The sequence below is a fragment of the Ceratotherium simum genome, chromosome 26 (genome assembly GCF_057802395.1).
Source record: "Ceratotherium simum simum isolate JZ-2026a chromosome 26, ASM5780239v1, whole genome shotgun sequence".
NCBI classification, from domain to species: domain Eukaryota; kingdom Metazoa; phylum Chordata; class Mammalia; order Perissodactyla; family Rhinocerotidae; genus Ceratotherium; species Ceratotherium simum.
The window spans coordinates 19990425-20112002 of NC_141925.1; the positions used below are offsets into that span (position 1 = coordinate 19990425).

At 44.3% G+C, this 121578-nt stretch overlaps 5 protein-coding genes across 10 annotated transcripts; 2 read left to right on the forward strand and 3 right to left on the reverse strand.

Moving 5' to 3' along the window:
• Positions 1–3350: 3350 nt before the first annotated feature.
• On the reverse strand, positions 3351–25498 carry EARS2 (glutamyl-tRNA synthetase 2, mitochondrial). Its single transcript, XM_004442699.3, has 9 exons — positions 25325–25498; positions 22558–22713; positions 18579–18768; positions 15618–16090; positions 14319–14427; positions 11578–11731; positions 11329–11459; positions 5442–5577; positions 3351–4976 (listed from the first exon to the last, which is right to left on the reverse strand). Exons 1-9 carry the CDS (start codon positions 25461–25463, stop codon positions 4893–4895), a joined length of 1572 nt encoding a protein of 523 aa, XP_004442756.1. The 5' UTR covers positions 25464–25498; the 3' UTR covers positions 3351–4892.
• A 231-nt stretch (positions 25499–25729) lies between these two features.
• UBFD1 (ubiquitin family domain containing 1) lies at positions 25730–59782 on the forward strand. Of its 5 annotated transcripts, XR_015548551.1 has the most exons (8): positions 25731–25892; positions 26076–26405; positions 27336–27544; positions 30137–30202; positions 30363–30468; positions 34420–34502; positions 59300–59500; positions 59694–59782. XR_015548551.1 is itself a non-coding variant. In XM_087417126.1 (7 exons), exons 1-7 carry the CDS (start codon positions 25868–25870, stop codon positions 59408–59410), a joined length of 930 nt encoding a protein of 309 aa, XP_087273252.1. In that variant the 5' UTR covers positions 25731–25867; the 3' UTR covers positions 59411–59519. The 5 variants fall into 5 exon arrangements, 4 of the variants coding, with proteins under 4 accessions (XP_087273254.1, XP_087273252.1, XP_087273253.1 ...); XM_087417126.1 differs by lacking the exon at positions 59694–59782 and having other exon boundaries at positions 59300–59519; XM_087417127.1 differs by lacking the exons at positions 59300–59500; positions 59694–59782 and adding an exon at positions 35849–36797.
• NDUFAB1 (NADH:ubiquinone oxidoreductase subunit AB1) lies at positions 49313–60061 on the reverse strand. The gene is made up of 5 exons (XM_004442697.3): positions 59877–60061; positions 53643–53765; positions 51614–51701; positions 50508–50607; positions 49313–49476 (listed from the first exon to the last, which is right to left on the reverse strand). Exons 1-4 carry the CDS (start codon positions 60042–60044, stop codon positions 50516–50518), a joined length of 471 nt encoding a protein of 156 aa, XP_004442754.1. The 5' UTR covers positions 60045–60061; the 3' UTR covers positions 49313–49476; positions 50508–50515.
• Positions 60062–68464: 8403 nt separating this feature from the next.
• PALB2 (partner and localizer of BRCA2) lies at positions 68465–91996 on the reverse strand. Of its 2 annotated transcripts, XM_087417129.1 has the most exons (13): positions 91800–91995; positions 89962–90021; positions 89725–89827; positions 86947–88413; positions 84190–85016; positions 83758–83829; positions 81034–81195; positions 79575–79660; positions 79154–79315; positions 77995–78111; positions 73745–73832; positions 71318–71466; positions 68465–68957 (listed from the first exon to the last, which is right to left on the reverse strand). In XM_087417129.1, the coding sequence occupies exons 1-13, from the start codon at positions 91845–91847 to the stop codon at positions 68750–68752; spliced, it is 3549 nt and encodes a 1182-aa protein (XP_087273255.1). In that variant the 5' UTR covers positions 91848–91995; the 3' UTR covers positions 68465–68749. The 2 variants fall into 2 exon arrangements, with proteins under 2 accessions (XP_087273255.1, XP_087273256.1); XM_087417130.1 differs by lacking the exon at positions 81034–81195 and having other exon boundaries at positions 91800–91996.
• A 112-nt stretch (positions 91997–92108) lies between these two features.
• Positions 92109–114819, forward strand: DCTN5 (dynactin subunit 5). The gene is made up of 6 exons (XM_004442694.3): positions 92109–92279; positions 93337–93405; positions 101053–101171; positions 104047–104158; positions 110303–110405; positions 113432–114819. The coding sequence occupies exons 1-6, from the start codon at positions 92232–92234 to the stop codon at positions 113527–113529; spliced, it is 549 nt and encodes a 182-aa protein (XP_004442751.1). The 5' UTR covers positions 92109–92231; the 3' UTR covers positions 113530–114819.
• The last annotated feature ends 6759 nt before the right edge of the window (positions 114820–121578 follow it).

The window sequence follows — 121578 nt, forward strand, 5'->3', positions numbered from 1 at the left end:
TAAGTTCACGTGCTCCACTGTGAGGCCCGAGGTTCACAGGTTCGGATCTGGGCGCAGACCTATGCACCGCTCATCAAGCCATGCTGTAGCAGGCATCCCACGCATAAAGTAGAGGATGATCAGCACAGATGTTAGCCCAGGGCCAATCTTCCTCAGCAAAAAGAGGAGGATTGGCAACAGATGTTAGCTCAGGGCTAATCTTCCTCACCAAAATAAAAAGGTCACTTCATCTGTAAAGACCTCTGACACCCCTGAACAGATTAAAAGCTTCCCTCTCTGGGGCCGGCCCAGTGGTGCAAGCAGTTAAGTGTGTGCGCTCCGCTGCAGCGGCCCGGGGTTCGCGGGTTCAGATCCCGGGCTCACACCAATGCAAAGCCATGCTGTGGCGTCATCCCATATAAAGTGGAGGAAGATGGGCACGGATGTTAGCCCAGGGCCAGTCTTCCTCAGCAAAAAAAGAGGAGGATTTGCAGATGTTAGCACAGGGCTGATCTCCTCACCAAAAAAAAAAAAAAAAAGCTTCCCTCTCTGGACCCCGCTAGCACCCAGAGGGTCCTCATTTTCTAAGTATTCCTTACCGTGGTCAGAAGACAAAAATATTAACTGATGAATAGATAACTTCTAATTATACTCCCTACTGAACATCCCCCTATAGTGAACTATTCCATCTGTCCCCATCCTTCACTTCAAGGTCTTTGTCAAGACTCAGTCTCTCAGATAGCTGGATTCAATGCCAATTACAGGCAATGGGCCAGAACGCAAACTACAATTGCAAATCTTGGGAGAGAGACAAGATTTCTCCGAGTCAATGAAAGTGAAACTGTCGGAATCTGGCAAGAGTTAGACCAGCTGATGAATGCCACTTCTGAAAAAACTGATCTGACTGATGAGGCCCTCAAACATTTTTTTCATCATGAGATCTTTACTTGATTCCCTACTATGTGTCAGGCAATATGCCAGGTGCTATGGTTATAACCAAGAATAAGAAAAACTTCCTGCCTGTCTTAATCTTATATTCTTTAGAGTAAGATAGACAGTAAACATGTACAAATATACTATATAATTTCATATAGTAATAAGTACTATGAAGAAAAAAACCAAGTAGGATAAAGGTAATAGGAATGAGATTCCAAATTTGGCTCTAGGAAAATAGTAATTTTCTGGAAAGGATACTCTCTAAATGAAATTGACAGCGAATATGCTCAAGAGAAGGAAGCACTCTCCCCACTCACTAGAGTGGGTCCCCTGCAGCCATGATTGTACTACAGGACTCTGTCCCACTGGCCAGTTATTGGAACAGGGGTAGACAGCTGACCCAAGCTAGGCCAATCAGGTTCTCCCCTGGGAATTTGGACATGGAACACTAGTTACTTAATTGGTAGTGTAGAAGAGAGGTGATTCAGCTTTAGGGCTGGGGCAGTTGCTGGCCAAGTGCAGAGATAAAAAGAAAGCCAGCCTACACAGGGAAGATGAGGTGAGCAGACACAGAGACAGAGACAGATGTTAGAAACTGCATGGTCTCAGAGGAACAAAAGTAGCTGCTTTGGGTCTTGATGGATTTCCAGGTACAGATTCCAGGCTCTTGTGAGGTCCAGCTGGAAGTCCTGCTCTTTGGATCTGTGTGAGTCCTAATTGCTCCCATAAATTCCTTTCATGGTTCAAGGTAATCTGAGTGTGTTTCTCTGCCTTGCAACCAAGATCACCATTTCTTTTTTTTTTTTTTTTTAAAGATTTTATTTATTTAATTTTTTCCCCCCAAAGCCCCAGTAGATAGTTGTATGTCATAGCTGCACATCCTTCTAGTTGCTGTATGTGGGACTCGGCCTCAGGATGGACGGAGAAGTGGTGCCTCGATGCGCACCCGGGATCCGAACCCGGGCCACCAGCATTGCAGCGCGTGCACTTAACCACCAAGCCACAGGGCCGGCCCAAGATCACCATTTCTAAGAGTAGAAATAATGGTAACGATCATGATGGTAATAGCTAACATTTGTCAAGTGCCAGGCCCTGTTTTAAGAACTTTACATATGTTATCTATTTTAATCCTTACAACTCTTTGAGAGAGGTACAATTGTTAGCCCTATTTTACAGAAGAGGAAACTGAGGTACAGAAGTCACACAGTAAGTGGTAGAAATGGGTTTGAGTCCAGACAGTCTGCCTCCATGGCCTTTACCACTTCACTATACTCTCAAAAACACAGGGGGACAGACTTGAGGTCGAACTTGAGGTTATTTTAAATGTGTGGCATCGCTTCGTACACTCCTGCTGGTCCTGAGCAAAACCCTCAATCCAAAAAAAGATACATGCTGCTTTACAGACAGCTCCCTCCAGCTGAGGAAGTGGCAGCAGCTTTATCAACTCAGCATTTTGATCATTTTGTTAAAACATTCACATTCCCTGCTCACAAGCCAGTTTCTTGTACCCATCCTAATGTCCTAGAAGCAGACGCCCCTCAGTAGTAAGTGTTGAGCTTGGACTCTGGATCGCCACAAGCCTGAGTTTGAATCCTCCCTCTGCTCATACCATAACCTCAGAAGAGTTCATTAACGTTTTTGAGCCTCAGTTTCCCTATCTATAAGATAGAAACAACAATAATAATACCTCTCTCATGGGGTTGTCAAGATTTAATGAGATGATGGGCTAGTGTTTACCAACATAATCTGAAAGCCAGGAGTGGTTGAGGCTCACCTAACTGCACAATAAATTGCAAGTGTTGTTATTCTACGTCCTTTTCTGTGGTCAACACCTGTTGTTTCTGCCCTTACCCCTTCTCCTAGACAAAGCTCCCTAGTTTTCCTCGGGAACAACTTTTCCTCCATTGGATATAATCCCTGAGGGACTACCTATTCCTGGCTAAGGAAGGGCAACACGACCTCAGCTAGCCCAACCAGACACTCTCTTCTTAGAATCTGAATCTTTAGCCAAGTCATCCATAACTGAAGGGGAAACACAGAGAACCAAACACCAAAAACAGTTGGAGTTCATGTTTCCCCTGAAGAATGCAGACGAGACTGGCCATTAGCTCCTGCTGCCTGCATAGCCAGAGCTTCCCCAGTTCCTGTCTTTTCCGAGACCTGGTTCTTTGGCTTTCTCATAGATTCACTGACTCGCACATAAACTTAAACTCCCATAAACAAACTCTCCATAAACTTACAGTCTCCAATAAACTTAAGTTAGGCAGAGTTGGTTTCTATTGCTTGCAACCAAAGAACTTTATCTGATGTACTTTTCAAGCAAAGACTAGGACTCTGTGAGGCTCAACAAACTCTTAATCCCCTTTCCCTTCTCCCCTTGGCAAGTGGAGTGTATTAGCTATCTATTGCTGGGTAACAATTATCCCCAAACCAAGTGGCTTTAAATAATAAACATTTATTATCTCATAATTTGTGTGTCTGAAATTCAGAAGCAGCTTTCCTGAGTGGTTCTGGCTCAGGATCTTTCATGAAGGTTGTCATCAAGATGTCAGCCAAGGTTGCAGTCATCTGAATGTTTGAGTGGGGCTGGAAGATCGGCCTCCAGGATTGCTCACTCACACGTCTCACATGGTAGGAGGCCTCAGTTCCTTGTCACATGGACCTCTCTATAGGGCTGCTTGAGTGTCCTCGTGATGTGGAAGCTGGCTTCCCGCAAAGTAAGGGATCCAAGAGAACAAGATGGAAACCGTGATGTATCACAAGTCAGCCCTATTCACTGTGAATACCAGGAGGCTGAGATGATTGGGGCCCATGTGAGATGCTGGCTGCCACACAGGGAGGCCTAGAAGTCCTGTAGGGGGTCTTTGCAGCCAGCCACCATCCTCCTCTCACTTGTTATTCACCCCAAGAAGAACAGCTCATTTCAGAAACCCACAGACAATGACTTACAAACGGCGTGAATATGAAGAAAAAGATGCAAAATAGACAGGGTGAAGGTCTCCAGTCCAAGGACCAGGTCTGGAGAACTGGAAAAAAGGAACAGACAACCTTTAGGGAAGGGAGACACAGGGTGCCCCAGGTCCAAGGACAAAGACTATTACAATACGTAAGTGCTCACCCTGGGCAGATGAGTAACTTCTCCCCTTACAACCAAAGAAAGTCTGACCTCCAGTTCAGACTTTGTGTCAATCATCCTTTATTGCTCCAAATCCAGACTGGGCCTGAGAACTGGGATCTGTGAGTCCAGGTGGCTGCCAAGCTGTTATGGGCTGAACTGTGTCCCCTCAAAACTCACATGTTGAAGCCCTAACCCCCCAGGACCTCAGAATGTGACTGTATTTGCAGATGGGGCCTTTAAAGAGGTGATTAAGTTAAAATGAGACCATTATGGCAGGCCCGAATCGAATCTGACTGGTGTCCTTTTAAGAAGAGGACATTTGGACAAGGGTGCCACGGAGAGATACGAAGGGTACGCACAGAGGAGAGACCATGTGAGGACACAGCAAGAAGGCCGCCATCTGTAAGCCAAGGAGAGAGACCTCAGGAGAAACGAAACCTGTCCACACCTTATCTTGGACTCCCAGCCTCCAAGACCGTTAAGAAAATAATTTTCTGTTGTTTAAGCCACTGGTCTGTGGTATTTTGTTATGGCAGCCCAAGCAGACTAAAACACAAGTCCTCTGGACTATTCTGTGAACCAGCTCCTAACCTCTGCTGTGTAATGTGGTGTCAGAAGCAGATATGAGGCCTTCCTTTCCAGAGTCGAGGTGAGATGGAGCCGGGCTTCCCTGGCCAGCCGACGAGGATGGGCCTGCTGTGGAGCCATAAATGCACTTGGACACGCCTTGAGACTGTTTCCACTCTGGGTTCCTTCCACAAGCTTCCTGATGGGCCTCAGGCCTCCTCCTCCTCCCCTCTGAAGGCAGTTTCTGAGCGTACAGGTTCCAAGGGCCACCTCCATTGTCCTGCACATCTCTCTAGCTGGAAAGCACCTTCTGTATTCGTTCCCGAACCTCCTTTGGTCCCAAGGACACCATCATCTCAGCTACAGGGGGTCCTTGCTAAGAACAAAGAGAACAGATTGCTTTATTTCCTTGAACTGCCTAAGGAACTAATGCCCAGCCTCAGGCTGCAGAAGTTATGCCCCAGGCCAGCCCCAGTACTGCTGCCTGCATCTCAGGGAGCAGATTACATTTCACTGTCTTGAATTTCTGCGGGTGAGGACGGGTCCCAGGAGCCTGTCTTTCCTGTGTTGATATGTCTGTTACCCCTAATCCACCACCAGCTCCACGAAGGCAGAGGGCGTGCGTGTTTCATTCACTACTGGATCCACTGCACCTAGCATGGTACTTGCATATAGCACATACTCAATAAATATTCTCCGTTGAATGACTGAATGAGGGGAGTGATCATGTTTCCTTCACCTTTGAAACCCGAAAACTTGAGCTTAGTGCCTGCAGTAAATGTTAGTTTAACGGATAAATGAGGGGCTCCAGGGAACAGTCCAGCCCATCTGCCCGCCTCACCGGCTGTCCACTGAGGGCCATTCGGAGGAGTTTCATCACGTTACTGTGTTTGGTGCCTTCCAGACCTTCTGACAGCTTCTTCAGTTCTCCATTCAGCACGTCTTGAGTTAAGCTCGAACCAGTTCCTTCTAAAAGCCTAGAAGGAGGCCAGTGTATAAGGGGCCTGCATGGGCCAATGGCAAGTGAGTGGGAGGGAGAACTTCAGAAGATTATCGATCAGCTACAACATAAGTGGCACAACCAGCATTCAAGCCTGCCTGTGGGGAAGGGGAGGGAGGGAATATCTACTCCCCGTATCCCCATCTGAGTTGGGGAAGAAAAAACAACTAAGGGACCACATATACATAATCCAAGCAAGTGTGTATAATAAAGGGAAACAGAGTACCATAATAAGAGGATTTACTAATTGCTACCTCTGTGTCATGTAATCTTTATGCCTCAGTTTTCTCACCTGTAAGTGGGGATAATAATAGTGTCTGCATCTCACAGGGCAATGATGGGGCTCAGTTAAAACTTGCAAAGCACTAAGTACGTTGCCTGAACAGACAGTAAGTACTCAAAAGTATGATATCTTATATTTCAATAAAAAGTTAAATAATAGCTAATATTTATTACATCCAAGAGCTCAGAGAGATTGCAAGAGGATCTAAAAAGAAATTTAGGAATGGATTAGACATAGGATGGAAGAATGAAGCCCTCTAGGAAATTATCTGAAACACAGCTTCAAGATTGGTAGGGGGTAAGGGCAGGCCCGGTGGCGTAGCGGTTAAGTCTGCGCGCTCCGCTTCGGCAGCCCAGGGTTTGCCGGTTCAGATGCTGGGCGCGGACCTACGCACCGCTTGTCAACCCATGCTGAGGCCATGTCCCACACAGAGCAACTAGAAGGATGTACAACTATGACATACAACTATCTACTGGGGCTTTGGAGAGAAAAAAGGAAAAAAGGAGGAAGATTGGCAACAGATGTTAGCTCAGGGCCGATCTTCCTCAAAAAAAAAAAAATCAATGCTTTAAAAAAAAAAAAGATTAGTGGTGGGGACGTTTGCAGATGTAGCACGGAAGAGCAGGAAGAAAGAAATCAGGACACCCCAGCTCTAGTAATGTCCTGCCACTAACTTGCTCCAACCATTCTTTGCCCACCAACTGAAGCCTTTAAGCATCTAAAACTCAATGGGCCAGCAACCATTCCCCACTTTCCTGGCAGTCCGGCTGAGGTCCTCTCCCGAAAGCGTGTTTGAATTTCAAGAGAAAGTCCCCATTCAGTTAGAGATGGACTTGCAAACACTTTGTCCCAGCCCTGATTCTGAGTTAGAGCAAGAGATGAGAGCCGGGTGGGGGGAGTCTATTCCACAGCACCTTCCCAGGTCCCCTAAGTTATACTGGAGACTCAAATTGGAAACAGGGAAGAGGGATTGAGGCTGGAGATCTTCACTGGTGCAGATGATCCAGGATGCCAACTCTGATATCGCCTGCTCATACGGGGTCCATACATCTCCATTCTAAAGCTCGGCTTAGTGTGGAGTGCTACTGGCTCAGGGAACTGAGTTCAGCCGTAATTTGAAGAAGCAGACTTCCAGTGCAGATTTCCCTACTAACCACCAGCACTTGAGCAACTGAGTTTCCATCTGAGATAAAAGTAACAGTGCTTATTGCATCATTAACTGGGCCAGGTGATTACTGTTATTTACAAAACAAAGATGAAATGTTGAAAATATAAAATGTAATGTGGGAAAAAGAGACACTCTCCTCAATGTCACCGTGGGGAAGCAGGCTCCCAAGGAGCTGGTGAAAGAATGACAGGCCCCGGGAGGCCAACAACAGCAGCCCAGGACACGTCAGAGCTGGCCCAGAGCTTGGCATGGGCACAGAAGGAGCTTCTAGAGATCTGGCAGCTTCAGAACATTTGGGCGTCAGCTTTCCTGCCTTGAGTGGGAGCCCCCAGTGTCTCTGAAACCTAATCCCGTGGCGAGGATGCAGAGTTAAGACATGAGGCTCAGTGAATTAGAACTAACAGCCCCTACTGTGGAATGTCCTAAATTAAGGAAGTATTATGAATAACAGTAGCTCTTAGGAATTTATCCTGGAGATATACTTGCAAACATGCTTAACAATGTCTATTCAGTGTTATTCATTGCAGCACTGTTTGTAACAGCAAAATTTGGAAGCAATCCAAATGTCCATCAATAGGAGATGAGTTAAATTATGGTAAAGTGGTATAATAATGGAATAGGGGTAGCTGTAAGAAAGAAGGAGGATGCTGTCTAAGCAACAGACAGATCCAAAGATATATAGTTAAGTGAAAAAGGAAAAAACCAAAAAGGATGCACAACAGTGTTACTGTATTGTACTTTTTGTATAAAAAGGGAGAAAATAAGAGATCATTTTGATATAATTAAAAATAGTAGTAACATACAGAGGGTCCTGGAACTGGGCAGATGAGAGACAAGGATTAAAAACAGGACTGCCAACATATACCTTTTTAAATAATTTCTAGGTTTTAAAGCCAAGTTTAAGAGGTTTGATTAATAATCAAGATATTAAATTTAAAACTTGAAAAAATATGAGAATGTATGTATTATACATACATATCCTTGAATACACAGATATTTCATAAAGGAAACTGCTAAGTGTGGCTGCCTTTCCCTTTGGGGCTGGAGTAGGAGTGAAGACTTATTTTTTGCTGTAAACCCGCTTGTGCCGTTTGTATTTTTTGCCACGTGCTTGTGTTCTTATCTCTTCGAAATGTATATTCTGATAATATACTGACGGTCGCCAGGTATCAGGCCCTGGCCAAGCACTGCACACCAAAGAGAGGCCACAAAGAATGTGACCATACAGACGGGCTCTAGACCCAGCCTGCCCGAGTCTGAATCCCTGCTCTTCCAGCTTACTAGCTGTATTATTTTAGACAAGTTACTTAGCCTCTTGGTGCCTCGCTTTTCTTTTCTTTTTTTTTTTAATTACTCTTTATTTTTTATAATTTTATTTATTTATTTTTCTCCCAAAGCCCCAGTAGATAGTTATAGGTCATAGCTGCACATCCTTCTAGTTGGTGTATGTGGGACGCGGCCTCAGCATGGCCGGAGAAGCGGTACGTTGGTGCGCACCTGGGATCCGAACCTGGGCCGCCAGTAGCGGAATGCGCGCACTTAACCACTAAGCCACGGGGCTGGCCCGATGCCTCGCTTTTCTCATCTGTAAAATGGGGACAGCCAGCCCTGGTCATCTAGTGGTTAAGATTCAGCACTCTCACCACCGTGGCCGGTTCATTTCTCAGTCAGAGAACCATACACCCGTCCCTCTGTTGTCAGACTGTGGCGGCTATTGTCACCATGATGCTGAAAGCTATGCCACCACTATTTCAAACACCAGCAGAGTCACCCATGGTGGACAGGCTTCAGCAGAGCTTCCAGACTAAGACAGACAAGGAAGACGCACCTGGCCACCCACTTCTGAAAAAACTGGCCATGAAAACCCTATGAAAAGCAGTGGAGAATAGTCTGATATAGCGCTTGAAGGTGAAAGGATAGTGCAAAAAGACTGGGCAGGGCTCAGCTCTGCCGTACACAGGGTCACTAGGAGTCTGAGTTGACTCGATAGCACTAACCACAAAAAAAAAATAGGGATAATAACAATACCTACTGTAGGGTCTCGCTTGCCCGGCAACAGCCTGCGTGCCCTATAGTAACCATGTGTCCTCCTGGCCTCCTTCACAGCATGATGCCAACCCTCTGGTATCGTCACGATCCAGGGCCTGGCCAACCCAGATCTGCTTATCTCAAAGAACAGCACGTCTTCAAGAACACAGAGCCTTCCCGTGAGCTACTGGTCCTTAGAATGCTGGTCATGCGAGGACAGTCCCCCTTGACAAGCACATGGCCTCTGTCCCCCCGCCTACGTAAGCAACCCCCTCTCTGTGCGCAGTAGTGGTGTGCAACTCCATCCAGCCGGCCGCCCCTGCGCTCCCTGTAAGTTCCCAATAAACGCTTATGTCTTGTTCACTGTCTTTTCTTTGGTCTCTCGGCTACCTACCTCTCGCTGCTCGCACAGTTAGGCACGCAGCCAGACACCTACTTTATTAGGTTGCTGTGAATTTAAGCGTATACGCACACACCCCACATACATAGATGTATACATATATAATCTATATAATACCTAACATAGCACGTTCCAAACACGTGTGTAAGCAAACACACAGAGAACTGTTTGCTATTACTAATTTAATCTTCACAACAAAGCTGGGAGTTGAGTAAAATGGACATTTGTGGGTTTTGCTGCTCAGCATCCATCTCCCTTTCTCCTGATACCAGTGCCCCAAATCTCCCTGGGGAATTACCTGCTCCCCATTCACAGCCCACAGGCTGGGGGTCCATGCAGGGCCCTGCATATAACCTAACCTAAGCTGATCAGCACATCACATTCCCCAGGCCTTGGTGACTGGTTGGGAGACAGGAAAACCAGGCCAATCAGGCCCCATCAGAGTTAATCTCAAGACACAGCTGGCGCTGGAGGCTGAGGTTTTGAGGTGGGGGGAGCCGCTGAGCTGTCTTACAACCACAGTGCAGACTGGAAGAGACCTCCAGTATCCTTTCTCCCTTTTGTATGTAGTGATAAAATTTTTAGCCAGGCACATGGCTGCCAAGTTAAAAAGCTACATTTTCCAGACTCCCTGGTAGCTTGGCACGGCCATAAGACAGGTGCTCTAGGGCCGGCCCCATGGCTTAGCAGTTGAGTGCGTGCGCTCCGCTGCTGGCGGCCCGGGTTCGGATCCTGGGCATGCACCAACGCACCGCTTCTCCGGCCATGCTGAGGCCACGGCCCACATACAGCAACTAGAAGGATGTGCAACTATGACATACAACTATCTACTGGGGCTTTGCGGGAAAAAAAGGAGGAGGATTGGCAATAGATGTTAGCTCAGAGCCAGTCTTCCTCAGCAAAAGAGGAGGATTAGCATGGATGTTAGCTCATGGCTGATCTTCCTCGCAAAAAAAAGGAAAAGAGAGGTGCTCTAGCCAGAGGGATCCGGGTGGAAATGAATGTATAACTTTTAAGTCAGGTTCTTAGGGGGAAGGAATGTGCTGCCCTCCTCCCCTTTTCCTCCTCCCTCCTCTGGCTGAATCGTGGATGGTCTGTGAGCTACCATGGACCACGTGGACGAGCAAAACCGAGGGATGGCAGGACCCTGGAGACGTGGAGAAAAGCGGTTCAGCCCTCACTGCCTGCTCAGACTGCTAGGTAACGGGGAAGACTTCTGTCTGGAAGAGGATCCCACCCTCCATCCCCCAATACAGAGCCGCTGCAGAAAGAGTAGCCAGCGTGGAGGAGCGTGGGGCAGAAGGTCAAAGGGACGGAGAGAGAAATCAGGTTTTGGTGACATATCTTTGGCCCCTGCACTAGGCTGGGTCTCCAGTCCGCCCTTCTTCCAGCTCCTGCAATGACAGCCACCAATCATTCCCCTCCTGCTGAAGCCAGCTTTGGTTACGTTTTCTGCCCTGGTAATCGGCAGAGTTCTGTTACTGTTACACTAAGAACTAGCATCATCTCTACCTTACAGATGAGGAAATGGAAGCTCAAAGAGGTGCAGTAACTTAGCCAAAGTGAAGCCCCCTGGGGAGGAGACATACTGGGTAAGTGGTGGAGCTGAGATGGAACCCAGGTGGGTCCAACTGCAGAGCCTGAACCACTGCCTCTTCCCGGGAGAGCCTGGGCTCCTCCGGATAAGCCCTCCTACCTGAGAGCCAGTGTGTGATCACCTTACCAAGAACCTCTTCACTCGCGATGGGGTTGTGCTGCAGGCCCAATAGCCAAGCCCTGGCGTAAAGGGGGCCCTGGGAGGGAGAAGGAAGGAGGGTGTAGAACCTTAGATCACCCTGTGGGAACTCACCCCAGCACGCGCTTGGCAATCACATCCACCTTCTCCGAGATGGCACCCAGCTGCGCTCGACCCACAGCAGGGCGAGTCCACAGGTAGGAGTGCGCTGGGGAAACCAAATCCTGCAGGCGGCAAATGTGGCCCTGGGGGAAGAGGCAGTTACTGAAGGCACTGTGGGGACTGGGCTCTGACACACCAGAAGGGGGAAGAATGGGGGCACCACCCACTCCCTCAGTCTCCCAGGGCTCCCCAGCCCCACACCTGTCTCAGCAGGATGATCCTCTCCACGTAGGCTGGGTCCAGGACGTCCCTGTCCTGCAGCTGGCTCCCAAATGCCTCCTCCACGAGAGCCTGCAGCTTCCCCGCCAGCCGGCGCCGCTGGGTCTCACAGCTCACCAGCCGGCGGAGGTGCAGCCTGGAGGAGAAGCCCAGGGACTGGCCTGCTGCAGGCATCTCCAGCCCACCCAAACCCTCTCTCCCCAGGGCAGCGGGAGGGGCTTGAAGAATGACGCATTTTGTGGGCTGTCCCTCCCACCGCCTGGAAGCAGGATTCTCTCTACACTTACAGAAGGAAAAGGATCTGGCCAAGGTCTGAAACAGGTAGCCTGAGAGACCCAAGCAATCCAAAGACATGCTGTTTTCAATGCCCTTTAAAATAGTAGCTCACCTTTAAACTAGGAAGAGATCACAGAAAAACAGATTTCTGGCTTCTCTTGGGAAATCAGAAGATCTGGCTGCAAAGGGCCCTCGTCCCCACACTTCAGCTGGCTCGAGTGCAGTGGAGGCTGCCCAGTGTAGGGTAACACAGCACTCCAGTCCCTCTGCTCCCTGGGGTCTCTTACCTGGCCCACCACCCTGCACTGTGCCATCTGCCTGGCCTCCAGAGCCCCCTGAGTTTACAAAGCAGAATCTCAGTGTCTGCCTCCTCACATAGCTTAAAAGCTCTGGCACAAAAGGGCAAAGGTCAAGAATATGGACTAAGACTCAGAGCCATGGGACAGTTCAGAGAGCAGAGTTTGAATTCAGGGCTCACAGCTAAAAAGTTCAGGTTTTCTTGTCAGTTCAAATGTTCACCTTTCCAGAATTCTTCTGCCTTGTTCCTTGCTTTGGAAACAGCAAAGCCTTCAGGACTCCAACCCTCCAACCACACCCCATCAGTCCTTGATCCCCTACACTGCCCTCACCCCGTCCCTAGCAGGGGTAGAAGGACTTGAGAGAGCACGAGAGAAAATGCAAGCAGTGCAGGGCTGAGGCCCACTCTGCAGGCGCATGGCCCCTTGTCCCTGGCATAGAAGAAAGGCAGGCAGCAAGGGGTGGGTGAACATCCCATGGGCTCTGGAATCAGACAGGCCTGCGAGTGAAGCCAGCCCTGCCAGGTGTGTGCAGCATGTTACATAACCATTCTGAGCCTCAGGATGCTCATCCATAAGGCAAGGACAACAGGCCTCCCTCACAGGAAGCTGTGCAGATTAGACGATGGGCTATCTGTAAAGCCCTGAGCAAAGGCCTGCATTGCGACCACACCCGGGGGCTGGGGAAGAGCAGGGGTCTGAAGAAGGCCTTCAGCATGTCACAGCGTAGAAGGATGAGATCCCCTGGGAAGCCATCTAGAGCATAGATTGGCCAAAAAACATAATAATGATTTTTTTTAAAGAAATTAAGAAAACTCACATGAAATTGGTAATTGTTTCTAGGACCTCCTTAGTAGCTAGATGAGATAGTAGAAAAAAAGAAATCAAGAGACTCTAGTGGCCATGCTTGAGGTAATATCAGTAAGGAAGGTCCAGGGCCTGGGACACAGTAAGTGCTCCATAAATGTTAATTACTATTACAACGTCCACCACACCACTAGTACTACTGCTGCTATGACAACTACCACTACTATCTTTACCACTAGTACTGAAATAATCACAGCCGGGCCCTGACTACAGAAACTTCTAAAGATAACACCTGCAGCTGCAGGAAAGCTGTGGGCATCAGTCCCAGCGCTGCATCCTCTTGCTGATTGACATTAAGCAGAAGCCCATGTCTGCCGTCCTCTGGCTACCCCACGTGCTTCGGGGAGGACTGGAAAGGGTCACAGAGTATCTCCCCTGGCCTGACCCCCTTCCCCTGAGAAATCGCTTTCTCTATAATGAGAAAGGGAGAGTACAACTTGCATTCACCGTGTATGCTGCACTCGCTCTTGAATGCCCCATTCAAGAGATGCCCACCGTTGACTCTGTGACCTGGGGCTACTTAACATCTCTACATCTTGGTTTCCTCATGTGTAAAATAGGGCAAAATCACACAACTGACCTCACAGGTCTGATGGGGGAAGTAAATGAAGTAATATCCTTAAAACACCTGCAGTCGATGTGAATTCCCAGGACTCGTGCAAGTAAAGGACCGAGGAGAGCCTGTCCCCAAACCAGCACTCAAGAGAAGGCATCCATGAGTCCCTTGCCCCCCAAGTACAAACCCGTCCGCAGGCTTTACCACTAATGCCCTTTGACCGAGACACATCAACAGTGATCGGAACTATAACTGCATTTGGAGGTTTCAGAGTGAAGAACTACTTGCAATATAAGGTAGATGCCATGAGACAGTGCTCACTCACTGTGTTGGCTGGGTGGGGGAAGAGGGTGATTCTGAAGTGAAGATGTTCCCCTCCAGGCTTTGGCTGTTAACAGAATCCTTGCAAGGGGTGGCCAGGAATCATGGTAATGATAAAAACAATAGCTACCATTTACTGAGCACTTTCCATGTGCCCGGGGCTGTGCGAAATACTTTGATGCAACATTTAACTCTTAACAACAACTGCACATGGTGGGTACTGTTATTAGCCCCATTTGAGAGAAGAGGAAACAGGCTTGAAGAGGTTAGGTGACTTACCTATGGTCACACAGCATTAGTCAGAATCAGGTGTGTGTGACTCCAGGGCCCACTAGACTCTCTGCCATGGGGACCTGTCATCAGCAAGAAAGCCCTTTTCTACCCAGGTCTCTCCGGTTCCCACTCACCTGTTGAATTCTGGGAGCTTCTCCAGGTCCAGCAGGGCTGAGTGGCAGGTGATCCGGGTCAGGTCAAACTGTGTTATCAGCTCTGACAAGGTCCTGCCCATCTGGTTCTCTGCAAGTGAGGGAAGCTCAGCGGCTCAGCTCCCTTCCTCTGCCCCTCCTTCCATTCTGAATCACAAGGGAGGCTGAGTGAGCACACTCTGGACTCCCCATTCCACTTGAACCAAAGGGATTCAGCTTCTAGCTGTTATATAACAAGGGCTCAAATGAGCTTTCATTGGCGGAAAGGCTTCTATCACTAAGGGAAAAGAAGTTTGAAAACAATCAGGCTAAACCCAACTTCACTGCCCTCAAAGACGTGAGCTGCAAGAATAGCACACTCCCTGGCTGGTTGTATCCCAGAGATTCTGATTTGACTGGTTTTGGATGGGGTCTGAGCATTAGTGTGTTTTTCAAGCTTCCTGGGGGGTTCCAAAGTGCAGCCAGAGTTGAGAACCACTGTGCTGGGAGCTGCTTCTCCTGAGTAGCAGCTCTGTCCCATGCAGTCAGTGGGCATCCTGGTCAGGCATAGGCCTACAGTGAGCCTCTGCCATGTCCCATACTCGCTGTGTGACTCTAGCAAGTTACTCAACCTCTCTGAGCCTCTGAGCCTCTGAACCCTTACAAACAGTGGGGATAATAAATATCTACCTTTCAAGGATATTTTAAGGATTAAATAAGAGCAGAATAAACAGTAAGAAAACTATTATTGCCACATTTTCAGAAATCCCTTCCACAAAGAGGTCATCCTATTTAGTGCTTCTTTAAGATTTGGCCTCTAAGTCTTGGGCCAAAGATAAGGGCTCAGCCTGGAATAAACTAGGGTCATGGCAATCCTGGTAATACTGCTGGACACACACTCGCCAGAGCAGCAGCACTACAGTTGTATACTCAGAGGATCTGTAAGTTTTATGCTTATCGTGTGGCAGATACTGTGCTGGGTGCCTCAGACCCATGAGCTCAGTGGATCCCAACTTAACCTTGAGGTAGATACTTATCCCCATTTTGCATATGATGCAATTGAGGCTCAGCAACGATAAGCTCCTGGAGGGCAAGGATTACAAATATCTTGTTCACTGTCGTAGCCCCAGCTCTTAATACAGTGTCTGGTTCAATAGACATTTGTTGAATAAAAGAATGAGCTTGTGCAAGTTCATGCAGCTGGTGGGTGGCAGAGCTGGGACTGAAGCCTGAGGGGCCTGAACCAACGTCCCAGCTCCTCACTGCTATGGTCCCACCATGACCTCTCAGGTGAGTAAGTACCTGCAAACCCCGAGCCACAGTTGGTGATGATGTCAAGCAGGGCATCCGGCAGGAAGCCGGCAGCAGCAAAATGCTCCAGGAAGATGTCCCCTTGCCTCTTGGACAGCTTGCTGCCATCCTTGTTAAGCAGCAGGGGCAGGTGGGCGAAGTGAGGCGGTGGCCAGCCCAGGGCCCGGTAGAGAAGCAGGTGCTTGGAAGTGGAGACCAGCCACTCCGAGCCCCGCAGCACGTGGCTGATGCCCATGTGGTGGTCGTCCACCACGCAGGCCAAGTGGTACGTGGGGAAGCCATCGCTCTTCAGGATGACCGGGTCCCCCTCCACGCTGGCCACATCATGCCGACTCCAGCCGTATACCAGGTCCTGGAAGGCCGGTGCCTCCTCGTCCAGGCGGAAGCGGATAGCAGGCTTGGGGTCCTTGGCCAGCTTCTGGGCCACCTGCCCTGGGCTCAGGTTCCGGCACCGATTGTCATACCTGTTGGGAAGCAGAGCAGCATAGGAGCCAAGAGTACCAGTGATGGGCATAATCCTACCTTTGCCTCCGATGGCTGTGTGACCATAGGAAAGTCATTTACCTCTCTGTTTCTTGAACCTTGAACGGGAATAATGAGAAGGCTGTTGTGTGGCAGAACTAAGTGGGATAACAGAGTGTGGCGGATACTTATGTGTGCCCACCTACCAGCCTGTCCCCCTTCCTGCTAATGAGGAAATGACAAAATGCCTACTCCGAGAGGTTGAATCATGATTGGTACAGCCAATTACACAATCCTATTCCCCTCTGCTGGTGACCAGTCCAGGTAGGACCATTCTAGTCACTGAGACTCAAAGAAAAGTATGCTTGGGGGTAGGGGAGGGTTAAGGTTCTGCGAAAGATTTTCTCTCCAAGTGACAGAGTGAGCCACAAGAGGAAAATCCCTTTTTTTATTTCCCACCTTCCCCCTTCTGTGCTCCTCAGATGTTGTTCTGTGAGCAGAGAATGCTTGGGGCTGCTGCAGCCACTTACAACTGACAGGGGTGAAGTGGAGGGGACAAGGGAGGCAGAGAGAGGCCAAAACAGAGCCTGGACATCTCAAAGCTGCTGGTTTTACCCCAGAGACTTCTGCAGAATGAGAAGATAATTGTCTGTGTGGTTTATGCCCTGGCTACTCAAAGTGTGGTCTGTGGACCCCCAGCATCAGCCTCACCTGGGATTTGTCAGAAATGCAGCATCTCAGGTCCCCCCCAGACCTGCTGAATCAGGATCTGCATGTTAACTGATCCCCGGTGATCTGTCTGCACGTTAAAGGATGAGAAGCTCTGGTTTGTCCCTTTTAAACAGTGTATTCTGTTACTTGCTCCCATAAGCGTCCTAACATATACAAAAGTAACACTTGTAAGTGTAGTACATGACACACAGCTGAGTGTCCAGTCAGTAAATGGCTGCATGGATTCCATCATAGGGCTTGAGTGTCATTTTAAAAAATAACCTTCTGTCAATAGATAAGTAGACTGTTTATAATAAAAAAGCAATGCTGCCATGAACATCATGACCTTGGACAAACATCTGAGCCCTTGTCCAAATAGTTCACTGGAACTTAAATGATGCCACTGCCAATGGGAGTGTAAGCTAGTAAAGGGCCACAGATGGTATCCATCAAATCTGTGAACTGACCCTACAATTCCACGTCTAGGAAGGTCTCCGACGAACACACTGCACAAATGCAAAATGACGTATGTCAACATTATTCACCACAGCTCTTTTTTTTTTTTTTTTTTTGTGAGGAAGATCAGCCCTGAGCAAACATTCATGCCTATCCTCCTCCACCCTACATGGGATGCCACCACAGTAAGGCTTAACAAGCGGTGTGTCAGTGCGTGCCTGGGATCTGAACCTGCAAACCCCGGGCCACCAAAGCAGAGAGAGTGCACCTAACTGCTGCGCCACCGGGCCGGCCCCATAGCTCTTTTTTTATAACAAAAAATTAGAAATTGCATAAAGGGTCATTAGTAAGGAACTGATTAAGTAAATGATGGTTTACCAATACAATGGAATCTTATACAAGCATTAGAAAAACTTATGGACTGCTATATGATACAGACTGATCCTCAAGACAGTAAGTGGGAATGTAAGTTGCATAATAAGTATACTGTGCTACCATTTGAATGAGGAAGAAGAGAAACAATATGCATTTATCAGTATACACACTGAATGTCCCTGGAGGAGACATATAGAAAATTCTAACACCAGCTGTCTCTGGAGAGGGATAGAGTAGCCAGAGTCAGGAGTGGGAGAGATCTTTGCATATATATCTCTCTGGACATGAGAAAATTTTCCTTATTCAAAACAACAAATTAAATTAACAAATTAAAATTACTTTCCACGTTACTGCCTGAGACCCAGCGCGGTAGGCAGCTCTGACATGGCCCCAGTGATCCTTGCCTCCTGGTGTTTCTACCCTATGTCATCCCCTCCCCTGAAGTGTGGGCTGGACCTGATGACTTCCTTTTAATGAACAGAGTACGTACAACCAAAGTGATGATGAGCGATGTCATTTCCTCGAGGAGGTTACCAAAAGACTCAAGCTTCCACGCTAGAGTCTCACTCTCTCTCTCGCTTTCTCCTCGGCTCACTCTTGGGAAAGCCAGCTGCCAAGTTGTGAGCTGCCCTACGGAGAGGCCACATGGCAAGGAAGTGACATCTCCAGGCAACAGCCAGGGAGGCCCTGAGGTCTGCCAACAGCCTAGTGAGAGAAGATGGAAGCAGGTCCTCTGCGAGTCAAGCATTGAGATAAATGCAAGCCTGACCAAGACCTTGATTGTAGCTTTGAGAAACCCTGAGCCAAAGGACCCAGCCAAGCTGTGCCCAGACTCCTGACCCAGAGAAACCGTGAGACAATAAAAATTTGGGGGTCATCTGTCATGCAGCAATAGGTAACGAACACACCCGACTTTGGGGAGGCACCGTGACAGGCGGGGGCTCTCACCGGGGCGTCTGGTGGTTCCTCAGGGCCTCCCTCTTGAGCAGCTCCAGCCGCTGTGGTGAGCAGAAACAGGGGTAAGCAGCGCCGGCCTTCAGCAGAGCTTGTGTGGCCTGGGCGTACAGCTCAAGTCGCTGAGACTGCAGGTAGGGCCCGGCAGGACCTCCCCGGCGGGGGCTCTCATCAGGGGGAATGCCTGGAGCACAGAAAGAATGATCACCAAAGAACAATAACTAAGGTGCACACAGCACTCATTCCCAGGCACTGATCTAAGCACTTGACACATATAGTAAAACTTTTAATCCTCCCCAAAATGCACGAGGTTGGTACTATTACAATTTCCCTTTTACAGATGACACGTTAAAGCATAGAGAGATGAAGTGCTCAAGGTCAGGCAGCCTCGTGGATAAGGAGTTGGACAGGGGTATACCAGCTCCACAGTCCACGACCTCAACTGAGCATCCTCTCCGTCCATCCTTTCCCCGGGGAGGGAGAAACTAGCCCAGGCCTGGAACAGCTGACTCAGGACAAAGAAGCGTGGTTCAGGGCACAACCCGTCAGGTCCTGGCTGGACTCCTGGTCTGCTGCTGATGAGCTATGACAAGGGTTCTGGAAGCTGTGTGAGCGCTAGAGTGCCAAGCACCTGCAAGGCTGCTTTTATGTTTTGTGATCTCTGTTAAGCTTTGGGATCACCCTACCTGGTAGGTGCCATTACTACCCCCATTCAGTAAGGAGAACACTGAAGCACAGAGGGGCTTTGCTATGCCACCTGGCCAAGGATAAGGGGCACAACTAGATGCAAACCCTGGCTAGCTGGTGCCAGAGTCCATGCTCTTAACCACTCATTGTACTGCCTCTTTTGTTCCTTAGCCTTTCTTTTTTCTTTTTGGTGCAGATTATCCCTGAGCTAACATCTGATCCCAATCTTCCTCTTTTTGCTGAGGAAGACTGGCCCTGAACTAACATCCATGCCCATCTTCCTCTACTTTATATGGGATGCTGCCACAGCATGGCTTGATAAGCGCTGTGTCAGTCTGAGCCCAGGATCCGAACCTGCAAACCCGGGGCCACTGAAACGGAGCACATGAACTTAACCGCTATGCCACTGGGCCAGCCCCTGGTCCTTAGCCTTTCTGAGCCTCAGTTTCCTTCTCTGAAAAGTGGAACTGACAGTCTACCGTGCAGTGACTGTGAGAACTAAATGCACCAGTGCTTACAAAGCCCAGTAGCTGCAACATATGCTGTGGATTAAATGTGATCTGTTATAAGCCAAACCCCCAACCCAAGATCCAGCTTCCTCAAGTCACATAGATTTTTTTTTTTTGGTGAGGAAGATTGTCCCTGAGCTAACATCTGTGCCAATCTTCCTCTATTTTCTATGTGGGATGCCGCCACAGAATGGCTGGATGAGTGGTGTGTAGGTCTGTGCCCAGGATCCGAACCTGTGAACCCCGGGCCACCAAAGCGGAGCGGATGAACTTAACCACCACACCACCAGGTGGGCCCCAAAGATAGATTTAACTATAAATACTTCTAAGACAGGGCAGAGAGACAGAGAAGAGCTGGACGATGGCATTTCTGCCCTCAAATAGCTTTCAAATGAATTAGGAAGATCAGGACACAGGTAACCCTGCTACACCTGACGTTAACATAGACTGGAGGTGGATGGGCCTGGGTTTGGACAGGCCAGCTCTGAGGCCTTGAGCGAGCCGCCTTTCTGAGCCTCTTTTCCTCACTGATACAAGAAGGAAACAGACAGTCGTTTTCTCCGGAGGGTCACAAGGCTAGAACACGAGGACCCAGGTAGAGTGCTTCGTGTATTGCCTGCCACGTGCTAAGGCTCAGAAAGTTCTGCCTCTGATTATTATGAGTATTATTTGGCTCTCTCTCCCAGCAGGCCTGTTTCTTCATTTGTCAGAAAAGAGGGTTGGTTAGGTAAATTTAGGGGTCTCTTCCTGATCTAACTTAACATGTTAAGCGTGTGGAATGCCCCAGGGTTTAAGAGTGACTTCACTAGGAGAACTGAAAACATATGTTCACATAAAAACTACTATGTAAATGTTCATAGCAGTTTTATTCATAATAGCCAAAAAGCAGAAACAATCCAAATGCCCATCCACTGATGAATGGATAAACAAAATGGGGTATTTCCATACGATGAATATCAGTTGGTCATAAAAAGGAATGAAATACTGATTCACACTACAACACACATGAACCTCATGCTAAGTAAAAGCCAGTCATGGAAGGCCACATAGTGTACGACTCCATTTCTATGAAATGTCCAGAATGGGTAAACCACAGAGATAGAAAGATTAGTGGTTGCCAGGGGCTGGAGGGAAGGAGGAATAGGGACTAACTGCTAATAAGTATGGGTTTCATTTTGGGGTGATGGAAATGTTCTGGAATTAGATATTGGTGATGGCTGCACAATATAGCGAATATACTAAAAACCACTGAATTGTACACTTTGAAATAGCAAATTTCATATTACGTGAATTACATGTCAATTGGAAAAAAAAGACTCCCAAAGCAAGAAGCTCCAGAGGTGAGCCACCCGGGGATGCCTGGATATCTGCCCCTCGCCTCACCAAAATGCTGGGGCGGGGGAGCCCTGCCGAGGGGCTGCAGGCCTCACTCACACCATCGTGCTGCAGCGGGCGCTCCAGGAGGGCGGGACTTATGCACCAGCGGACCCCTCATGCCTAGCACAGTGCCTGACGGGTAGCAGATGTGCCGTGAAATTGAAGTTCTCATCATGGCCTGCATGGCATTTCACAATTTGGCTCCTGCCGGCCTCTCCATCCTCATATCTCCAGTTATTCTGCTTTGCTCACTGCGCTTGGGCCACACTGGCCTCCCTGCTGCTCCTCTAATACGCCCAGCACGTAGCTTCCACAGGGCCTTTGCACCTGCTATTCCCTCTGCTTTGAACATTCTTCCCCTAGGTAACCGTGAGGCTGGTCTTCACTTCGTGCAAGTCTCTGCTCTAATGTCACCTCCTCAGAGAAGACCACCCTATCTAAAAGAGCACCCCCTAATCTGTTACTCATTTCTCCACAGCACTTATCAACACTCAATAGCACAGTAAGAATGAATTAATCTGTTTACCTGTCTTCCCCTCTTACTGAGCACAGGGTCTTTGCTCAATGCTGGAACACCACCTGGATCACAGTAAGTGATCTGGATGAATGAATTCCTTTATTCAACTAACGTCGACTAAGTATCTGCTATAACCTTCTACAACAGAAGGTAGAAGTGAAATGGGTTTCTGCCCTTAAGAACCCAGAGTCTCATTAATAATTTACCTGAGATTAGAATACATGTCTCAAGACAGTCTTGATATTTTTGGTATGTTTCCTTGGGGAGTTTAACTAGCCCTACCTGTCCTGAGAGGGAGGCAACTATTGACCAGGGAACACAAACACATCCCGCCTTCAGCTCCCCAAGCTTAGCTCTCCTCTGGATTAAACTTCCCACGAGAAGACTGACTTCAAAGGCTGCACACGTTTTATTTGGCTCATACAATGTGGTTAAAAAAACAAACTGGAGCTTAGAGTTAAAAATGGGAAGTATTCATTAAAAAACAACAACAAAGCACCTGGAGTTCTGGCTCCTCTTGGAAATCAGAAGATTTGACAAGCTGGGCCAGCATTCCCACATGGGAACACGGGGAGCTTTCTCTTGCTCACCATAAACCGAGCGCTCCAGTTCCATCTCACACCTGGCCTGTGCTTCCCGCCCGCTCCCAGTGGGAATTGAGATTCTGAGATAAGAACAGGAAGCTCAAAACAGCCTTGGCGCTCTTCTTCAGAGAGCTGCAGCATCTTTTTGGGTGGTACCTCGCACCCCAGGCAGCACGAATGTACCCATTTCTCCGGGAACTCCTCACTCTCCATCCTGGGCCCTGTGGGAAGACCTACAGGCTCCTGGCCCTGCTCCTTGTTCCCTTCTTGGAGAAGGGTCCTTTCTCTGCCAGCCTCACCTGCCCACTCCAGCATGTCCTCAATATTCTCTGCTGCCCCAGGCACAAGGCGGGTCTGATCCGTGTCCTCCAGCCTCAAGATGAAGCTCCCTTGGTGCTTCTTGGCAAAGATGTAGTTGTACAAGGCAGTGCGGAGGCCGCCCAGGTGCAAGAAGCCTGGCAGAAGAAGAGAACAGCTCAGACAAGACAGGGAAGATGAGCTGACAGGCCTCAGCCGAGGGCAAGGAAGCTCTGCTTGCGACAGAACGTCCCAACAAATTTCAAAGCCCAAGAAACAGGCACCCCACCCCATTTCTCCAGCCAGCACCCAGACAGTCAGACTGCCACAGAAGAGGACTGGGGTAGTCGACTCCTTTAGCCCCTCATCCCGCAAATAGAGGCCCACCCAAGTCGTGGAGCCTGTCATTTTGTAAAAAAGCTCCAACTCCCCCCAAGTGCACCTGTTATTCTACTTTGAGATTTGCCTCAAGGCCAAGTTTCACCCAAATGAGGAGAAGCAGAGGATTATTCATTGAAGCCATATCACACGTGCACTTAACTTATGCAAATTACTGATGTGCTTGGGCAAAAATAATCACAAACTAAAAATACTGTGAAATTACATTTTGCATATACCCTCTATGCACTGTTACGACTTTCCACATCATACATTTTGAGTTTTGTCTACCCGAGATTTTCACTTCAAGTGCTGGCTTTAAATACGAACCAAAAGTAATATTTGACTCCACTTCATCCAAGTCTAAACGCATAAGATTCTACTTTGTCATCACTCAATGACCAGTTTTCCCAGGACTGTCATTTCTCCCTTACCCTACCTTCTCTGGTCCAGCCCACGGCCCCAGCTCCACAACGAGCTCTTCTGCATCTGCAGGTCCAGGAGGCAGCATGAGATAGGAAAAGCTCCTCTGGGAAACTCCAGTTCAACACTGATTATGTGTGTGAGCTTCAGCTAGTTATTGCAAGGCCACCACAAAACTAGTGGTCCCCAAGATAGAAGACAAGCGGTTCAGTTGTTGAAAGGCAAGACCTCTTACATCAAATAGACCTGGATTCAAATTCTGTCTCCACCATTTACTGGTTGCTACTCCTTGAGGACTCTACTTAACTTTTGAGCTTCCATTTCCTCATCTATTAGAGAGATTGAAAATTCAAAGTAGAAACCTTCCTTACAGCGATGCTGTGAGGCCTAAAAGCTGATCAGATAAACCCTTCAATTAATTTTAGTTACTGTAATGACCTATGTCACTTGATAATTCTTTTAATTTGTCTGTCTTTCCCATGGGGGCTTTTCCTGCAAATCAGCAATGAAACAATAATTATAATCATCATAACTGAGGCTACTGTTTATTAAGTGCTTTCTGTGTGAGTCCCAGACCTTGCTAAGTGCCTCAGCTGCATTAGCTTAAATCCATGAGGTAGATACTATTACTAGCCTTGTTAGACAGACAGTAAAACTCAGAGGCTCAGAGAGGTTGAGTAATTTGCCCAAGTCAAACAGCTAGGAAGTGGCAAAACCAGAAATTTGGACCCGGACAATCCCAGGCCTTGGCAGCCAAACCAGCGCTGGTCTGCAAACTATTGCCAGTTCACAACCAACTAAGTAGAGAAATTGAGAGTGTTTAGAAACTTGTAGCAATTTGACAGAATAATTTTATATCTGTTGAATCTAATTTAAAAAATAGGCTCATATTTTGTAGGCTAAGATTTTCACTTTTCTAGTAATTCATTTATTTTGATTTTATAAAAGTATTGATCCACAATCGATTAGAAATTAGAAACCAATCCTTTCATCATGGATGGTTTGAGAAGCTTGCTCTACACTATACTGCCTGCCAAGAAAGATCCTGTCACTCCGTGCAGCTGAGATCTTGCCACAAAGACAGCCTTACATGCTGACCCTGGAGTTCAGAATGAGACGCATGCTGGGTGTAGAGAGGGCAGAAGGTAGCCTCAGTGAGAAAAGAACTTTGGGAACTGGTGGGGAGGCCCTTACAAGATCTCCACTAGGTTATACAATGGATTCCTTTCTCACTCTCTGCCTTGCTAAGCTTCAGCACTAACCACAGGGCCTTTGTATCTGCAATTCCCTCTGCCCAGAAGGTTTCTCCTATAGGCTTCAGTCAGCTTCGGTCTCCTTTCAAAGTTGCAACACCGAACAGAGGAAGAACTCCAAGAGGAAGGGCAAGAAACCCTTCCTTGGGTCTCTCTCGGTTGGGGAGAGAGTTGAATTGGCAACAGCATTACATATCTAGCTCCTCCTTATCATTTGGTTCTCAGCTCAAATATCACCTCCTCGGCAAGGCCTTCTTGAGCATCCTATCTAATCCCTAGTCCCCTACTCTGCTTCATTTGCCGCATGGCACACGTGATTCTCTAAAATGACAGTTATTTTTATGTGTTTGTCGCCGCCACTACAGGGTAGCCTTCTTGAGAGCGGGGGGGGGGGGGGGGGGGGGGAGGGGGGCTACTTTCTCCATGACCACTGTATCCCAGCGCCTAGTACAGTACCTGGCAGTTTGTACTCAATACACATTTATTGACTACATGAAAAAAAACACACCAAAAAAGATGTTACAGTACAATAAATACAAAGAAACTCCTGGCAATGCGAATAGTCTCCGATCGTGGACCTGTTTCTGCCTCTGTAAAACGGGGTCGCCCTCCCCGCACAGTCTGACTCCACCGGAAGGGATTCGTTTGGGAACCTTCGGGGGGCGGGCAAGGGATGGTGGGTCTCGGCGTGCAGCGTCACGTCCGCCAAGATTACCTGTGGGGCTGGGGGCGAAGCGCACTCGCACCGCAGCCCCAGGATCAATGCCCAGGCTGGCCTCACGCCGTCCTACGGGGCGGCCTAAGGCCGCCAGTGGCCTTCCCGGATGCAGCAGCCTCTTCAGAAGCACCGCCATGTGGGGTAGAATCGCACACGTGGGCCTCCCCACGCATCACTTCCGGGGACTCCTCCCAGCCAATCCGCTTCCGCCACAGCGGGCGCGACCCCGCCCCTTAAAGGCGCAGGGCTCCTGGCCCGCAAGCTCACGCCCCCCTGCACGGCTGCAGCCCCGCTCGGCCTCTAGGGGGCAGACCCCGTCGAGCGGGCGATTTTCCCGGCCCGCCCCCCGCCCCGGCTCCTGAAAGCTAAAGCGTGGCAGGGGCCGGGCCGGGGAAGCGGAGGAGGCGGGTCTCCATAGAGACCTCCACCTGTTTCCGGCCAGGCTGTGCGAGATTAGGGGCTGCTGCGGGGGCCAATCTCAGCCAGCTCGCCTTTTCCCGGCGGCCTCTGCGGGAGCGGTGGGTGTTGTACACAATCATCATGGCGGCGGCCGGAGCCCCGGATGGTGAGTGTGGCGTGGGTGGCGGGCGCCCGGGTTGGGCCGAGGGGAATCGGGCGCTCCGTGGGGGATGCGGCCTGGCCCAGGGAGGAGTAGCCTGGCCGGGCAGCGGTGGTCCGGCGGCGTCCGGGCAGAGGCCGGTCCCAGGCCCAGCCCGCGGCGAGCGCCCACCCCCTAACCCCCCTGCAGGCATGGAGGAACCTGGCATGGACACGGAGGCCGAGACGGTGGCGGCCGAGGAGCCCGCGCGGCCCCTCAACTGCATGGAGGCCGAAGCCGCGGCGGGGGCGGCGACCGAAGACTCCTGCGCCGCGCGAGGCAGCCTGCAGCCGGCCCCGGCCCAGCCCCCTGGGGACCCCGCGGCCCAGGCCTCGGTCAGCAACGGCGAAGACGCGGGCGGCGGCGCGGGGAGGGAGCTGGTGGACCTGAAGATCATCTGGAACAAGACTAAGCACGACGTGAAGTTCCCCCTGGACAGCACAGGCTCCGAGCTAAAGCAGAAGATTCACTCGATTACAGGTAATCCCCGTGCACTGACAGCCACAGCCAGCCTTTCCCACCCCGCCTGCCGATCCCTAGTGTTTACACTGTGCCACGCACTGCGCTGGCCGCTGTCCTTGCCTCAGCTCCCTCAATGTTCGTAACAGCCCTCCGAAGTTAAGTACTAGAATGCCCATCATTCAGATGGGGAAAATGAGATCCAAGATCCTACAGCTAGTAAGTGGCTGAGCTGGGATTCAGGCCGTGGTCTGACTCTTAGGCCCATGCTTCTAACTAGTGTTGCCCAAACATCTCTAGTAAAAATCACCTAAGGCACTTGGTAAATTTACAGCTCCTAGGCTCTTCCCCGTGGAGATTTTGATTCAGTAAGTATGGAATGTGGCCAGGACTTTATTTTTAGCAAATATCTTAGGTCACTCTGGTAAGGGAAGTTTAGGAAACACTGCTGTTGACTATCATGCTGGCTGGTTGGCAGATGCTCATATTAGTTTTGTCTCGTTTACAGCATTCTGCCATCAGAAATGATTTTTTTAAGCTTTCTTCATGTAGCCCGTAAGCTCATAAAAACAGGAATTTTGTTCTCGTGGTGTTTGTATCCCTGAGGCCTGTGGACTCTGACTTAATGTTTGAGTGATAGCATGATTGAGGAACAACTTGGAATGAATGGTAGCGAATATTTATTGCAAAATTACTGAATAGCAGGTGCTGCACTAAATAGTCTGTGTTTTTCTCATCTCTTAATCCTTAAAACAAGTCCATACAGAAGTAACCACTGTTATCACTGTTATAAAGTTCTGGAAAGTGTGGCTCAGAGAGGTTGTGAATTGTCCAAGTTCCCCAGAGTAATAGACAGTAGAGCAATATTCACTTTCAGGTCTGGTGCCCAAGGGCAGTGGTCCAGGTACATTTTTCATTCCTTCCTTTCGCTGTCTTCTCCCTTTTACCAAGGTCTCCCGCCTGCCATGCAGAAAGTCATGTATAAAGGACTCGTCCCTGAGGATAAGACGTTGAGAGAAATAAAAGTGACCAGCGGGGCCAAGATCATGGTTGTTGGCTCCACGATAAATGACGTTTTAGCGGTCAACACGCCCAAAGATGCTGCCCAGCAGGATGCGAAGGCGGAAGAGAGCAAGAAGGAGCCTCTCTGCAGGCAGAAAGTGAGTCTGTCGTGTGATTGTTAGTCCTGGGAAGGTTGAGGCTTTGTCCTCTCGAGCCTAGGCCGGTTATATTCTCCCTAGAATAAGCTCCTTTTCGGACAGGGCCCATGATGGAAATTTATGGCAGCAGTGGGTGCGGCTTGCTGTTGAGTGGAGGTGACAACTACCTGAGATTTGCAACTTTGTCTCATCTGGCGGGTCAGTGTGTCTCAAGTCTATCTGCTGTAGGATAAGGCCATTGTAAAGGGAGGCTTCAGATGAGGTATTGAAAGGGATCAGATGTGGGTTTCTCTCCTGTTAGTGCCGCAGAAAAATACCACTACTAGAATTAACCCCTCATTTTGTACAAGTGCTTACATTTATTTGTCTTTTGGTTTGTGGCTTCCCCCAAGTCAACAAGCCCATTTCTGGATAGGCATGGAAATCAATAGCTTTCAGAGGTTCTTCTAAAACTGACTGTTTCAGGAAGCCGAATAAAGCTGACTAGGAAGATAACTACTCTGATTTTTTTTTTTTTTTTCCTCCTTCTGGTCCATAGAATGAGGGCCTGATTTTTCACATTCTCTGTTGCTCGTTTTTGGTGGAAGAGATCCAGGCTTGTCTTGTGCTCATTGTAGCCGTTAAAATTCTTTTTGTAATTAGGGAAGAATGAGAGTATTTCATGGTAGAAGGCACTGGTTGGAAGAACCATTACTTGCCATCTTGTCACCTAGCAAACCCTCCTCATTGTTATCCAGCCTCCTGGCCACTCTTAGTAGTGTTCCAGGAAAATAGGTATTCTCAACTTACCCTGTCCTGAGTAGAGTAGACCAACTTGAACCAACATTGGTTTTAGTGACCATAGGCACCGAGGCATATGGCCAACAGTGTGAGAAGGACACAAGTGTGTATTACAGGTCCATTATTCCTTATGTGTGCTTCAAAACCCGAAAAGAGTTTGAAAACCAAAAGTGTTTTTATAAATTTGGCAGCAAAAACTGACCAGATTTAGTGTGAACATTCATGTTTTGCTGTAGATATATTAACATGTTTGGTGACAAGGTGCTGCCCCAGACTGCACGGAGGATATTATGTATTTTAAAATTATATTAGATTTATAAAATCCCTAAAACTTTTGGAGTTTATAAAAGTCCAAAACATCTGTCCATAGGGTCTCAAATAAGGGGTTATAACACTGTATTAACATCTAAAAGGTGTTTATTTGGACACTTTCACCCCCAAATATGGGGTCATACTGTCTTGTAACCACTTGAGTTCATCGCCACTTTCCTGTCTTCCTCTGCCACATGTATGAAATCATTAAATATGAGCATGTCAGACGTGAGTGAGCATTCCCACTGGTCACACCCTTGGAGCATAACATGCCTCTTAAATACAGGTTTTGAGTTACTAATGATAGCTTAACAGGCTTAGAACTCTTCTCACAGTGGAGGGAAAATTCTTCAAAAGGTACTTGTGAGGTATGAGTGCAATTAAGCTTCTAATCGGTGATGCTTTGATTCTTTGATGCCAGAGATGAGGTATAACATGGCCTAATGAGAGGGATCCATTTTCCTGGCTTTCTGTCAGCTTCTTTAGGAATCTGGGGGCTGATATATAGGGTGACCCTTTGCTAGCAATCCAGCAGTATTGAGTTTATTCCTACCAGAGGGTTTCTGCGATGCTAGTGAGGATTTGAGCTGCCTCATGGCCACCTGGTTCTTAAAGTTGATTAAATTTTTACCTTCTACCCACTCACTGCCCCATAGTTCTAGCTTTATCAAACAGTGACTATGCCTGTAAAGCCACAGATGGAGAGGAAATAAGACTCAGGCATTTGGGCCAGACTGAGTTTAAGGGGGCCGGGAGCCTAGTTAGAACCTTTAATGAGCTGCCTCAAACTCCTGGGCTGAGGGTGGGGTTAAAGGCTTGTTAATGTCAGGCTATAGAGTCATCAGCATTTCTCTTTGGAAATGTGGTTCTTCAAGCTTTCTGTTTAGCTGGGGTTGAGGGTGGGGCAGTGGGGAAGACTTTGGCATTAGGCTGAGTCTGCATTTGCTGAAGAAGTGCCCTTCTACGCAGTTAGGCTGATCACCAGCTTGTTATATGTTGCTTTGGGAGTTTAAGTTGACAGAAATGGCTGTCATTTTGTACCTGCCAGGAGAACAGCACCCTTTGTGGCTGTCTTTAGCTTGTTGTTGGATTAATGTTTTCAGTGGTGATTTGGGGTGGCGGGGGAGTGGAGTTTATTTGAATTAGCAATCTGGAAATCCTATTTGCTCTAGAGCTTTGACTTCTAATACAGTAGCCACATGTGGCTGATTAAAATTCAATAAAATTGAGAATTCATTTCCTCAGTCATACTAGCCACATTTAGTATGTGGCTCACAGCTGCTGTTTTGGACAGCACGCATACAGAACATTCCATCATCATGGCAATTTCTGCTGGATAGCACCACCCCGTCCTATCAAAGGACCCATAATCTGTAGACAGTGAAAGCTTTTGAACCAGCACCTTAAGGCTTTCTTCGTCCTCTTTTTCAGAGAAGTAGTAACATGACTAAAATGCAGTCAACTGTTTCATTTAATTCTCTCTCCTGACTTACGTTATAGCAACACAGGAAAGTCTTGGATAAAGGAAAACCCGAAGATGTGATGCCATCTGTTAAGGGTGCCCAGGTAAGCCAGAGTCCTCTGTGAGCGGTCTGAAATCAAGCCAGCCTGCCCTCTAACTTCCTGAGGTTCCTGTGAGCACGTCCTTGCATCCTGTCCCTTCTCCTTTTTCTGTCTTACTTTGTTTCTGGTCCTGCTCTCTCTTACCATGCTCTTGTGCCTCCAGGAGCGCCTGCCAACGGTACCCTTGTCCGGCATGTACAATAAGTCCGGAGGGAAAGTGAGACTCACCTTTAAGCTAGAACAAGACCAGCTGTGGATTGGCACTAAAGGTACGTCACTGCCCTCAGCGTCTTCCCGGCTCCTGCCTCTGGCACCCCGCAGCCCCGTCTTGGGTGTGATTCTACTCTTCACTCGGAAATCTCTCTCCGCTGTGCTTTGCTTGCTCCTGGCTTTTGATTTTGATTTTAGATGCTTCCCTTCTGTTTGAACGGTTTTCTCTCATTCTTTCAACCCTCTGATCTCAGGGCCATCAAACATTGCCTCTTCAGTTGCACCCAAAACCAGAGGTCCCAAACGTGTGACCTGAGGGCCAGGTCTGTTCCATAGACAAGGGTTTTGTGGGTTTACCCACAATCTGTATAAATCAGGAGATTTCACTTGATCTGATGTTTTTGGCTTCTCTTGAAAAAAATCAAAAGATCTAGCCATTTTGGACCTGCATTCTCACCTGGCAGTGATCAGCTGGAGCCGAGTAGTAGTTCCAGATGGGCCATGCTACAGTGCTCACTGTCCCATTTATCTTATAAGTAGCCAGCTTCATTCATTTATGTCACCTGTCTGGCCCTTCTTGGTCAGAGCTGGCTCCTGTACTGGGTGCAGTTTTCCTAGTACTAGGGACCTGCCCCTCTCTCCCTGTCTGGTTACCTTCTGCCTGCTCCCACCCACCCTTGCCTGTGCATGGAGGGTCAGGCTTGCTGTTTGCTGGGAAGTGTCTCTGACTATCCTCCCTCGCCTTTCCCCCAGATGGTTCAGGGTCTTGTCATTTACACTCCAGAATTATCTGTGTCTCCTTCTTTGCCACTCTGTTGTGCCAGTTAAGACTCCCAGCATCTTTAAACTTGGTCCTTTAAAGCAAGTTAACCTAGTTCCCTGCCCCATCTATGATCTCTTCTGTCCTGCCCATCTTCCGTACTGTTTTTTCCTCGTTGGTTCCAATATTCAAAAACCTTTGGCTCTTTAAGGCCGAGTTCAAACATGCCTAAACATAGTGTCCAGTGTTCTCAATGATGCAGCCCAAGTTTAAACATCTGACCTACCTTCCTGCCCTGCTCACCCTGTTGTCCCCTACGTATTTCAGCTGCATTACTCACTGAACTTCCCAGCATGCCTTGCACAGCTCCATATCTTTGCTCATGCTGTGCCCTTACCTGGAATGCCTTCATCCCATTCCTTGTTATTAATAACATCTTCCAAGGCCCTGCTTAAGTGTCCTCTCCTAATGACGCCTTCCGTGGTATCTTCCCCACCCTCCAAATGAATTGCTGCTGCTTCTGTTCATTGAGCACTCCGTTTAGAGCCCCAGAGCACTCATTCCTCTCTGACTTGTCTGAGAGGAATGAGTTAGATTCCTGGAGGGAACCGAACATGCCTAATTCACCTGTTTCTGGCCAGCACTGTAGGTATTCAGTGTTCGAGGTAAATGCTAAAGAGAAGTATAGAGATCCCATCATCTGATTGGTTTCAGAGATTAATTGGTTTCAGAGATAGGCCATTTAGTGTGACTCAATTTAAAATAGGAGCAAAGTTTTATGGAAAATAATTGGGTGAGGGGTGATGGGGGTGAGATTTTTATCATCTAAAATATGAAAATAAGTCTCTTATTTTCAACCCTTTCCTGGTTCTTAAAATGAACAAAGACTGAAATGCCAAAAATGCTTGAGTTTTCTAACAATTTTATGATAACTTGCTATCTTTTTCATTTCACATTCAACTCTAACTGCATGGTTAAAGCAAGTTTTGGAAAATATTTAAGGGCTTCCTCAGTTTTTCCAAGAGCCTTTGAACCCTTGAATAGATCATTCTCTTCTACAGAGCCTGTCACATCATCAATTTTCTGTAATTGTGAGCTGCCCTGCCTCTGTCCGATCCTCACTTATTCGTGACTTGGCAGATGATCTTGCTTGGTTCTCCATCATTGCGTTAACTTGCTGAACGCCAGCCTCTTCCTAGACTCCTTTCACTTAGGTGGCCTGATTGAAGGCAGTGGCTAGGGCTCATCCAGGAGGACGCTGAGGGCCGAGAGGGTAGGTGCATGCAGAGGGGTCTGGATGAGGACTAAGTCTGTAAGTGCTCATTGGTTCCTCAGGGAATATTTTTATGTTATGAAGTTGTGTAGGAAACACGTCATAACTGCAGGGTCTAATGAGAACCTCCTGTCCCTGTGTTTTGAGGTTTTCTTTCAGCTTGTAGGAGCAGCCGCCTTCCTGCTTTGGCGTGAAGGCAGAGCTTGAGAAGAATCTTGATGTGTTGGGGCTTCAGAGCTGTTGAAAGCCTCCCTATTCACCAGCCTTATTAACAAGCATGGCCGTGAACTTCTCATGTCTTCACGGGTTGGCCAAGGCTGAGATTTTCGTTCCTACCCAGACTGCTGTACCCGTGTGCCTCAGGCACTCTTTTCACTGACCCAGGAGTCCTGTCACCTGAGTGTCATAAGAACTTGCCTAGGAGGACAACTTGTTCTGGGAGTTGGCTACTAGCCACTGGCTTCATCTTTCTGCTGGCAAGAAGCTGCTGTGGAATGACCATCCCAGCAGCCAGTTGGCCTCCTTGTCGATGGGGTGTTCTCCTGAGGGACACTTCAGGCTCCTACTCGCAGCTTGAACGCTCTGTGGAAGCCTCTGTAGGGGCAGTGCTGACACCCTCAGGCCCAACAGAGCAAGAAGAACAGGCTGCAGGCAGGAGACGTGAACAGGCGAACACGTGAAGCTGCGACGGGAGTGCAGGTGCCCTGTTTGTAGGGGAGTCGAGGCTCTAATCTAGCTGATTGCTGTCACTCAGCAAGGTGAGCCCAGGATTGTTAAAGCTTCTGCATTTTCAAGAGAAGCCAGAGATCCATATTTTTGTGTGAGATCGCTGGACATTTCAAGATGGCTGGTGTTTTAAAAAGTTTCCATCTTAAAGACAGCTGCTGGTCAGGTCCTGCCTGTGGGTCACTGTGTTAGAGCCACTGAAAGTCAAAACCTGAATGAACATCCTCAGGTCCATTCTCCCCACCCCCATTTTCCAGAGACTGAGGCCCACAATACGGAAATAAAATATCTCAAATCACCAACTAGAGTAGAACCCAGGTCTCTAAGTTCTTGGTCTATTTTGTTAACTTACCTATTTTCAGATTCTACCTTTTCCAGATTTTTCTTTCTGCAAAGGCTGTAATGAGTTTTTTCCAACTTGGTTTAACTCTTTGCTGAGAACTTCTCCCCATCCCCGAGGTGTCTGCTGCTCCTGGATGGTGGTTTCCTGTTGCGCAGGCGCTCCGCACCTCTCCTGCCGTCATCCCCCATCCCGCTGTGCTTGGCTCACTTCCAGCAGTATCATCTCCCTCCCTCACTGCCTCCTCTTTCTTACCCGCCATCCTTAAACTTGCTGCAAAATGTCTTCTGACCCCAAGTCATAAGTGGTCTCTCGAGTGTTAATCGTAAGAGGTTATAAATGTTTCAAGAGAAATTCTTTGTGTGTGTGTGTGTATGGAGGGGTGGGGGACCAGGGGAGGTCATGAATGAGGATGGGAGGGCAAGTGAGCAGGATCCTGGGATAGAAACTGGTCGTAAAGCCCAAAGCATTGCCCCTTCCTGTGAAGGCTTTATGAAGGCTTGCTCTCAGGGGCCTTGCTCTTGCCTTTTTGTGCTTGGTCTTCTTGGCTCCCACGTGCCGAAGCCCTTAGCCAGTGCTGGGCTTGGGCAATAAGAGTGCAAAGGAATTTCTGGGTATTTATTAATCATCAGACTAAAAAATAACACCAGGAAAGATAAATCTCTCCTCTCAGGGGCCTTTAATATACCACTGCCAAGTCCTGTTCCCCATTTGCTCCTGAGAAGTTCCCAGCTCCCAAGCAGGGCTCTAGGGGAACTGAATAGAAGATCCTATCCCATCATCCCTAGAGGGCATAGGTGACTTGTGTTTACAGTTGATCCCAAAGCCACCAGCCCTGATGAGAGACTGCTTAGTCACAGGAGTAGAACAGGAGGGCCTTTGAATAATCACTGTAATCCCTTTCAACTTAGAGCGGACTGAGAAATTGCCCATGGGCTCCATTAAAAATGTGGTCAGTGAACCTATCGAAGGACATGAGGACTACCACATGATGGTAAGTAGCCGGAGTGGTGTAGCCTCTCACTAGACTCCTGCTTCTGCTCTCTGGCAGGGAATGGATTTTTATCTGAGGAGAAAACTCGGTATTCAGAAGACGCACGGTTTTTAAGATCCTCATGTTTTCTTCATCTACTTAGAAGTTAATTCATGACCTATTCCTAGCTCTGTTTATTTTGCACCCTGCCTTCCAGTTTAAAGAGGATATGTTTTATCTCTTTTGCCTCCCTCTTATTTGTAATACTTTGTTTTTAGACCAGGAAAATAAATATCAAGAGGAGGAATGGCTTGTGGGTTTTCATTTTAACTTTTGTCTTGCGTATAAAACAAAACCTCCCATGGGCCTTGATGTTTGTGAGGACACCAGGCAGTCGCCTTCTGTGATGGGCAGCCATTGAGTGGCCAAGGACCCTGTGGGAAGGACAGGGTCTGCTCTGATGAGGGTGGGCTGCTCTTTCATGAGACAGACTCTTTGGGGGCATTCCCCACATCTGTGTGGAACAAGGCCAAGAATTCAGTGATCAGTTTAGCTACCTAAACTCCAAAGTTGCTGTGACACGGACCTGACCTGAGCGGTAATAGAGTAAGCGCGGGGCTGCCTGCCGTTCTCTGTCTGTGGAGACGGATGTTGCAGTGTCCGGTGGTGTAGCTGTGTCGGCCCCATCCCAGGGAGGACTATCTAGTGGTTTGACCTGCGGATCGCTGTTCCAGAGTCGACGGCAGAGGCGTTGGAAGATCCCAGGAAAAGTACGATGGCAGTTCTCTCTGGACAGATAGCAGATCCCCTGGCTCTAGGGAAAGTCAGTCCTGTCCCCTCTCCTGCCCTGCTGGTGTCAGTCAGCTCGGAGGTGCTGAAGCAAGGCATGGTTAGGACTGCAGTCCCTGGGCTGCCGAGCTCCTGGGGTGTCCTCCTGGGGGTGATGACGACGCCACTGGGCTGCTTTCAGGCCCTCTGGCAGCCGTGCCACCCCTAGTCTCTCTGTAGTCTTTAAAGGATTACAGATGGATTTGTTTTGCCTGCTCAGGTATTTTTTCTGTTTCAAAAGTTGGCTTTTAATATTCTCAGCTGGGCTGCTTCACTTCCTTTTGACACATTCATTTTTCCAGTTTGGCCTGTGGGGTTTGCAACCCGTTTTCAAGCAGCTTCAAGTAAGTTGAGTGGACATCTTTTAAGGAATTGGTGTGGCCGGGTTAATGCCGTAGTATTTAGTTTAGATGCTCCTTTTTCTCTGGAGTCGTTGCTGGCAGAGGGTGGTTCTCAGAGCCCCTTCTCTTTTCTAAACTCCATTAAGCAGCACCTTTCCCTCTGTCCTAATGACGATATTTATCTCCTTCTTTCTGCAGATGCCATTGCACTAGCTCGAGCGTGTATCGTGATTCACGTTAGGAAAGGGTGGTTGTGCTTTTTCATTTTTAGAGCAGTGTTTAAAAATACAGGAAAGAATAGAGAATACTCTAACAAACCCATATATCCATCACCTAGAAATGACAATTATAAAAATTTTGTAACTTTAAATCCTTTTTTTAAATGAAAGCAATAAAATTTACCAGCAGTGAAACCTCCCCCTTGTCTTCCCCTCCCCCGTTACCATTATCAAGATTTGTCATGTGGATCCTTCCCGTCTCTATGCTTTTATTTCTTATATATCCACGAACAAGATACAGTATTGTTTTGTGTTTTTTCAGTTTTCGTAAATGGTCTCATGGTATGTATCGTTCTGCAGCTTGCTTTTTTTGGTTCGACATTATGATCTGTCTGTATTAACTATAGATCCAGTTCATACCTGTTAAAAGTGATCCAGTATTCGTGTGAATGGGCCACGTCACCTTTAATTTTGCGTTCTCTTACTGATGGATATGTAGGTTGTTTCCAGGGTTTTATCATTTCTGACCGTGCTGCTTTGAACATTTGTATCTGTTTCTTTGTGCATGTGTGACAGTTTTTCTAGGGCAGTGGTTCTCAAACTGGTCTCTGGATCAGCAGTATCACATCACCTGGGAACTTGTTAGAAGTGCAGATTCTTGGGCCCCACCCCAGACCTCAAATCAGAAACTCTAAGGGGTGGAGCCCACCCATCTGTTCTAACAAGCCCTCCAGATGGTTCCAATGCACCCTTGGGTTTGGGAACCGCTGCTGTAGGGTCGGCTATGCTTCTCTCTCCCACCTCCTTTTTTTTTTTTCTGACAGGAGAATGCTCCCCATGTACACAGTTTTTTCCCCTTCCCTTTTTAATTAGTTCACTTCTGAGCCCTCCCCCATGTTTGTTGTGCTGCCTGCTTGGTCTCCCGATCTCTGAAGTACCGCTTGGTTTTCCTTTTTCCCTTCCAGGCGTTTCAGTTGGGCCCCACGGAAGCCTCTTACTACTGGGTGTACTGGGTTCCAACTCAATATGTGGATGCAATCAAAGACACTGTGCTGGGGAAGTGGCAGTATTTTTGAAAGCACTTTCACCTCTGGCCCAGGAGACTGACCCAAAGTGAAGGACATTGCTGGGAGAGGCCTGCAGCATCCCTGGATTTCAGAGTTCTGGAACTTTGTTCAAAAAAAAAAAACCTATTTCCAGTCTAAGGCGATGTGGTGACTGAAGCCAGAGGTGATGTACTTTCACCATTAGCTTAATTTTAACTTAAAATCACCTGTTCCCTTTCTTGCAGTCAGCTTCATACCATTTTTAAAGTCAATACAATGGAAATCAATAAATCTGAATTCCGAACACGTTGTGTGGAATACTCTTAAGTGTGTTTGAGAGTAGATCTGCCAATTTTGTTTAGAAAGGATTGATCGAAAGCTTTCTGGTTTTTTTTAAGTGATTTCAACTGAAATATTTTCATAAATCTTTGGTTGCAAACATTTGGACTGCATTGTAATGAGTTGGGGTGTTTTTTTTTTTTCTTTTTCATATAAAATTGTATGCAAAATGGGGGGGTTAGTAAGCCATATTTTTCTGTCCATTGATTCAGATTGAATTCTTTCCCTTTTTTATTTTCTCACTTCCTAGATTTGAGTTTTTGTTTAAAAACCCAAAGATGTCAGTTCCTCTTTTTGTACCTCATCAATGCTTCCTTTCCTGGCCTCTCTCCCACCATGCTGCTGCTTGTGAACGTGCGGTGGGAGAGGAAGAGCTGTCTGGTCCAGGTCGGGGAGCCCTCACACTCGCTGTGGTGTTTGCTGAGCAGCAGAGTCTCTCACGGTGACTCCTGTCTAAACATCTTGCCCTGTGGGCCTTGATCTCTGGGGAGTTCCACTGCTGGCTTGATGGTGTCTGCAGCTCTCACTGATTGGGCCTTAAGGCCCAGCCTGGCATGGGTGTGCCTGGGCTGTGCTGCTCAAAAGCCGCAGCTCCCAGGCTGACAGAGGCCTCTTTGAGGAGGAGCCAGGTGTAAGACAGTTTATACAGCCATACAGCCACAGACCCAGATCCTTTTTCTTCAGAAGTTTCAAGAAATTCTTAGCAGTCCACTGATGATTTCAATTATGCTTCTCCATGTTTTCCTTCTGCTCATGCATTATGTTCAAGTGTCCTTCATCCCAGGTTCAGAGATGCTGCCTTTCTCGATAAGAAGACGTCTGACCTAGTGGGTTGGTCGATGTATTTAAACATCGCAGATGGGATAAACTGCTTTTGTTATTAGCTCACCCTCTTCTGGTTTTAGCCCTTACGTTCTTTGTACATGTGAACTTCTGTTGTCTCCTTATGACTTGATTGACTCTGAAATGAGGACAACTCTTTTGGTGAATGATATCCTTTGTGCTCTTTGCTGTTTCTCTGCTGCTGTCTCTGCAATTCTCCTCTCACTGGTTGCAGGCTCTCATAGTAAGGTTTGGCGAGAGATTTTCCAAACTTCACGTTTTGGATTCTAGGCTGTTTACCCCTCATTCTGTGAAATGTATTAGCATGTGTTCGCTTAAGATGACTATTCCTTGTGAGCCAGTTAATGATGATATTCTACGCCCTTCCCTTCTAAGCTGTAGTTCAGGAATCCAGCCCATATAGACAGACTCGTGCTTTTCATGGTGTAGTCAATGCCAAGTTATGCCTCTGGGCAGGAAAATCGACTCTTGCTTTTTTGGGGGCATAAGTACGTATGTGAAGTGTAGCACCCAAGAGGCGGCCTCTTTTTCATCCCTTAAAGAAGGAGCAGTAACTGCAGCTTTTTTGTCCTTGTTGGCCTGTAGTTCCTGGAGAAAAAAGTGCTTCTTTGCTACTTGTCGAAGCCTCCCTCTGCAGTTGACAGGTCTACAGAGGAAACGATGGTGTAGCAAGCAGAGCGTCATCTCCATTTGAATACTGCCCTTGTTGGCCAGCGCCCCTGTCCTGGAGATTTGTCCTGACAGTGCCACACACCCCCTTTTGTTCTCTCGAAGCAGGCATCTCTGTCCCCAGACTGGCCTCGCAGTGCTGCTCTCAGAGGCCCTCCCCGCCAGGTCTCTTCATTTGCCTCCGGTGCCATCTGACGTCCCTTCCTCCCAGTGAGAGTGTGTGTTCCGTAGTCTCCCTGCTTCCCAAGGGCCAAACCGCTTCTCATTCAGGCTGGCGTCATTTCAGGACAGGACCAAAGCCTGTGTGAGCCTTTTTATTTTAAGTAAAATGGTGCTTTTTTCCTTACTTCAAGATATTATATATAAATAATAATGTAAATGACATCTTTTCGTACAGAGCTGTTTGGGTATTGCATCACAGAGCTCACTAAATCTACTAGAACAATCTTGAGCTCTGGCTCCTGGCCCTGTCTGCATGGAGACCTTGCTGGAAGCCCTCAGGAGAGCAGAGGGGGACAGCACCAGAAGCCACTGGGAGAAGTATTTGATTTGGGTCTGTGTCTGGGTCACAGCAGTATTTACTGTTTTGTCACTAGGTCCCATGAACGATCTCTTCCTATTTTTCTTACGGTCTGGAATGTACTGACTAAATCTCTGTTAGCAAACTGAAGTACTCTTCCCCTTAGGTAGCATCACAGTGTTAATTTTTTCCTCAGGATCATTTGTGTACGCTTTCGTCACTGTCGGAGGGGACTGGTTCTTTCCCTGGGGTTGTGACCCTCCCTCACTGTGGCGGAGGGCGTGCAGGCGGATAAAGGAGGAGCTGGTTCTGAGAGGGGCTCCAGTGTGCAGGAAGTAGGCGAGGGGCTTGCCATCTCTTCCGGGTGGGACGCCTCTCTGAGCCTCCTGATGGGCCGCTTTCTCTTCTAGAATTTATGCTGGTGGTCCTCCTGCAGGTCTTAGCGCAGAGACATCATGCCTTTCTTTCCCTCCCTGAGGCGGGTTGGCAGAATAATGACAAGGTAATCCCTGCTGTGGCCCAGCCCCTCTCGGCTCTTTCAGTCAGCCTGGTCAGAGAACTCAGACTCGAGAATTGCTGCAACTCTTTGGTATTAAGTATTTTAATTGATGATGGGCCTTTTGTAAGTAGCACTAGCTCTTTTTAAATGAAGTCAGACTGGGCTAAGGATGCACTTTCCTGTAATCTCGTGGATGCAGTAGTGCCAGTGAGGCCTCAGTAGGCTCCTTAGTTGCTGCTTTACCCTGTGAGGGCCGAGGAGACTAACTTTGCCACGTTGCCACATCTCTGAAAAGTTGCCATATTCGGCCAGAAGGGGCTGCTTTCCTCATCCTTCAGCCATGTGCCTGGAGGGGCCGTCTGGGCTCTTGCACTTGGCCCGCCCTTTCCTCGTCAGGGACAGACTCAGCGTGCTAACGGCCGTGCAAGGGCAGGCTTTCTTTCCACCCCATCTTCGGAGGGAGACCTCTTTCTCTTGCTTCTTGCCTCTGTTCACGCCTGTTGTCTTGGAAAAGGATGGTCCCTTTGTCTTAGAGGTTTGTGATTAAGGCATCTCCAGTTAGGATTGGCACCTGTTTGCTTCTTAATAGGGCCTGGTGGCCTTCCTGAAGTCACAGGTGGTCAGGAGCCCTCTGATGTGCAGAACATCTGGTCCATTTACCTGCCAGGCTGGGTGGTTCTACTGCTTTCTACATCTCTAAGAACCTCTTTTTTTCTTAAAGAGTTCTGCAGAATTATTTGACAATATACGTAAGTACCATGTTTCCTTGTGGTATACACTCTGTTCTGGTTTTTGTTTTTAAATCAAATGCCTGTTTGAGAGGAGATGAACGTATTTAGTCTATTAGATTTGCGCTGCTGGATTTTTTTTAAAGTGTAACCTTGACTAGCTGTCTTATTGTTTATCCTGTAAGATTAGTCTGTCAATTAAAGTTTGATAATTAATTGCGTCTCTTTTTCCTTCCAATTCTTCCTGCGCCTAATCCGTACTGGGGATTGACCAACATTTGGAACTGGGCCCAGAGCCATTTTTTTTGCCAGCTGTGGTCTACCATATTACTGTCTCATTTATTTGGCTTTAAGTATATCCAAATTTGTTCCTGCTGAAAACAGTTGATAAAGGGATTTGATTTTATTTACTCTGTGTTAGTCCCAGTGGCCAGCTTGGCAGTCAGCCACACCCACATCCGTGTCAGCACAGCCCTCCCTTGCCTGCCTGGCCTCCAGGTGTTGGAGGGGAGGCTGCCTCCCTGTCCTTATGCCTCCTGACCAGTGCCTCGTTGCCTTCACCTGGCCATTTAGCCTTTGAAGACAAGTTTGATGAAACACTGGGATGGGGGCCAGCCCCCTGGCGTAGCAGTTAAGTGCACACGCTCTGCTGTTGGCGGCCCAGGTTCGGATACGGGTGCGCACCGATGCATCGCTTGTCAGGCCATGCTGTGGCAGCGTCCCACATAAAGTGGAGGAAGATGGGCACGGATGTTAGCTCAGGGCCAGTCTTCCTCAGCAAAAAGAGGAGGATTGGTGTGGATGTTAGCTCAGGGCTGATCTTCCTCACAAAAAAAAAAAGAAAAGAAACACCGGGATGGGGCTACCGCTCCAGCTGAGCTACAGAGACCTGGGAAGAGGGAGGGAGAAGATCTATTACCAAAAATGGAACAAAAACAGAATCCTTGGCATGGAGAGGAATTCCAGCTTGTCAGAACTGATTTTGACCCAGCACCACTCCCATGGACCCTCTCTCCTTTTCTCCCTACTTTGTAAATGTTCCTGAATGTTCTGGCCTCACTGCCCCTTCCTGGCTCCTTTCCATTTTTCCAGTACCTTATCATTCTGAGGCAGTGCTGTTAGCTTCTTAAGGACCTGACTGTTACATGAGAGAGAGGGATGGATAGGACTGTGCCTCATGCTGTACATTGCCTGATACCCACCTAGGGAATCTTCTGTCTGCACAGTGGGTACTTTTGGATTTTATCCCAATTCTGAACTGCTGTTTCAGGCACCTTAAAACAAATAGGGTGATTGACTATCCTCAGATGGAGAATGAGATAACTCCAGTCTGAATATCTTACCATACCTTTTGGGGAGATGTGGCATTTTCTCAACTGTTGATAACTAACAGAACGCTTTCTGCAACAGGGACACCACAAAGCAGACAGTCATTAGGACAACAGGCAGCTTCTCCTACTTCTGCCCAGGAGGTGGTCTGTTGAGCCCATCCACGCTGTGGGAAGTTGGCATGTTTCTCATGCAGAAGCCGTCTGCCAGCTCCGCTTGGCTGCTTTCAGCCAGGGTTGACCTCTGGCTTTTCCTAGTTTATCAAGGCTATTTTTGTTCTGAAGCCTTGTTAGCATATCTTACCCTTCTGACAGAACTTCTCCTTACTGTTCATCCCATTTTATAACTCCTAATTTTCAAGTTTCTTGCTTCTATTTTGCTCCTTTCCCCTCATCTACTTTTAATCCCTCACTGTTTTCTCTTTTTTGTTTTGGAAATTTTCCAGCCTACTGGAAGTTGAAATATGCTGCAGTGACCACTTTATGCTTTTCACCTGGTGCACCAGTTATGAAAATATTAACTTCCTTTGCTTTCTCTAGACACACACTTTATTTTGCTGAAACATGTGACAGACATGCAGGCATTGTGCCAGTTCACTGTGGATATCTGAGCACACCTCTCCTGAGAAGGACATGGTTACACCTTAGCACAGCACCATTGTCTCACCTGAGAAAATTAATGCAATTCAGTAATTTCTAATACACAGGCCAAAGTATCTGCTAGAGCTATTTCTTTCTGATCAGTAATCTGTATGTTTCTAAGGCCTTATCCTAGTCTTGTATTTTTTTAATACCCTTTTTTTTTTTTTTGGTGAGGAAGATCAGCCCTGTGCTAACATCTGCCAGTCCTCCTCTTTTTTTGCTGAGGAAGACTGGCCCTGGGCTAACATCCATGTCCATCTTTCTCCACTTTATATGGGACGCTGCCACAGCATGGCCTGACAAGCGGTGCGTCACTGCGCGCCCGGGATCCAAACTGGCGAACCCCCGGGCCACTGCAGCGGAGTGCAGGCACTTAACCGCTTGCGCCACCTGGCCGGCCCCTTTTTAATACCCTTTTAACTGTTCTGTTGTTGCTAGTCTTGGCTTTTTTCTCTCACTTTAAAGAAAAGTCATTTCCCCCCATATATTTTTTATCTTAATTTTCATTGTGACCCCTAATCTCTCCTCCTTCCCTTCTCTTCACGAGTCTTGTTAATTTGGTGTTCTCGGTTGATCATGGCCGCCCACATCTAAGGCTAAGACTTACGGACTCCAGGGGTCCATGACTTGGTGACAAACCCAATTCACATGACTTAGGCAAAGAGGTTTGGCTCATGTTACTAGAAAATCCAAGGTGTCAGACCTAGGCTCAAGTTGGGTCATCAGGCGACTCTCTTAACTCAGCTGTACTTTGTTCTCTGTTGACTTAGATTCTACCATGCTAGCAACCCCAAGGGAAAGAGAATTGTTTTCTTCCCTAAGAGTTGCAGTAAAAGTACCAGATAGGGCTCTTATTGGCTTGTTACCCCTGCCCTCCGTAAACACACCAACATGATAACCACTGGCATCTAAGACATGTGCTAGCTGACTTGCATTCCTTGTGAGTCTGGGGCTTTCAGGCGAATACTCTAGACTATAGATAACAGCAGCTGTGGCAGACCACCTAGCGGCGTTTTGACCTCTTGCTATGTGCCAGGTATTTACTACTTGGAAAGCACCCACTCTAGGGCTCCAGCCTTGTGTGAAGAATGGGTACCTCCTCTGGGGGCTCTGTCCATGAGGGACTTGCTCAAACACTCAGCCTTCAGGTCCTGTAACATCAGCTCCTTCACTGAGTCTTACCATCTCTAGGCTCTGGGTCAAATATGTGCATTGTACTGTCAACACCCCACCGCATCCCTCTTGTCACCCCCGCTTTACCCATTAGAGGAAACTTAAGCTTAGAGAAGTTAAGTGACTTAGCCCAGGTCATATATGCCTGTCAGTGACTGAGGCTCCAATTCACAACCCAGATTTGCCTGATGCTAAAGTCTGTGCTCTTAGATGCTTGCCTTCTTGTTGAGAACTTAGGAAAGAACTCGGCTACTTGTTTCTTTTTTTTTGCTTTCATATGTTTTCTTCTTTCTCTTCTTCTCTTCTTCTTTTCAGCTGTATGTCTTAGGGACACTACCTTGTGTTTGTGAGTTGTTTTTTAAAATTTGAACCTTGACATTTGCTTATTACTTGGCTACCATTTGAAAAAAATTAAGACAGTAGTTCATGGACTTGATAAAGACATTTCAAGTGATAGGTAAGTAAGTCACTCAGTTCTCCTAGCTTCTCAGCCGCAGCTCTGATCCATCCCTGAAGGAAGTAGAATTTACTTTAGGCTTAAGCAGTAAGGGTCCATCCCAGGAGCAGAGGGCCAGTCACTCCCACTGACATCCCTTATAGGGGTGGGGATGGGGGGGTTGGGGAATGGGGATGGGGGCTGGGAATGGGGGGTGGGATTCTTCAATGGGAACTTGGCAGCAGGAGGGAGCCGGCACAGGGGAAGCACCTCGCACACTCCGACTCCAGCCTCATGGCTCTGGTCTGGCGTTGTTCTTGAGTTCTTGCTCATTATCTGTCATCTGCTTGGGTGTCCCACAAACAGATCCCACATACCCCAAACTGAAACGATACCCCTTCAATCCGCTCTGCCTCTAGTCTCTATTTTAGACGGCGGCTCTGCCATCAGCTTGCGAGATCCTAGACTCGTTTCCTTCTCCTTCATCTGACCAAGTACTGCCGTTTTTATTCCCAGAATATCTTTCCAGTCCTTCTCTCTTGATCTCAACCTCCAAATCTACATTTTTCTCTTAGCTCTGCCAGTAACCACCAGGTTCATCTCCTGCAGTCCACCCTCTGCTTAGTCACCAGTGACTGAGCTCAAGTACATCTGACTCTGTCCCCCCTGCAAAAAGTCCTGCTGCCCCCACGGCCGACAAGTTCCTTAACCAGATGTAGGGCCCTCCTTTGTGACCTGATCGCAGCCACTCTGTAACCACAGGCCACCCCTCCTCCTTTGGCACACGCTTCTCTTCCTGCCTGGAATCCGTGTCTCCTGCCCTTTCCGCGTGGCTGACTCCCGCAGAACCTTGGAGACTGCTCAGGCTCCACTGCCCTTCACGCCTTCCCAGGCCTCGGCTCCTCAGCTGCTGCTGAACCACTCCCCGAGTTCTCACTTTAAATATTACTTTTATTTTTCAGTTATTGCACAATACATGGTATTTATAATTTAGAAAATATTGAGTAACAAAAATAAGCCAATGTAGTTCTACCATATCATGGTAATCATTAACATTTTGGTATGTATTTTATAGAAATGGGATCATGCTGTTTATAATCTATTTTCACTTAAAACACCAGTCTTTCCATGTCATTGTGTAAGATTGTTTCTATTTAACCAATCTCATATTGTTGAATATCCAATTGTATGCCATCAGTATACTTTTTGTCACATGTATCATGTTGAATTTTATTTATTTATTTATTTATTTTCCCCCAAAGCCCCAGTAGATAGTTGTATGTCATAGTTGCACATCCTTCTAGTTGCTGTATGTGGGACACGGCCTCAGCATGGCCGGAGAAGCGGTGCATCGGTGCATGCCTGGGATCCGAACCCGGGCCGCCAGCAGTGGAGTGCACACACTTAACCGCCAAGCCACAGGGCCGGCCCTGTATCATGTTGAATTTTCTCCCTTTTTATTTTGACAAATTTCAAATAGTTGAAAGAATAATACAAGGAACATGCATATACCTGTCGCCTAGTCACCAGTTGTTAACATTTTGCTACAGTTTCTCTTTTTCCTGAACCATTTGATAGTCAGCTGCAGACATCTTGATGCTTCACTCCCAAGTATTAAGTATATATCTCCTGAGAATAAGGTTAGTCTAACCACTGAGTAATACTATTATTGTACCTAAGAAATTTCACATTGTCTTATCACCTGTGTACAGTCCAATTGTCCCCAAAATGTTTTATATTTTTTTCCCCCAAAACTTTCAAGCTTCACATTTCCCATGAAGTTGACATGTCTCTGGTCTTTAATTAATTAAGAACAGTTTATCCTGCCCTTTTTTCCCATGACATTGGTTTTTTAAAGTCCCACCTTCTAGATTTGTTTGTTCCTCATGATCAGATTCAGGTTAAATGATTCTAGTAAGAATACCTCAGAGGTGACATGTTCTTCTCAGTTCATCACATCAGGAGCAGCGTTATTGGCATTGTGGCCTTATTGTGATGCTGAATGTGACACATCGCTGGGGTTTTAACTGTCTCCCTTACTCGATGGTGAGCTCCCTGAGAGCCGAGACCTACTGTTTACTTTGTGTACTCAGGCCCCGCCTCGGGGAGTGTGCTCACACGTGGTGGGCACGTAATTGTTTTGTTGAGTGAAGAAGTGCACTTGCTGTTTGGGGGGCACAGTGAGAAGAGTGATGTGGCTGAACTGGAGATTGGGTTGAGGCCTCAGCCACCCCCACAAAAAACCACCACAGGCATACAGATCCTCGAAGGCATTTGTGGAAGGCCAGTAAAACTACAGTAGTCCCCTTATCTGTGGTTTCACTTTCCACAGTTTGTTACCATGGTCAACCATGGTCTGAAAATATTAAATGGAAAATTCCAGAAATAATTAATAAGTTTTAAATTGCCGCCATTCTGAATAGCATGATGAAGTCTCATGCCGTCCCGCTCTGTCCCCCTGGGGATGTGAATCATCCCTTTGTCCAGCATATCCATGCTGTATACGCTACCCGCCCATTAGTCACTCAGTAGCCTTCTCGGTTATTAGACTGACTGACTGGTATAGCAGTGCTTGTGTTCAAGTATCCTTTATTTTACTTAATAACGGCCCCAAAGTGCAAGAGTAGTGATGCTGGCAATTTGGATATGCCAAAGAGAAGCAGTAAAGCGCTTCCTTTAAGTGATAAGGTGAAAGTTCTCAACTTTAAAAAAGTCCTATGTTGCGGCCGGCCTTGCGGTGCAGTGGTTTAAGTTTGCACGTTCCGCTTCGGTGGCCTGGGGTTCGCCACTTCGGATCCTGAGCGCAGACCTACACACCGCTCATCAAGTCATGCTGAAGCAGCATCCCACATAGAAGAACTAGGACTCACAACTACAATATACAACTGTGTACTGGGGGGCTTTGGGGAGGAAAAAAAAAAGAGGAAGATTGACAACAGATGTTAGCTCACAGCCAATCTTCCTCAAAAAAAAAAGAAAAAAAGTCATATGCTGAGGTTGCTAAGATCTATAGTAACTTTTATTACAGTATATTGTTATAATTGTTCTATTTTATTAGTAGTTATTATTGTTAATCTCTTACTGTGCCTAATTTATTTATTTATTTTTTGTGAGGAAGATCAGCCCTGAGCTAACACCCATGCCAATCCTCCTCTTTTTGCTGAGGAAGACTGGCCCTGAGCTAACATCTATTGCCAATCCTCCTCCTTTTTTTTTTCTCCCCAAAGCCCCAGTAGATAGTTGTATGTCCTAGTTGCACATCCTGCTAGTTGCTGGATGTGGGACGTGGCCTCAGCATGGCCAGAGAAGCGGTGTGTTGGTGCCCGCCCGGGATCCGAACCTCGGCCACCAGTAGCAGAGCGTGCGCAGTTAACCGCTAAGCCACGGGGCCGGCCCCTACTGTGCCTAATTTGTAAATTAAACTTTATCATAGGTGTGTATGTATAGGGAAAAACATAGTATATATAGGGTTCAGTACCCTCCGCGGTTTCAGGCATCCACTGGGGGTCTTGGAAGGTACCCCCCATGGAGAAGCAGGGACTACTGTGTATGCACACAATCCATTTATTCTAATTCACTCACACTTTGGAATGCTACATTTGGCCAGTTCACTGCCTACTTATAGTGGCACACAGGTCTCTCTAAGAACATTGCAGCAAATTCTCAGAGCAGAAAGGCCTTTGCTGTTGTTCAAAGACCCAGATCCTAAATAGTATTACCAGTGAATTATCTCTGTGTGATAATTCAGTGAATTTTTCTCATTCTGGCTCCTTCCGGACTTACAAGAGCTACAGAACGATGTGAATGGGCCATTTCACACCAGGTGTATGGTTAAGATGTGAGCAAAGCAATCTCTTTAGTAGCAGTACTGCTAGACTTCATGATCTTAGGCAAAAACAAACACAGATGCATTTTTTGGGAAAATGTGCAGCTGCCACAGGGGTTAAAATAGCCAGAAGAACCAATTACCCCAGATGTTAAATTAAATGTACATTCCAATCAAAGGAGTCACATGCAGCCTGTTTTGTTCCCTGTTGGATCTCCTACGGTGCCTAATAAGCACTCAAGCTATTTGTTGAATAAATGCAATTGTAAAAAAGAATGAGGGGGGCCACCATAGTGGTTAAGTTCACGCACTCTGCTTCAGTGGCCCGGGGTTCACGGGTTTGGATCCCAGGCACGGACCTAGGATCACCGCTCACTGAGCCATGCTGTGTCAGTGTCCCACATAGAAAAAAAAGTAGAGGAAGATGGGCACAGATGTTAGCTCAGCCACAATCTTCCTCAAGCAAAAAGAGGTTAGCTCAGGGCCAATCTTCCTCACCAAAAAAAACCAAAACAAAACAAAAAACAAGCTCCTTATGCTTGAATTTCAAGGCTTTCCAAGAATAGCTTAAGTATTAAAAAAAAAAAAAAAAAAAAAAGGTGCAGCGTAACAGCGTACTAACAAATGCTTCCTTTTACTGAAATAGGAGGGAAGTACCTGCCTAATATGCCTATAATGATTCTTGAGTGACACAGAAGGAACTGGCAACATTAGGTACTTCCAGGAGGGGAAGCAGGTGTGAGTGTGGAGCCAATCCCAGACCTGACCCTGGAGTCCACCTCATCCCTCAGCCCTGAGAGTCTCTGCTGTCCCCCCACCTCTGTGACACTACTTCCTACTTCCTATAAGCCCTCGGTCCCCGCCATCCTACAAACTAGAAGTTTCAGTAAAAGTAGAGCAGTTATTTTATGACAGGTCTAAACTAATCTCATCAAGAGCTAGGCACCTGCCTATATCAACCCCAAGAACCTAACACTGTGCTAAGAATAAAAGGAGCAGAGTTGATCCTGATGTGTGACACAGGGACACAATGTCAAACTGACCTTCCAGGAGGAAAGAGAACCTTCTGTCCTCCAAAATTATTAAATTCTGTTAATTCAGAAAGGGATCCTTCGGACAGGAATGAAAAATTAGTCCCATACGCTGCTGTCAGCTGATACATCTGATAATCAAGAAACTAATGGAGGCAAAGAAATAATTTTTTGCAGGAAAAAGTCCTTTTATAACCATCATTCACTCCTTATGCTGCAGGTGATGGGAGAGAAACTATTTCAGGTATTTCTGATATGCATGAATACCAATGACAAATCAGACAAATCTTTAAAAATATTAAGCAATGTCAATATAAAAACACTCTATAGACAATCATTGAAAAACTGAAGATTGAGAAAAATGTTGGTTTTATAGATTTATTTTCAAAGGGCAAAAAAACTTAGACAATTTAAATACAAGTCTACACAGAATTATTCTGTCAAAGTCAGCAGTGATGCCAAAATATGTTCTCTCTTCCAGACACTCACCAGTATCTTCCAAGTCTTCTCTCAGGGAAGAAAAGGGGTCTGGCAAAGACAAAATAAGTTTAGTGTTTCTTTTTGGTGTATTGTTACGGACTTTAAATGACCATCTTTGAGGTGCTAAATCCAGGGTAACTAAAGTTATAGACACTAATAAATGTTTTATTTAAAAAGTCGTATCCCAGGGCTGGCCTGGTGGCCTAGCAGTTAAGTGTGCCCTCCACTGTGGCAGCCCGGGGTTCGCAGGTTTGGACGCGCACCAAGACACCGCTTGTCAAGCCATGCTGTGGCAGTGTCGCATATAAAGTAGAGGAAGATGGGCACAGATGTTAGCCCAGGGCTAATCATCCTCAGCCAAAAGAGGAGGATTGGCATCGGATGTTAGCTCAGGGCTAATCTTCCTCACAAAAAAATTAATTAATTAATTAAAAAAATAAAAAGTCTTATCCCTTGATAACTGTAGAGCCTAAATAACAATAGCTAATATTTATTGAGAGGCTTCTTTACCATCATGCACTGTATTAAGTGATATACATACTCTTCAATTTTACCTTCACAAAAGCCCAGGTAGGTCCTATCATTATCCCCATTTACATATGAGGAAACTGAGGCTTACAGAGGCTGGGCAACCTGCCCGAGATCACCAGGCTCACAGGATGTGGCAGAGCTGAGAATCAACTCAGGTGTCTGACTCCCGAGTCCATTCTTTTACCCAGGAGGGCCCCTCCTGCCTAATTGAGAGCCAGGCCATCTCAGCTTCCTGGACAGGCGTTGGGTAGGTAACGGAGGGAGGCAGAGGTCTCTGCTTCTGGGTTACCTTGCTCAGTTTTTTGTATGAGACTGTTTTCATGAGGGCTGACAATCAAGGGAGTCCTGTCCAGGAATGAACTGCTCTCAACACCTCTGGAGGATAAAGTTGATCACCAGGGCTGACTGGTGGCAGAAGGGGCCTGCATTTTATAACCAGTGAAAATCTGTCAAGCATTTCCATTTCTCCATTTCTTCCTGAGTCTTACTTTATCGAAGAACCACATGTTAATTCTATGGGAGAACATTCTGTAAGTCAAATTATTTACCTGATATTTTATTCATATACATCCTTCTTATCCGCAATGTAATCTACAATTTCTTGTGGACACATTAACTTTTCCGCATCTATATCAGGAATTTCAAATCCTAAAGGTAAAATTTACAACCATGTGTGAGTGTAGAAAAAGCAACTCCTTTAGAATTGAAAGCATCTAATACTTCTGTAACACCCACAAGTACATTAAAAATTTCCAGCAACCCTGAATCCAATTTTAGTTGTGAGCCAGTTATGTTCTAGATAATATGTATGTCATATTGGGTATAATGGTGGTTTTTTTAAAAGATATAATTCATATAATAGAAAATTCACCCATTTAAAGTGTAAAATTCAATGGTTTTTAGTATATTCACAAAGTGGTGCAACCATCACCATTATCTAATTCTAGAATATTTTCATTATCCCCAAAAGAAACCCCAAGCCCATCCTATCCCTAACCAATTCCACCCTTCTAGTTGGCATAACCTGTGAGGAATTTTAACTCATTCTGCTCTATAGGATGGCACAGAAGACCCTTGACTTCCTATTCAGGCGTCTCCCCCCCAAAAATGAGCCATGGAGCCTTTCAGAGGTCTCTTTTGCCTCTAAAACTACTGTCATGAACAAGGATAAGTTAAGAGTGTACACAGGAGGCACTGCAGGAAACCAAGGCACGGGTGTGTGTATATGTGTATGCACACGCACGTCCTGTCCTGGGCACACCCAGTTACTTTTCTGGGCACGGACATTTAGGCCTAGCTCATGGGGGTGTGCTAAGGTGTCGTCAGCTTCTCCATGGGGAAGGCTTTGCCTGTCTTGGAGCCCAAACTCAAGAATCTAAGTTTCATATTCCTCCAGGCCTTTTCGGGCCACTCAGCCTCAGTACCACACAAGGCACTCTGCGGGAGCTGCACTAAGTGCTTTGTGAGTAAGTGCACTGTCCCTAATGTTTACTTCACCTGATGGTAAACAGGCATGTTTGGGGGGCGGGGGGGTACTGTTTCTGTTCATATTTGATTCAAATCCCAATTCAAACTCCCAGCATTTCTTTCAGTTTAATTCACCTAAATCAAGAATCACAACATGCAGATCCAAGACTAAGCCTGTGCGTATTACCAAATTCGTCCTCCATGGCCATGATAATCTCCACTTGGTCCAAACTGTCTAAGCCCAGGTCTTTCATAAAATGGGAATTTACCGAGAGCTGCAAGAAAGGAACACCAAAAACAAAATTCAGTCCGTGAGAGCATGTGCTTCTCAAGATAACAGTGGTACAATGTCACTTAATCATTATGTAGATGATTTTTTTTTTAAATATAAAGAAGCCATATTTTAAACATAAAGAGCCATAACTAACATTATATATTAGGTTAACCTATGCTGGTACATACTTGGTGTATATGTTATAACATATACGTTATGTAACATATCACATACATACCTTTGCTTTATATGTTAACTTATTCAGCCTTGCTTTGAACTGGTTACCAATATACACAAAGTGATGACTGATTTCCCTTTACATATTTTACTAAGATCACTGATCACTGCTCTGAAATGACACCTGAGGAGTTTGGTTTTTCTTGCTGCCTTATTGACAACGAAGACACCACACCTTAGAAGTGACATTCCTCTCCCTCAAGAAGACGAGACACAGTGGTCATTATCATCCTGCCTTTATTTTTATTTTTTTTTTTTTTAAAGATTTTATTTATTCAGTTTTTCCCCCCAAAAGCCCCAGTAGATAGTTGTACGTCATAGGTTCACATCCTTCTAGTTGCTGTACGTGGGACTCGGCCTCGCGTTGGACGGAGAAGTGGTGCCTCGGGGCGCTCCCGGGATCCGAACCCGGGCCGCCAGCATCAGAGCGCGCGCACTTAACCGCTAAGCCACGGGGCCGGCCCAATCCTGCCTTTAATTTAGACCTCAAGATCACCAGAAGAATTCTTCAAAAACCCACATCAAAAACAAACTATCGTAGGGGCTGGCCTGGTGGCACAGTGGTTGAGTTTGCACGCTCCACTTCAGTGGCCTGGGGTTCCCAGGTTCGGATCCTGAGCGCAGACCTACACACCACTCATCAAGCCATCCTGTGGCACTGTCCCACATGCAAAGTAAAGGGAGACTGGCACAGATGTTACCTCAGGGCCAATCTTCCTCAACAACAACAACAACAAAACCAAACTATCCTACCCACACAACAGATTCAATTATTGAAGAAGAATTTTTTTTTTTAATGAACTACTATGAGAAAAATTCCAAGAAGAGTTAGGTTTAAAAAGCGAGGTGCAGGGCCGGCCCCGTGGCTTAGCAGTTAAGTGCGCACGCTCCACTGCTGGCGGCCCGGGTTTGGATCCCGGGCGCACACTGGCGCACCGCTTGTCCGGCCATGCTGAGGCCGTGTCCCACATACAGCAACTAGAAGGATGTGCAACTATGACATACAACTATCTACTGGGGCTTTGTGGGAAAAATAAATAAATAAATAATGAAAAGGAAAAAAAAAAAACAAGGTGCAGAGCAGTGTTTACGGTGTACCACCACTTGTGTTTTTTAAAAAGGGCAGGAGAGTGGCCGGCCCCGTGGCTTAGCGGTTAAGTGTGTGCGCTCCACTACTGGCAGCCCGGGTTCCAATCCCGGGCACGCACCAATGCATTGCTTCTCCGGGCATGCTGAGGCCGCGTCCCACATACGGCAAGTAGAAGGATGTGCAACTATGACATACAACTATCTACTGGGGCTTTGGGGGAAAAAAAATAAAAAAAAAAGGGAGGAGGATTGGCAATAGATGTTAGCTCAGAGCCGGTCTTCCTCAGCAAAAAGAGGAGGATTAGCATGGATGTTAACTCAGAGCTGATCTTCCTCACAAAAAATAAATAAATAAAAAGGGCAGGAGATGTCGATCACACAGTACACAGAATATACACACATATACATACCCGTGGATATGCTTCCTTCTATACACATCAAGTATCTTGGGAAAGATACACAAGAAGCTGCATCTACTGGCTGCCTCCCAAATGGGGAACTGGGTGGCTGGGAACCAGGGAGACTTTTTACTGAATATCCTTTTGGACCCTTTGAATTTTCTACCATGTGATTAAATACTTATTGAAAGAAAGGCCATTTAAACCACATCAGTTACCTTTTCTGGGTCAATCTTGTCATAGAGTTTCAAGACGTAAAGAACACGGTCCTTGATTCCCTCTAACGTCAAAGGGGGCGCGTCACTGTACTGGCGGCACAGCTGTAGGACTCTACCTGGAACCTAGAGCAAGGGCAGGAAGGAAGCGCTGTTGAACCTAAAATGCTTCTAAATAAACGCACTAGCCTACAGATATCTTTCACAAAGCTTGTAGGGCCTTAGAGAAGCCACCTCATTTGATTCTAATTGTGGCCCTTAGGACACATTGAGTCACAATGCTGGACAGTCTGAGAAGCCCCAGCAGTTCAGCAGCATACAAATGGGCCTCCTTTCCCCTCAGAGCCAAGACTGGCCCCTCTGACTCCTCTGTTCAGCCCTCAGGCTTTGGACACTTGTCCTGCTCAGTGAGATTAATTGCCACTAAAATCGTCTGGGGTCTGCAGAAGACCCTGAGTCTTCTCATGGCCTCTGTAAAGCAATGGGGCCTTTAATACCCAAGTCAAAACAGCCCACATAGAAAGCCGTCATGGTAGACTGAAAGGCAAATCACTGAGGACCATACACTGGAAGGGTCTAAGCTGGCCCCAGTGGTAATGACACTGACCAACCCAAAGAGAGGAAGAGGGAGCCTGACAGTCATTACAGCCCAATCTATTTCTCTTCCGGGCAGGCTTGCCTTATTGCCACCAGCCAAACCATAAGCTTTTCTCATCTTTGCCATGACAGAGTAATATCTCAAATCTCTCTGATATTAGCCTGCTTGATATTCAACCAGGTATTAGGGTCGTGACTGGATTCCTTCACCAAATGTGGAAGGAGCTCCAACTCACAGGCCAGCGGGCTTAATGCCATGGAAGGTACAATGTAGAACAAGAGAAAACAAAACAGCTGACGGTTCTGCTCACTATGGAAGTCCCTAGTCTGAACTGGTTTGTTTACCTTCTAAAGTTGATTTTAAGTCTGCGGTTTGGAGTTCTTAGGGCATTTCCCCATAGAAAATAGGTTTGCTTGCTGGGGCTCAGGTCTCTGAGAGTCACAAAGGTCTCTGAAAAATCATAATAAACACTGCCAAATGAACCAAACCAGTACACACCTCTGTGTAAGAAACATTTATCTTGCAAAAAAATCAGGTATTGAAATCAGGTTGAACCAGCAAGCTAAAGAGATTAGATCATGAGTTTTATGGATATTCTAAAGAGTATTTCTTGGTACTTTCAGCATTTTAGAGCACTTATTGTTTTTTGTCTGAATTCGTGGTCTCCTTTCCTTTCTGATTACAGCAGGGGTTAAGGAGACCTCTGCTATGGGAACATCACCAGGCCTACTTATCAACAATGACTAGGAGAGGTTTCCAAGCCACATATAAAATGAAGCAGCAGAAAAGACTAAAGACACAGAGGGAGAAGAAATGAGTTAATAGTGGTAATGACAGAAAAGAAATTTGAGGTGGAAGGATCTAACAGAGGCCTTGTCCGTGTGTATATCAAGAAGTGGCGTGAAGTGGAATTACCGCTGACAGAAGGGAGAGAGAAAAGGGGAGGCGGATGTGTGCACAGCACCCAAGGGGAAAGGACAAAGCTGGCTTGAGGGTATGTTCAGACACAGCTACCAACGTGGCCCACTAGGTGTCAGCATCGCCCCCCAGCAGCACTGGCAAATGCCTACAGGAGCCAGGTGGGCACCAGGTGATTAAAAAAATTAATGGGGAGGCCAGCCCCGTGGCCAAGTGGTTAAAGTTCCACGCTTCACTTCGGCGGCCTGGGTTTGTGGGTTCGGATCCCAGGCACCGACCTACTCCACTCATCAGCCATGCTTTGGAGGCATCCCACATATAAAGTAGAGGAAGACTGGCACAGATGTTAGCTCAAAGCTAATATTTCTCAAGCGGGAAAAAAAAAAAAAAAAATTAACAGGGTCTCCAGTTGGAGGCCACACGCCAATCTAATGTGGGTGGCTGCAGTGGGTTCAGCACGAGGCAGGAAGGTGCAGTGGGCGAGAGCTCAGACTCTGGAAGGAGACTGCCTACATCTGTTGCCTAGCACTAGCTCTTTCTTACAGTTTGGCCTTAGGCAAAGTTACTTAACCTTATTTCTGTGCCTCAGTTTCCTATCTGTAAAATGGGGATAAACACCAGCGTTGGGCTCACAGGACTGTTGTAAGGCATCAAGATGATGTAAAGGGCTTAGAACACTGCCTGGCACATACACAGTCAGTGCTACTTAGGACTATCTAGTAGGATCAGGGTGATAATGACTTGCCCGCGTGAGACTTTGGCAGTAGTGATGCCCCAAAGTACTTGATCCTACTCCTCCCCTCTCATGCCTCCCCTTCTGGTCTCTTTGCTGATTTCTTATCGTTAAGTCAGGCCATAGTACTGCCCTAAGCACTTTACATACATCATCGCCTTTATTTCGGACAACCCCATTTTACAGATGAGGAAACTGAGACAGGGAAAGGTCAGGTATCTCGCCCCAGGTCTCCCGACATGGCCTCTCTGAGGGCCTTACTGCCTCCCTCCTGCTGGATCTCAGCTGTTCAAAAAAACAACAACAAAAAAGGATATAGAATGGTCAAGGATCTCTGTAAAGTGTCCCCAACAGCCAACATTGTTTCTGGTGTTAATTGTTCTTTCCCAAGATCTACAATTAACAATTATATGCAACATAAATCACCTCCCACAGACACCAGAGAAGGCAGTGTTTGCAGGAAACGAGTGACTACCCTCTGGACTAGTAGAAACTAATAAACCTGATTAGTTTCCATCAAACTCCGTCTTACCTCCACTGGGGTCCATCTCTGAGAGAAACTAAGCAGAACCCAAGGAGACGGCTTTAAAGGCCATCTCTACAAACCGCCCCCTGGACAGCTCTACCCAGGGAGCACCGACATCTCAACCTTAACCTTGGGTTGGAAATCAATTCCTTACCTGTCCCCAAAACGCCTGCTCACAGACCTCTATTCCTTCTCTGCCACCTGGGGCTCTAGCAAGAAACCTCAGGGCCAACTCCCATTCTTCCCATTCTCTTACCATCATGCTTACTGGGTCACCCAGCCTGGCTGATGGGGAGGAAAGGTCTCACTTAGTCCTTCAACAAACCTTATTTATGTTTACTCCTTGTCACCTAGACAGGTGATTCCTCAGGGGGGCATACAGCGCCCTTCACAGTAGGCCTGCTGTCTTCCCACCTCAACTCGGGCCTCTCCCTGCCACAGGCATCCCGAGGGTCAACCATAAGAGCCATGCTCTTCCTGGCTTCTGCACGTGCAGTTACATCCCGCCGTGACTGCTTGAGAAACTGCTGCCTTCAAGACCATGCTCACTGGGGGTTAGTTAAGTCCCTCTTCTTGCGTCTGCACTGTACACACCCCTGTCTTCACACATGGCAATGTCTTCCCTTTAGCTATTTACGTGACTGTCCCAGCAGCCTATGAGCTTTACCTTATGTGCCAAGCATGTGCTATGGGCTGGAACTAGAAAGATAAATAAGACATGACCTCCACCCTCAGAGAAGCATATGGTCTAATGGAAAAGACCAATCCAAACAGATCATTTGAGTTGTAATCAAAATGTGGCAAGAGCCAACACAGGGGTATTGGTAGGCTACTTCAGTAACAAAAGTTGTCATTCAGTACTTGAGAGGCAAGGAAGGAAGAGATACCAGACTTGGAGTGAGTCAAGAAAAGGATGGGAACAGATTATTCAAGGAGGGAAGGGCAGGCCAAGAAGGGAAAGGAGGCATGAAAGTGTAGTGTGTCTGTGTGGGAAGAAATTAGTTCATGCTGCTGGAGATTTAAGATTTAAGTTCACTGATGGGGGCTCCGAGGCTGAAGAGGCGGGGCTCAGGGCTGCAGAGCCTTGAGTAAGACAAAATAGGTTTGTCTTACTGGAGAATGAATGGCGCAGACAGACTGCAGCCCCGAGTCCATCACTGTCATGCATGTCAGTCTGGTTCCAGAACCAAGAATAGTCGAGCTCTCCCTGCACAAGTGCTTTGTCTTCATCTGGCTACTGTGCCCCATTTTTCTTTGGAAAAACTCTTTGTGCTCTGGCTGCCAGACAGTTGAGATTCGGGGCCTGCCTGGGTCAAGTATACGATTTCCAGGCTCCATTTTAGGCCACTAGCCCTGGTTTTCTTACTTTCTATTTTGTATTGTATTTTTGTCTTGTAGTTTTGTATGTCTTGTATTTTGTCTTGTTTTTTAATACCCAGGAAAGCTGCCTTAGCTCCTTTTATGGGAGAAAAAAGTTAGGAAAGAAATAAACAACTAGTTGCTCTGGGGTCAGCACAGTGGATGGATTTGAGGAGGGAAAATCTGACGGACCAGAATGGGTGAAACAAGCAGCAGTCCAGATGAGATGAACAAGGGCTGCAGGGGGAGACTTGGGGTGACTGACAGACAGGCAGTAACGGAAACCAAGAGAGTGAAGAGCAGTTCATGGAGAGTGCTTACCAACATTTAAAGATTAGGCAGAGAAAATGCCCAACAGGGTAGAAGAGAGAGAGGAGACAAACCAAGAGAAAATAGTGTCAGAATAGCCTAGGGAAGACAGAGCAGCAGGGAATGAGCTGGCAAGTTTAACATAATGGCTGCAAAGTGTCTGATGAAGATATGAACTAAAGTCTTTCTTTTGTATCCATCTCTGTATCCCTCAACAGCTAGCATAAGGCCGGGCACGTAGCTGTCCCTCAGTATCTTTGAATGAACAAAGATTGCTTCAATCTCTGCTTCAATCCACAAAGGATATAAGATGGTTAAATGGGAGCACTTAGTCAAAACCATTTTGTAAATATAAATAAAATGGTTCCTCTGCTGGATATGTCAACCCAGCAGAGGTAGTGGGACATCTTTGAGTACCTTGCTATTCAAGGCGTGGTCCAAGGACCAGCAGCAGGATCTTCTGGAGGCCCACTGGAAATCAAGATTCTCAGGCCCCTTCCTAGAATCTCTGTTTTAACCCAGGTGATGCATATGCACAATCAAGTTTGAGTATCAACGCTCTAAGAACAGGGACAACCACTTTGCCTGTTAGCCTAACTCTGAAATCAGTCTTAGCAACAAAACTCAGCAACTCTACATACTGCCCTTTTAAGTAACCTTTTGATTCAGGCAATAAGACAATGCCCTAGGAATTAATCCACTACACTACATCCATTATGAATGAATCAGTAAATCTCAACACTGGCTGCACAAAAGAATCACTTGACAACTTGTAAAAACAGACCCTGGGGCCCCACCTCTAGAGATTCTGATTGATTTGGCCTGGGCATCCTTATTTGTTATTCTAACATTTTACTCAAGGTTGAAACCACTATTACATGAAGTCCCTAGGTTTGAAAAGGGGATCCTCAACTTGACCTTGGGAGTCTACCCTACCTGAAGACAGCAGTCCTTAATCCTGGGGCACTTCAGAGTCACCTGGGGAACTTAAAGAAATAAGCGAAACCCATGCCAGAGCCTATCCCAGAGGAGTAAATCAGAATTTGGGCAGAAAGGGGCGAAACGGATTTCTTTTTCTTTCTCTTTTAAGCTACCCAGGTGATTTGACTATGCAGCAAGGGTTGAAAATCACTGCCACAAGAAGACTTTCAGCCTCATAAAGGTTTCATCAGATTTAAAAAAGCTAGATAGTACTTGTTTCCTATCCTTATTTCCAGGAGACCCAGAAACAGGCAAAAGGTGCCAGAAGGAGACCGAAATCCAGGGAGAGAACCGCTCTGGAGACGGCTGTAGGCCAGCGTGGCTTCCTCTTTGCACTCTGTCATTAGACTTCCCCTAGAAAGCGATCACGGTCTTTATTATCATCACTACGACTAACGGCGACCCGTATTTTGAGAGCTTACCAAGCAGCGCACGAGGTACTCCACCTGTATTATCCCCTCTAAACCTCGCTGCAGCTCCACAAGGGAGAGACGAGCACGCATCCCAGCTTTACGATTCAGACTGGGGCTTCGCGAGGCTACGAGACTTGTCCAAAGTTTCGGTAAGTGACAGCGTGCGCCCCCAGGGGTGTCTGACTGGAGGGTCTGTGCTCTTGCTCCTAATCACTAGGTCACCCGGGCTCCCGGCAGGGGTCAACCAAGCACCGTCAGGCAGTGGGAACGGGAGCGAGCCAGATGTCCCCCGTCACGCCCGCCAGCAGCTGGCGCGGCCTCGCTGCCTGGCCCTCCCCCCAGGCGCGAGCGGCCCGAGCCCTGACCCCTGCCAAGCGCCAGCAAAGTCACCGCGAGTCACCTGTGGGAGCACCGAGGCCGGCTGCGGAGCCCCAGGCCTCGTCCGGGCCCCCGCGGGCCACAGGGTGGTGCTGAGCGGCCGGGCCGCGGCCAGCGTGGGGACCCGAGGCAGCAGCGCGAAGGCCGCGGGCAGTCGGCGGACACCGGCGGAAAGGACACGAGCCGCCATGGCTACGCCGACCCAAGATGCGCTGCGCCGCGCCCTCCGCTCGGGTTTCCTCTCCCGCTCGGCGCGGGCGACGCACAGAGCGGCGCTGCCCGGCGTGGCCGGCGGTGGAGACCCCTAGCGGCTCCTGGCGGCACTGCGCCCTCGGGGCGCGCGTTCCAGCCCTGCAGGTCCGGAGGTGTCGGCTGCTAGTGCCCGAGCTAACACTGCATAGATATTGTCTTTCCCTAAACACTAATCAGTGACAAAAATAAGTTTCTAAGAAAGAAACTTATTTTTATTCTCTGAAACTTGTGAGATACATTTATTTAAAGTTTTGATGCCGCGATTCTTCCACAGGTATTAAAATTATTTAAGAGCTCAAAACTCAGTAAAAAGTAAATATGAAAATGAGTCGCTTTAAATATATGACTAATAAATATGAGAATTATGATAAAAACAATATACATGTTTTAAAACTTGACAATGTATAAATACTATAGCTCACAAAATTGGGTAGGGGGGGATATTTAAGTGTGCTAATTCACTCATATTTCTTACTGGGGAGCCCAAGGATACTGACTGAAATGGAAACCTATAGACAATGGCTCCAAACTCTGCATACTGCCTGGATGAACAGTCCAACAGTGCCTTCAGTTTTACTTCAGTTTCTTTTTACTTTTGTTCAAGTAAAATAAAATGTAATGCCTTTAATTTAAAATAGAATGATCCCACTGTTGTAATATTATTTCTATTTATGTGTTCATTAAGAAATTGAGAATCTGTTATACACTGGTCGTTAAGGCTACAGCAGTGAGCAAGCCAGCCAAGAAGGCTGTTCTCACAGAGTTTACATTCTAGTGGGAAGACACACAATAAACAGATACAAATGTACAGTCCCCTCGCCCTCAAATAGTCCAGGAAGTAGAGGAAGAACAAGAACAATAAAGCACGGAAGGGGACAGTGAGGGCAGACAAGGGGTGTGTTATTTTAGATAGGGGGGTCCCTGAAGGCCTCTCTTAGGAGGTGGTATTTGAGCCAAGACTTTCATCGGTCAGGGGGAGGTAAACCAGACTGTTGGGAATCACCCTGCTGCTCATGATGCCAACCAGTCTCTGTGGCGGTGCCAGCAGTCGACACCAGGCTTCTCCTGCACCCTGATGTCATCGCCACCACTTCACTGCTTCTCAAGTAGCAGCTGGAAGAGAAACTGTATCACCTCTTTGGAATAGTCAGTGAATAAATGGCCAAGTCCCATTTTGAGTGGCAGCCTTCCGTTTCTGCAGAAAACTAGCCGGCACCAAAAATCTGATTGGAGCCCTAGGATCAGGGCCTGTAAGATCTGCTTAAGTCACCAGTGACACACAAGCCTCTGATTACGCCTTCCTGGCCACACTCTGGGGCAGACCCATGATGGTGGCTGTAGAGCATTAGCAGAAGAGGGAGCACTCAGGAAGAGCCTGATGGCCTACTAAGCCCACACTTAGGACCCTCTCTTCCCATAACCTATCTCTATTGCTGTGTTACATTTAGTTCTTTTGGTCAAACATAATATATCACCTCTTATTTAAATGACATATGTTGGGAGAGCTACCTTTCTCTTCAGCAAACACATAAAGAGAAAATGTCAGGCTATGTGGTCTGTAGGGTAAAAGGTTCAACATTAAGATTGAGGTCAAGTCTTTAGCAGCTGGGGAAGATTTAAGAGAGAACACCGGTGCTTTTCAGTAGCACTCCCATCAAAGGGTGCATGAGCATAACCTATGTCAGCTTCCTACACACATCACCCCACCAACCCACCAATCATCCTTCCTGCCTTCCACCATTTGCACTATTGTCTCATCCCCTCCTTGCACCACCAGTTCTCTCTTCTCTCCTACATCTTCAACCTCTCTTTTTCTTCTGGCTCTTTCCCTTGAGCCCATAAACATGCCAAAGTTTCTCCTAGCCTAAAAACAAGACCAGAGGCCTCCTCCACTGCCCTTTTATATATCTCTAATATCACCACTCCTCCTTCCTTTCATCTCAAGCTTCTTGAAGGAATAATCTGCACTTTCAGTCTTTAATTCCTCATTTCCTATTCACTCCTTAATCCATTCAAATCTAGATTCTACGTGACCTCCCCCCACCACCGCCACTGAAACTTTTCATAAAGCTCACCACTACATCTTAAATTGTCAAACCTACAGACACAACCTCTCTGGGCATTCCTTTTCTGCCTTTTTCATGGCTCTATTTCCTCCACTCATCATTTAAACACTGGTCCCCGGGGTTCTGTCCTTAACCCACTCTTGACTTGAAACACACACCTTTTCAGAACTGATTTACTCCAGAGGTTTTTAATTCCCACCTGCATCCAGCCCTGGCCTGTATCCAATTGCCTACTACCAGATGATCTATAAGCACTCAGAATAGTTACCTTTCCCCTTGTGTGTCATTTCAATTGCTGACACCATCACCCACTAAGCCAGAAATTTAAGACTCCTTCATCTCCTACCTAATCATGTATTCACTTTGTCTTGCTCAGTTCTTTTTCCTCCTAAATCTCCCTCCAGTTCAGCTATTTTGTTCCCACTGTCCCTGCCACAGGTCAGGCCCTTGTGGTCATCTCCCTGCCTCCACTCTTGGCCTCCATAAATCCATTATTTACTCTGTAGCTGGAATGGGACCTTATGACCTCACTGCTCAAACCCTTCAACAGTCCCTTCACCTGTGAATAAAGTCCAGGCTTGCTAACATTCCTCACAAGCTCCCTGGCTACCTTTTTAGGTTCCCGACTCCATTCCCCATAGCATAATTATTTTGTAACACTGCGTTGCGTAGAAAACACCATACTGTCCTTTCTGCCTGGAATATCCTTTGTTTCTGCTCTGACCTACCTACCCTGCAAGACTCAGCTAAGCTGTCATTCTCCATGAAGCTTTTCTTGAACCCCCTGTGTTGTGCTAACTGCCCATCTTTTGAGCTTCTGCAGCAGCACTCTGGACATACTCTTTAAATTTAAAATACAGTATTTAATTTAAATTAAATTAAATCACTAACCTGTGCACTTCTGAAGGGCAGGGGCCTCCCGGCAATCATTTTCATACCTACTGTGTCAGGTATGTGCTGTTTGTTCAACTGTTACTGAACCACAATTACTGCTTAGCTCTACTCAGTTTTCTTAACTCTTAAATTAAAATAACATATGTTTCTCAGGGTTCCTGAGTAAATTAAATCTTTGTGAAAAGCCCTGTATTATCTATGATGTGCTAGCAAATAAAGTATTCTCTCATTTGAGGTTAGAGATACAACACGATTGGTATAGGAGAGAAAGTTAAATCTTTTATGCAAATGTCTCAAAGGGTAATAATGAAGTTAGTAATAACAACTATGTAAATATCATAAAAAGCTATCTTTAAAAGAGAAGTAAAAGACCAAATAGTTATATAGATCATGAATATATACTCTCAATATACTCAGTAAGTTAGGCAAATAAATAGCTGTAGCTTGGGATAAAATTTTTTTTTTTTTTTAATTTTTTGTTTATTGCAGTAACCTTGGTTTATAACATTGTATAAATTTCAGGTGTACATCATTATACTTCTATTTCTGCATAGATTACATCATGTTCACCACCCAAATACTAATTACAACCCATCACCACACACATGTGCCGAATTATCCCTTTCGCCCTCCTCCCTCCCCCCTTCCCCTCTGGTAACCACCAATCCAATCTCTGTCTCTAGGTGTTTGTTTATTGTTGTTATTATCTACTACTTAATGAAGGAAATCATACGGTATTTGACCTTCTCCCTCTGACTTATTGCACTTTGCATAACACCCTCAATGTCCATCCATGTTGTCACAAATGGCTGGATTTCATCGTTTCTTATGGCTGAGTAGTATTCCATTGTGTATATATACCACATCTTCTTTATCCATTCGTCCCTTGATGGGCACTTAGGTTGCTTCCAAGTCTTGACTATTGTGAATAACGCTGCAATGAACACAGGGGTGCACGTATCTTTACGCATTGGTGTTTTCAAGTTCTTTGGATAAATACCCAGCAGTGGAATAGCTGGATCATATGGTAGTTCTATCCTTGATTTTTTGAGGAATCTCCATACTGTTTTCCATAGCGGCTGCACCAGTTTGCACTCCCACCAGCAGTGTATGAGAGTTCCCTTCTCTCCACATCCTCTCCAACACATGTTGTTTCCTGTCTTGTTAATTATAGCCATTCTGACGGGCGTGAGGTGATATCTCATTGTAGTTTTGATTTGCATTTCCCTGATAGTTAATGATTTTGAACATCTTTTCATGTGTCTGTTGGCCACCTGTATATCTTCTTTGGAGAAATGTCTGTTCAGGTCTTTTGCCCATTTTTTAATTGGGTTGGTAGTTTTTTTGTTGTTGAGATGCATGAGTTCTTTATATATTTTGGAGATTAAGCCCTTATCAGAGGTATGGTTTGCAAATATCTTCTCCCAATTGTTAGGTTCTCTTTTCGTTTTGTTGATGGTTTCCTTTGCTGTGCAGAAGCTTTTTAGTTTGATGTAGTCCCATTTGTTTATTTTTTCTATTGTTTCTCTTGCCTGGTCAGACATCGGTCTTGAAAATATGTTGCTAAGACCAATGTCGAAGAGCCTACTGCCTATGTTTTCTTCTAGAAGTTTCATAGTTTCAGGTCTTACATTCAAGTCTTTAATCCATTTGGCGTTAATTTTTGTGTATGGTGTAAGGTAAGGGTCTACTTTCATTTTTTTGCATATTGCTATCCAGTTTTCCCGACACCATTTGTTGAAGAGACTTTCTTTTCTCCATTGTATGTTCTTGGCTCCTTTGTCAAAGATTAGCTGTCCATAGATGTGTGGGTTTATTTCTGGGATTTCGATTCTATTCCATTGATCTGTGTGTCTGTTTTTGTGCCAGTACCATGCTGTTTTGGTTACTATAGCTTTGTAGTATATTTTGAAATCAGGGAGTGTGATACCTCAAGCTTTGTTCTTTGTCTCAGGATTCCTTTAGCTATTCGGGGTCTTTTGTTGTTCCATATAAATTTTAGGATTCTTTGTTCTATTTCTGTGAAAAATGTTGTTGGAACTTTGATAGGGATTGCATTGAATCTACAGATTGCTTTGGGAAGTATGGACATCTTAACTACGTTAATTCTTCCAATCCAAGAGCATGGAATATCTTTCCATTTCTTTGTGTCTTCTTCAATTTCTTTCAGCAATGTTTTATAGTTTTTGGTGTACAGATCTTTTACCTCTTTGGTTAAGTTTATTCCTAGGTATTTTATTCTTTTTGTTGCAATTGTAAATGGGATGGTATTCTTAATTTCTCTTTCTGCTACTTCGTTGTTAGTGTATAGAAATGCAACTGATTTTTGTATGTTGATTTTGTATCCAGCAACTTTACCATATTCATTTATTACTTCTAAAAGTTTTCTGGTGGATTCTTTTTAATAATTTTTATTATTATTATTTATTTATTTTTTCCCCCAAAGCCCCAGTAGATAGTTGCATGTCATAGCTGCACATCCTTCTAGTTGCTGTATGTGGGACGCAGCCTCAGCATGGCCGGACAAGCGGTGCGTTGGTGCGCGCCCGGGATCTGAACCTGGGCTGCCAGCAGCGGAGTGCGCGCACTTAACCACTAAGCCATGGGGCCGGCCCTCTGGTGGATTCTTTAGGGTTTTCTATATATAAAATTATGTCATCTGCAAATAGTGACAGTTTCACTACTTCTTTTCCAATTTGGATCCCTTTTATTTCTTTTTCTTGCCTGATTGCTCTGGCTAGGACTTCCAGTACTATGTTAAATAGGAGTGGTGACAGTGGGCATCCTTGTCTGGTTCCTGTTCTTAGAGGGATAGCTTTCAGTTTTTCACCACTGAGGATGATATTAGCTGTGGGTTTGTCATATATGGCCTTTATCATGTTGAGGTACTTTCCTTCTATACACATTTTATTTAGAGTTTTTATCATAAATGGATGCTGTATCTTGTCAAATGCTTTCTCTGCATCTATTGAGATGATCATGTGATTTTTATTCTTCATTTTATTAATGTGGTGTATTATGTTGATTGATTTGTGAATGTTGAACCATCCCTGCATACCTGGAATAAATCCCACTTGATCATGGTGTATAATCTTTTTAACGTATTGTTGTATGCGATTTGCTAGTATTTTATTGAGGATTTTTGCATCGATGTTCATCAGTGATATTGGCCTGTAATTTTCTTTTTTTGTGTTGTCCTTGTCTGGTTTTGGTATCAGGGTAATGTCGGCTTCATAGAATGAGTTAGGGAGCTTCCCCTCCCCTCAATTTTTTGGAAGAGTTTGAGGATAGGTATTAAGTCTTCTTTGAATGTTTGGTAGAATTCACCAGGGAAGCCGTCTGGTCCTGGACTTTTATTTTTGGGGAGGTTTGTGCTTACTGTTTCGATCTCCTTACTGGTGATTGGTCTATTGAAATTCTCTACTTCTTCTTGATCCAGTTTTGGAAGGTTGTATGATTCTAAGAATTTATCCATTTCTTCCAGATTGTCGAATTGGTTGGCATATAGCTTTTCATAGTATTCTCTTATAATCTTTCGTATTTCTGAGGTGTCTGTTGTAATTTCTCCTCTTTCATTTCTGATTTTACTTATTTGTGCCTTCTCTCTTTTTTTCTTGGTGAGTCTAGCTAAAGGTTTGTCAATTTTGTTGATCTTTTCAAAGAACCAGCTCTTGGTTTTATTAATTTTTTCTGTTGTTTCTTTAGTCTCTATTTCATTTATTTCTGCTCTGATTTTTATCATTTCCCTTCTTCTACTGATTTTGGGGTTTGTTTGTTCTTCTTTTTCCAGTTCCTTTAGGTGCATTGTTAGATTGTTTATTTGAGATTTTTCTTGTTTGTTGAGATAGGCCTGTATTGCTATAAACTTCCCTCTTAGAACTGCTTTTACTGTATCCCATAAATTCTGGCATGTCATATTTTCATTTTCATTTGTCTCCAGGTATTTTTTGATTTCTTCATTGACCCAGTCGTTGTTCAGTAGCATTTTGTTTAATCTCCACGTATTTGTGGCTTTTCTGATTTTCTTCCTATAGTTGATTTCCAGTTTCATACTGTTGTGGTCAGAAAAGATGCTTGGTATTATTTCAATCTTCTTAAATTTATGGAGACTCGTTTTGTGGCCTAATATGTGATCAATCCTGGAGAATGTTCCATGTGCATTTGAAAACAAAGTGTATTCTTCGGTTTTTGGATGGAATGCTCTCTATATATCTACTAGGTCCATCTGTTCTAGTGTGTCATTTAAGGCCAATGTTTCCTTATTGATCTTGTTTGGATGATCTATCCATTGGTGTAAGTGGAGTGTTCAAGTCCCCTACTATTATTGTGTTACTGTCTATTTCTCTTTTTATGTCTGTTAATAATTGCTTTATATATTTAGGTGCACCTACATTGGGTGCATAGATATTTACAAGTGTTATATCCTCTTATTGGATTGTTCCCTTGATCATTATGTAATGCTCTTGTCTCTTTTTATAGTTTTTGTTTTAAAGTCTATTTTGTCTGATATGAGTACTGCTACCCCAGCTTTCTTTTCATTGCCATTTGCGTGGAGTATCTTTTTCCATCCCTTCACTTTCAGTTTGTGAGTGTCTTTAGGTCTGAAGTGTCTCTCTTGTATGCAGCATATATGTGGGTCTTCGTGTTTTATCCAATCAGCCACCCTATGCCTTTTAATTGGGGCATTTAGTCCATTGACGTTTAAAGTAGCTATTGATAAGTATGTACTTACTGCCATTTTTTAACTTTTTTTCTCAGTGTTTTAGTAGTCCTTCTCTGTTCCTTTCTCCTTCTATACAGAATTGATGGTCTCTTTAGTTTGACCTCTGACTGAAAGCTCTACTCTTTAACTCCCCTCCTCCCTCATTTTATGTTTTTGATATCATATCTAACCTCTTTTTTGTGCATTTGTATCCATTGCCCTCTTATCATGGAAATAGATAATTTTTCCTATTTGTGGTCTTCTCTTTTCCCCTTAAATCAGTCCCTTTAACATTTCTAAAATTTCCAATGATACCACCAGATTAGGACTTTAAAAATCTTTGCTCTCTAATTAGGCAAAGGTGAAAATGATGTACTCAGGACAGCTGTGTTGTTGACTCAGTGACTCCAGTGACAATGCAGGCACTGCTATCAAGGATGCATGTGAGAATGGAAAAGAACAGCAGCATTTCTAAATTAGCATATTTTAATAAATTTTGTATTACTCTTAGTAGGTATGTGAAAATAAAGTATTACCAATAGCACAAAAAGTATATTGCATATTAGTATACTAAGTTAACTGAAATTTATACTATGTAAGCATTATTGACTAAATTCTATTCTCGTAAAATAATTAGTTCTTGTTTCTGAAAGTGATTTTTATAGGATAGGAAAAAATAATATGCCAAGCACAATGTATCAAAATAAATATTTATTAACATTTGAAGCTTTATGTACACCTTTAGAAGCAAATGTGAGGAATTACAAAAAAACCTAAAATCCTTTCCCCCAAAGTAAATATAAATGAACATTCAAGATCAGCAGTGCCATCACTATCAGAATAAAAAGTAAGTCTGTCTGAATGAATACAAGTAATTATTTTAAATGTCATTTAGATATTCTCCTTTACAGTTACAACTCCAAAAAGTACTAAGTGGCCACATGCGTCCAGAACACTGTGTTTTCACCTTACCCTAACTTATTAGTAGTGGTATATGAATATATTTCCATCTTTCTGTCCAGCCAGCAAATGAGAATCTGTACCTGACCATTTAACAAAAGACCAATTTTGATCAGAGAGAGGTGGAAGGAGAGCAGTGCAATGACCTAGAAGTAAGTCCCAAATGGCAATTGTTCCAGAAGTCAATACTGCTGCTGCAAAATTATCTTTCACGTCACCTTCCAGGAACCTAACATCAAGCAGAGAAGAGACAATTCAAATCACATATCAAAAAAAAAAAATTTTTTTTTTTTTGAGATCAGCCCTGTGCTAACATCTGCCAATCCTCCTCTTTTTTTGCTGAGGAAGACTGGCCCTGGGCTAACATCCGTGCCCATCTTCCTCCACTTTATATGGGACGCCACCTCAGCATGGCTTGCAAAGCAGTGTGTCAGTGCGCGTGCCCAGGATCTGAACCAGCGAACCCCGGGCCGCCGCAGCAGAGCGTGCACACTTAACCGCTTGTGCCACCGGGCCGGCCCCCCAATTTTTTTTAAATAGGCCAAAACCATGCCCCCCAAAGCAAGAAGAAGAAGAACAAAAATACCTGGAAATGTGAATGCCTGTATTTGCAATCCTAGGACTGCTGGCTACTGTGTTGTAGTCTTGGACATAATCACATATCCAGTCCCTGCCTCTTTGATGTATCTTGTACCCCTTGCACCCCAGCCCACAGTGGCCTTCCTTCCACTCTTCAAACCAGCCAAACTCAGTCTCACCTCAGGATCTTTGCTCCTGCTACTCCCTCTCCTTGGTAGGCTCTGACTCCAGATCTTAGCATGGTGGGCTTCTGTCATCATACAGACCTTCCTCTCCATAGAAAGGTCACACTTAATCACCTATCTAGAGTAGTGTCCACATACATACACTCTGTGCCCTCTCTGCCACATCACTTGTCTTTATCTTCATAGCACTTTTCACTTTGTGAGATTATCCTATTTCCACATTTGGTGCATATCTCTCCCACAAAAATGTAAACATCATAAAGCAGAAATCTAGTTGCCTTTTTAAGACAGGGGCTCTGAAGTCAGCTACCTGGGTTTGAATTCTAACAAAGGCAGAGCTATGTGACTCTGGGCAAGTTATTTAACTTCACTAGCAAAATAGGGATATGATGATATGAGCACCTACTTCTTAGGATTGCTGTGAGGTTTAATTAACAGTTGATATAAAAAGCTTAGGACAGTAAATAACACACAGGAAGTGATTAATAAAAATGAGTTGTTATTCTTCGCTGCCAGAGCACCAGCACCTTGCAGAGTGCCTGGTACACGGCCAGCCCTCAGTGGATATTCTGAGTGAACTGAATGATAATTTTTATCCCAGGCTCCCACCCAACTCTGTGTTGCTGACTCCTAACTCATCTTTTGAAACTTCAGAAAGTCTTCCTGAACAGTCTCTTCCCAACCCTCCACTGCCCATTCAGGTGCCCCTCCATCCTTTGTGCTCCCAAACAGTGCAAGCCTCGTGGCATTTTGTGTACTGAATAGTAGTCACTGTTTTCTCTTCTAGGTTCTACGAGATTAGAAACAGTAGTGCTTCCACAGGATTGGCACCAAATAGGCTTTCAAGGTTTGCTAAACAAATAGATTTGAAAAGTGACAAAGGAAATGCTTGACTAAGTAGTTATCTTTACCCTAAATTTCTAGGCCAATAACTACGGTTCTCTCTTCAAATCCAAGAAAACAAGTTCTATATGCAAGCACATATTGCAGATGACAGTTCTGAGGTTCTTGCTGAGCTAAGAAATGCCACAGCTGACTAAGTGCACAGGGAAAAAGACTGTCTTTTAGAACATGAATCGATCCAGCAAGCTTTGCACAAGATCCAAAGAAACATAGAAACCATTTTAACATCAAGCTTCCTTATCCTCATGAGTTATTAAAGCTAGACTTTGTGATCTTGATTTCTAGGTCTATTTTCTATGACTTTGCTGCTAATTTCAAACATTAGTAAAGGCCGTCTTTAGGAATGACATGTTCAGATGTCGCTTGGTTGGCCTATAACAATATCAGCACTACTTCAGAGCTCTACATAGCTCAGAAAACTCTCGGGATGCCAGTAACTGTGTCATGAACAAACAGATCTTCTCATCAGTCAACAGATAAATATTTATCAACAGATAAATATCAACTGCCTGCATGATGGAGGCCCAGTCCAATTTCAAAGTAAAGATGTCTTCCTAAAGTACATTTAAAACTTTCTTAATTTAGGTTTGATGGAAAGAACATAAATTATAAGTTTTTTTGTAGAGAACATTCATTACTGTTTGTATTTAAAATGTTTTTGTTACGGTGAAAAAACAGGGCTGGAATACACATAAAATATCTATCCAACCCCATACTGGTAGGGATCAGGATGCAGGGAATGTGAGGTTGGACTCAGATCTACTCAACTTCATATTTCACTCTACTCCTTAACATTCTTTATTATAATCTGTAATATTTCATGTTTCTATTCATCTGAGTGACACAAAAATATCTGGTTTTTTGTATTTGCGCAAGTTCATTTCAAAATGTCACACTCGCTGAACAGCAGTCACACACTTGCCTTCCAGCCTGGCCTTGAGGAAGACAGTAGAGCATCACACTCATACTCAGGGTCGTCTTCGGGTTAATCACAATCAGCTGAAACACAGGGCTTCCCAACGCCTCACTCTCTTTGGCACAAGGATGGCTCAGAACAACAAACAGGAGCCCCTAATTTAGGAGAAAAATTAATAACCAAATAAATCATCAAGAATATGTTGGGAAAAAGAAAGGGTTGGCACAGACAAAACTACAGAATTACAGGAACGATCGAGCGGCTCTTCAGCATCCGGGACTCAGTCCCTGGCTCACTCTCTTTCAGGCGGGCACTGCAGAGATCACCACTGAGCTGGACGTCAGCTTCTCCAGCACCGGCTCCCAGGGAGTTTTCAGCCAGTCTTTGCAGGTGTGAATCTAGCTGACTCATCGATTTCCTCCACCTTAGAGACTACTAACATCTCATGCCATCCAGTTGGGGAAATGTTGGCACAGGGAAAGGGGGTGTGTAAACACATGGAGGGAGTCCTCATACTAGAAATGTCAGTTTATAAGTTGGTTTGTGAGAATTCAGAACACATTTTCCCATAAAAACAATCTTGTAAGTGGTGACTGGATTTTTTGGCCATTCTATACAATAGCTTATTTATAGAGTAAGAGTGACAAAAAAAAGACACCATCACCTGTGGGAAAATGTGTTACAGACCTCTCTCAGCTTTAAAATTACATGTTCTAATAATAACGTTATTGTGTGTAAAGATATATATGTCACACACATATATAAACATAAACTTATATGTTAAAAATAATTATCTTTTTTTTTCATCCCCAAAGCCCCAGTATATAGTTGTATATTCTAGTTGTAGGTCCTTGTAGTTCTTCTATGTGAGCTGACGCCACAGCATGGCTGACAGACAAGCGGTGTGGTTCTGTGCCTGGGAACCAAACTTAGGCCGCTGAAGTAGAGTGTGCCGAATTTTAACCACTAGGCCATCAGGGCTGGCTCAAAAATAATTATCTTTGAGGGGAAAATGGGGAAAATTAATTATAGGGCTTTCTTAGGATTAAAAACATTCATTTCTACTTTATACATTTCTAGAATGACTGAATTCTTATAATGAGAATGAATTACCTTGATAATTAGAAAATAAGAGAGAGTCAAAAACTGTTAAATGCCATATACTTAACTAGGGGTCTGCACACTATGGCCCACAGGTCAAATCTAGCTCAATGCTTATTTCTGAATGGCCCATGAGCTAAGAATGGTTTTTGCATTTTGAAGTGGTTGGAAACAAGACAGAGGAAGAATATTTTGGGACATGTGAAAATTATGAGAAAATAGTTTTAGAAAGTTTTATTGTTCAAAAAGTTTTATTGGTACATAGCCACACCCATTTGTTTACATATCACCTCTGGCAGATTTTGTGCTACAGTGGCAGGGCAGAGTAGCTGCAACAGAGACCATGTGGCCTGCAAAGCTGAAAATATTCACTATCTGGCCCTTTATGAAAAAGTTTGCCAATTCCTGCCACTAAACTATCAGCTATTATTTCTGGAGGCTGGCTTCATGGGGAACTTTGACTTACTGTCTTACATATTTCTGTGTTAAATGTTTTAATATCAAATAGGTATTTATGTTGTAGTAACAAAGATATGATATTATTTAGAAGCCCAGTAGCTAAATGTAATAATTCCAGAGACAAATTCAACCTTCTTGTTTTAAGGATGAAAAAAGTTGAAGATTATGTGACAGGTTATCTAAGATCACACAGCTTTTGAGTTCAATTCCACAGATCCTGCTAGGCTAGGAAAAGATGCATCCTTTGCATTCAGAACCTCCAGGTACTGAGGCTCACAGGGCTGCCACTGAGGCTGGGAAACTCAGTCTGTACATAAGCACTTAGTTGGCTGCTATTGCCTCTGCTCGTGGTTCAACGGTCAATACTCAAGCAGTTATCCCTGACTCCTGGACAACTACCTTCAACCTGCTCGGATGTCAAAACTAGACTGTAAGCCAAGTCTATTAACACAATGGCTGAGAAGGTGTGTTCATTTCTATATGAGAACACTGAAGCCTAGAGAAAAACAAGTCTAGGACCATTTAATCATCCTCCCTAAGAGTATTCATTCACATCATAAACCATTTATTGCAATGTGATTGGGAGCCAAGTCTGATAATAGGCATATTTCTTGGTACAAATTCACAGGTAGAAATAATTGTTTGCCCTTAAGTCATACAGCCAGAAAATTTACCAAGCAATCATACTGTACCAACACTTATTTTCATCCATAAATTTCAAGAAAGAACAAACACTGCTATCCAATGTTGAAAAAAAATTGGCAACAGGGAGGGTCAGTTAACGACTACTTACTAAGCTACTGCTCTCACTCAGTGAGACCAACAGTAACACACAAAGTGGACACAAAGTGGTCCCAGCAGATGGTTACTTACCATTTCAGAATAGGCTTTGTGACAGACTGAAGCTTGGTAGGAATCACCGATGTGCATCTTTTTCAGGAGCTGGCCGGTTTTTAAATTCCTTAGACACCAAAAATAAATAAGCTGACAACATTCTTCCAGCAAACTGGTTTTCACATAATACTCTCTTATCTATTACAGCATCCTTTAGGAGGTGACCAAGGAAAAAACTAAGGGACACAGTACCTTTGTTTTGTTTAGTCACATATTTAGCTAAAGACAGAACTATAGTTTAACTTTGCCAGTAGTTTAATTTGATAGTTTAGCTTTAGGTTGAATCTGCTATGCCACAAGGGATAAATCTCTCCAAATTCCACGAGAAAAGTTTTCCACTATCTCATTTTACTTGGCATCAAAATTAGGCACATGGTGTAGCCCCATCATTATGATTTTGTCACACTTCTTGTTATGCCTAAATTTTCCAAGGAAGACAATGGTCAGGAAACCAAACTTGGTTAGGTGTGAGACTACACCTAAAACAGACTTATAATTATGTCTCTATAATATACGTTTATACTAGAGCTAGACCAAGATGATGGAGAGAGAAGGGAGGACTGAGATGGGGTAAAAAATGGAAAAAGGAAGAGAGGAGAGAAGGGGGTGAATATAAAGAAGAGAAAAGAAAGTTTGTTGGAACCACTCCTTAGCTTTATTGGGGATTTGTGACATTGATAACTGTTCTATCATGTTGACTCTACTGATGAAAAACTTTCTGGTGGCTCTCCATGAGCCACAAGATAAAGTCCAAATTCTTTCTCATGGTATTTATGACCCTCATGAATCCAGCGCTGCAATACTATACTATTCACTGCTCCCTTACTTGAAATCTTCTCACTATCCGTACAACGTATCAGGCATATTCCTGGCTCTATACCTGTGTTCAAGCTATCCCTTCCAATGCCCTCTCCATTACTGACTAATTCCCACCCCATGACTGACCAATGCCCATCCATTCTTTACAGCCTAGATTGTGTCCCACCTCCTCCAGCTGCACGAGCTCAATTTAGACTCTCATTCCTCCCTGTCGGCAGCAGTCCACAGAAATCTTTCCTCCAATTCCCTATAGTACTGTCCATATGCCTCATTTTTTACTTACTATATACTGTAACAGCATACAATGTATTCATTCAACAAATACTTGCGAACTTTCTATGGAACAGGCACTGTGTATAAAAACCGAAGAAGGAAAACAATTCTCATGTACATATGCAGTTTTCCCCACATAAGGGACACCAGGATTGGTTTACTCCTTACAGAGGTTAGTACATGCTCTGTATTTAGTAATTGCTCTTTCCCCAAATCCCAAAGCACTTTGTCCAAATCTCTATCACTTTGACCTTATGTGAACTGTAAAAGAATTGTACACTGTGAATTGTAAAGCAATCTTATTTACCCACTAGATTTTAGGGACCCTAGGACCAGGATTCATATCTTATTTGTATCTGCATCTCTCAGAGAGAATGGTACATAAGTAGAGACTGAAATATCTATTAAATGATTGAAAGATGGGTGCTCAGTTAACATAGCTTGACCAAGATTTAATATTTGGACCCTCAGCAATAGTTTCAAAAGGTCCACTGAACTTTGAGTATAACATGAATCGCGGGGCTGGCCCTGTGGCTTAGCGGTTAAGTGAGCACGCTCCACTACTGGCGGCCCGGGTTCAGATCCCGGGCAAGCACCAACGCACCGCTTTTCCGGCCATGCTGAGGCGGCATCCCACATACAGCAATTAGAAGGATGTGCAACTATGACATACAGCTATCTACTGGGGCTTTGGGGAGAAAAAGGAGGAGGATTGGCAATAGATGTTAGCTCAGGGCCGGTCTTCCTCAGCAAAAAGAGGAGGATTGGCATGGATGTTAGCTCAGGGCTAACACACAAAAAAAACAAAAAAAACATGAATCGCTGTAGATATCTACCAAATCAGGAGTTCAATAGGAAGTGAACTACTATACGTAAATATAAAGTTACATAGAGCCCAAAAGGTAAATGATAGCTTTTGACAGACAGTATGATCCATACATCTTTGAGTAACTACCCTATGCAAGGAGCTAAGGCAGGCACTGAGAACCGATGTAAGTTATGGTACCTATCTTCAAGGACTTTCATGGTAAAAAAGTAGCATATACTAAGTTAAAAATAAGGGCAATATGAACTAAGAGAGGGAAACATCAGTGAGGGCTGAGGTGATATGACAGAACTCAAGGCATCTGTGGGGCTGAAGATATCCCTTAAACTTAGAACTTAGACTTATTACTGAGAAGCTAAGTACAGTCATGCATCACGTAACGATGGGGATACGTACTGAGAAATGCATCATTAGGTGATTTCGTCATTGTGTTAACATCATAGAGTGTACCTACACAAACCTAGATGGTATAGTCTACTACACACCTAGACTATATGGTACTAATCTTATGGGACCACCGATGTATATGCAGTCGGTTGTTGACAAAAATGTCATTATGCTGTGCATGACTGTATAGAGGTTCCTCCCTAACCTCAAATTCTGTTGTGATCCATTATATATGAAATGCCAAAAGACTACTTTTAGAAAAAGGAAGGAACTGAGGGATGGGAAGAAAAAAGGGAGCTAAATAGTATGGAATAGCTGGAGAGGAATTTTTGTAATAAAACATTGGGGAAATGGACACTGAAGAAAAGCAAACATGGGTCCCCCTGAAGGTTTTATTTCTGGCGAGAAGGGGAAGGGCTGGGAGGAAGAATGTTTACAAAGTAATAGTATAAAAGATGATCTGGAGGTTGAATATCGATTGATGGGAAGGAGACTAATTACTAGCTTATATTAATAGTCTAAGAGCCCAATAATGAAGGTCCGAGCTATAGAAATAGCAGAAAGAATAGAAAAGACAACTTTTGTAAATAACATTGTCCTCAATTAAGATTTACATGCAGAAACCCTGAGGAAAGTGCCAAAGGTGGAAACTCACTGTTCTAGACAGCAGGACATTTGAAAAGAGGGACTCCTGGCAGATTAGAACATGGTCAAATTTCAGAGGCTCCCTGGTGGGGAGGGGACAAAGTGTCTCTCAGGGGCCATGCTTTTCTAGTTTATTCCTAGAGGGCTGAGGTTGGGCAGTGCAGAATAGGTAGGGTAGCAGTGACACTAACATCATAACTTTGTCTTACCAAGACCCACTCTGGCCCCAAGGAAACAGTTAATGGAGAAGGCTTCCGAGAAAAAAAAATCAATCTATTCTCCTAACACAAATTAACCTTGCAAGTGCCTACGGCCAGGTGTGGTTCTCCTCTGTGGTCAGGAAAGAGAGATGGCTGAGGACTCCTCGACTTCAGTTTCCCCATCAAAAATTTCTTAATTTGGATCCTTAATCAAACATTTCTTATGTAGCTAGTAATTTTGGATTGTATTCTAGACATTATGAATGACACATCACATAAACTCTGGATTCTGTTAGGTTCCTCTGAAGAATACTGATTTTTTTTTTTCCTAGTAAACAGTTACCTTGGCTCAAATCCCAAATGCTGAAAACCCAGTTCAGTTCTTTTTGCCTTACCTGGGCTGCTCTGAGTCTGCCCTGTGGACATGCAGATAAAGATCAGCCAGATATTCAGGCAGAGATTACAGCCAGTTTAGCGCTCCTTCTCTGGCCTCTACTTTTCAGGATTTTCTCTCTTACTTTCTAGCTGGTGGAGTCACCCTGAACTCTGTCCTTTGGTTCTTTAAGCCAGTAGGACAGAAGGTCTTCTATCAGGCGTTTAGTCATCCAGTGCACAGACTGGGGCCTACCCTCTGACTAAAAGCAATAAGAACAAGAAACTCGCAGTGACGTTGCCTTCTGCTAAGTGTCAAACCCCCTCTAGTATCTTCTTTTTCTTCCTCTCCAGTGCCTTCAGATAGTTGTTTTTTATATCTTGTTCAGAGTTTAAGTTATCTGAGGTAGGAGAGTTGGTCGGATGGAAGCTACTCAGCCATTAACCAGAAGCAGAAACAATCATATATTTTTAACAATAAAATTTCATTTATTTTAAATAGTCTACTCAGACTGACCTTTTTCACAATGTCTGAATTAATATGATTTTCTTGTTAAGATAAGTTTATAGCATCTGACAGAAAGCAAACAACCAAGAACATAATCATGTTTAGAGAGTCTTTGATCTAATCTTAACAACTCCGTGAAATTAGAAGTATATCCTTATATTACAGATGAGGAAACTGAGAGCCTCGTGGGAAAGCTTACCAGATAACAATGTTGTTCATTATAGTGGTACCAAGCAGAGCTTCCTGCATCCCTTGAACCTCAGCAAAAGTTAGTATAGTCTCTTCGGGGGGCATCAAAAAGTGTTTCTCTTTGCTTCTGCATTTAAAACAGTATTAAAAATCAGCACTTCGTATCAAAGCAGTTTCTAAGCAGCCCTTCTACAAATTATTGAGTTATGCATAATAAACACTAACCTAATACCAGAAAAAAATTTCAACCAGAAAACATGTATTCTAAACTTTCTACAATGAACATATATTATTTTCATATTATCTACCTGGATATATTGCAAGCACCTCAACTTCATCATATCCAAAATTAAACTCACCAGCTCTCTCTTTAAACCTCATGTTTCTTTCTGCATTCCTATCTCAACGAACTATACCACCATCTGCCCAGGTGACCAACCCAGAAACCTGGATATTATCCTTGTCTCCTTCCTCTCTGTCTACTCAATCACCAAGTTCTTATGATTTTATTATCTCATCTCTCTCAAATCTGTCTGCTTCTCCCCATCTCCACTAACACTTTCCTAATTTAAGCAAACAATTATCTGTCTCTTGCCTAGATTACTGCAACAGGTAATAAATAAGATAAACAAGGTCCACACCCTCTGTTATTAGGAAAGACAGATAATCACAATAAAGTATAAGGAGTACACATAGAGGATGCTATGAGTTCTGTTTTCAACACGTTGAATTTGAGGCACCCACGAGACGTCTAATAAATAGGTGTGCCGGTCTAGAGGTTGAGAAAGAGCTCAGAGCTAGAAACACAGGTTTGCAAGTAGTCCGTATCTAGATGGAAACTGAAGCAAAGGAAACCAAGTGTGTGGAACAAGAAAAGGGTCTAGGATCTTAAGGTCCTTGTAATACTTAAAGGACACAGAGATTTCAAAGAAGACTGAAGAAAGAACAAACTACACTTGCTGAGCTTCCACTCCATTGACTTCTTCCCTGCCACGTGTGGCTTTCACCTCTCTAAACTGCTTCTATGTTATAGCCCAGTGTTGAGGCAGAGCCTGCTATACTGCACCTAAGCACAGGAAAACAAGATGCTAGGGATCCAGCTCTCTTTGAAACCCTGTGATGAAAACATTCTTTATCTAATAGTTAAAATCAACCAATGCTTTTCTTACCTTCCATCTTCTGCCAATGTCATGATTTCTACTTGTTGATCACAAAGGGTCCCACTGCTAGTGACTAGCCTCCTCTGTGTCAGGCCAAGCACAGCTTTTATATTTCCAGAACTCAGGAGTACCTGCTTTTCACTTTCACCATCAGAGGAACAAAGTAATGCCCTAAACCAAATATAAGGAAAAACGCAGAGCTGTCAGGAGTAAGCCTTTAATGTTAAAGGACCAGGTTCAAACTTTGAATGGAAACTTCAGTCAGTGTTGTCATTCTATTGATGTTTTGTTTTGTTTTTAAACAAATCTCTCTTCAGACCTAAATTTAGATTCTTTCAAGACTCAAACCTAGGTTATAACATGCACTCAGAACAAGCTGACAGAGACAAAGACTAGGGACAGAAAAAACTACTCTGTGGGATTTACATACCTGATTTCTCTGATTTCCAAATTTCCCAAAGCCACAAACACAAGATTACAAACATCAGGCACTAGAACTATCTGTAATACGGGAACCTAAATAAAATAAAGCAGCCAAAAATTATATTTGGTTAATTTTTAATTAATCTAAATTTCCCAGAACTTATCACATTCTTTTCTATTCTCCCTGTAGTAGGATAGTTGCCAACATTTGAAGAAAAGTGCAAAGGTTCAACAAACACCCTCTTTTCATAAGCTGTAAATCCAAATAAGCTATACGCACAACAGTGTTTACTACAGCGTTTATTTATGCAATCTACACTTCTAACAACAGGGGAATGATTAAATAAATTTTGGCATGTGAACAAATGGAACAGTCATTTAAAACAAGTTTATTCACTGAACAAATACTTACTGAGCACTACTATGCAAAGCACAGTGCTAGAAGCTGTGGACGTACTGGAGAACAAGAATGAAATTTGCTAAGAAAGTAGATCATAAGCATTCTCACCAAGAACAAAAAAAGCGGGGGGCCGGCCCCGTGGCGTAGCGGTTAAGTGTGTGCGCTCCGCTGCCGGCGGCCAGGGTTCGGATCCCAGGCGCGCACCGATGCACCGCTTGTCAGGCCATGCTGTGGTGGTGTCCCACATCAAGTGGAGGAAGATGGGCACTGATGTGACTAGCTCAGGGCCAGTCTTCCTCAGCAAAAAAGAGGTGGATTGGCATTGGATGTTAGCTCAGGGCTGATCCTCCTCACGAAAAAAAAAAAACAAAACAAACCAGGTAGCTATGTGAGGTCATGGACGTGTGAATTAACTTGATTGTGGGAATCCTTTCACAATGTATACATATATCAAATCATCACATTGTACACTTTAAATATATTACAATTTTATTTGTCAATTATGCCTCAACAAAGATGGAAAAATAAATAAATAAAATTCAACATAAACAAATAAGTATGAAGAATACGTAGATATAAGGAAACGTTTATATGGTAAGTGAGGAAAGGCAGATTTGACAATTTGAAGCACACTCGGATTGCAACCATGTAAGATATGTATGAAGGCAGACAAGGACTAGAAGAAAATACATATAGAAAAAGCAGGAATGATGCTTTTGTAAGGTATAAGAAATACAGGTATCAGCAAGTTTACAAGTCAGAATAGACATGAAATTCCAAGCTCCTCCCACCAGGAGGTCTAGTGTAAAAATCCATCTCTGAATAAACATGTGATAAAGCCAATATAGCACAGTGTTAACCATAGAGTCTAGATGGTGGGCATATGGGTGCTCACAGTACAACTTTTCTGTATGTCTGAAAACTTTCATAGTAAAATGCTGGGGAAAAACCTCATCTCTCTGCTCTGTCTTGCATGGTCATAGATCCCATTTTTGGTAAGCTGCCCATTTACATCACCATGCAAATGACTGCAAAGATCTCTTTCACCTCTAAGATTCTGACTTACCTCTGTGAAGTGCCAGGAATAAATTTTTTCCCACTGCCAAGTATCCAGAGGTTTCCAAAGAGAAACTACATATTCACAAGCAGTTATGATACATGGCTCTTTCAAACCAGCTATTTCCCACCACATGGCACTCACATCCACAGAACAGGAACCTGAAGGATTCTGACACAGAACAGCAATAAGTTACATTAAAGGGATACTTGGGGTGTTTTATGAAAAGAGGAAATATGAAAAGTGATGGATTACAAGGATCAGATGAAATACCAAGTAAATGTAATTAAAGTTTTATGCAAGTCAAAAGAAAGAGCACTGTGGGTCTTATCCAACTAAAAAATTGCCCATACACACTTACATTATGATACATTTTAAAATGTATAGCTCCAGAATGGGACAGATTCAGATTTAACCACAAAAGAGAGCCCATAAGAACTTGGCCACCCGGAAATGAAACATCCTGATGAACCACCCACGGGTTGAAGAGGGAATCAACTGAAACAACATACTATTTCTAAAACGCACAACAAGGAGAGCACTGTGTGTCCAAACATACAGAGCATGGCCAAAGCAGTATTTCCAGAAAAATTTACAATCATAAAGGCATTTATCAAAAGATAAGGAAGATAAAAATAAAGTAAGCAAGCAGCTCAAGAAGTTAATAAAAGAACAATGAAATAAGCACAGTGAAAAACAGAAGGAAGGGGTTATTAAGGATAAAAACAGAAATAAATGAAATAGGAAACAAAAAAACCCAATTAACAATCAATATAAACAAAAACTAGTTTTTTTGAAAACCAACAGAATGGAGAAATTTCTTAGGTCTGATGTAGGGAAAAAATACTTTTAGAAATAGGGAGTGGGAGAGAGAGGCTTAAATGCATATACACAGACAAAAAAACTATAATAATAATAAATAACCTTTTACTTATGAATTTGAAAATATGAATGAAATGGTTGATTCCTTAAGAAATTAAGTTATTAAAACTGATTCAAGGGACCGGCCCTGTGGCATAGTGGTTAAGTTAAGTGCACTCTGCTTCGGCAGCCTGGGTTTGCAGGTTCAGATCCCAGGCGCGGACCTACACCACTCATCAGCCATGCTGTGGCGGCGACCTACATATAAAGTGGAGGAGAACTGGCACAGATGTTAGCTCAGGGCTAATCTTCCTCAAGCAAAAAAAGAGGAAGATTGGCAACAGATGTTAGCTCAGGGCTAATCTTCCTCAGCAAAAAAAAACCTGATTCAAGAATAGCATTGAAACACCATAGGTATTACTATGTATCTTTTATAGAAAAGGAATCTTGGGTTCAGAGGCCAAATGAGCTGCCCAAAGTTACACAGCCAGTTATTGGCAGAAACAGTTTAATGCAGATTTAAAGCTCTTTCTTCCTCACCAGTTATTCTCAACTGGAGGTAATTTTGCAACCCTCCCCCTGGGAACATTTAGGAATATCTGGAGACATTTTTGATTATCACAACTGGGGAGGGGTTGCTACTGGCTCTAGTGGGTAGAGGCCTGGGATGCTGGTAAATATCCTACAAGGCACAGGCCAGCCCTCCACAACACAGAATTATCCAGCCCCAAGCGTCAACAGTGCTAAGATTGAGAAACCCTGCTCTATACCATGCTATTTCAAGTACCATGTATAAAAAGTTAACTAGGACATGGGTCCAATCCACTTCTCAGGATTTACTAAAATATCATTAACAGGGGCCGGCCCCATGGCATAGCAGTTAAGTGCGCATGCTCCACTGCTGGCGGCTTGGGTTCAGATCCTGGGTGTGCACTGACGCACCGCTTGTCAGGCTATGCTGTGGCGGCGTCCCATATAAAGTGGAGGAAGAAGGGCACAGCTGTTAGCCCAGGGCCAGTCTTCCTCAGCAAAAAGAGGACGATTGCCATGGATGTTAGCTCAGGGCTGATCTTCCTCACACAAATAAATAAATAAATAAATAAAATAAAATATCATTAACAGATTATTGTAATTTATATTTCTCAGAACCATATATATCACATAACATATGAAAGATTAACCATTCACTCTATCATAATCTAGAACTGCTCCCCATTTTCTAATAAATCACCATAAGTGATTCTTCTAGAAACATTACACCGTTTGGATAGGAGAGGCATAAATGGCTCCTCTCTTTCTTTTTCTCCCTCTGTCAAAATGCCTGATTTTAATTTAGATACCAAGTTGAGTTACTTAGCTTAAGTTGTTCTTGTCAATAGCTTGACATATAAACTTCTTCAGGAGATGATCTCAAAATACAAACAGGTAAATATTGTGAAAAACAAAGATTTTTTTTTTTCTTTTTTGGTGAGGAAGATCCGCCCTGAGCTAACATCTGCTGCCAATCTTCCTCTTTTTGCTGAGAAAGATTAGCCCTGAGCTAACATCTGTGCCCATCTTCCTCTATTTTGTATGTGGGACACTGCCATGGCATGGCTTGATAAGCGGTGTGTAGGTCCATGCCTCGGAAGCAAACCTGCGAACCCTGGCTGCCGAAGCAGAGCGTGTGAACTTAACCACTATGCCACCAGGCCAGGCCCAAAACAAAGAATTTAAATCTCTTTTTCCGAATCTGGTTTACCAAGTTTATTTAATACTATTAAACTAGGAATGAGAAGCTAGATGATCAAATTCTTCTCAATTTTCCTATCAATTTATTAAAATTTTCACATGTAAGACATAAGACACATTATAAAATAACAGTCTTCTGACCTTTAACTTTGAAACCAATTGTAGGCTGCCTGGGTTCACGCTGTCACAAGCAGGAAGGTCTGCTGTCTCTGTCTGTGGAAACAAGTCACATGATTAATCTACACTTTATATATGATGTCTGCCTGCGTCACTCCCTCATCAAAACGTCTACGTCATAAGTTCTATTTTCTCTGGTAAAAGCCGCAAAACTCCAAATGCAACTGCTTCACTGATGACAAAGAGAATAGGATCCCCCACATTTCAAAAAATTATTTTTTAATTAATCTTAATTTCCCCAGAATGAACTTCATGTTTACAGTGAAGTCACATTAAAGAACACATTAAAACATTCTTAAACACTGAGGAGCCAGTGTGTAAGGAAGCCATGCTGTCCACACTCACCAAGATATTTCATTCCTTCAGAGAACATTTCACACAGGAAGTGGACTGTACCTGGTCAATGGGCTGTTTCCACGATTCCAGGCATGTATTTCCACAGAGCTGATTTTCTTTGAGAGTGAGTGACTCAGTGAGCAGAGATGTCGCTTGGGGACCAGATTCACAGTCACAGGAAGGCTTTCCTTTCCTTCTTGACACATGCAGGCTGCTGTCCAATTTTGGTGGGCTGGTCCACCTGCTGCACTGCTTAGGATCAGTAGCAAGACTGACTGGGGCTCTCATGTGAGAAAGCTGGGGTGTAGAGCAAGTTCGTCCAACAGCCCCCGCAGACACTCTGTCACAGTGTGCTTGGGAGCCAACAGCTGGAGTAGCACCTAAGATGGGGAAAGCAGGCGAACACACGTCTGCTGCTGGTTCCTCGTTATCATCCGGTGTAACAGTATTTAAAGGAGTGAAAAGTAATATGGATGAAGACAGGCCCTTCTGAGGCTGGCTTTTTAAGTTTGGCATTTTAGGATGTGCTTTTTCTGGTAAAATAATCAGTTCCTCTTCCAAGTCCTCCATTTCTATATTGATCTGCTCAGGAGTCAGTTCCTCCAAAACAATAAAATTTTCCTCTTTAAGATGCCCCTCTCCATACTTTTTTGATTCAAAAGGCTCAATTTCCTTTTCTGAGCAGGACTTCAGTTTTTCAAGTTTAAGAGATCCGAAGTCTTTATCAGGTAACTGAAAGTCTGTGATTTTGAGGAAAGATGACAGTCGCTTTAAACTGAGCATTTCATTCTTCTGAAATGGAGCACTGAAAGCATCATCATCCAAAGCTAAATAAGCATTATTTCTGGAGGAAAGGGAGTCCTCTTTTTGACAATGGCTTTCCTTCCCTAAAACAGAAAGCAACAATAACAAATCTCCAACAGAAGAGACATTAATACCCAACAAGGAGTGAGCTTCTGAACTCTAATACAGTGTAAAATGTACATTACTTTTCCCACCCATGACTCTGAAACCTCAATGAAGGGTTCAAAACTTGGCCACAGGTTAGCAGTTAACTAGCAGCTTTCCTTTTGCAGTATCAAAAACAGTATGGTGCTGACAGCATTGGCTGGGAGAAGGAAGACACGGGTCTAGTCCCAGCTCTGCCACTGATCTGCTGTGTTACCTTGGGCAAGTCAATTCACTTCATTTTGACCTTCTCCCTCATAAGGGAACTAGACTAAGAATTTCTAATGTCCTTCTTCCTCTAAAACTGATTCCAACAGGCTACCAGAATACAGTCTACAAAATGCTGGCTCTTCTCTCTGAAGAAAACTTAGTCCCCTTTTCAAGCAAGGAGTAATTTACTGCTCTTAGAGTGACTGGAATTCTACACCATTCTAAATATGGCTGCATCCATCATCAAATGAATGCATAAACAAACTGTGGTACATACGTGTGATGGAATATTATTCAGCCGCAAAAAAAAAATGAAATACTGATACATGTTACAAGATGGATGTCAAAAACACGCTAAGTGAAAGGAGCTAGATACAAAAGGTCACATACTGTATAATTCCATTAATATGAAATACCCAGAATCAGTAAATCCATAGAGATAGAATACAGATTGGTGGTTGCCAGGGACTAAGGGGAGAGGAAACGGGAAACAACTGCTTAATGGGTATGGGGTTTCCTTTTGAGGTGTTGAAAATATTTTGGAAGATACAGGTCATGGTTGCATAGCATCGTGAATGTACTAAATGCTACTGGATTGTTCACTTAATTCAAAATGGTTAATTTTATGTTATGTGAATGTCACCTCAAGAAAAAATAATTTTTAATATAGCTGCAGGTTACTAAAATCACAGCAGGTTATTTCAAAGTATACAAGAGAATGTTTCTAGTTTACTACTAGATTGCCATACTTTCTGATTCCTTTGTTTTCGTGTTGGCTTAAAAGATAAAAAAGTCATAATGATTATTATTTTAAAATTAATCAATTAATTATAACTCCGAGTCCAAAGCCTGCATCCACTTGTATAGAGCAGACGGCTGCCTGTTTTTGTAAATAAAGTTTTATTGGAACACGGGCACATCTACATATTGTCTATGGCTACTTTTGCACTATAGTTGAACAGCTATGATAGAGCACAATGACTGTATTTACTATCTGGCTCTTTACAGAAAGTTTGCTAATCTCTAGTATAGAATCACAGTAAATTATCTAGTTTTTGTGCTCAGTTTATCAGATATAACTACTGAGTAAATGAATAAAAAGCTTCAATTATAACATGTCACTTGCTATCCTCCAAAATCTTCACTTGCTATCCTCCAAAATCTTATGTCCCACAGACCTTAGAGAGACTATTATTAGATATTTTATCCCAAAAAGTTGCTCAGACCTTTTACATTCCAAGAGAGTTTGTCAGAGGATCTTACTCTGACACACATTTCATTTCATTTTACCTCAAAAACACTTCCTGTATTAGTCGTAAAGCTTCTACCCATGGATAAAGATTGCGTAGTACCTGAGAAAATACTAATTTTAGGAAGACATCCAATATATTTTCCTTCTCAACCACATTAGTGAACTCTGACACCACACAGCTAGGTTTGAATCCTGGCTCTGTCACTTTTATTGATTCAAGTCACTTGAATCTCCTTGTGCCTTAGCTTCCTCATCTGTAAAGTGAAGAGAAAAACAGACTCTACCTCATGTAGGGTTGCTGTGATTCAATAAGTTAGCATCTGTACAATATCTAGAAAGTGCCAGGCACATAGTGTTAACTACCATTATCAACAACCACCCCTTGATTCACCTCTAACTCTTCTTACCGTGAATAATTGCTTTTTCATTCTGATCTTTGTGCAAGGCGACTTCTTCCTTGGACCTATTAACACCTGATGTGCCGGAAGTTGGCAAAAATAGTTCACGATGATCTAATACAGGGGTGCAGGTTGACTTTCTTCTTCCTCTGTGTCTTCTACCAGATGGCTGGGTAACCGCCTTCCTAGAACAGTCATCTTTAGTGGGCCCACCAGGAGCGGTGACTTCAGTTAATGACAGAAGTTTCTGACGAGGACTTCTTGAATTTGGTCGTCCTGTGCATGTGTCAGACATCCTAATTTCACTCTGGTTAGTTTCTTCATTGGAAGAGTTTAAATTTTTAGTAGCTTCCTTTTTATTTTTAAATCCTTTCTTTCTGACACCCAAATGACTCTGAATTACAACCTCCAGAGCTCCTTTCCTCTGGCAACTTGACATGCGTCGTGTGGTTCTAACATAATATTCTGCAGGAAACAGAAGGCCTTCAAGCATTGTGCAAGAATGTGTTTGATTTTCCGTAGAATCAGGAGAGATTATTTCTGGGCTAAGACTCTTAGATTGACTTAGAACCTCATTTTCCTGAATACTTTCATTTCTACCACCAAGTGTGTTATTGGGAGATTTTAAAGACTTCTCTGGGTGATTTTGTTCTTTGAAGTTTTGGTTTTCATTTGCTGATAAGTTATCATAAGTGAGTTCATTTACAGAACATGAATTATCTGCCTCTAAGTTAGGACTTCTAAGCAGCTGGCCACTTGCACTTACAGCTTTATTTACCTCTGGGTTATCTGTAAGGACGGTCATTTTTTTGCCTTGTGCCTCTAAGTTTACAGGTGAAACAGGGCTAACATTTTTTAAACTGTGAGCACTAAGTTCATAGTTACCTTTGGAAGGCTTATGTTCAAGACGCTGACCATTACTGCTATCTGTTGGAGTATGCAAAGGCAGTGTAGTCGCTCTGGGGAAATTGTTTCCTCTTAAGAGTGCCTCGACACCTCTTTGTGGTTTGGCATTTGGAATTAATACACTCCCTACGTTAATTTCTGTAACTGGTGCTGGAAAATCTGGAATGTCAGACTGAGGACTTGGAAAGTAAGTTCTTATTTCAGTTACAGGTGTCCTAGGATTTTGTCTACTGATATCTTCCTGTTCCTTTAGTCTTTTTCCAGAGAGTATAAGTGAATCAGTGTCAAAGAAGGATTCTCTCTCCTTTGAAATAAATGTTCTCTTCTGCTGCTTAGTTCTCCCTGGCAGCTTACTCTGCCTTCTCTCACCATCAGGGCCATTGACTCTATAGGGAAAATGTTCTTGGATATCATCCGTTCTTTGTATGCGTAATCCTTCCATGGGGCCATGTCTGGGGTTAAAGGACTCACGCTCCGCGTCAAGTGTGATAGGTGTCTTTTCTCCAGGTTCCTCACCCAGATGGGTGTTGATCTGTAACGTGTCACAAGGAGATACCTTATTTTTAGGTTCTGAGGAGAAAAAAATGATATAATTAATATTTTCCTTTTAAAACGAAACAAAAAATACTACATATTTATTTTAAAAGATTGTATATAAATACTGCCAAATATTTATTTAAGAGAGTCAATGGTATTTCATTCAGGCAGATCAAAGTTTAAGTTTTTAATAATCTAATAAACTATAATAAGTTTAAGTAAATGTAAACAAACAGAACTGTGAGGGAAAAAATGATTTTTAAACTAAAACTTTTAGTTTAAAAAGAGCAATTAAACAATTCAACTAAAAGCATAGTTTATTGCTCACGGAATGAGAGAAAATATTTACAAATCACGTATCTGATAAGGGTCTAACAGCTAGAATATATGAAGAGTCTTTACAGCTCAACAATAAAAAGACAACCTAATTAAAATATTGGTAAAGTACTTGAATAAACGTTTCTCCAAAGAAGATATACAAATGGCCAATAAGCACAGGAAAAGATGTTCCACAATCACTAGTCACTAGGAAATGCAAATCAAAACCAATTAGATACCACTTAACTTCTACCAGGAAGATTATAATTTTAAAAATGGAAAATTACAAATATTAGCAAGGATGTAGAGAAATTGGAATCTTTGTGCATTGTGGTGGGAATGTAAAATGGTACAGCTGCTGTAGAAAAAAGTCTGGCAGCTCCTCAAAAAGTTAAACATAGAATTACCATATGACCCAGCAATTCCACTCCTAGGTATATGCACAAAAGAACTGAAAACATATGTCCAAAAACACTCGTACCTTATAGTTCACAATAGCATAATAGCCAAAATTCACAATAGCCAGAAAGTAGAAACAATCCAAATGTCAATCAACTGATAAACGGATATACAAATTATGGTACATCCATACAAGTGAATATTATTCAGCTGCAAAAAGCAATGAAGTACTGATGCATGCTTGGATGTATGGATGGATGGATGACCACTGAAAACACTATGCTAAGTGAAAGAAGCCAGTTACAAAAGGCCACAAATTGTATGGTTCCATTTTATATAAAATGTCCAGAATAGGTAAATCTACAGAGACAGAAAGCAGATTAGTGGTGGCCAGGGGTTAGGGGTAGGATGGGTATGGGGTTTCTTTTGGGGGTAGTGAAAATGTTCTGAAATTACTTAGTGATGATGGTTGCACAATCTCGTGAATATACAAAGAACCACTGAACTGTACACTTTAAAAAATGTCTATTGCTAGTCCTTATCTTTTGGCTGTGAGAAAAAGAACCACAGCCAAATATACTGGGAGATGAATAATGAAGCAAGCATAAGTGAATGGGCTAGCTTTACCTGAGTGGTTTAGCTGTGGTGAAATTTCCTGCTGGAGCAAGCAATCTTGTTCTTCCACTGTTTTCTTAATAGAATTCTTAATCTTCTCAGCTCTTTGGGCACGCTAGAGAAAACAAAAGCAGCTCAAGGAACAAATTTAAGAAGAATTAAGTTTTTTTTTTAAGTTTTATTATTATGAACTGTTTTTATATAGTTTGTACTACAATACCCCAATTTGAGAGAATAGGACTCACTTACCTGAAGGCGGGCCAGGGTCTTGCTGTATTCCCTTTTCAAGAATGCTAGTTTTTCCTTCAACTGGAAAAAGAAAAACACCAAACAATGCTGAGCAGGTGGAAAGGCGGAGTCAGAGAGAAGGGATACAGTGCCTGTCAGACTCGAGTGCACAGTGCTCAGCACGTCCCTCAGTAAGCAGGAGTGGAGGGCGTGGCACTGGCCCACACTCCTTTCAGTTCTCACAAAGCACCAAGCTCTCTGATATCCCAGCCCCTTTGCAGAAACTGTTCCTATCACCTGGAGCATTTCCTCCCCAACTCATTTTGCTAATTCCTACTGATTCCTCAAGCCTTGACTTAGATTTTTATTTCCCTGGGGTAGACTTCTAGGTCCCTCTCCAAATCCAGGTTAGACAATCCACCTCTCCTCTGTGCTTCCTTTGTCACAGTTCTTATTAAACTATGTCGTCTGTTTACTTCTGTTTCCCCCTGTGAAATCCTTGAAGGCAGCAGGAGCTGTCATCTTCAGACATTCATTTGACAAATACATCTCTTATTTGTCAGTTATTGGTCCAGGTATCTCTAGCACCTGGAACAATAACTGATACCCACTGTGTGTCAGTTATTGTTCCAGGTCTTGGATATACAGAGTGGTCAAGATTACATACAGTGAAAGACACAGATAATAAACAAGAAAACAAACAGATAAAATGATTTCACATGGCAATCAATACTTGGATAAACAGGGAGCTGTGCGAGTGCCTGGCCTACCGCGCCTGGGCCACAGTACTTTAGATAGGGTGGCCAGGCAGGCGTTTCTGAGGACTACCATGTGAGCCCAGACCTGAAGAAGGAAGGAGCTCGCTTTGGGGAGATCAGAGAGAAAGCAATTTGTCCAAGATCACAGTTTATAAGTGGCATGATTCAAATCCAAGCAGTCCAGTTCTAGAGTCTGTGCTCCTAACCTCTATGCTAGACTGCTTTTCACAGCATCCTATTTATCACCAAGCTTATCAATATCCGGGAATCATCCTGTTGACTTGTAAATGACCTTTCTCACCCCCACTAGAAGGTAGGCCTGGATAAGAGGACTGATAAGTAAATGTGAATAGAGTTCAGCACAATGCCTGGAACAGCCAGCACAAGACACATTCAAGCTAACATCAGCACAAGCACAAAGTGGCATGGATAAGGATATTTAGAGCAGCACTGTTGTAGACACAGAAGCTGGAAACAACATAAAATTCTCAGCTGAATAATGTTTAAAGAAAAGATGGCACTTTCACACTACAGAATACTATATGGAACTTAAAAAAACAAGGTAGGCAAACATGTACTAACGTGGCTGTTAAACCTGAAGAAGAAAAACGGAAGTTGCACAACCATCCAGATCATACCACTTATGAACATTCTCCCTTCCAAAAAATACATATTACTTTTTGGTGGTTAGGGAATACAACGGTACCTCTCCACGTCCCCCACGCCGCCCACCATACATACACACACACACACACACACACGCGCGCGCACACACACACGCACGTGCGCCAAGATCGAAAGTACCAGACTAAGAGATTTACTTGCGGGGGGCGGGGAGGGGAGAAGCCAAGATTGGAGAGGGGAGGCGGGGACTTAGCTTTATCTAAGGTTAACATTTTGTATTTATGCATTAGCGCTGTAATGGAAATTTCTTCTTGAAATGCCACCACGTGAGCACAGCGCTCTTCTACACTTTCCAGTCCAGAGAAGAGCGCAAATCAGAGTAACTGCGGCCCTCGAACGGCCAAGGAAACAGCCAGCCTAACATCCTGGGAGAGGGGGTCAGAGTTCTGAGTCGGCCCTTCCCGCACCCCTCGGCACCTTTTCCTTCTCCTCAAAGCTGAGGGGCTTCCCGGGAGGCTCTTCCATCGGGCCAGAGGCCGAAAGAAAAGAGCAGCTGTCGCCGGCCCGGGGCCTGAGGACACTAAGATTCCGGAGGGCCCTGGACCCCCGAGGCGCCGGGAGAAAAACGGGGCGCCCAGTATCCCCTCAGCGCGCGACCAGCCGGCCCACGCGGGCCCCGCGCGCCGTCAAGACCGGCCAATTACATCCAGCGCTCGGCCTGCGCACGCGCAGCCGGAGACTGCCGAGCAATGGAGCGGGGCCTCCTAGCGGAGAGCCGAGCCGTGGATGAGACCAGAGGCCGCCTGGACCGGAAGTGGAGGAGCAGCCGGAAGTAGCTGGGATCCGTGACAGACAGACCGGCAGACAGACTTTGACAGGAGCGAGAGCTGCGGAAAGGAGTTGGTGGCCATGGAGTTGGGCGAGCTGCTCTACAACAAGTCCGAGTACATCGAGACGGTGAGCGTGTCCAGTCATCTGTCCTCCCCTTTCCAAGCTTGCGTCCCTTTGAGGCCGCTGCCCCCATCCTCTCGCTGCCCCACCCCGGCTCCCTTTGGCAATTCGTCCGGGATCACCTAGTGACACTTCGTGTATGGTCTGGCTTCGTTATATCTTCCTTGCATGGCCAGTTTAGGTTTTTTCATTTATTGCTGACTTCCTCGTAGAGATAAAATGACTTCCAGAAAGCAGGTCATCCATCCTAATATTAATTACAGTTCCAGGCTTCTGGCCCTTTTAAACTATTTTTTTTGTGTGTGAGGAAGATCAGCCCTGAGCTAACATCAGTGCTAATCCTCTTTTTTTTTTTTTTTTTTTTTTTTGCTGAGGAAGACCAGCTCTGAGCTAACATCTATTGCCAATCCTCCTTTTTTTCCCCCAAAGCCCCAATAGATAGTTGTATGTCATAGCTACACATCCTTCTAGTTGCTGTATGTGGGACCCGGCCTCAGCATGGCCCGACAAGTGGTGCGTCTGTGGGCGCCCGGGATCCGAACCTGGCCGCCAGTAGCGGAGCGCGCGCACTTAACCGCTAAGCCATGGGGCCAGTCCCTAAACTATTTTTTAAAACTAACATTTCGTAATTTACTACTATGTGCTAAAGACTGTTAGCTTCTTTAGAGTTGATACATGATGTGTGTAAGTTGCTTGAAACGGAGTAAGTGCTTCATCAACTTTCCTATTATTTTGTTTTTCATTGAGTTCTCACAACCCTATGATATTGGTAAAGTTATTATCCTGGTTTTAGGGCTGTAAAACCGAAGTAGAGAGCTGACACCTGAATCCATGTTTCTGAAGCCATTAGGGTGTAGACCTACCACATCCAAACTCTGGAGCCATTCTTTGAATCTCCAGTTTCCTAATCCATCCCTGCTTCTTTGATATCCTGGACTCATTCTGTTGCAGACCACACCCCGTGTCAAGTCCTTTTCTCTCCAATCTGAGCTTTCTTGATGGAAACCTGTAGCCCAGAACCCACCCGGTTTACTCACGCCCATTTTCCACTGTTTCCTTTCAGGCGTCTGGGAACAAGGTTAGTCGCCAGTCAGTGCTGTGTGGAAGTCAGAACATTGTTCTCAATGGCAAGGTAAGGGGCAGAGCCAGCTCCAGGATGCATACCTTTGCTTTCTCTCTACTAATGATCACCTTAGCAGGGCAGATAAAATGTTGCCACGTCTCCCGTTTATTACTGTACATTTTAAAATTCTCTTTCTTTTTTTTTTCTTTTTCATTCTCCAAATTGTATTTTTTTTTTTTTTTTAAAGATTTTATTTGTTTATTTTCTCCCCCCAAAGCCCCAGTAGATAGTTGTATGTCATAGCTGCACGTCCTTCTAGTTGCTGTATGTGGGACTCGGCCTCAGGATGGACGGAGAAGTGGTGCCTCGGTGCGCGCCCGGGATCCGAACCCTGGGCCACCAGCATCGGAGCGCGTGCACTTAACCACCAAGCCATGAGGCCAGCCCTCCAAATTGTATTTATGGAATACAAAACAGATTCAATAAAGAGAGGCAACAGAAAGCCTTTTTCCTTTTATGCCAGGCACAAAATACAATGGCACCTAGAACTGAAATTATTATACAGTATTGTAGTGTGCCCTGAACTAGTGGACACAAAGCATAAATAGGCAGCAGAATATTTTAGGCTAAAAACTAAAGTAATACTAATATAATTATCTGTTTAATAATAATGATTCAGTATTAATTGACACTTAAAATTAACGTGACAATTGAGAAAGATATTAAAATATGAGACAGATATGCAAAATGGAATATGAAAGGCTCAGAATCTTGTAGTCTGAATAAATTGGAATAGCAGAGAGATGAGTATCAGCCTGGGAATAATGTCAGAACATTTCAGAACCAGAGAAAATATCAGGATATATTTGAGCTTGACAAACACTGAAGTCTATAGTTTTTTCCTGCCATCTAGAACACTCAATTTTCCTTGAAATGTTACATCTCTAACTTCAGAGAGAATATAGTCTCACTGAAGTGAAGATATCAGATGTAATGGAGATATCACAGATATTTTCAGTACAGACACAATTACTGGCTCCATTAGCCCATCATACCATGAAATTTAATAGAAAAGAAATATGGTTCAGTAATGAGATATCATTAGTAATTATAGACACATTGTTTCTGCACAGAATTTGCAAATTCAGTTAACTCCATCTGACTCAATAACAAATGTGTGGAGGTTTTTTGGAAATCTGTTAGCTAATTCCAAAACATTTTCTGTGATCTTGTAGGAAGATTTTTTTTTTTATTGAAGTGAAATATATGTGACAAATTTTACCATTTTAACCATTTTTAAATGTACAGTTCATTGGCATTAATTACATTCACAGTGTTGTGCACCCATCATCTCTATGTATTTCCAAAACATTTTCATCACCCCAACAGAAACTCTGTACCCATTAAGGAATAACTCCCCATTCCCTTCTCTCCCTAGTCCTGAGTAACCTCAATTTACTTTCTGTTTCTGTGAATTTGCCTATTCTAGAAATTTCATATAAGTGGAGCCATATAATATTTATCTTTTTTTGGTCTGACTTATTTCACTTAGCATAATGTTTTCAAGGTTCATCCATGTTGTAGCATGTATCAGAATTTATTCCTTTTCATGGCTGAATAATATTCTATTGTATGTATATACCACATTTTGTTTATCCATTCATCTATTGACAGACACTTTGGTTGTTTCCACTTTTTGGCGATTGTGAATAATGCTGCATACAAGTATCTGTTCAAGTCCTTGTTTTCAATTCTTTTGGGTATATACCTAGGGGTGGGATGCCTGGGTCATATGGTAATTTTATGTTTAGCTTTATGAGGAACTGCCAAACTGTTTTCCATAAAGGCTGCACCATTTTACATTCCCACTGCAATGCAAGAGAGTACTGATTTCTCCACATCCTTACCAACACTTATTACTTTCTTTTTTTGGATGTGGGTGTGAATGGTATCTCATTGTGGTTTTGATTTGCGTTTCCCTAATGACTAATGTTGAGGAACATCTTTTAATGTGCTTATTGGCCATTTGTATATCTCCTTTGGAGAAATGTCTCTTCAGTCCTTTGCTTGGTTTTATTTTTGTTTTTTTAATTTTTATTTATTTATTTTTTTGTGAGGAAGATCAGCCCTGAGCTAACATCCATGCCAATCCTCCTCTTTTTGCTGAGGAAGACTGGCCCTGGGCTAACATCTGTGCCCATCTTCCTCTAATTTATATGGGACGCTGCCACACCATGGCCTGACAAGCGGTGCCTCAGTGCACGCCTGGGATCCGAACCCAGGCCGCCAGCGCTACGCTACACCACGGGGCTGGCCCCCTTTGCCCATTTTTAAATTGTGTTATCTTTTTATTGCTGAGTTGTAGGAGTTCTTTATATATTCTGGACATTAAACTCTTATCATATATATGATTGCAAATATTTTCTACCATTCTGTGGATTGTCTTTTCACTTTCTTGATAATGTCCTTTGATGCACAAAAGGTTTTAATTTTGATGAAGTCCAATTTTTCTTTTGTTTCTCAAGGTTTTGTTGTCGTATCTAAGAATCCGTTGCCAAACCCAACGTCACAAAAATTTACTCATATATTTTCTTCTAAGAATTTTATGGTTTTAGTACTTGTATTTAGGTCATTAGTCCATTTTGAGTTAATTTTTGTATATGGTGTAAGGTAAGAGTCCTGTTAATTCTTTTGGATGTGGAAACCCAGTTGTCCGAGCACCATTTATTGAAGAGACTGTTCTTTCCCCATTAAATAGTTTTGGCATCCTTGTACAAAATCAATGGGCCATCAATGTAAAGGTTTATTTCTGGACTCTCAATTCTTTTTGTGTGTGTGTGAGGAAGATCAGCCCTGAGCTAACATCCACGCTTATCCTCCTCTTTTTGCTGAGGAAGACCGGCTCTGAGCAAACATCTGTTGCCAATCCTCCTCCATTTTTTTTCCCCAAAGCCCCAGTAGATAGTTGTATGTCATAGTTGCACATCCTTCTAGTTGCTGTATGTGGGACACGGCCTCAGCATGGCCAGAGAAGCGGTGTGTCGGTGCGTGCCTGGGATCCGAACCCGGGCCGCCAGTAGCGGAGCGCACACACTTAATCGCTGCGCCGGGGATCCGAACCCAGGCCACCAGTAGCGGAGCGTGCGCACTTAACCACTAAGCCACAGGGCCGGCCCAGGAAGCATAAATGTTAAATCAACACCATGAACCTACCACCCAACTGAAGAATGGGAACATAATGCATAATAATACGGTACTACCTTTATGTTCCTCTCCTATCCCTCTCCTTTGCCTCTTTCTGAGAGGACACCGTTATCCTGAATTTTGTGTCTTATAAATTCTTTCTTTAAAAAAAAAATTGTTTTACGACATACATATATATCCCTAAATTATATATATTGTTCAGCTTTACTTAGTTTTCTATGACTTACTTTTTCTATACTCAATTATTATAATGACAGTAGAAAATATATCACACTCACTAAGTACCATTGTTCTCAACTATGTTTCTGAGATTCATTGTGGTTTGTGCATTTTCACTGCTGTGTACAATTCCATTTACTCCCTCCTATTGGTGGATTTTGTTTCCAGTTTTTTGTTGTTACAAACAATCCATTTATGTTTCTAGCCCCTGTCAGAACTGGGATCAGAACTTTGACATTTCTGTTTTCCTGAGCTCTTATATCAAGTGTCACAGTGCCTGCAGGGATAGACAGGGCTCAAACGAGGAAAGAAGACTGGGTGTCAACAGTCCAGAGTGGTGGGGCCGGGTGAATTGGAGAATGAATACATGACCTAGCTAAGCTCAAGCTGATTGTTGCCGTGTGGCAATACAGGCCTATATTTCCAGAGCTTCTGATTTTCTCAAAAGAAATTGGAAATCTGGGGCTGGCCCCGTGGCGTAGCGGGTAAGTGCGCGTGCTCTGCTGCTGGCGGCCCAGGTTCGGATCCGGACGCGCACCGATGCACCGCTTGTCAGGCCATGCTGTGGCAGCGTCCCACATAAAGTGGAGGAAGATGGACACAGCTGTTAGCCCAGGGCCAGTCTTCCTCAGCAAAAAGAGGGGGATTGGCTTGGATGTTAGCTCAGGGCTGATCTTCCTCACAAAAAAAAAGAAATTGGAAATCTGGATTTTTTTCATGCAAAATGTCCCACTATTCAAATAATAGCATCTAATTTAAATAATAAAAAACGCTGCATGGGCCAAACAAAACAGCTTTCCAGGTGAAGTCCTTAGACCTCCAACTTGCCACCTGTGCCTTAGCCATTGCTGAGTTCAGTGAACTCTCTGCTTTTGCATCACTTTCTTCCATGTGAGTTCCTTATAGACACCTCGTTTCATTTTAAGACTCTCTTGCCTCGATCTTGAAGCTGACTTCTCCCTTCAGCTCCACTCTTTATGAGATAGGAAATCAGGATTTGCATTTCCCTTGCTAAATTTCTTTAACTACCTACGATGTCATTTACTTCTTATGTTTTTTGTGTGTTTACTTCTTCAGTAGGAGTGAAATTTAGCCGGACTGAGGGACGTATATGGATTTTATTTATTTCCAGATTAAGATTGTTATCTTTATTTAAAACACTCTAAGACAACAACAATCAACAAATACCCAGAACTCTTGGAATTCTGTTTTCTTCCAGAAGAAAAGGAAGTCATTTTCTCTGATTGTAAATGAAAACAAACTGAAAACAATGATTGAAGTAAATTAAGGATCTCAGATGAAAGAAGTACACACTAGAATTAAACGTCTCCTTAAGCTTGAAGAAGATAGCTTCTTTTTTTTTTTTGTGAGGAAGATCAGCCCTGAGCTGACATCCATGCTAATCCTCCTCTTTTTGCTGAGGAAGACCGGCCCTGAGCTAACATCTATTGCCAGTCCTCCTTTTTTTCCCCAAAGCCCCAGTAGATAGTTGTATGTCATAGCTGCACATCCTTCTAGTTGCTGTATGTGGGACGCGACCTCAGCGTGGCCGGAGAAGCGGTGCGTCGGTGTGCGCCTGGGATCCGAACCTGGGTGGCCAGTAGCGGAGCGTGCGCACTTAACACGCGCTAAACCACGGGGCCGGCCCCCGAAGGTAGCTTTCAAAAACCGAGAGGAACTGTAATACTTTACAATCAGCAGCAGATGTGAAAATTTCTTTTTCTTGGTAGAGGTTTTATAGACTGAACATGTGCAGGTGAAGTTGGTAAACTCTTCAAGTTAAGAGTTCACTTTCTTTTTTAGTATGCTCTCAGAGCCTGGTGTTCAGGCTAGTGATTTATCTAAATTCACCTAAATGTGAGGTATTCCCCATTTACCTCTCTAGCCTGACCTTTTGTCCTTGGCCTCAGAGCTTTATTTACAACTGCCTATTGGTCTTCCCACAGATACCTCAAACTCAGCATTTCAAAATTGAATTTATCGCCTAATCCCCAGAATTGCTCACTCCATCCTTGCCTCTCTTTCTCTTACCCCCAACATCTAAACAATAACTAAGTCATATAGATTCTCTTCCTTTTTTTTTTCTTTTTAAACATTTTATAATGGCATGTTTTTAAAAAACCATCTTTATTGAGGTATAATTTACATACAATAAAATGTACCCATCTTAAGTGTGCAGTTTGACAAGTTCTGACTGATGCATATACATCTGTGCAGCCACTACCACAATCAAGATATGAAATATTTCCATCACCCTAGTTTCCTTGTGCCTGAGTGCAGTCAACCCTCCCTCTACCCTTGGGGCCAGGTAACCACTGATGTAGAACTAATATAGATTAGCATTTTCTAGAGTTTCACGTAATTGGAATCATGTACTCCTTTTTGTCAGGCTTCTTTCACTGAGCATAATTTTTTTGAGATTTATCCAGGTTGTTACATTTATTAGTGGATTAGTAATTCATTACTTTTTTTGGGTGAGCGGTATTATTTTGAAACTTTTAAGACATAGACAAAAGTAGAGAAAACATATACTGAATCCCCATGTACTCATTTATCAGCTTCTACGATTAGAAGTATTCTGGCATTCTTGTTTCATCTCTGTACCCGCCCTCCGAACTCATACCTGTTTTGACCAAGGTCGGGGAGGGAAGCTGGAGAATTTTAAAGCAAATTGCAAGCATCATATTATTTCACCCATAACTGCTTCAGTATGTATCACTGATATTTAAAGACTTAAAAAAAAATGAGTACCCTTATTATAATATTTTTTTAAAAAATAGTAATTCTCTAATATTATGTAATCCTCAGTCCATATTTAGTCTTTCCGGTATCTCAAGATGTCTTTTTTTGTTGGTGAGGAAGACCAACCCTGAGCTAACATCCAATGCCAATCCTCCTCTTTTTGCTGAGGAAGATTGGCCCTGGGCTAACATCAGTGCCCATCTTCCTCCACTTTATATGGGACATTACTGCAGCATGGCTTAACAAGTGGTGCGTCAGTAAGCACCCGGGATCCGAACCTGCGAACCCCAGGCCGCCGCAGCGGAGCGCGAGCACTTAACCGCTGCGCCACCGGTCGGCCCCTCAAGATGTCTTTTTGTAGTTGGTTTGTTCAAATCAGGATCCAAACAAGGTTGAGTACACATTGCGTTTGGTTGACGTGTCTCTTAAGTCTCTTTTAACCTATAACAGTTCTCTTTCCCCACCCCATTTTTTACCCTGTGCCATTTATATATTGAGGAAACTGGTTCACTCCTGTGGGGAATTTTCAAATTTCTGAATCTGGCTGATTCTGTTTACATGGGGCTGTTTACTGCAGTCTCTGTTCCCCTCTCCTCCCTCTAAATTGATAGGTAGATCTAGAGGCTTGAGCAGATTCCTCTACCTCCTATTTATTTCTCCTTTCCTCATGCACAGTCATGGCCTTAGATAAGACCCATTATCTCTTTTTACCTTGATCCACTGTAGTCATCTGAAGGGTCACTTTCCCTCCAGTCTTACCTGCTTCCTCCATTCAGACTCCAGACTGCTTGCAGAGTAATATTTCTAAAATGAAGATTCAGTTGTGTTAATCCTCTGCTTAAAATCTTTGATTGATTCCTTATATCCTCTAGGAAAGAGAGTCTAAGCTTCTATGCTCAGCATACATAATTCCTCATCATCTGGTCCCTTGCTTACTTTTCCAGCTGTCACTCCAGCTATATGCACTTTTTTTTACCCCATTTATTCAAGAGACATTTCAAGAAAGCCTACTCTTTACTAAGTATGGGGCATTAATTCCCCTAAGCTTCTAAGTGGTGTTATTCACCCCCTCCAGGCAATCTCTGGTGAAGCCAGATGTCACACCCTGCAGTGAAGCACTTAATCTGAGTCCTGAAATTGGGAGAGGAACCAGCTCAGTGGGTCCACCTCTGGGCTAATGAAGTTAGAGATAGTAGTGTTAGGAGATTGGACAAAGGTAGGGGCAGCCAGGACTCACTGAGCAAGCAGCCAAGGCCTGGGGTCAGGTGGAACCGAGTGAATCTGAGGAAGTGCAGGAGCTTGGTCTGCTACAGATATTCTCAATAGATGTTTGTTCATTCAGTGAGTCCTGTTCATGGGATATTAAGGGAACATCTTCAACTGTAGTCGATGTTATGAGGGCAGTTCTCTTTACCTTACAAGTTACCCCTTTTGACAGAACATGTAGCTCAGTAGATCAGAGCATCTCAATTAGTGTCTTATATCTGCTCTTTTTTGTTGTTATGTTTTGGGCTATGTTGGTAATTTTTTAAAATGTGCTTTGTTTTATAGACCATTGTGATGAATGACTGTATTATCCGAGGAGATCTGGCAAATGTAAGAGTTGGACGTCATTGTGTTGTGAAAAGTCGGAGTGTCATAAGGCCACCATTCAAGAAATTCAGCAAAGGGTATGTAATTTAATTACCTTGTTTCAGTCTTGGGCAAGCTGCTGCTACTGGTGGTGTTATCCACGTGTTGAGTTGTGGTGTAAGGAGCAGGTCTGTGTTGTTGTTTGTGACACTGAGTAAGAATTCACCATAATGAACACAACTCTGGTGGTGGTTGTCTTAGTCTAGTTGATGGTTAGGTGCCAGAAATGGAATCCTCTTAAGCTGGCAAAAGCAAAGGGTGTTCTGATTAAACAGATACAGGCATATTTGATGGAACCTAAGGGTAGAAAAAGGGGCCAGGCCTCACCAGGGACTAGAAACTGCTACTGGACAGCTAGCCAGAATCAAGACAACTATTCTATCTGCTGCTCTGTCTCCAAGATTCTCTGGTTTCTTTTTTTTTTTTTTGGTGAGGAAGATCAGCCCTGAGCTAACATCTGCCTATCCTCCTCTTTTTTTTTTTTTTTTTTTTTTTGCTGAGGAAGACTGGCCCTGGGCTAACATCCGTGCCCATCTTCCTCCACTTTATATGGGACACCGCCACAGCATGGCTTGCCAAGCGGTGCGTCAGTGCACGCCCGGGATCCGAACCAGCGAACCCTGGGCCACTGAAGCGGAGCGCGTGCACTTAACCGCTTGCGCCACGGGGCCGGCCCTCTGGTTTCTTATCTGTTCTTCTCTCTGCACTTCTGCTTCCCTCTCCTCTCCTTCAGATTGGCTGTATCTTCTGCCTTTGCTCCTGGAGCCAACCTGGCTGCCTCAGTCCCTTATTTACATCACTTCTCCATTTAGGCTTCCAGCAGATACCAACTAGAGATCTTAGGTCTTATTTCCAAAAGCTTTGGAGAGGGAATCTGATTGGCTCAGCTTGAGTTAAGTGCCCACCCCTGGTCTAAACAGCTTTGACCCAGAGGGCAGAGTTAAGTCAGGCCCACTGATCTCTCACTGGGAGTAGGGATTGTCCAAGACAGGACATGGACAAGGCAGATAAACTGACCACTGTGCCTGCCGTGGTGGGATTCTCTTTGCCTGTCTCCCCTTTGGCTAATTTGCTCTCCTGGTTCCTACCTATGGCACCATCTGCATTTCATCCAATAATTCTACAAGCATTTATTGAGTGCTTTCCTTATGCTGGTCACTAGGTTATAAACTGGACATATAAAGATGGAGAAAATGGTGTTTCTCCCTCAAGGTTCTCAAAACCTAGTGGTAAAATCAGTTACACAAACAGATAGCTACTATATAACATGATAGCCACTATATAGTGTGATACTCCTATTGCAGGGGTATGAACATGGTTAGGGAGGAATGGAGAAGAGAACAACTAACTCAGACTAACTTTAATACCTAGGAGTATATCATGCAGGAAGAATCCTGCATTTCCCATAACGGTACTGGGCTCCAGGCTTTCCATGTCATGCCAGAATTGGAGCAGGGAGTCATTGTAAATCATTCACATGAAAACATTCACTCATTAGTTCAGAAGGCTGTTGAGGGGGAACCAAAAAACCTTGTGGTACCCTCTTCTGGTTTCATATAGTGAGTGATACTCTGCTAGAGTTGTTGACTCCACCTTCTGATAAAAGCATTATTGGGCTGGATGTGGTCCAGGGAAAGCACCAAGAATGAACAAGAGGTTTATTGGTGAATGGAGGGATGTATAAATAAGAATAGTCCACGTGAGAAATACAGAAGTATGAAAGTGTAAATAGCAACACATGAATAGAAGGTGAATGTAAATTTTTTTCCCTGCATATCCCAATACTAGAACCAGATAATAGTATAAAGTTTCGAATTTTTAATTTGAAATTAAAGAACTGGCAGTACTGCTATAGACTGTGATGAGTTCAAGGAATTCATTGCCACACAAGGGGTCCAGACTAATAACAGGAACAGATTAAGGAAGAGTTAAATAAATTATAGGTCTGTGGAGGAGAGGTATCATCTCTGACAAAATATTCCTGACAAAATAGAGTGCAAGACTAGAAAGAGCTAGTGAACATCAGCTAGTTTATATTAGTTCCAATCCAAATATTTTACATCCCAAAGTACTGAAATTACTTGTAAATGTGATCATAGAACCACTGTCAATGACATTGACTGGGGAATCCTGGAGAATGGGAACAATGCCAGAGGTGTGGAGAAAGCCTACTGACTCCTACTCACCCTTCAAGTCTTGGCTTAGATGTCACTTTCAATTAAGCTTTTACCAAACCTCCAGGGTAGAGACTTTTACCTCTGGGTAAAGTCTCCTTCTTATAGACACTCTTATAATACCCTCTCAAAAGGGTATTTTTCCTTTATTTTATCACAGTTGTAACTAATTACTTATATAATCATTTATTGAATCTTTCTTTTCTTAATTGTAAGCTCCTCATGGCCAGGATTGTGCCCCTTTTGCTTGCCATTGTATCCCCAATTCCTAGCATAGAGTCTGGCATATAGTAGGCACTCAATAAAATCAGTGAATATATAAATTTTCAGAATGTTGGGTGCTAGAAATTATATCCCATGAACCTGATGTCAGTTCCCTGAAGGATTATAGAGTAGATTATTGAAAATGTGATCTGTGAGCATTTTCAAAGGAAACAAGAACGAGCAAACATTTGTTCATTTTTATTTGGTGCCGGCTCTTTCAGCTTTGAAGCTCTTGGTCCTTCTGCCTTGCTGTTTGCTTGCATCTTTCTTTGGTCTGATATTTATGATTTTGAGCTAGCAGTCACATTCATCTTGAACATTATAGAATTTCTCTAGGTTGAGGATTCTTTCCTTGCTAGGAACAGTCTTATTAAGACAAAATGATGGAGTTGAGATTACGATCTGTAGTTCTATAAACCTTGACCAGAAGTGCAGCACCTTCACCTTTCCTTGTTCATCTTCTTTCCTTCTCTAGTGTCGCATTCTTTCCTTTACATATTGGGGACCATGTCTTTATCGAGGAAGATTGTGTGGTCAACGCCGCTCAGATTGGCTCTTACGTTCACGTTGGCAAGAACTGTGTGATTGTGAGTATGGTGACTTGGCTGGCTAAGCGGCCTCACTTCCCTCCAGCTCCTGTCCCTCACATTAGCGGGCCTCTGCTTCTCTGACCAGGCAGGTAGACGTTGTTTCTGGTCTACTGCTCTACCGAAATTGTTATTGGATTTGGAGTTTTTTCTAGGCATTAATAATCATAATTAACCTTTATTCAACCTCTTCCATATGGTGTTAAACTGCTTCCTTCGATTATTTCATTTAATCCTCACAACCATCCCAGGGTGGTAGGTACTGTTATTATCCCTATTTGCAGATGGGAAGACTGAAGACTTTAGATGTTAGGGGATTTGACAAGGCTAGTAAGCGGTAGAGCTGGGATTTGAACCCAAGCAGTACGAATAGCCATGCTGCTATATGGCCTACCTGTTGCTTTAGCTCAAGGATCTTACAGTCTAGTGGAGGCAAGAGGATCTAGAAGGGTGAGTTGAAGTTAGCTTGTAGACAAGGGGAGGATGGGCATTTCAGGAAAGAGATTGGCATGTGCAAGGGTCAGCGTCACCAGGGGCATGGTGTTAGGGGAGCTGCAAGTAGTTCAGCGTGATAGGTATGCAGGGTGCAAGTGGACCCCTTGCTCAGCAGAATCTGTAGGACCTTGGTCCACAGGAGCCTACGCATCGTTTGTTTAATCCGATAAAGCCTTTATAAGGTTGGATTTCTTGGTATTTCATAGATGAAAAGCTTGATTTCACTTAGAATTTATGAGAACATGGGCCAGCCCTGTGGCTTAGCGGTTAAGTGCGTGCGCTCCGCTGCTGGCGGCCCGGGTTCGGATCCTGGGCGCGCACCGACGCACTGCTTCTCCAGCCATGCTGAGGCTGCGTCCCACATGCAGCAACTGGAAGGATGTGCAACTATGACATACAACTATCTACTGGGGCTTTGGGGGAAAAATAAATAAATAAATAAAATTAAAAAAAAAAAAAAAGAATTTATGAGAACATCCTGGGTGAGAATGTTAATGATTAGAGCCGAACTGCCTAAATGTTTAGGGAAAATGTTTCCTACCTTTGCACCTCATTAAATTTGTACCTCAGAGACCGCCTGGAGGGAGAGGATGGGGCAGGTGAGTGGGCACACTGAGGTCCTGCTCCACCTCCCCCACTCACCTGCAGTTAGGGTGATTCTGGTTTAAAGACTGGTGAAACTTTATGACCTGATACAGTCACAGCGAACCAGCAGCAGCAACAGCAACCCAGCTAAGGCTTTCGCAGACATAGCCTGTGGGGTGCCAGGATGTCCCATGGTGGCACCAGGAGTGTTAACTCCATGGAGAGGGTGAAGCCGGCCGAGCCTCCAATGAACTCTGCCTGATCAAGTACCTGAGCTGACCACTCTCCTTTATAGTTGAAGCCCCCTAGAGTTGACATCTTAAAGGACACGTAGAGGAAAACCAATTTTAGTTAAGTGGGAAGCTCAACTAAAAGTGAGAGAAGAGTTGAGGGTGTGGATAAGGCTGGAAGTGATAAAAGTGTGCCAAGAAGGGAAACGATGGCAGTTTGCCTCTTGTGTCCTGTGAATTGAGGAGCTCTGAGAAAAACCGCCTGGCCTCAGCCTGGCTCAGAGCTTGCTTGGTGTTATGATTCTTTCTGTTCTCCAACCCTGAAACCAGCTGCATTTTAGCTAATCTGGAACCTGGGCTGATTTTTTACTGAATTTTTGTTTAAAACAACAGGTTCAACGGAATGAAACCAGTTAATATAGAAATAGGGAAACTTACAGTTTACAGCGTTGTGGGACAATGTAAACAGTCTACAGAATAAATTTAAAAATTTTGTTTTTTCTTTCTTTGTGAGACACAAGATTCTCAGCTCCAACCACTGGTCTAAGAAGCTGAATAATTCTTTGCAAAACTGTGGGAGCCCTGTGGGCACGGGGAGGTTTACTGATGTTGTGGCATCTTTAGAGTGTACATGCATTCAACTCTTACCTTCAGGGCTGCCCTCTGGCGACCTTTGCCTGCGTGCCTAAGATTTCAGGACAAATTTAGAAACTGGGTGGGCTCTTTAATATAGGTGACCCCCCACTTAAATCAAGTAGGTGAAAAATTTGCATTATAAAAAAATAAGTTGGAGGGCCAGCCCAGTGGCGTAGTGGTTAAGTTCACGCGCTCCGCTTTGGTGGCCCAGAGTACACAGGTTCAGATCCCAGGCACAGACCTATGCACCGCTTATCAAGCCATGCTGTGGCAGGCGTCCCACATATAAAGTGGAGGAAGATGGGGATGGGTGTTAGCCCAGGGCCAATCTTCCTCAGCAAAAAGAGGAGGATTGGCAATAGACGTTAGCTCAGGGCTAATCTTCCTCACCAAAAAAACAAAAAGTTGGAGGCTGAGTAGAGAGGGTGAACTAGTATCTTTGGAGGAGTATTCACACTAAAATGTCTTTATAAAGCCTGAGACAGTGAAATTAGAATTTAATGTACAGAAATCCAAATCACAGCATTAATGGAATGAAAATGAGCCTTGACTTACTGCATGCGCACTAAGTTGGATGTCGTGCTGCTTTGAGTTTCCTTATGTTTCCCACGTAAGTCTTTTTCATTTCATTCTCATAACTTTGAGGGAGGTATCGTTATTCCTGATATTATAGATGAGGAGTCCAAGAGACAGAAATTAAATGACCAGTCTAGAGTCACAGGGTCGCAAACCTCGGAAAGCTGGTTAGGAGAACATTAGTCCTGCTCCAAGGTCTTGTAAAAACACAAGGCTTTAGCCCTGAGGCAGCAGAGCCAGCAGCAGGAGGGTGGGAGGGCAGGAACCTTTCAGATTTGTGTCTCCATCTTCTAAAATGGCACCTGATCCACAGCAAGGGCTCAACAAATACTGTTTGAATGAAAACAAACAAACAAACAAATTAATTAGTACCTCAGACTAGATTCTAGGAAAAGCCGAGACCTTTTCCGAGTTTTTAAATGGCTGTTCCCATTAATGCAGAGCCAGCTCTTTGCTCTGGATAAGACTCAGACACTAAAGTATCAAAAAACTGGCAGAAACCTTACAGTAACGTTCCAGAAACCATGAGGGCACAGCAAAGGTAGACGGTGCAGTGGAGAACCACATTGCTGCAAAAAACATTCCAGTCTGCCTTGTTACTCAGAATTAAGGAGAGTGATTGTTTTACCAAATATTCTCGTCCAGAGGAGTTCCTTTGTATGTGTTGGAGACAGAAAGTCTGTGGTTCAGCCTGATGTTGGAGGAAGGGGGAACATAGTGAAATCTATCCTCTCCTCTCACTCTGACTATTTGACAAAAGCTGGCTTTCCAACCTATAGCTGGGTTTTTCTTCTATTTTCCTCAATGACATGAAGACATCACCATAGTAGCCTAGTCCTTTAGCCCTGTGTCTTATCCCCAGAGCAGAATCTCTGAAAGGTTAAACTCCAAATGCTCTTCCCAATGCTTAGGAAATTCAGTCCTATTGTTAGGTGCTCTGCTTTTTTTTTACCACTTTTTAATACGTCAATTTATGACATAGCCATTGTTCACTCTTACTTATTTGCTGTACTTACTTGCTGAACCTTTACAAATTCTCAAGTAATTTCAGGAGAAAGATCCGTTTAGAATTCTAGAATCGCAGAGCTAGCAGGCACTTTTTTAGGGTTTAGCTGTCCCCTTAACACGCAGATCCTTCCTGTAGCATCCTATGTGGTAGTCTAACTTCTCTTTGGATATGTGAAGGTGTGCGTATTAATCCGAATTGCCCAAATTTCTGCAGGAAAAGCCTAACAGGCAATATTAATAGGCACTGTTACTGTACTGTGAGTGTTAAACGTTTATTATCTCTAACCCTGACAGCATCCCTGCAGGTTTGGCTTTACCATAGATGAGGAAACCAAGGCTCAGAGATGCTAAATAACTTGCCTAAAGAGATATAGTAATTGCTGTAATACCAGCAACATGCAGTTCTTGACTCCTCCTAGGAAAGATCTCCAGGAAAGAATAAAGAATTAGTTTCGGCTTTTAACCTCCTCAGCTATTGCCAATCCCTTCATGCCTATGAAGTACTTGCATTTTATGTTTGGCTGCTATTTAATTGATGAGTTTACCTACAATGCTTTGAAACCCAGTTAAGCATCATTTCTCTGAGTGGGCAGAATGGCCAACTAGTGAACAAAGCAGGTGCCTACAGGCTGTGTGGTGGCCTGTGGTGCACAGTGAAAAGATTCATTTCTAATGTTCTTCTTTTCCAGGGCCCTTTGTCTATGGATCCCTATATGTGAATGGATCATGCCTTATGCAGCACATTCTCCTTCCTTTTATTAAGTGCCCTGTATGCTTAGTCTGAGTCATTAGGAGCTTAGGTATCATAGGACATCTTTGAATTAATTTGGGAGTCACCAGGGGAGCTGGCCAGCTGCCGTATTTTTGAAATTGCCAATAGCAGGTAATTCATGGAAGACAACTTTCCAAGGAGGAATGAAGAGCTGCAGTCATAACTTGTTTCTGAGCGAAAGATGTTGCCAAAGCTATTATCCACCCAGCTGGAGACAACTTACAGCCACTTAAGAAATTCAGACCTTGGCCAGCCCCAGTTGCCTAGTGGTTAGGTTCAGTGTGCTCCGCTTTGGCAGCTTGGGGTCAGTTCCCAGGTGTGGACCTACACCTTTCATCTGTCAGTGGCCATGCTGTGGCGGTGGCTCACATACAAAAAGAGGAAGATTGGCAACAGATGTTAGCTCAGGGCAAATCTTCCTCCGCAAAAAGAAAAAAACAAAGAAGAAATTAATACCTTAGAGGTATAAGCTCTTTAAAAAATTCATTTGACAATCTACCTGGAAATACATATGATTTGGGTTTTTAATAATGGGGAGAATTTGAACACAACCAAAACAAGTATCTTTCACATTCTTTGGTAAAATCTGAGATCTAGATGGGTTAGCATTGTCCTGCTCTTTGTTAGTTCCGCATTCTCAGCTGGGTGTATTTTACCAAATCATCTGACTGGAACACCAGTGAACTTACAGGCCCTGGTGATGTAAACACAGTCAATGAAGACCGAAACTTGCATTTACTCAGCAAGTAGTCTGAGGCACAACTTTAAACTGTATACAGAAGCCTCTCCTTTACCTTAACCCATGAAATAAATGACTCTCCCAGACCTTATTTCTTGCTCTCAAAAATGCCATAGGTGATGGCAGAATTGAAAAGTGATGGCAGTGGATAAAGTCAAACATAGGGTTCAGCCTAAATCTTCAAATAATTACCACTCATCTGTGGGAGAACAAATGACCTAATAACTTCATATCCAAATGAATTTGTCAAAACTTGTCCAGTTGAAATCGACAAAAGAACAAACAAACCATAAACTTATAGGTGTAAAATGGAACGTATTGGCTAATATAAACCAAGAGTACAGAAGCAGATCCTAATTTCATGCACAAATGGCTCCAGGAGTTCAATTGATGTCATGAGAATTAGTCCCCATCCCTTTTTTTCCCCTGGGGGGCTCTCAAGGCAGGTTCTTCCCTCATGGGAACAACACAGTTGTTCAGGCTTCTATCTTATCTTCTAGAAACCCCAAACTTTCAAGAAAGAGCTTCTTTTCCCAGTAGTCCCAGCAGAAGCCCCAACATTGAGATTTATCAGACCGATTTGGTTCTATGCAGATTCCCTAAACCAGTTGCTGTGGCCAGGCTTGGAGTTTGGGGTTTGGGATGGGATGTGAAACACATGGACTGAGATGAGATTAGGGATGGTTCCCAAAGAAAATATAGGTTCCATTGCCAGAAGAAAAGGGAATGGATGTTGAACAAGCAAAACCATAGATGTCCATGAAATTAGAACAAAAAAATTAAACAGAACTCTTGGAAGACCAAATTTCACATAGTCTGTAATACCTAAGATAACCAGAACTGTCTCTAGCATACAGCCCCACCCTAAATATACACAAACACACACACACATACACACTTACACGTTCACATCCTTGCCTCCTCCTCCTCCTTCTCAGGTACCACCTGAAGTATGGAATTGTAGCCAAGCCTCTTGTCACTTTCCCTGGCTATTATATAATATCATGAATGGAGAAAATATAAAATAGCCTCCACACAGCAGACTAGACAGCTTTTACTCCCATTTCCAGGTCTATTTCCTATTAACAAGATTTTCATTTCAGGGGCGCCGGTGTGTGTTGAAGGACTGCTGCAAAATTCTCGACAACACAGTATTACCCCCAGAAACTGTGGTCCCACCGTTCACCGTCTTCTCAGGCTGCCCAGGTAACCTTGGGTGTTGATTATTAAAACTCAAGTTTATTTCCTATCACAAAAATAATGCATGCAATATCTGTCTCTGACACTATGTGGTTCCAGCTGACTTAAAAATTCTCCTGCTACAAAGTACCTAGAAATGCTATCTAAAATATGACAGGTATCCTTTTCAATGCGTAATTACGTTCACAAGGAAATTATCAAGGGTCGGAAGCAAAGAGGAAACTAAACCCACACTGTAAGCATGCTTAGGTTGATGCATCTTCATAATAGAGTGGTATAGGGTTTGATACTCGTGTGGGGATGAGAGATAAAGCCTTGCAACCACACATGGCAGAGAGAGCCTCTTGAAGGGTGGTCCCTCAATAAAAAGTTGATGTAGAACAAATCTGCCACCAGCACAGGAAACGTACAAATAAGCGTGTCTCTCTTGGCCCGGGCTCTAGATGGGAAAAGGAAAAGTCTCTCCAGAGAATTCTAACTGTGGCCTTACCCCCACATTGGTTGGGAGTTTGAATTTGTACTTCCCACACTGCCCAGAAATGCCCAAACTGAAAAGTTAAGATAATACATGGTCTAAGACCAATCACGGCTCTAGGACACCAGACGGAAGCAAGTATGTCACCTCTTGACCTTGGCTGGCAGAGTACCACCAGGTAAAGCCCCTCATGAGCTCAGAGTTCCAAATTATAAAACGTGAGCCAACAAAGGAAATATGTGTTCATCCTAGGAGGCTTGGAAAACACTGACAGGCAGAAGGGAGAAGAAAACCTCACATTCTTCCTCCCCCCAAGACAGTTTGTTTTCTTCTACATATTGTTTTACACGGTTGAAATCACGTAGCGTCTACAGAGGCACATCACAAATTCACGGATGGAAGATGATATGAAGAGAGAGATTTGACAATATATGATATCTACCGCTGGTGGTTTGTTTTTCCAATTAAAAACAATCTCATTACTCAGAGGATGTCCGAATCATCCACTCAGATTCTTTGGGGAGGAATTGGCCATTCTGCTGTTTCATGCATGTCTGCTTTTGCAGAGGAGGAAGAAGAAACTTTTGTTTAGTTATTCCCCTCATATTGGGTTCCCAGTGTGAAAAAGTTTAATTGTTCTTAGCAAGTGCTAGACCAGAACAGCCCCAGCAGTTGTTTTAAATGATTGTCAAACAAGCATCTGATCTGAGATGAGGAGGCTATTGCCAGAGAAATATTTTAATCTCTTTTAACTTATTCAGGGTTAAACGAACTTACTGTGGTTGTTCAGTACTGATGGCAGAAGGCAGGGAAGCACTGCTTGGTATTTGAAATCCAAATCAACTCTGTGTTTGGAGGTTCTGATGGAGGATTCATGCTGCTGGGACCTTAGAGATCATTGTATAAATGAAGAAACTGAGGCCGAGAGGGGTGGATTGTCCAAGGTGTCAGAGCTGGTTAGTGGGAAAGCCTTGACTAGCACTGAAGACCCCTTATTTAGAGGCTAGTACTTTTTGCACTGTGATAAGATACTTCCCATGTTTATTTTACTTAGTTTGACAAACAAATGCTAACCATGTAGATACTGCTAATGGCAATCTCCATCTTTAATAAAGAGGCATAGGGTTGCAGGAAAACTCGCACATTTTTATAGGGCTCCACTGCGTGAAACTGAATCATGGAACAAGATGAAAGGCAAACTGTAAACTATCCAGAAAGGATCTGCGTCAAGAGCCAAAAACTCAGGTGCCTGCAGGAGCCAGGCAGATCTGTAAATGATTGAAGTAATAGCCTGTCATAGCTGTTTAAGAATACAGGCCTAATATTATGAGATCTTCTGATGTTTCATGAGGAGCTAAAAATCTGAATTTTTGTGATATCTCTGAATTTTTAAATGTTTGCTACTAATTTTTTAAAAAGATTAAATACTGTGCAGACCAAACATGTTTGCAAATCTAACATGGGCTGCTAATTTGTAAAAGGTGCCTGTGGGAATTATGTACTTTTTTAGACGATTTTTTTCTATCCTACCTGTTATTTTCTCTCTATGTATATACAAGTGCATATGTTTTTGCCTGTATATGAGTGTATATATATGTGTGTATACATATTTGTGTATATAATATGGGTATATGAAATTTTATATAAACAGAATCACACTATTCTGTTTGGAAACTTGCTTTCTTAACAGTGTATCTTGGGCATCTTTTCTTGTCAGTATGTAGAAACTCACCTCTTTCCTTTTACTGGTTACCTGTTTTTCATTGCATATGTGTATCATAATGTAATTAATCAGTCCTCTAGTATAATGGGTCATTAGAAGTTGTACCTGGTTTGTCAGGATTAGAAATTTTGCTGCATCGATGCTCTTGTACATGTACTGTGTGATTGGGCAAGATTAGCTGTAGAATACATTGTTAGAAGTTGGATTGTCAGGTCACAGAGTATGAACTTGTAAAAGTTGCTAGATAGTCCTAAATTGTTCTTCAAAATGGTTATATGAGTTTATACTTCCACCCATGCTGTGTACAAGTGCCTCTTTCCCAGAAATTCTTAAATATGATTGCCCCATCCTTTGTCTTTCTGTAGGACATTTCTGTTCTACTCCCATCCATGATTTGTCTGTGTGTAGCGTGTTCAGGCGTTGCGTTCAGTTTCCTTATATGAATAGCAGGGCAGTTTCCTACCTCAGGAGCGCTCACTTTGGCTTGCCCAATAGGTGTCACACCAGAATCAGGGGATGGATGACTCCTTGTCTGGAACAACCTCCGATGTAGTCAGAGAGCCTTAACTCTTCAGATTATGCAATAATGTACCTCTTTTACCTGGACTGTATTTCTCTGTTTTGAGATCAGTATTATTTGTTTCCCCCCCACACGAAAATTTAAAACATCTGGAAGATATAGTCAGTAGAAATATTCTGTTAACACCAAAGATGGAAAACCTGGCATTTAGACTCCCTAGACTAGAGAAAAGAGCCCTCTAGGGGTTTAAACAGAAGTCAGAGCTGCAGGCCTCCCCTGGCTCCCTGTGGTTGACCAGGTCTTTCTTTCCCCAGGACTCTTCTCAGGGGAGCTCCCAGAATGTACCCAGGAGCTGATGATTGACGTCACCAAGAGCTACTACCAGAAGTTTTTGCCCTTGACCCAGGTCTAATGTCGCTGCTTCGTGTCTTGAATTCGCTTGAGCTCTGAGATGAACTTGGGGACAAAGTGAACCTGTCAGCATCTACACAGAGCTCTTGTGTCTTTGACACCTCCCACCCTTCCTTTTTTGTTGTTGTTGGGTTTTTTTGTTTAATTCTTTAGAATTTCTCAATCCTTCCAGGCTCTAAGCTGTTAAGACTTTAATAACAGGACGTCTGGAGGAGTCGTCTCCAAATGCTGTGCTTAAACCTTATCTATTAACAGTCACTTCATACCATTATCTGTGGAACACAGAATCGTCTGTTCCCAACACTCCCACCCCTGGGTCCTGTGGATGGCTGGATCCTGCCTGAAGCAGGCCTGCAGAGCAGAGCACTCTGTCCCAGCGTGGAGTTTACGAAGCTGGTGTGCTGCTCATGGCCGTAAGCTCCCCACCGTGAACACTACTCACATGGATCACTCTCAGCTTTCCTCCTGCTAACACGCTTGGCCAGTTGCTCATAATCTTGGAGAAAAAGTGTTCATGACTTTTCAGAGCCCAGATTCCTGTTGGCTACTAAAACTTGAAGGGAGGCGTGGTTAGTATTTCTCTTCTTCCCAAAATGACCTCAACTGTCATTTTAACCCAGGGTGACTAATAAAAGACTTTCTAGCATTCTGTTCTAGGAACTTTGGCTTTCACTAAAAGGGGATCCCTCAGCACCCAGATTTTATTTTTGCAAAGTCCCAGGTTTGAGTCTCCCATGTGGTGGACTAGTCTGGCAGCCAGTCCTTGCCTTGGTATCTGGAGACAGCAGTAAACGCCTTATTTCACTGAAGATGTAGGATTTGTAACACTTCAACCCACCCTGTACATGCTGTAAACCTCACAGTTCAGACCAAAATATCTGTACTTGGACCCAAACACATATATACCTGAAGGCCTCTTAAAATCTTTCTGTGGGCACAGATCCCCAAGGAGTAAATGAAGTTGCCAGTGCTGTTCTTACCATCTCCTTCTGAGTAATAGCATAACGCTCCCTGGTTGTGCTCTGACCTCTTGGTTTAGAAGGAAGATTTAGAAGTGAAGACCTGAGAGGTTGGCCTTATGTAGTGCTCTGATTCTGCTGTGAATAGGGTAGGACAGTTCAGCCTTGAAGGTTAGGATCTAGCAGGAGCCGCTGGAGCCGTCTTGACTTAATATCCAGTTGCGGTGTTTGCAAAACCAGCTATATGTAATTATCTCCACTAGTTCCATGTAAAACTGCCTTCTGGTTTTTCCTCTTTTTATGTTTGTACATTAAAAGCTTGACACATGAAACAGGTCATTTGAGATGATCACTCTTCTCCTCCAGCGATGGCTTCTTCTATTCCTCGGGCACTTTACTATGTGCCCAGTGCCCTGTTGCGGACTTGACATTCACTAGCCTGCTTATGGCTCACACCAACCCTGTAAGGTGGATGTTATTCCCATTTTACAGATGAGAAACAAACTCAAAGATTTTAGAGAACTTGGTCCAATCCGTACAGTGAAGAAGTGGCTGGCCCAGGAGTCACACCCACATCAGTGTGGCTCCACAGCCCACGCTCTTCAGCTCTGCCCTGAGATGAGACGGGCTTGCCCTTTGAGCACATCTACCGTGGGTGCTGTCTGATACCAGCAGTCTGTGATGGTTGCAGGGTTGTTTCCTTTTTGTCACATCCTTTCATCTCCCCTAGCTCCCTTCTCATGCCGCTGAAAAGTTGACTCTGAAATGAGCAGAGCTTAGATGCTCTCTAGGCTAACCTCTTGCTCACTAGAGAAATCTTCCAGGGCATGTCTCACAGGTTACCATCCGGCCTGTGTTTGAATACCTCCAAAACGAAGCTTGCCACTTTATGGACTGACTGTCCATTCTCTTTTTTAATTTATTCTTTTCTAACTTTACTGAGATATAATTGACATATAATTTTTTTGACTGACCATTTTGTTACTGAACAACCAAAATTAAGAGAAAATGGAGGTTTTTGAACTTCTTAAAACAAACGCAATTTAAAAATTTTTAATTCAAGTACATGATTCCAAAAATCCAATCCATTTAGTAAAGAAGGGACATATAATGAAGTAGATCTTCCCAATCCAGAATCCCGGTTCCACGTTCCACTTCACAGAGGCAACCACTCTGAACAGTTTTTGGTCTGTCCTACCAGAGATAGCCTGTGTCTGCACAAGTAGATATATGTATCTACACGCCAGCCTCTTTGTATTCACACAAATGCAAAAGCACACACTAGATACGCTGTTCTGCACCTTGCCGCTTTTACTTACCATGTCTTAGAGGTTGTTCCATATTGGCACACACAGGTGATAAAATAGTGGTCGCTAACATTTATAGTGTTTACCATGTACCAGGTACTCATCTGAGTTCTTTACGTTTATTAATTCCTTTAATCCTCACGACAATCATGAGGTAGATACAGTTACTCTCCCCAAGGAGCGGAGGTTAAGTAAAGTGCTGAAATTTATACAGCTCGTATGATGGTGAATCCAGGCGTTCTGGCTCTAGAGGCCATTCTTTTAATCACTGTGCAGGAATCCCTCCCTGTTAGAATACCTTTCATTGCCCCAAATTGTGTCATCTGGCCAGCCCTTGCTGTACGGAGAGCTGAGAAAGTATTTTGCTTTTTAAGGCAGGCAAGGGAAAAGGGGGTTGGGAGTGGTATTGGGTGAACCACTACAATGTGTGCCGCAGGCAAGAAGCCGAGTGTCCCCTCTGAGGGGACCTGCTCCTTGCAATGTGCCCTGTTGCCCTGTAGCTACAGTTGTGGTCTAGCTAGTTAAATGGGAGCAGGTTCCTTGGGAGAATTTTCCTGCTTGCAACCATTAAATGGTGTCTTAAAATTCTGTACCACGTGGTTGGCACTCTATAGAAGAATATACAAACTAGATTAGACAAAAATCCAGTTAGAACGCTTTGTTGTAAGTGCCAGAAATCCAGCTTGAACCAGTTTAAGCAAAAAAGGGGTTTTATTGGCTTACACAGCAAACCATGGAAAAGACTAGCTTAAGAGGCAGTGTAGTGTGAACCTTGGCCAAGTTACCTATTCTCTCTGTGCCCTGGTATCCTAAGCTGTACCCCATGACAAGCACCTTGTAGAACTGGTCTGGATTAAATGAGGTACAATATGTAAACATGAAGGACAGTTCCTGGCACTTAGAAAGCGCTCTGTGAGTAATTTATCATCATGGCAGGGACAGCTATATCCAGAGATTTAAACCCCATCAGGGCTCTTTGTTATATCTTTTCACCTTCACATTAGTAAAGGTATAGACTGGGCTGCTGTAACAAAGAGACCATTAACGTAGAGTGGTGGAAGGTTATTTCAGTACGAGATTGAAGGTTCTGTCTCTCTCACTAATGGTGCAGGGATAGACAAGTGGTCCAGGGCAGGTAGGTGGCTGGGCTCCATGATGTCATCAGACGCCCAGGTTCCTACTCCTGTCACATGGCCACATTTAGCTGCAAGGGAGGCTGTAAATTTAGTCTAGCCAGGCAGCCAAAACTCTGAGGAAGGAGAATTCTAATAGTAAGAAGGAGAGGGAATGGATTTTGGGAGACAGCAGGCAAACTCTCCCAGGCCTGTGTGTTGGCTTCCTTTTCTCCTACTGCAATTGGGCTTTCCGCATGCGCTGGGGCATGTGGCAGCTGAGAGCTCCAGACTTACATCCTCCTAGCGTGGTGACCCTGAATGAAAGGTTCCTTCCCCCCAGTTCTAATTTGGAAAATCCCAGGGAAAAGTTCTCAGTGGTTTTTCATGACCCCCATGACCTCTTGGGTCAATCACTGTGGCCCAGGGTGTGCAGTCCTGATAAACCTGCCCTGGGTCGTGACCTTGCCTCCATCCACCATCTGGTGGAGAAACAGCAGGGGCCACTACCAAAGCAAGGTGCTGGGAAGACACAAACAGTAGCTACTACAAACGGTAAACAAATCTACAATTATGGACTAATACTGTTTGAAAGTGTGTTGACAGTCATGAGTGTGTGTCCTAGGAAAGGCCAGCTGGACTCTGTCTCCATGGTGGCTTTCACCCTAGGGACAATCTGTCACCAGACAGTTACTTTTATTACCCCAGAGAAGAAAGTCTCTTTGTCCTCAGAATACTCTGGAAGAGCAGGCAGATGGGAGAGTCCTTTGTTGGGACTCTTTCCAGTTGGCTTAGGACAGAGGGGGGATTTATTGGCTCGTGTAGCTGACAAGGCCAGGGCTAGATCTGGCTGCAGCCTGGATTCCAGGACTCACAACAGTGTCTTCAGGAACCTGTCTCTCTTCAGCTCTCCACGCTGCTTTCATCTGAGTTGGCTTCATTCTCAGGTTTCACGAGTGATTCCAGTTTTTGGTAGAAAGAGCCCCCCTTCTCTGACAAAACCCCTGGATCTGGCTCTCATTGGTCCAAATCAGGGAGGTGTCCAGCCTTGAGTGATCACTGTGCCAGGAAGATGGGGTACACTGATTGGTTAGGCCTGGGTCACGTGCCCACATGGACTGAGAGTTGGTGCCTGGTGGTTGTGGTGGGGGGTGATAGTACCAGAAGAAGGGATGAATGGGTGCTGGGCGGGAAAAATCATCAGGTGTCTAGCTCAGGCCTCTTCCCTTTCTCTGGATGTCTTCACTTTCCTCTGTCTCCCTGCCCACCCTTACCCCCTGCCCAATCTCTCATTATTCTTGGTCTTGGGGGGTACCTCCTGAAGGGTGCCTGGGCCTGGATTAGGGGGCACAGAGAGGATGTTGCTTAGCCAAAGTGGAGTGTTTGATAAAGAGCCATTTGGAGGATGCTCCGCTGCCTGGAACTGCTTCCTCATGGACCCCATAGCACCTTATGGCGGGCCCTTGTCAAATCTAGGTAGAATTCTAGTCATGTACCTGTGTTCTTGTCTTAGCCCACACTAGCTGTGAGCTCCTGAGGAGGCAGGCGTGAGGCTGTGGGTATGCAGCATATGCTTAAGGGGGTCATTACTTGCATGTGAGCCCTCCTTCCCCTAGTCCCCACCCAACCCCAGATAAGTCTCACATTGCAGGATCCCTGCTGCAGGGAACAAGTTTGAATGATTGACTTGTGAGCCTCCTGTTCACCGATTCTGTTTCCCATGGCTGCACAGGGCCCTTGTGATTGGGATCTGTGGTGTCTTCTGAATTAGTCACTTGCGTGAGCCAGTTCATTCAGAACCTGAGGCCACAGTTCCTTTCTTAGTCACTCTGACCCATCTGGGTGATGGCAGAATTGAAATGAATCAGACAAATGTTGCTTCTATTTAACACATCCTTGGAAGTTTCTCAGCTGTAAAGAAGGGATCTTGGTGGCTAGGGAGGCCTTTCTCCATGTCTTGATCTGGTCTGTGAGAGCCCACAGGGTGTCCAGAACGTGGAGCCCCAGCCACGTTCTGACTTGCCCTCAGCCATTCTCCAGGACAGATTGGCATCTCACAGACCTGGATGGTTGCTATGGGCAGTCAGATCTAGCTGGCTGATCTCATTGGGGTAGCTTCTATAGCGCTGCAAGGCCCCTGAAATGGCATTGGCAGTGTTGGGACAATGTGTCCAGAGGCCTGGTTATTTCAAAACAGGCGTCGGCAAAATGTGCTGCCAGCTTGGACCAGTTCCCATAAGTCCATGATCACTGAAACACATCTAGAGCCCCCAGTGAGGGGACTGTGCTTTTGTAGAACATGTACTTGCTGCCCTTGAGGGCTAGGAAGGTGGCCCTGACCTCATGCTACATCGCTCATTTATTCATTTACCAAATACTTCCTGAGCCGCTGCTGAGTGCCAGGCAGTGGCCTAGGTCCTGGAGATACAGTGGAGAATCAGATGGAGCCAGTGACTGCCTGTAGGGACCTTCAGCTCAGTGGGACAGAAAGCCAAGGAAACAAAAGAGAGTTCTCACATGGAGGCCTGAGGGGCGCTTCTTGAGGGTCAGCATAGTGGTGAAGAGCGTGGGCGCTGGAGATGGGCAGGTCATCTCCTAGCCCTTTGCTTTTGGGCAAGTTATCTCACTTTGTGGAACCTCAGATTTCTCATCCATAAAATGGGGAAGATGTGTAGGGGTTGTTACGAGGATTTAAATGCATTCATACATGTAAAGCGTGAGTACTGGCTTGGGGTAAGCACTCGATAAATGGTCCTTTTAACTACTATTATTAGGAAGCGATACACCTTAAGTGAAACCCCTTATAGTTTAAGGTACAGCATTCTTCTGTTTTTTAAATTTTAAAATAAAATTAAGAACATCCCTTTATGATCAGTCCATCACAAAGAAGAGATGGGGAAAAGAAATCACCCTTCCTTGCTTTGCATCTGTGGGTTGCCTGGCACTTATTAGAAAACATTTAATCCTCCCAACTGTCAAAAAGTAGGGATTTTTGCCTACAGAGGAGGAAACTGATCTTCAGAGAGGTGAAGGAAATTTCCCCAGTATCATACAACTAATAAATGGCTGAGCTGGAGTCACAGCCAAGTCTTATCTGGCTGCACATTTCATGTGTTATGCAGCTCCTCCAATATGCTGGGGCTCCAAAGCACTTAGCCCTGGTAGGTTAATCCTTTGCTGTCCTGAAGTTTTTAGGAGGGTTGGCCCCACCTGCTTTCATGATGCACTCTGACCTGGACCCTGAAGTGAGAAGAGTTAGTACAGGACATCATGCTTCCCCCAGGAGAGTAAATGGCTTGTTCTGTATCTCCAAGTCTGTTGGGCATCAGGCAAATGGCTCGTGCATATGAAAATCATCCAAGAGACACAGGAAAGGAATCCACACCCTCTCTGGCTTTCAGACCTTGGGTGTAGACATTAGCCCGTGTTTTTTCTTGGCCCTACCAACTTGTCTCTTTTGAGCTGCATTCATCTCAACCTTTGGTGTCTGCTGGGTAGTCTTTCTGATTTCCCATGGGAGCAGCAAGAGCCTGAGGAAGCAGTAGGGCCAGAGGAGAGGGGGAGAATAGGAAATATGAGAGGCCCAGGAACTGAGACGGCCCGTTGGAGACTCGGAGCTGCCTGGGAATAGGCACAGGTTTTTTTAATTTCAATAATAATAACAACAACGACTGACATGACCATGTGCCTGGTACTGTTCAAGTGCTGTCCTCACGGAATCTCTTCACAAGAACCCCTAGGAGATTGACACTATAATTATCTCCATTTTATAGACATCGAAATTGAGGCACAGAGAGGTTAAGTAACTTGCCCAAGGTCATACAGCTAAAGGGGAAGGGCTGGCATTTTAACCCAGGGTTCTTTAATTAATGAGTTTAACCAATATGTCGTATTGCTTTTTGGTAGAGAGTGAGCGAGTGAGCAAGCGAGCGAGTGAATGAACAAGTGAACAAATGAGTCTGGATTTGGGGCTTGCCAGACGAACAAGGCCCCAAGAGGCAGTAGACAGTCAGGTGTACTTTGGAGTGAGCAGAGCTGGGTTGGGATTCAGGTTCTGCCAGTCTTGGCTACATGACCCTGGGCAAGTAACCTACTCTAGAAGTGCTCATTTCCTTATCTTCAAAATGGGAATAATAATCCTTTCCCCCTCAGGTCTTTGTGAGGATTAGAGATCACCTCTATAAAGCTCTCAGCCCTGTGCCTGGCATACAGTAAGTGCTCAGTAAGAGTTGACCGTTAGTATTATTATCACTGATACTATACTTGAAGATTGTACTAACATGGCATAATTGCAGCTAGATAAAATTGGAACTCCACGTTGACAAGGCCTAGAAGGGACTATGAAAACAGCTGTTAAAGGATGAAAGGGAATTAAAGGAAGTTTCTTCAATGCTTCATCATTTTTTAGTAAGTGTTCCTAAATGAGATAAATAAAACATACATGCAGTGGTGCTCAATGGCCTTTGAATGTATGAACGAAAAACACTCTAACTTGGTTTTATTGGTTGAATCCATTGCTTACAAATCATGATAGTGGATACCCTTGGGGGGTTGTTATTGGAAGGAGGTCACTGCAGAAAAGAGTTAACATTGCAGGCCTACAATTATAACCCTGTAAATGCTGAATTGTCTGCTAGGGGTTTGAGTAAATTTGCAATGAAAAAAAAAGGAG

Bases quoted from the DNA above. Each gene is read 5' to 3' on its own strand.
- EARS2 (XM_004442699.3), bottom strand. From the start codon at position 25,463: ATGGCGGTGCTTCTGAAGAGGCTGCTGCATCCGGGAAGGCCACTGGCG. The intron at 16,091-18,578 runs GTGAGAGCCCCC...GCTTCCCAACAG, and splicing joins AGGAACCACCAGACGCCCCG to GTATGACAATCGGTGCCGGA. The intron at 5,578-11,328 runs GTGAGTTCCCAC...GCCTCCTTCTAG, and splicing joins ATTGCCAAGCGCGTGCTGGG to GCTTTTAGAAGGAACTGGTT.
- UBFD1 (XM_087417126.1), top strand. From the start codon at position 25,868: ATGGCGGCGGCCGGAGCCCCGGATG. The intron at 26,406-27,335 runs GTAATCCCCGTG...CCTTTTACCAAG, and splicing joins GAAGATTCACTCGATTACAG to GTCTCCCGCCTGCCATGCAG. The intron at 30,469-34,419 runs GTACGTCACTGC...CTTTCAACTTAG, and splicing joins GCTGTGGATTGGCACTAAAG to AGCGGACTGAGAAATTGCCC.
- NDUFAB1 (XM_004442697.3), bottom strand. From the start codon at position 60,044: ATGGCGGCTCGTGTCCTTTCCGCCGGTGTCCGCCGACTGCCCGCGGCC. The intron at 53,766-59,876 runs GTGACTCGCGGT...CCCTTGCTCTAG, and splicing joins CGGCCTCGGTGCTCCCACAG to GTTCCAGGTAGAGTCCTACA. The intron at 50,608-51,613 runs GTAATACGCACA...TTTTACCTTTAG, and splicing joins GGCCATGGAGGACGAATTTG to GATTTGAAATTCCTGATATA.
- PALB2 (XM_087417129.1), bottom strand. From the start codon at position 91,847: ATGGAAGAGCCTCCCGGGAAGCCCCTCAGCTTTGAGGAGAAGGAAAAG. The intron at 79,661-81,033 runs GTAAGTCAGAAT...TATTTTATTTAG, and splicing joins ATTCCTGGCACTTCACAGAG to GTTCCCGTATTACAGATAGT. The intron at 79,316-79,574 runs GTATGTAAATCC...TATTTGGTTTAG, and splicing joins TTGGAAATCAGAGAAATCAG to GGCATTACTTTGTTCCTCTG.
- DCTN5 (XM_004442694.3), top strand. From the start codon at position 92,232: ATGGAGTTGGGCGAGCTGCTCTACAACAAGTCCGAGTACATCGAGACG. The intron at 101,172-104,046 runs GTATGTAATTTA...TTCCTTCTCTAG, and splicing joins TTCAAGAAATTCAGCAAAGG to TGTCGCATTCTTTCCTTTAC. The intron at 110,406-113,431 runs GTAACCTTGGGT...TTCTTTCCCCAG, and splicing joins CGTCTTCTCAGGCTGCCCAG to GACTCTTCTCAGGGGAGCTC.